This window comes from Neopelma chrysocephalum, unplaced genomic scaffold (assembly GCF_003984885.1).
Source record: "Neopelma chrysocephalum unplaced genomic scaffold, ASM398488v2 Primary Assembly neopelma1_147, whole genome shotgun sequence".
Lineage (NCBI taxonomy): Eukaryota > Metazoa > Chordata > Aves > Passeriformes > Pipridae > Neopelma > Neopelma chrysocephalum.
In genome coordinates this window covers 13,212,968-13,335,159 of record NW_020897809.1, presented here as the reverse complement: position 1 = coordinate 13,335,159, position 122,192 = coordinate 13,212,968, and the positions used below count along the sequence as shown (strand labels likewise).

At 42.8% G+C, this 122,192-nt stretch overlaps 1 protein-coding gene across 5 annotated transcripts; it reads right to left on the bottom strand.

Moving 5' to 3' along the window:
- Positions 1-4,541: 4,541 nt before the first annotated feature.
- On the bottom strand, positions 4,542-108,633 carry MITF (melanocyte inducing transcription factor). Of its 5 annotated transcripts, none has more exons than XM_027700362.1 (10): positions 108,430-108,630; positions 51,264-51,510; positions 24,359-24,586; positions 23,129-23,212; positions 21,643-21,738; positions 16,049-16,166; positions 12,806-12,862; positions 11,732-11,807; positions 10,667-10,814; positions 4,542-8,543 (listed from the first exon to the last, which is right to left on the bottom strand). In XM_027700362.1, exons 1-10 carry the CDS (start codon positions 108,531-108,533, stop codon positions 8,142-8,144), a joined length of 1,560 nt encoding a protein of 519 aa, XP_027556163.1. In that variant the 5' UTR covers positions 108,534-108,630; the 3' UTR covers positions 4,542-8,141. The 5 variants fall into 5 exon arrangements, with proteins under 5 accessions (XP_027556163.1, XP_027556165.1, XP_027556164.1 ...); XM_027700364.1 differs by lacking the exon at positions 108,430-108,630 and adding an exon at positions 100,840-100,993; XM_027700365.1 differs by lacking the exon at positions 4,542-8,543 and adding an exon at positions 9,002-10,371 and having other exon boundaries at positions 10,615-10,814; positions 108,430-108,633.
- Positions 108,634-122,192: the final 13,559 nt, after the last annotated feature.

The following is a 122,192-nucleotide window of genomic DNA, read 5'->3' as shown; positions in this document are numbered from 1 at the left end:
ATGGACCAGGCTCTGCTGGGTGGTGCAAAGCAATAGGACAAGAGGTAACGGGCAGAAACTGAGGCACAGGAAGTTCCACCTGAACACGAGGAAGAACTTCTTCCCTGTGCAGTGACTGAGCACTGGAACAGAGACCAGAGAGGGTGTGCAGTTTCCTCACTGGGGATATTCCAGAACCATCTGGATGCAGTACTGTGCCATGTGCTCTAGGATGACCCTGCCTGAGCAGGGAGGTTGGACCAGATGACCTGCTGTGGTATCTTCCAACCTGAAACATTCTGTGATTCTGTGACCCAAAATTTTTAGGAGCCTGAGAGAGCCCCAAGGAGAGCAGCCTGAGAGGCAAGGTGCTGAGAACCTACAGGAGAGGATGAGATGTTGTGCCTACAGTGATCACCTGGGCACCCTTGCAAGTACTTTACCTCCTCTCAAGCATCTGGGTGGGCCATTTTTCACATCAGATAACCTAGAAATGAATGAAGCACAGGATTATTGTCTGCCCAACAGCCAATGTCCTTCAGTGCAGCAGTCCTACTCCCATCTACCTCCATGGAGGAGGTACAAGACAAACATCCAACTTCAGTTTCCTATTTTAAATGTCCAGGGAGAGACTCCCAGGAGCCCGAAGGCATTTAGCTCTCCAGTTCCATAGGAAGCCAAGGTGCAGCTTAGCAGGGTCCAGGTGAACTGAACTAGGAAGAGTCACAAAACCACACGCACATATTAAAAGCCCAGCATCCAGGACTGATGTGCTACCACCTGCCAGCCATTGGCTTTGCCTCCGTCTCCAGAAGCCGGCGTGTGTCTGTAACAACACATCCAAGGAGCTGGAGCGCAATTAAGACTGAAAAGTGAACACATGATTATTATTATTTTTTGCCCTCCCTTCTGCTGTGGGTGACAGAACACAATCAGCCCCTGACGTGCTTGGTTGCTTGGTAGCAGACAGCCACATTTTTAATTATATACTAAAATATGCTAAAGAACATAAAACGGCTGCGTGACTAATACGTGTGTATCAAGAAAGGCACATGACAGCAGCAAAATTGCCTCAGTGTCTGATAAAAAGTGCCTCTGTCAGGCTTGTCATCAGAAGATCAAGGGAAAGGGGTGGAAAGTATTATTAATAAAACAGTGACTATTAAAAATACCCCTCATTGTTTGAGGTGAATTTTTTTTTAATGTCTAGCATGAATTTAATTCTTTTCCATTTATTCAGCTTTGATTTAGTTCCCGCTTTTCCAAACAGAATTATTATATTAGATCTAAAAAATCTCTGCTTATTCTTTTATGATGCATGACTCTAAAAAGAAAAGTGGAAAGCTTGTAGGATCCAGCTGGGTCCTCAGCAGTGCAAGTTCTTCATGGATTTGTTTGAACAAAATTACTTTAGTGGTCAGAGAACAAGAAATTATTTTATTATTTACATGTTCTGAAGTAATTTCTTTTGCAACAACCTGCTGTATAAACTGCTTTTCAGCAGGGAAAAAAGAAGACAAAGATTAATTAAGGTCCCTTCCAATCCAAACCAGTCCACAATTCTGTGGTTCTAGGGCTGAGAAAGGAATATCTACACAGTTATTACTCATGCCCAGTGAACAGTAGCATTCAATGTACCCGGTGTAAAATGAGAATCAGACCAGTGGTTTTGAAGACAATAAAAGATTTTGACTAAATGTATTTAAAGTGACTAAAGAAACTGATCATAACAGTGACAACTCAACACATGCTCAACTCCTCTGTGCCTGCCCGTCTGGAGCCCGTCACTGGCAGGGATCCACCAGCCCGTGAATTACACGCTGCATTCAGAGACAACGATTTGCAAATGACACAATTAAATCACAACTCGCCTTAGAGCAAGGTGGGTTTGCCGGCCTGTGCCAGGATGGAGCTGCTGGGGTGGAGCAAAGGCAGCACCACAGGGAGATGCCGCTGAAATCCTCACGGTGGCACATCTGTGCCCACCGAGAGAAGCTTGTCCTCATTCCAGGCAGCTGGAAAAGACACAGCCCCACAAGAGTGTGCTGTTCCCCACTCTTTTAATTAACTCTTGCTGCTATCACAGGCGGAGAGGAGGAAAGCCAGCGGGAGCAGGGAGCTCTGGAGAGGCACTGTTGAACAGCACGAGAGCAGGCAAAGTGTTTGAGCAAGACCAGAGTCCCCAGAGCCATGTGCCCCATCCACCAAACCCTACTTTGAGACAGTACTGACAGTATGTAACCGTGTACATCACCCCCACGGTGATTTTTATAAATACATTAAAAAACAATCAATATTTAGATGCTTTGCATGCCCTGGCCCTTCCTACTGAATGCAGCAGCCTCTCCTTGCCTCACACAGCTCTTGGACAGCACTAATGCACAGGTCTGTCACAGGAACCCTTTATGATACCAGGGCACAACAGGGCTTCAGCCTCAGGAAGCGCAGCTCCAGAAAGTGCTGTGGTGGGATAAATCAGCAGGACCACGAGGTGCTGGGAGCTGCTCTCTCTTCAGGGAATCCATCTGTGCTCAGCATAGATGGAGTTCAGAGAAGCCTTCTCGCTCCTTTGCAATCTAGGTGAAAAAGTTGTAAACAGGATGAAACTGCAGCTTCAGGCCTCGGCAGAGATGTGAGCCTTGACACATGACACACAGCTCTTAAGGGAGTCCTCCCAAAAGCTGAGCTAAAAATGCAGCAGTTTCTAGGAAGTGTGTACTTCAGGTCACAGGCAAAGACAAGGGTGATGGTCAGTGCACACACATTTAATCTGTAAGGCAGCATCCTGTTTAGACTCATCGATTTTAACAAGTCAGGGACACTTTTTCAAGCCGTTACCCTGCAATTTTAAACAAGAGCATTTCAAAGGAGCTGGTGCAACAGGGTACAGCATCATTCAATGCTGGGACCACCCTTAGATGAGAGAGCAAAAGGAGCAGCACTGCTGAGGCCACTGAGACAGGGCAATCATCACCTCCCTCCTGGCACTGGGAGCTGCCAGGCTCCCAGGTCTCCTCAGAAGGAAAGCATGAGGAGGTGACCCAGTGGCAGCATCCTGCTGTGCCACCACACAACAGCCGAGCCCTGCCCCACCCCACAGCCCAGCCACGGGGCTTGCCAACAAACCAGACCCCACCAGGCGTAGGTGGACATACTTTTAATATCCACTTTCTTACCCTGCACAGAATTTTTCAGGTTTGTCCAAAGGAGCTAAAAGGCTTCTAAGCAGAGCTGCCACCACCCCTTTGCTGACACACTGAGCTGTTGCCTACAGCCACTACTCCCATGACAGGTATTCTTCCTGTTCCTCCTGGGTTCTGCAACCCAGCCAAAACCTCGAGGTGCTCCCACCCAAAGCAAGAAATTCACTCCAAATTGACCACCAAAAGAAAGCCAAAATACATCCAAGAACTCAAACTTAAATTAGAAATTATATCCCAGGCTGCTGATATATATTTCCTACTGCAGTATTAAAATGACACATTCTAATAGTATGTTGAATTTCTAAAGAAATTACATTATAAAACCTACTGGAAATACTCACAAGCTTCTACTCAAGTATCTTCTACAAAGAGGGAGCCAGCCTTTTCAGCTGTAGTCCTAGCAGAGTCAGGCATTTTTTGTTGGGTTGGTTTTTAAATTGAGCCAGTAATTTTTAATTTCAATTGAATTAGGTATTTTCTACTCCTAATAGGTATCAGACTTTCAAGACACAGGCCAGATTCAAACTTCTGTTTGCATTCAGAGCTGAAACTCATGAGATAACACTCATGAACCTCCACTGCTGCTGCAGCAAGGACCACAGAGACACAGGGACTCAATGCTGTGAGCACAGGAAGCGACAGCCTGTCAAAGAACAAGACCAGAAGGGATGAAAGCAACAGAGACAGGGAGAAATAATGACAATAGCAAGACACAGTAAGACTCCAGCTGGTTCCTCATCAGCATGAGGTGCAGCTCCCAGTACAACCCAGGAGCAGCTGTTTGCATGGTGGGTGAGTGCAGGTCTGGGAGGAGGAACCTGGGCATGAGCACAGGGAGGATGGGGATCCCATGCACAGGTCAGCTGGAGAAGGTGGTGAGGGGCTCCTGCATAGGACTGCTGGGGGTGAGTGACCTTGCAGGAGCGACAGCAGGGCAAAGGGGCCTCACTGAGCCCACGCCTGGCACAGGGTGCTGGTGGGCAGCAAAGGGCAGTGCTGCCAGGGGGGGTTTTGGCAGATGCCCACGGGAGCAGGGAGGGAGCCAGGCAAATGGCAGGAGCCCACGAGTGGGGAGAGGCAATGACATTTTACCACACTTACTTGTTTTACTCCTTACGCTGCACCAGGTCTCTCCACCTTGGTGTTTGCAAAGCCCGAGTGGGGTCTGATCTGTAGCTCCATCCTCCCGTGCTACCACCATACAAACACAACTGGACAGTTCTGGTGCAACCAGGGATGCCAACCAACACCAGGTCAGGGACATGGATACATCCATCAGACACAGGAGCACTGCAGGGACTTCAAATACACAGGAGAACAAGATCCACCCACATGGAAAACGAGTGACTTACACAGACATATGTGAAAAACCAAATGCTTTAATCCATCTATCAAGAACAACAGTTCAAATTATTTCATTGGATACATTAATAATTGATCCATAATTTACAGTGCTATGGACCATACACAAATTATTGCTGCAGTCAACAGCAGATGAATATCAACATTACAGTACCAAGCATCATAGCAAGAGGCAGTAATTAATGTCACTTTTTCAAGAAATATAGGTATTTATACTATTATCAACATCAGCTTCCCCCCCAGTGCATTTTATGTCAAACAACATAAATGTAAGTGCATTATTTTGTGCTTTGTGCTTTCCTCATGTACCTTCTTTTTGCTTTACAGGTTGTAAGAGTTAAATATTGCTTTATAGGCCAAAAGCAGTAAGGAAGAACTTCATGGTACTCTGCATGTCCCTGCCTGTTGCATGGCTTTGGCAAAGTGAGAATTGGTCGTTCCCCACCCACCTGCTCAGGGAAGCCGTCGCTGCCCAGCGTCACACGAGTCACCGTCCCCAGAGCGGGCAACAACTTCTGTCCATCTCACTCCACCCAGCCCATGCCAAACCCTGCCTGTAATCGCTGTCTCTGTCCTCTGCCACCGACACCCTGCAAAACCTCACAGCCACACGCTCCATGACGCCCAGAAGGGCAAAGGGACCTCCCATTAGCACCCACCTGGGGGGCTGTGTCTCCTAGAGGTGTCCCCACTGCAGGGTCACCCTCAGAGCAGGGCTGTGGTCTAAGGAAACACAGGGTGAAGGGTGAGCAGGGCACAGCAGAGTTGTATGTGACCCCAGAACAACACAGGGTACAGGGAGCACACAACAGAGCTGCTGTGGCCACAGCGACTTCTATCCAGGAATCCAGCTCTTGATGCAATGGTTTGCCTTGAATCCTAACTCACCTCCACACAGACGTAGCTAAGAATTAGAAGTCATGGCTGTCAACGAGTACCAGTGGTTTCACATAAGCTCGAAAAATATTCATATACCACAGTCTAGACTTGAATTTCTGAATGTCCAGCACAGGCACCAAACCAAAATCCTTATTCAATATACTCAGTGGTTCTCAGTTACTACACTCCAGCGTGCACACCCTGATTTGTTGTACCAATGCTGCAGAGCTGTCTCATTTTCATGGGGGAGGGTAACACAGGTCTGTGTTACAGCTACAAGCATTTTTTACAGCCCTGATTTTCTTACCTGTCACCCTAACCAAACAGCAGCACCAGAAGCCTGTGCCCCCATACTTGACTCGGAGCTGACTATGGCACAGTTGCCTTGCAGGGACTGGGAGCATTTCCCTGCACAAGGACCACAGTGGCCACAGTGCATACTGCAGGCTCCTGGGTCCTGCCTGGGCCAGAGCTTCTCTACCCTAGGAAAGACACATTCCCAAAAGCTGTCTGGGGCTGGGGGGGGGGGGGGGGGGCAGGGAGAGGCATCATTACAATCTAACTCCAGCTCCTCCTTCAAAAACTACAAAGGAAAGAAAGAAGCCACAACCCGGTGGTTGCATCAACGCTAACACATAGCTGGTGGCTCAAGCAGGAAGGGAGAGGGCCTGACACAACCAGCACAGCCACAGGAAGAGCAACACACAGACCCCGGAGTACTGTAACCGCAGATGTGTCCCTGCCATCCACGCCGGGAGCAGTGGTGCCAGGCAGGGACACCAGGAACTCTCCCGTGGAGAAGCATTTGGGTTGGAGTCCCGACACCGTCCCCCGCTGCCCCATCACCACCCAATTCACATTTGGTTTCTGAGCACTAACTGCCGAGCCCCAGGTTTCCTTGGAAAGCCTCCCAAACTGGCACTCAAGTCACTCACCGTCGCACTCATCCCATGGAATTTCCAGTGTAGCACAAAGGAGAACAGGAAGCTCTTGTTTTCTACACGTAGGCACCACGCTACACCTCAACGTCCTACAAACCACCGCCCTAAAGCTCTCTCCTACGCCACACTTCAGTCAGTGCTAGTCGAGGAAGACTACAACTAGAGTTTAAGGCACTTCATTCTGAACGAGCTACGCCTGCGAGTCAGCTGTAGGCTGCCATGGAGAAATCCACTCCCTCCGTCTAGCTCGGAACACCACATGTCACCTCCGTGAAACACCTAGGCTGGATATAATACAAGGAAAACTACCGTTATTGCATAGGACTACACTTGAGTAGATAATGCACCGAACTACTTTTACAACATGGTTGCATGTTAAAAATTAATAACATTGTTATCAAGTAACAGTTATTTGCAGATACAGTAATTTACTCTTTTTTTTTTTTTGTCGTTTTTTTTTTCTTATGTCAGCCCCAGTGCTGAAATAGAACACAAATTGCTCTAACGGGTATATTAACTACATAGTTATGTTTCCAAGCATATTACTACTTTTTTTTTCAGTATCACTAAAAATAAATATGTAAGTTCAGTTTCTCTACAGAGTTGTTTTATTACCTAATCTAAATTTTTACTCTACCTTAAATGCGTTTAAAAACATTTTCAAAGTGAGACTGTAATATACAAAATATTCTTGAAATCTCTCTGAAAACACAGAACCCTGCATAAAAGCTTCCTTTCAAGTGTTTACAAAGAACGCAGAAAACTTCCAATGAGTTTTAAAAATGTCAAAAAATCGTTGCAATATTAAGAGGCAAAAATCTTACAAATGAAATACAAATAAATTTAAAACAAAAAGTTGAGGATAACTAAGGAATCCATGCAAATCAAAAGAAACTGTACAATGCAATTTAAAAAATAAAATAAAGCCAATTAGATATGTACAACATAATGTGCCCAGCTGATAAAATGCCTTTTTTTTTTTGTCCAAAGAGTGTATTCCAACTTACAGTGCTCCTGCTTGGTTTGTTGTTGGCAAAGCCACCAATGTGTGTCACAAAACAAAATAAAAATTTAAGAGGAAAAACTCGAACCGTGATCAAAAGGAAAACCCAAATCAGCTCAGAGTAAAATTAAACAACACTCTGAGACACTCACATCTCCCTGCAGTTTCAGCAACAGCATTTTATATCACAATCAACACAATCAGGATGTCTTAACACTTGGTTTTAGTTTGTATTCTGAGTAGAATAGGGTGGGTTTTTTCCCTAAACACTTGTCATGTAAGACCAACATTTGAGGGACACTGTATCTTTAAGGCAGCACTATTCAATTAATACAATTACAAATTGGACTTTTTTTTTTTTTTGGTTTCTTTACATTCTTTAACTTTACATTTTGTTTCCAGGTAAATAGGTTGCATTTACAATCCTACGATTGCCCCCTCCCCTCCCCCCGAGTAGAAACAGACTCTTCATCTGTAATTCTATTGCTTTGAGTAGATTTGACCAGTTCAAAGTTCTTGGCGAATCCAGTTCACGGATACTGTACATATGCTGTACAATATTTTGGAGGCGTTGGTAGTTTTAAAATAGAATATACAAGTTTCTTCACAAAAATTCTAAAAAAAATCCTATATATATAATATGTACACACACGCACACACACTGATGAAGCACAAGGAGAAAAAAAAAAAATCAAAAAAATTCTACAAAAGGTAAATTATTCCATCTACTGATCAAGAACCAAAGCAGTTTATGAAAGGTGTGCCAAGTATATGCTAACAAGCATGATCAGTGTCCTCCATGCTCACGCTGCTCCGCCTGCTACTCGTCTTCGACGCCCCAGGAGACACGGAGGAAAGTAGTGGGTCAGTTACTCCAACGGGGGAGAGGGTATCGTCCATCAAGATATCTTCCAGTTTGGATCCCATTTTCGCAGGAACACTGTAAGTGCCGGTTGGTTCAGTCACGTTCCCGAGGTTGTCACTGAAGGTGATGGTGCCGTCAGTGAGGTCGAGGGTGGTGGTGCAGGACAGGTCTGTGTGGTGTGGCATCATGTCTTGGGTGCAGTTGTCCAGCACAGGCTCCTGTTTGATGACCCTGTTGACCATGTCAGGGGAGCAAAGGCCTGTAGATGGAACAAGGGACAGTCCGTGTGCCCGAGCTTGCATCTCAAGTTCCTGTGAAGGAGGACAAGGGACAAATTAAAAGAAAATCTGAAAGGAAAATCTGTCATCTTACACTCACCCTGCAACTTACAGTTTTCTTCTCCGTTACACATTTCCTCCCTCTCCCATAGTGACCCTGCACACTCCAGCCCTGCAAATTTGCACCTGAACATCAGTCTCTTGAAGAGGTAGGTGAACACCATCCCACACAGGTCCTTCACACTCCTCCTCAGAACCTACAACAGAGTCAAAACCCAGTGCTTTGTAGCACAGACATGTTTCCCCTCGGGCCTCTTTCTCAAACCAGTGCCAGGACAGGCAAGTTTGGCATCACATACGGTGAGGAAAACATTTAAAAACAGGTAAAAATGAAACAGCAGAAGCATATGCTTAGTACTTTTATAAAGTCATATGTGAAGGCATAGCAGGTCTATAGGACACTTGTCAATTCCTGCTGAGACACTGGAAGGGACATTTCTAATTCTACAAGTCTAGCAGAGCTCAAAGAGATCAACCAAAACTGAGCAACACTATTTCTGCACTGAAATAAAACAAGCGAGTCACAGGAAGGCCTTAGACTTCACACACAGCCAGGATTCTTCAAATCTCCCCGGAAAGTTTAAATCCCACCTTCACATTTAATCATACAGATGCACTTGACTGAAAACAGATAATAGAAGAATTCACTTAAATGGCCTTTCGTGAATACATCAGTAAAGGAGATGTTTTGCCTCTACTTATATTAGACAATCACAATCACTGTTGTGATTGTGCTGTTTCTGGCTATTCCTGTCACTGAAGTTGATTAATAGCCCTTTCCCCCATTTTCGAGCTAAGACAACAAGCTAGCAATGGCACACTGCAAGATGAAGAGAGAAGGTGGAATAAGAAAGCACTTCTTTCATCAGCTAATGTGCCAAAATCAGGAGTTCCTTATTCTGTGCTTAATCAGAATTGACACAAAAAGGGAAAATACACATTTGCTGCCAGATGTATTGCCTGTTATTCAAGGGTCTGGATCTTAAATTATTTTGATTGAAGGAGCCAGAGCAAATGGATAATGCAAAGGAAGATGAAAGATGTTTAAAAAGTGATCTCAGCTTTGAAACACCACTGCTTGATGTTGCTCTGCAGAAGGGTTGTGAGTTTTTATCATCTCACTCTAACAAGCAGATTGCTCAACCAAGTACAAAAACCGCACTGAAGTTCAACCCAGTCTGTTCTATTTTAAAGCTGTTTACTTCCACACTTGACTCCCAGGTATTTGTAGCTTCATTATCTCCTTGGTGGATTAGCTGGGCTGTGGTTCAGGGGTCTCTTGGCACACTGCAGCTCCATGCAGAGCTCAGCTGTTCGCACTGCAGGTGAGCAGCAACATGAGGATATCTGGGATATCGCTGTCTCTGTGTCATGTGTTCTTACACCCAGTTCTAGATACACTAATTACCCTTTTTCAGAGAGGGGTGGATATCCAGCTGTCTTTGCCCACCTGGAGAACAGAGGTGACAACAAAAGTTGTGTAGGCTGCAAGGTTAAGGTTGCCTATCCAGCTTGAGGTGAAGGCAAAGGAATTAATTAGAGAAATGGAGTTTTCACCCTTAGATCTCTGTGTAGCACAGAACACTGGGAATCAGGGTGAATCCAACAAGGCAACAACCCACAGAGAAAACATATTTATGCCACCTACTGCTTTTCAGTGCTGAGAACTGTTGTACAGTCCTACAGACATCAAGGAACGGGGAAAACTCCCAAACAGCCAAACTGAATTTCATGAATATCAACAAATAGGTGATTTATGAAGTCACAAATCCTTAGGCCCAGCATCCAGAAAAATACATTATCATATAAATCTTTTTAATGGTATGCTTTGCAACTAATGTTGGCCATAGTAGAACAAAACCAGACTACCCGTAAGTGCTTTTACTAGAGCATTAGGACTCCTTTTTTTTTCCTTTAAACTAATGTATCCTTGGCTTTTTCTGGAAAAATCTGTGCACTCATCTCAGCACTGGTCATCATTTATTTAAATGCTGGTTCCTTCCAACCCACACCCCTACAAACAAGCTTCAGTCACCGCTATTTGCAGTCACACGCTGCAAACATGAAGAGCACTTGCAGCTTATTTATTGGCAAACCTGTATTCTGAGCAGCAGGTGTCTGTTGGCGTGTTCCAGCTTCTTCTGTCTGTTCTCCAGCTCCTTTGTGCGCTGCTGTTCCCTCTGCAGCTTACGGATGTAATCCACAGAGGCTTTTAGGATCGTTCCCTTATTCCAGCGCATATCCCTTTGGAATCAGCACAAAAGGAGAAGATAAGGCTCTCAGGGAGGCTTTATTTCATAGTTGTTCTCTTTACATCCATACCTCATACAGATGTTAACACCCAGATAATATTTATCCCAAGTTTACGGATACAGAAGGCACTGGAAATGCACTAGAGGGGGCCGGAGCGCTGCTCTTGGGAAGCACACACACTTCAGAGACAAATAGTCTGCACGCTATCAGCAAAGATCCACCTGTCCCGTAGGTTGATACTGAGCAATACTGGTTTTTTGGCCTTTGAGGAAGCTGCAGAGCCTCTCTGCAGAGTAGCTCTGAGTTGCTCCATGAGCAACTGCTTTAAAACAGTGGAAACTCTCCCCAGAAGCATCATGGGGCATTGATTCAGATTTAAGCGAGACTTTCAAGTTCCAGAGCAAGGAGGGTTCCTTGCTACTGAATCAGCATTGGGAAAGTGTAAAGACAAGCTAATAGCAGTAAAATTATCATAAAATTATCAGGTGAACTGCCCTCCATTTTCACTGAAGGAGGGACTGTTTCTGTCTTGTCAAGCTATGGCATCTAATTAATTAAAAGAATCATCTGGCAAGACAAGCAACCAGCTGAGCAGTGAGACCAGACTATGGTTTCCTATCCTCACAGTTCAGCCTCTGGTAAGGCTGTCAGTCACTCCCAGCACCAACCTCAGCTTTGTGACAAAAATCATCAAATTAATATAAACATAAGCAGGTTCCTAAAGGGGAAAAATAAACCCCAAATCAATTTTCAAAAAAATATAACGGAACCTGCAAGGATTTCTACAGTCAGGGAGTGCCAAGAGCAACAAGAAAACAGGATTTTTTTTTTTTTAAATTCTTGTTCTCCACTAGAATTATTTCCCTTTAACCCCTCCCTCCCACAGTCCCCAGGCACGTTACACTTACGGGTCATTTGACTTGGGTATCAAGGTGCCCAGTTCTTTTATACGATCATTAATATTAAATCTTCTTCTTCGTTCAACTTTAGGAAAAACAGCACAAGTGTTACAAGTAATAATCACACTTAATTACAACGTACAAAGTATTTCATCAAAGGTTTCTTTCAGCACCTTTGAAATGTTTGCCTGAAGCTTAAAATCCAGCGATAATTTATTTTCTCTCCTACACACGGACACATTAAGACAGAAGTTCTGTCTATACTGTAAATTTTGGGACTGCTGAAGTGGCAGAGTTAAACTGGGACTCTAAAAATCAAAATGACTGAGAAGAAAACATTTTCCTATGGAAAAGCATCACAGACAAATTCAGAAACAAATATTCACATGCTCAAGGAAATCCCAAAGCACAAACAGTGAAAAAGGGCAGTCTCTTCTTCAAAGTACTCTTACAGATGCAACATTTTGAGGATCCTAAAGTCAGATTTAAACATCAATTTTCCAGCATTAGTTTTTCATGCTATGGAAAGGGCTTCTGAATAGCTCAAGGCATGAAATGGTTCCTTTTCTCTAGTAATATAAAGTATAAAAAGACAACTTAAGGATCCTTTAAGTCATAAGATACTAATTATTTTAAAATGCTCTTTTTCCAACCTGGAAATATGAGTTCCCTTCAAGAATGAAATCTATAAAATTGCCACACTGAGGATGAATACTGTTGTTTAAAGTCACAAACTGACCACATATCTAATTTAAAAAATCATTAAAACTAAAAAAGCAAATGGTGCAAGATGAATTTGTTAAAAGCAACTGAGTCACATGTTGATCACAGCAATTCCATTGAGAACATCCACTCATGCACTTGGCTTATTGAAAAAAATGACAAAAGAGTTAAAACTAAGTAGTACATTTAAGCACACATGTCACAGGAATTTGAGATATTTGATCTGTGGGCATAACACAACAAACTAATACTATATACTATGTGCAGTGACTCATTCAGATTTAAACCATCAGTATTTGAACACTTAGTGCCCAAAATCACTCCTAGAATTGTTGCAAAATGTGAAGAACCAAAACTTACTCAAGTTGTGGTTGTCTTTCTTTTGCCTCTCCTTAGCCAACGCTCTCGCTTCCGACTCTGTAGGAAAAATACATGCTGTGCATGTGAATGAAGTAATTAGAATTAAAAATAATTCAAACACAACGCTTCAGTCTGTGAAACATCTGCAGGGGAAGCCTGATCGATATTTGTCACACCCATCACTGCGCCCATTCCAAGGAGTGAGAAGGGTCTGGGAATGCCAAAAACACAACACTGGAATTGAGCTTCACCTCTGCACCTGCGGAGCGTCTCTTCCCACACCTCCCAGGCTGACTTCCACCATGAGAATGTTTCCCACGGAGGCCCTGACTCAGCAAGGTATTTGAGGACAACAAACTGCTGAAATCCAACATACCTTCTCCTACGTTTACATACGAGTCCCACGGGAGCTGAACCAGAGGGACAGCATGCTTATGGCATTGCTACCTGCACAGGATGTGAAGCAGGCAGGAGTCAGAGCCTCTGCTCACTGCAATTAAGGATATGGTCTTTGTGGCACGTGCACACACATCACCACAGCACTAAAGGGATAACTTCAGTGACCTATTATGACTGTATTTTCCAGCTACACTAACTGTTCCTATTATATAGGAAAAAAAAGATGAAAAATTCAATACCCTCATTAGCAACAAAGCTGGAAAACAAAGGCTTTTGCTTCAGGAAAAGCAAAGAGAAAACTAATGACAGCTGTGCTGCACAGAATTTGTCTCCTCAACTCAGAACTGCTCCTAACCTTACTCCACACATTTATTATCTATTATTTATTATTCTATTACTATTGCTATTATATTCTATAAGTGTTATATAATTATTAACTGCAGCTTGCAACAGTTTGGGCAAGAACAAAACTAAATCTGTTATTTACACTTCTCAATTGATCTTACATTTCTCAAGCAATTTTAAGTATTTTCATGTTTGCTCTACCAGTTTATTTTTTTTTTAAAGGTGAGGTCATTAATCCTTGCCCTGTTGCCTTTAAATCCCCAAACCAGCAAGGCACTATGCAGTTTCACAGTAAGTCAGTGAGGAGGAATGAGTCTATCATGTATTATCACACATTCCATTATGGAAACAACCCCTCACTGCCTCCAATAAGTTTCTTTCCTGTATTATTTTATTTCTAAGGAATATGGATTATGTTCCATCCAATTCAAATTAACAGGTGCTAAGGGTTTCCTTGGAGTGCTTCATTGCTTAGAATACAGAGGTACCCCAATATTACATGCAGTACAACAGGACATATCCTTTTCTATGCCAGGCTCCCCAAGGATCCCCCAAAAAGCTTGAAAGATCATTGGATGTCTTAATGAAATTTGGGCTTCATCTGACACTGCTTTATTAAACAGATATGAGGTTTGTGAGGCCAAAACTGACAGAAACCACACTCTTGGGAGAGCTGGATTCCCAATAAATGCTTCAGTAACTACAGCTGAGAACCCACAACCATCAACATCAGATGCTGAGATAACAGATTGGATTTTTTGGGGGGTTCTTTACCGTTTTGGTATTTATTTGGTATATATTTGTTATATAGTAGGATTAAGAAAAGTTTCTGTCAAATGCTAGATTTAAATATTGCAACTCTCTCTAGCCTAGCTCCAGCAACAAAATCAGGAAAAGGAGAACCAACAGACTCCTGCCTGCAATAACATGCTGATTTTAAAATCACTGGTTGTCAAAAAGCACCATCAATGGAGCTTTGTGCACAAAGGCTTGGGCAGATCAGTGTCAAAGTGACTGCTGTTAAATTTGAATTTAATACCTAAACCTGCCCTGAATCAGCTAGCACGTATTTTGATCAGAAAAAGCACTCAGCTAAATTGTATGTACAGGTGAGTGTAGCATATAGACATGTAACTTATTTCAGTTCTGTTTTGATGTATCAAGGACTTCCATAAGACTACTCACTATTTCTCCTCTCTTTCTGCTTTGTTGGCCTGAAGATCTTACACAACCATCTACAGTGAATCCAGCAGCCTGCACATCCGAGTTGGGTCTTCAGCTTGTATTCTAAAGCTCCTTGAACTTTCTATACTTTGGGCAATGAAACTGCCTGTAATTTGGACTTTGAGTGCCTTCTTTTGGTGCTGAGCTCAAATTTTGTGCAGTCATATAAATGCAAATACCCGCTGGCTCAGAGATGTGGCATTTCCTCCTGAGAAGCTGACTCCTGGCCTATTAAAACTGCTCTACTTAAGCTAATTCCTGCCCAGAACCTGCTTTGCAGCTGAGTCAGCCTGTGAGTTTTCACAACTGAAACCCAGAAAGATGACAGACAAGAAAAGAAACCAGGCCTCTAACCTACTACATACAGTCAGTGACTCCCTGTTGGGCTTAAGAACAGCCAATTCTGGGTATTAAGATAATTTTGCCATCAATTCTAGAATGGATCTCCATTAGTTCAACCTGCAGACAAACTTACCTTGTATATGTACCCTATGTGAGGTTATATCCTTTCAAGTGAAGCAAAATAAAACATGCTTGAGAATATTAAACTTCTTATTACTTGCTTCGAACTATCTTGCTTCTGTACACATGTGCTTGAGAGAAAGAGGCTTTTAATGTCCTCCTCTCCTCCCCCTGCCTCCCACAGATTGTTTGGAGCACTGCTGGAGGAACTGGCATAACAAGAAATTAAGGGAATACTTAATTTTCATCTTAATTTAGAGATGCACATTCATAGAATCATAGAATGGCTTGGGAAGGAAGGGACCTTAAATATCAAGTTCCAGCCCCCCTCAGTGCCTAATTTTACATTTTATAGGATCTATGTCTCCAGATTTCATATTATAACAGGTTATTTGATCATTACTGCTCTTTCCTACTACAGTAAGTCCTCTAGTGTGTATTATTCCTTGACATGAATCCCACAGAGACTCCAGATGTGAAGTTGTTAAAGTTTAGTGTTGACAGACCAAACAATAACCCCAAACTAGGAAACAGCTCTGGAAGAGATGCAGGGAAACTTCCTGGGTCACATTTTCAACAAGCAGGTGCGACTGTAACAACTGGGGACTTTATCTTAACTTGTGACAGCGCACACACAGGTGCCCACACATGAACACAACTGCATGGCAGGCTAATACATCTGTTAAAAAATTGGTCTGCAAAGCAAAAAGTAACTATTCAACCACGTATTCTTTCTAAGAAATTATGTCCAATATCACTTGAATTCAAAACAGTTATACTACTACTCCAAGGTGGTATTTTAGATGTATTTACCTGTGAGCTCCCTTTTTATATTAGGAAGATTAGCTGGACATGAGTTGCTGATGTTTAGTCCTGGAGGAGGCATGCTTTGGTTGCCATAAAGGTCAATCAAATTGCCAGACACAGGCAACTGCAAAAGATAAACAAGGAAAAGGATCACTCGGTTTGCATTTATGAATGTCTTTGTAGAGAAGAACAGAGTCAGGATCTGCTGAGAAATCTGTGCTCTTTTCCATGTGCAAACAGAGTGTGCAAGAAGGTCAGCAAAATTCACATAGATATACACAGCACGAGGAACAAAACATCTCCTCAAAAAATGCAGACAGAAGATATGTAGAAGAGGTAAAATCCCGATGATATTTTTTAATTGTTGGTCCTTATTTTTCACTTAAAGCTATTACATCTGTACCCCCAACACTTCTCTCACATCTGAAAGAGCTTAAGAACTCTCTGGGAGAAAGCTCCCCTTTTTCCAGGGATATGTGAGTGAAGTACTTTGCAAGTTGTCACATGCTTGAGGAAGAACACTGTATTAATTAATCACATTTTTCATGTGATTTGAAAGCTACCTACACAGAAAACATTTCAGTTTACTTTGTTTTTTGCCTTACATAACAAGAACACGCACCAGTAGGAGGAAGATTATTTTTACATTAAGTTTCCCCAATTACTTGTTCACTCTGCAATGCTTATTTAGGTATGTTTAAGCAAGCAGACTTATACAGTATTCCTACAAGACCTACCAAAGCTATCCCTTTAAACTGAAATGCATTTAAAGAAGCTTACATTTATCCTGAGTGGATCATTTTACCCATCTCTTATTCGTTTTTGAAAAGACAGGTATAAAACACTTTGGTATCTTATCTGAGTGGCAATACTTCTTATCATCGCTGCTGCAAAGAAAACCAATCCCCCCAAGACATTGATCCTGCAGAGATTAGAGTAAGTATTAACTTGACACCCATGTAAATAATGCTGTTGAATACAATGCAGTGAGTCACAGCCTGGACTATTAAACTCCTACTGCAGATGGAGACCTAAGAAAATTTCTTTGCCATGTGGAAGCAGATAAATAGAAGTTGATATGTAAAGTACCACCAGCTAGAGGGCCATGCTGATACATGCTTTGAACAGACAGTGGCAAACAACAAAACCAAAGTCCCCTGACTCAATCTCTAAGTGACAGAGGAAAAAAATGTAACTGAATTCTCACCAAGATTCAGTGTTACAATTCCTCACCCTGCCCTTAGTTCTCGAATGCATTAAAAAAACCCCCAAAAACATCTAATAATGCTGCTCAGGTCACAGTTGTACCAGTTGTGACCTACCCTACCGACACTAGTGTCAGGGTGACCACTCACTGCTCTCTACAAGGCTGACCCTTGTCTCTTTGGGCCCCCCAAATGCATCCATGACACCGGCACAGCGATAGCGTCACAAACCCTTCTGACTTGGATGTGCTCGTTCTATTCATGCTCCGAAGCATGGGGAGAGCACAAAGACCTTGTTTGTGGCCCAAGGACTTGAAGTTCATAACCAGACATGTGAAATCTAATTAGGAAGTTCAGGGAATTTAGCAGGGGAAAAAAAAAAAGAAAAAAAATGGATTTTTTTGTTAGAAAACCAGAAACGAGCATCTCAAAGCCTGGGTAAAACAGCCAGGTCATAATGAAACATGGAGAACAGTTAAAGTCACCAAGCTGCTTTCCTTACTGCATGACAGAAGTTGCTTGTTAAAGCAGTTTGTGATTGACGTTTTTTTTCCCATAGGTGTCAAACAATGTACCAGATTTCCATGTAAATAAACAGGAAAAGGGGACAGTAAAGGCAAGCAGCAACTGCTGAATGTGCACACTTGGATGGCTGCTAGAGGCTGTACACAGGAATGCTCATCAGGGAAATTAGGAGGAGATGCCAACAGTGTCCATCTAAATCAGTGATCCATAAGCAAAGAGACTGATCAGCTTCTTTCTTTGACTTTTCCCACCATTTGAACTCCAAAGCTTCAATTCTAACATCTTCCTACAGGTACAGTCCACACAGAGTATGAGCCTCTGAGAGGCCTCTTTTCCAGGATCCCACAAGTCACATCTTAGGGACTCACTCATATTATTACTTTCATATGAAAACAAAGTGCATGCAACACTCTGGGTCACCTCATGTAACATACCTGCAGTTAAAGATCAAAAGTCAAAATCGAGGTACATCCTCTGTTCACAATGATATAACAGTTCCCAGAGGAATAAAATCAGTTGACTAAGGTAAAACAAATAATCATTAGTGCAGAGTTTAGGGAACTGGAAAGGGGAGAGGAATCCCATGCTGAGGGCACTGATTTGAGATGGACAAGTCAGTAGTGCTGTAAGCACACAAAAGCAGCCACTAGGCTGAAACAAGGCAAAAAAAAAAAACCAAGAGGAGGTAAATGCCCTTGCAGTGACACCTGGCATTGACTTCAAATTCTTCCCTGTGAAAGAAACTGAAAAAAATTACACATTGTTTGCAAACATTTCAGCTCTAAGACAGCCAAGCCTTTCATCACTATCCCCAAATAAAAGGAGATGGGAAAATCTCAAAACTTTCACAGCCATTTCATAACGAAGATGGAGTCCCAAACTTTGAGAAAGACATGGAGGGTTCTTCCCTGTCTTCTCCAAATTCTATCATGTTTCCAACCTAAATATGATTTTCCTTAAGGTTTTCTTAGCTACTTCTGGCTAAATAGAAATTTAAATGCAGCATCAGTCAGATCATCCACCTTTACTCTTCCAAAAGGTAAATGAAGGAAGAATGGCTTATGCCAGGCTTAGCATATTATCTTCATTGAAACAGTATGGTCTAAAATGCCTTAATTTTTGAAATTTCATATTTCAAGCCCTTGGCTTTACAAGTTGCACAAACACACCAAGTAAAACAAATTTCAACCTTCCTATCGCTTTGCATCTGGTTTTGTTTTTTTTTAATAACAGCTTTTATATAACAGAAACTTCAAATATGGTAATTATGACCGCAGATTCATCAGAGTGTACATTCATGGGAGTCTCAGGCTTTCATTTCTCCTCCACTACTCCAACAAAACAAGCACCCACATTCTGTCTAAAATCCCTGAGACATCAGCTGTGTGATCAACAAGGCTGTTGCTGAGGTATCAGTACACACTGGAATGGATCCTGTTCCTCAGTTCTTGCAGCCTACAATTGTGTTGTTCCCTTACCTACAAGCACACACTCAGCAGCAGTCCCTGAAATAAGACTCCTCTCTACTTCTGGAGTTTAATTCCATGGGAAAGCCACATTGAAAAGTGGAGCTGCCCATACACAGCTTTCCACGTCAGGCTCTGGTTAGAATTGATTAGTTGGATGAATTAGTTGTCATCTCCACTTGGCATACAAGTACTTTACACAAGACTCAGCTATTCAATTACTAAGTCACATCTATGCAGAATACCCTTTCTGCAAACTACAAACCATTTTGTGGCACTTTCCACCACAGAAGTAAAGCCAGTTAACTGGTGGCCCAATCCCCAAGTTTACAAACACTTCCACAAGCAGTTGATTGCAATGAGCCATTTTCAGTTCAAGGTACTTGGAAACCTCCCTTAGCTTGCTGTGCACAAAAATCTCTGATTTTGCTTATCAATTAAGTACTGTTACCAACTGTAACAAACTGGTCCTTTTGTTCTTTGTTGGTTATGGAACAACAGCTGCCTTTGTCAGAGTCTCAGCACAGCTATTTATAGGTTGCGTCTCTTTAGAGACCATTTCCTCTCTTGATTTCTCCCACCTCTACTTAGCTCAGTCTATAGACATTAATTCCTTATTAGTAAAATAATGTGTGTTTTTAGGAGCTAAATCCTGTCCCAAAAGAAAAGTGTCCATTACATCATGTTCATTTTTTTCCCCCAAGCCAACTGTTGAGAAACATGGGTCAATGTCCATCTCTTCAGGTTAAATCAGAGACTGAAATATGCTTTTTTCCTGCAGCAATTTAAATGTATTAGTAAAGAAATATTAATTCTACTGTTTCATATCCTTATTTTCCAGACTTCACCACACAGAGTGGGCTAATTTTGAAATTCCACAGTAAATGTGGAAGCCTTTACAAGGTTTCTTGTCACGCAGCGAGCAGGAGGGATGCAACTACCCTGAACATTGACTACAGGGACTCCTTGCACCAAAAGAGTGCAGAGTACCATTCTGTCCCTGCCTGGAAGCAAAGAGCCACTGCTGGGGTCCCTGTGAAATGAGAGAGGAAGAAAACCACAAAAACAACCAGGTCCCTTCTAACTTAACAGGTCGCACTCCAAAGGAACTTCAGAGAAAGGACTCCAGAAGAACCTCATCCCTCAATTTAAAAATATATATATATATATATATATATAAAAAAAAAGATGAAGTGTCTTGAAAGCTATCTTTTTCGCAGTTCATCGAGTTTTTCTCTCAAATTCCAGGACAACTGCACTTTGCATCTTAGACTAAAGGAAAATTTATTCCTTCTGGCAGGACTCTGCAGCTATTTCTCCATGCACTCAAAGGGCACTATTTAGAGAGGGAAGCTGGTGGGCCGCTTCCTGCGTCATGCACCACGTCTCTGAGAGGGCTGTGGGAATCTGTGGGAGCACAGGACTAGGTTAACATGACATCAGAAGAGTACTGTCAGCAAATGTAAACCTGTGCTACAAAATCAATGCTATGTGGTAAGCTGTAAATTTTGGCAACAGATAAAAAAGAAACAGACGCCAGCACTGGCAGACATCTACTCAGCCAGATCTAACAGCACTTAAGCCTAAGGCAAAAAATTCACTGGAGCTACCCTCCACAGAAGATCAAAATCAGATTATGCCAGAAGGATGATTAGATTAATTCTCAAAGCAACGTGAACCAAACCGAAACAGCCACTTGGAGGTAACCTGTGCCTTGCCTTGCTCAGAGCCTTCCACATCCCTGTGTTCTTGATGCTTGTGACAGGCTTCCCACGTGCCCAGACTTGTTCAGTTTTTAATTTCCTTTATTCCTTCCCCTTTTGTTTAAGACTGTGTTTTAAAATTCCCCCCAAATTCCATAACATCTTTGCTGTCGTCTAGCTGGGGACTTCTCTCCAACTGATATCAGGCTGAGCTAAAGCTGTGATGTCAGAGATAACTGTCAAACTAGAGTATCTCTGGACAGCGATGCCAACACGTAACATACAATTTCTTACTTTAATATGACAAGATACAGGAACCTGGGATCCCAGAGGTTCCTTCCTTTCTGAAGACAAGTATAAAGTCCATGGCATCTTTAATATCGATGGGAATGAGCTATTCATGGTAGCACAGTTTACTCCTCTGTTGTAATCCTCTCACGACTGACATAACTTAGAACTAAGAAAAGTAAAATTGTCCTTTGTATTTCCTTGACCTGACTCCAGTTTGTGTTTTTAAATTCGTGTTTTTCATTGCAACTGTATACCTTGAGTTCTTCAAAGAAAAAACCAATTACACTCTACAGAACAATACAATAACTACTTAATTGCAAGGAAAAGAAGCCATGCTGCAAAGTTCTGCTTTCTCTCAAGGAAGGATGATTAGACTTAACAGGGAAATCAGAAGGAAAGGACCATTGTACCGTATTTGCCATTTGCAGGGCTGGGTCCACCAAGCCGAGGATTTCTTCATTGTAACTTGACTCCAGGCTAATTATGTCATCGATCACATCATCCATCTGCAGCAGAAAAGGTGGACAAAGAAAAGCAGACCAGTCATCAAAATCACCAGGATACAGAGGCCTGACAAAGCCCTTCAGCCACACACGGGCTCTGCAGCACGAGCCCAAGGTGCTGGTGCAATTTTGCAATCCCTCAGCCACGACTCCTGCTACCCAGCCAGGACACTCAGGTCATGGCAAAGCTGAGGCTTCATGGCCTAACCCACTCCTCCCACCAGCAGGTACCCTGCACTACCTGCCCACGGACACACTGTTCCTTCCCAGGAACAGCAGAGGAGGAAGCTGCCCATAGAAGGAGCAATGCTGACGACATGACTCTCTCTCCCCCTGCAGCACTGCCCGCCTACCCTCCACCTCTTCCCTCTGTGGGACCAACACCTGCCCACAGACAGGAACACCGAGCCCCTGACATCTTCAGGGAAGGAGAGGGAGCAAAGGCCTGCTGCTTGTGGGGTGACAGGCTGCCCACCACTGACAGCAGAATCCATTGGATTCATATCCCTCATACACCCTCCCAGGAAGCACCACCCAAGGGCAGCTCAGAGATGATTTTAGGTGGTACAAGACATATCTTTTTTTGGGCTGGGCTGGAAGGTTCCTCTCTGAGCTCCCAGATGGTCAGGAGAAACACCCCTCAAAAGCACCCACCCAGCTGTTTCCAAAAGTCCTGCAGGACTGACTATTTCCTTTTTGCTCATTATAAAAAAAGAGCTTAAATAACAGAGATCTAGAAAATCAATGTATAACAGTGATGATAGAAGTAGTAGTATATGGGAGAGTAGTATATGGAATTTGAAATAGCAGTATATGGGATAGTAGTATATGGGATTTTTGCATCGGCTTCGGAAAGTGTGATCAGAACAAATTACACTGACTGGAAGTGAGGGCAAAAAAAGAACTAACAGTTACAGCCCATAACTAAAGTTTTGTTACTGTTTCTGGGAAGGAATACAAAAAATTTAGTTTAAAAAAATAAAAAAATATAAAAGGGTGATTACTGAGGATGAATTACCACAGCCCCACCACATAATTTTTTAAAACGCAAGTTTGATCTGCATAGAAATGTGGAGTCAGAAGTTATCAGGGCAAGAACACATCCATGCAGTCTCAGAAAATCCAGTTAGAAAAGATTTCCTGAAGTAAGACCTTAAAGCACGTTTTTCTGCTATAGCATTACAGTGCTAGAACAGCACGAGCCCTTTTTGGATGTCTCCATGCACTTCTGACATCAATGCTAACAAACAATGATGCTGTTTTGTACCTTAAATACATTTAATATTCAACTTCTTAAAGACACTATAGGGCAAGTTTATTTGTCAACACAACATCAAAGAAACATGCTCATCAGAAAGGGGACCTGTGCTCCACCTCCTGTGTCATCCAGTACCTGCATGCATGATGCTCGTGAGTGTGTATTCAGAGCCGGGCACTCACTCTCAACCCTGCTTTGCTCTTCAAATTTATAAAATCCCTGCAGAAATAAAAAGGAAAAAAAAAAAAAAAAGAAAAGAAAAGGGAAAAAAAAAAAAAGAGGAAGAAAAAGCAAAGCATGGATCTGAGTTCATGGCACAGTCTCAGTCCCAAAAAGAGCACGATTGAAATAGTGTCATGCACACATGTTCCTGATGACACAGCAAAGTGAAGCTGTAAATACCTTGAAGAAAAAAATATTTGGGTGCCACTGGGATAAGAGGATGGAAATATTTGATTTTCATTTCTTTTGAAACTAGGAAGCACAAGTATTACTCTTGCATGTGCAAAATATGTTCTGTAACATATTTTTCTGTTCTGTTTCTCAAAGATGTGTAGTAGTCTCCTCACAGATTGCATCTGTAGTAAAAATCTGGCACAAAGGCTTGAGGGGAGGATGAGAGGACATAAGCAGCTCTACATTGTCTCCAATTTTTCATTTTACAAAATACTGACATGACTTTTATACTTGTTAATATCTTCCCAGTCATCTTCCTTTGGTGCCTGAGCACACATGTAACATCTAATTAAGTTTATGCCAGTAAAGATTAAGACAAGGTTGCAAAGGACTTCTAGGCATAGGCTAGTGAAGTCTTATATTTGCAGCACTGAAACAGCAACCAGTAATATTTTAGGGCATATTAGCTGGGATAATCTGGCCTTCCAATTACACAGGAGACTTGCACAAATTTTACTGTAAAAATACCTAAAATATCTCAAAAAAGCTTTGGTTTTTTTCAGTTATTTTTGCTATGCTCTTTGCTCTTTCTACAAGAATGAGCCATAAATAACATTATTCCAGAAAGCTACAGCTTACAAAGCTGCTTTGTGTTCTCCAAAGGTCAATTATTCACTGTTGCATCAAGCAACAGGGTGGGGGAAAAGAAAAGTAGTTTTAATAAGTATCAACTAGCTAATACAGTTCAAAAAGGAGGAAGTTTGAGGGATACAGTTGTTTTGCCAAAACGTTCTATTCACCCATCTACTAACCAGGCAGACACAGAGGCAGCAGTTACATTTTCACGATGGCGTTCGGAAAAGATAAACACAACATCTTAACAATGAGCAAAAATGGTTTAAAACAACTTAATTAAAGCAGACTGCAATTCCATTTTACTGAAGAATGTGAACAGGGAGAGCGTGTTACCTCTTTCTCGCAGTTGGAGTTGAGGGTGAGCATTGCCATCGGGCTGTTGGGAGCGCTGCTTCCCGTTCCAGGCGGCATGACATGATCCCCGGGCTGGTTTGGACATGGCAAGCTCAGGGCTTGGTTGGCATGTTTATTTGCTAGAGTGGTAGAGAGGTACTGCTTTACCTGCTGCCGCTGGGCCTGCTGAATGTGGTACTTGGTTGGATTCTCAAGGTGAGTCTGCACCTGCACGACACAATTAATAAAAGAGGGTGTTATTGTTCAACAACGTCATCACAGGTGCCGTGGATTTGAGCTGGGCATTTCTGACAGAAGTACCAGCTAAGCATTTGACAAAGTACAAACCTGCACAGCTCCAAGGAAGGACACAGTACGTCACTAACTCACATCTGGCGGCAAAAAATCAGTTTACGATCCGGTGTTTCAGCTACTAAATTATTATCAGTAAACCAAGAAGCTCCAGTTATTCTTCTACAACATGAGATTCTCACTTAAGCCCAACGTTCAGGTTTCCAGTTGATACAGACAGTCCAGAACAGACAGTTCTGCATTCAGACCTTCAGCTATGCGACATTCAGTTTTCACTAAAATATGGAGAAATGAGTTGTACCACAGGACTCATTTGACTTGTTAATAGCTACAAATAAAAACCAAGTACTATGGATTGCTGTCCTTGATCCAAGAGAGGTCAAAAGGTTTGTCGTTGGTTTTCTTTAGGTTTTGGTTGTTAGGTTTTTTTTTAAATTAATACATTGATTAAACTAGAAAAACAGGAAGACACCATTCTTCTGCCTACAGAGTATTTATATCTCAGATATATGGCCTAAATCATATACAAATAAGGCAGCCTGTTTATAAACACATCATGCAAATAAGATGCAAGAAAAGAAGTGTTTCAGTTCAGATCAATCACTGTCCTCAGCAACAGCTATTTTTGTATTTAAGATAAGCTTTTCAGTACTTAGAATTCTTTCATATTCAAAATATGAAAAACCTTACACCAAACTACTGGTGCACACTCTAAATAAGCAAGAGAAGAAAGGCAATTTTTTTTTCCATGAAAAATTTCCACCATATCCTGGAAACTCTTTGTTGCCTTTCTCTGGTCATTCGCACTTTCACCAGAAGATAGAAAACTAACCAAAATATAGTAATACTCTGAGAAGTTATTTTGTTTTAAAACAGTTTCATTAAAGTGACTTTTGCTGTTACAAGTGACCACGTACGTCCCCCGCTTATTGCTGTGGAAGAAATTAAAAACCATCCAAGACACCAGAGGAAAAGGGTTTCCTGCATCCTGTACACACCTTCTTAGCAACACGTTTTAAAATAAGTCTGCAACAACAACTCACCTGATAATGATTATATTCAAGCATTTCCAGCATGTTACTTAGAGGTTGCAAGAGAAGCGACTACAGTATCCTTTGCTCTATGCCACTCCAGTTTGAGGGATCCACATATGGAAGCACCATAAACAAGCTACCCCAGAACAGCAGAAGAAACTTGATGGCCACTGCTCAGACTTATAGTAACCTACTCTAATTAGCCATGCAAGTGGAGAAACAAACAGTTCACACAAGGGCTCTTCATGGAAGTTATGCAAGTTTAAGTTAAGCCCTAACGATTGGTATTTTTTTTTCCCCTGGCTTTGATGTCATGCTTTTTCATAAACATAAAAGAACCTTTTAAGTGATGGGCTATCAAAGTCAGATTGACAGTCTGCTCAAGGCTAATTTGCTATTCAGCTTTCGTTCCAGTCGTACTAACAGACAATGGCAGTTTTCTTTAGCAGTAAGGTTAAAAGTTTTTAAGGACAGAGTAAGAAATAACTGAACAAATGCCCTACGAGCCTAATGCACATCCCCTGGCAGTGGAGTGCACTGGATAAACCCACGGGCTACACAGTCCCATCCTCAGCTTCCAGGCTCAGCCACTGATCCACCCAGGACCTGCAGGAGAACATGAAGCACTTGAAAAAGCTTTACCCCATCCTCAGCCTCCCTGGTGCTTTAAAGCTATTAATTCAGTCTCAACCTAGAGCTGTAAGAAGTTTTCAAGTTCATGGGCTAAATCATGTTCCGAATGCACTTATCTGCAAATGGGCACAGTCCCTACACATTCCAGGACTTACCTTTTCCTTCTATCCAACTCCTTGACCGAAGACCATACTCAACATAAAAACCACTCAACTGGCATTATTTTCCAAAGTCTCTGCTCACAAGGGAGCACATCAGGATGGCATTTCTAGAGAGTTTAATCTGCTTTGTTGCACTACATCGCAAGACAACACAATACCACAGCCTGTTGTGATAAGTACAGCACTTTGACAGTCCCAAACTGCATTATCAATTTTCCTATCACCAGTGCTAAGAGCTACACTACCCAGATAAGTCTATTTTTCACCAAATTTTCAACTTCAAAGTAGACAAAAATATCAGTAAATGTTCAACTTCAAAGTAGATAAAAATATCAGTAAATGAGTTATTTTGGTAACACTTATCTTTGGTCATTATATTTAAAAACAAGCCCTACTCATCTGACAGAATCTGCACATTCCTTTTCCTCCACAGTCATCAGACACAACTGCTGTTCTCCATCCCAGGATGGAGCAAAGTGTCTCCTCTCTGCACCCAACTCTTACCCACCCTCCATGCTCCCAAGAGAGAGACAAGCAAAATTCCACAATCCACATCTCAACTTTACATCATCAAACACTAAATTATTTATATCATATATTAACACACTGAACTGACTTCACTACGTGTCAAGTTCTGAAACACACACTGCCTAATTGACACAAGATTTTTGTTGCTAAAATACAAACTTATTTCACAAGAACTTACTTTCCCTGTGATTTTGTTGTATTATTCTACATTAGAATATTTTGAGTTATTTTGTTACTCAATTACTAATTTAGTTTTTTTTAAAAGGGTTGTGCTGCCTTCAGCATGCCAGGAAAGGTAGGAGAAAAAATGTGAGTTCATGTGTCATAATCTCACACAAGTCCAGTAGTGAACCAAAGAACTCAGAGAGCTCTCTTTTTCTGTCATTAACTTGCTCCAAAATGATACAAAGATATTCAGGGACTGAACACTTTCTTTTAATCCACAGCTGGTCAAACATACTTTCACATTTAAATACAAGAACATACAATCAATCTCCAAATGGAGGAGAATGTGATGTAACAATTCCCACCCTTCAACAAGGACAGGAGTTCCCACAGGACTGAAGCAGCTTTACACATGTTCCTTCTTGGACAAAAGTACCAATTTCAACAACCCTCACTCTGGCCAAGCATGAGGCCCAACAGGCTACACAAAAGGCATCTGAGAAACTTGAGTTTGATTCTCTGTTGTGTCACTGGCTGCTCCCTTGAGCTGCCTTAGGAGCTCCACTGTGGAAATCTGGTGGAAACTGCCTTTATGAACTCTGTGCTGCTTGTTGAGACTAGCCCTGTCTTTGGCCTAAAAGCATCCTTTTCTACAGTCTCTACATCAAAGACAGACCAAATGTGACCACTTGGACACACACCCCAAGACGCACCAGTCACAGCCAGCCTGTAGATAACCCATAAAGCAGCCTTCCTTTTTGACAAAATATCTCACGAGCAAAGAGCTGCAAAATAACCCTACAATTAAATTCCGCTACCCTGAACTTGAAACCGTGAATAAAAGCTTTGACTTAAGATCTAATTTTGGTCCTCAGCCCCTTCCAGCCTTTCGGGTGAAGAATAGTTCTTGTTGTTCTTCCAAATTCATGAGACACAAAGTGAAAGATGGCAAATTATTGGTTTGGATACACTTCCTAAGAAACGTGACTGAATGAGGACATGAAAGAAAAAAATAAAGCAACTTGAAACCAAGTCCTTTGGTTCCTCAATTGTCTATCTCCAGGAATCTCAACCAAAGCTTTGCTGTGACATTACTAAACTGAGTAGAACATGGTTTTTTGGGCATTTTGGTATTGACAAGCAAGAAGTAATGTAATATCATGTGCAGAACTTCAGAAATGAGCCGAGACAAGATGGCAAAACAAGCTAAATTTATCACACTATAGTAACACAAGAATTTAGCTATAAGGAACTGCAGCTCAAGGATGGCCAAGTGGCAGCCCACAGCCTGGATTCAGCAGAGAAAGACCCAGAAGGCAGCTGTACATTCAATTTGCACTCAGGTGCATTTTCAATTTGCTTGGTTATCAGGGTTCTGCCTACATGGGTAATACAGAATAACACTGCTTTAGCAGTAGAGCCTCCAAACTGTTTTCATCCTAGAACTGCCTGCAATGCCAGCTCAGCAGCATCTCCAGTATTTCCATGAGTTGGCTCCATGCACACTTAGAACTGCCATAGCATCAGGTACTCCTGCACCACCAGTCTCACTGGTCAGCAATTCAAGCTCCATCTGCTCTTGCCCTGCTGACACTCAGGAGGATGCATTTTCTTGAGGTGAAGCACTGAGAAAGGCAGGATAAAGAAATCAACTTGACTGCACCCCTGTGTAACCCACTTAGGCCCTACAAGGCTGAGCTGGGCTGGAAAAGTTTTGGATGGAGCCACGCTGATTACTCAGCACTCACCCCTCAGACTTTGGACTGTCCTGGAGAACCACATTATCTCAAGCAGGGGAAAGGCTTTCTCATACCTTCACTAATCTTGAAATCTGACTGCTAATTCCAGGCATACAACCAGTTCAAATATCTGAGTAGAGGAAAAACAGCTCCTGAGTAGCTGCCTATTTTCTTCTACATCACAGAAACAACAGCAATAACCTGTTTATTACGGTTATAGACAGATTTTCCCAGCCCTTGTGTCTAGTGTCAATCAAGCAAACATTTAATCAATGGCTTTGACTAGCTTTAAGCATACACACCACATCAGTAGGAATTTCAGGTGCACTTCTGACTACATTCTTCAAAATCCTTATTATATTATACATCAGTGACAGAACCTCTGAGTAGACCCACACACTTCCTTGAATTTTCCAAACTAAAAACGTTTCCCGTTAGGGTGATCGGGGGCTCAGGAATTTGAACACAAAGCATGGCTGTGTGCTTAAGCACAAAGCACACAGCTCAAGTAGTTCCTCTGCACGAAGCCAACACAAACAACTGAAACAATACTGCTGATACTTGCTCCTCTGGTCAAGTCTTGCTGGGAATCACTCAGACTTAATTTACTAACAACTTGCTGATAATGGCAAGAACTTGGAACAGTGCTATGTGGCAGCAGAGCAACCACCACCACTCCCAGCAGCTATGCACAGATCAAACCCCTTTTGTAGAGGCACCCAGTAGTTCACTCTTGGGCAGGCCCAGGCCAGGGAAGCCTAATGCCTTGGCAAATACAATTTGCACAGTGTAATCCAGAAATTAAATGGTTAACGATAAAAACAACGGGGAATTACACCAGAATAAAGATCTTTAACTGTGGCATTACTACCAATCATACTCTAGGAAAACTTGAAGGTCACAGAATCATAGAAATATTTAGGTGGGAGAAGACTTTTAAGATCATCAAGTTCAACCATAGCTGGAAGTTGATTAGTTGCAGTAGGATCAAGCTTTGAGCCACTGGTACATCTGGATGAAGGTAACTAGGCTAAGTTAGTTGGTGTGTGTTACTGACATGCTCATGAATTTGTCCTTGCACAGGTTTGATTTCTTCACAATGGGTAACTTCTGGAAGCAAGGACAAACACAGCCTATCTTGTGTTAAGAGTATTTCTTCAAGGTGAAACACGGAGTATTGGTTTTACCATCTCAGTTACTACTTGAAATCACAGTGTCTTACTTGTCACATCTCCCAGTGCTGCTGCTTTCAAAGCAAAGCTGAAGATGCCTCAAATCCCCTGCTGGTGCAACACAAGTGAACAAAGGCCACCACAATGCCAGCAGCTCCAGGCTGTCCCGCTGCTCTGGCCCCCACGAGCTGGGATGGAGCATATTCCCGCTTCCAAAACCGCACAGAAGGAGATTCTTCTCACCAAAAACATCACTGAAACTTCCTGTGACAGTAAAGCCAAAGCACTCAATGCTTCATTTAAGCAGAGATAGGCTCAGGCACAGGGACATGTCAGGGGACAGCGAACCAAGGGGGAGGAAGACTCTTCTCCCCACCCATTCCCACTTTTTTTTTTCTTTAATTAAAAAGACCATTTGTTTCAAGTAAATTGCCTTAGGACTTACAGTTTACAATTACAAATAAAATACTTTTTTGTCAGTTTTCTTGGTTCAATAGAACTTTTTGTTGCTTAGACAGCTAAATGTCATGGGATTTTTAAGAAAGGTTAAAATTCTGTGTCATTTAACAATTAATGGCACCCAAAGAAAAACTATATGAAACCACATCCACTGAAGTGTTCTGCAAGGGCTACAGGCTTCAGTTGGGTCCACTGCAGCAGAAAGCCTGTTCAACAAACCAGACCTGGGCTTCAAAGTTCCTTTTTAAAGTTGTTTCAACCTACCACTTTCAAGAATAAAAACAGCAGCAGCAACAAGTTGTCTTCTAAGACTTTGAATAAAAACAGGAAGCTGTATAAATAGGTGTCTGTCCTTTGAGGCTAGGGGAAAAAATTTGAGGAGAATGACATATGGGAAAGATAATCAATTAGTGCCACTTAGAGTAAGAGTGATTTATTCCCCTAAAATTTTCCAATCCAGATTCAAGATTCTGCAAGTCATATTCACCAGAGGTTGGTCCACTAAGTCTGAAAATCCTAAAGACCATAAAATCCCTTCAATTAACTTCATTAAATATTGATCATGGGTTTCACTGCAATGCCAGGAAGCACCCTCCTACCACCCAACTTGGAGCAATCCGAATAACCAGCCAGACAATGGTTTAACTCATTCTCAATGACATTTTCCCACATGCTGCATTCAAACATTAAACAACAGCATCACATTTTTCCCCCTAAAGACGTCAGTGGTCTGAAGTGGCTTCGCATGAGAAGTTCAGTCCTCTTGCTTTCTGAAACTTTTCCAGTCCTCAAAGATGAAGCAGCCACCTCACTTGTAATGTCACCAAAATTAAGCTGATTGGGCTGTGATAGATCGTTCCCCATAGGGCCACTGTGAATTTAGTAATAGGCAAATGTATTCAGTAACTTCTCCAGCTGCCATTCTCCCCTTACCCCCAACTTTCCCAGAGCATATTTGCTCCACTTTCTTTTAGCCCGCTACCCAGAAAACATGGCCAGAACAACACTGACCAGAAAGCCCAAGAGCAAGAAAAAGGTGAAGAGTAACTTGTACTGACTGGGGAATGACAAGCAGGATGAACTGATTCTATCATTTTACTTAGGGACATGGCAAACACAAGGAAACTACATCAGTCAGCACAAAAAAACTCTCTCATTATCTAATTCACCCAAATACCCTCTGAACTTCAAAAGAAAATCAGATACGAGAAAGTTATTTAAGATCTGGCATCACAATTGCACTCTAAGTAAGTGGATCCAACAGTCATCTCCAAGCACAAAGTTATGAAAAAAGAAATGGTACATTGTACAGAATGAACATCATTTACACAACGAGGGGTTGCTTAGTCCATCATCAAATTCCTCTGTGTAACGTGACTGTTCGTCCAAGGGAAAGACAAGAAGCAAACAAGAACAAAGTATTTGTGGATTAGTATTTAAAAACTGTGCTTTAGCTATAGAAGCACATGACAACAGTATCTACAGAAATTAAAGAGAGGTTAGCCAAATTTGCTTAAGGAGATAGAAACTGATGTAATTTGCAGGTTAGTGGCATGCTTAGCTGCCATTCCACAAGTCTGCCTTTCAGAAGGATAAGGTCTTTTGAAGTCCTGCCTTTTTTTTTTTTTGTTAGGAAACCAGCATTTTAGCTGTTTACTTCTCAACACACATGCCATAAATTTTTATTTTATACAGTTACTGATACCAAAAAGCACTCCAGCATTTTAGGACAGACAAGGAATCGACTCCATAAAATGACACAAATCTTTTGCGATGATTTCACCTACCCCAGGTGCTTCTGAGCGTAAATAATTTATGACTTAACAGGCAACAACATCAGCCACACAACTGCTTCTGACAGGCAAGTTTGAAATATGGTACTGCCACGGTGAAAAGCTTAATTCAAGCACCAAATATTTATGTCCACTTCTGCCATTCTCCTCTCTCGGAAGGAAGCTGGGCAGCACTTTCAGCGGCACTAGATGGTTTGAGATCGCTCACAGTAGGACACAAATGACTCCTCCTCACAGGAACTGTCAAAGATAGACATAAAGCTGCTTCCAAAATCTCTTGCAAGACTTGGCTTAGAGATGTGAACTCAGGAGGGAGCAGAGTCATGGGACTACAGATACTTCAGCTGCCTGAAAGCCCAAAACCAGTTCAGGCAGACGGTTCGAAGCCACCTGTGCTCCCTTGCAAAGCCTATTTTACAGCCCAAGCACAATCACCCTGCCTTCCTACAGCCCAAGCAACAGCAACACAAGATTCACCAGAGCACTTTAACACAGTTTACTGTCAACTTGAAAGAGTGACATTAGAGGGGTAAAAGTATTTGTCCAACTTTATCTTCCTCCTGAGGTTGCCAAGCACGGCATGAGCCAGTGCCAGCTTCGATGGGCGGTCACGTACGTAGAGCCTGAGCAGGACTGTCAGTGACATTTCACAGGGGTTACTGACCCAGCCACTGTTCCAGTCTGCAGTAACCCCTGCTAGACCCAAATGACACAGTAATTAACTTTCAGGTCCCCGGTGCACTGCAAGATGGCTGAAAAAAAACAGTGGTTTAAACTTCACTGCATTTCCCATGGCAGGGAAGAGGCACAGAATACCCACCCTTCTCTCCAGAAGGGCCCTGACAGGTCAGACTACTGCTCAAATCACATCAACCATCACACATGCACAGGATTTGGAGATCCTGGGTATATTTCTAGAGCCCAAAACCAAGACAGTATGGACTTTGCTACACAAAATCCTCTGCGATGCCCTGAGGATGCACTTTCCACAGGTGAGGTGTCCTTCTCCACACCTGTTTTTTCTCAGGTTGCTCATCATCACTCACTTGTCAAATGTGAAGAACACAAATGGGACTGGGTAAAAATAACAGCATCTTTCACAGAAAACAAACAAAGGAGAAAACAGAAATCAGTTTTATACAAGATGTTGGGTTAAAAGTAATCAGAGTTAAGATTAAAACAGTAGGAGAGACAGCACACACTGACTTTAAAATAAAATTCCTTATTCTCAGCTTCCTAGGGATGCAGAGTTACCCACATATAGAATAGGATAGGTTGTTTGCTTGTCCAGACCTCAATAAATAAAATTCAAGTAGCTTCAAGTTTCCATGGCGAAAGCAGATTTTAATGCAGTAAATCTACTTTGCCCCTGCATCAACTTCTCTTAAGATGTCATGCAACACCGACTTTTCCCAGGTGAAAATTAAGTTAAAATAGGTTATTTTGCCCAAACTGTAAACAAAAAGTTTAAGAGTAGGAAAAACACCCAACCCGTTACTTTCATAAATTTTAAAACCTCATAGCCTGAACCCTGGTCTCATTTGTCACTTTGAGGTTTGTGAAGGGTTGCTCAAATTTATAGCATATGGACAGATTTTGGCCAAGATAACTTCTAGTGTTGAGGAATGTAATTGTTGGCACTTTGGGGCTAAGAAGGAGTTTGATTTACAAGTCTTTCCAATCCACAACGTTAGCTTGTGAGAATGAACTGGTGTTCAGAATATTGCCTGTGGGCTACTGAACTATTTATTTACAAAATTTCAACATTCAGCACTGAAATGCAGGAGAGGGAGAGAGATGTAAAGATGGCACCAGATCAAAATATATCAAGCACCCAAAAGCCACAGAAACAGTTGTATCCCTCTCTTTTTAAAATAAAACCTACTTTATAAACTCAAATGCAACTCTTGGGTTATTACAGAAAAAAATCTCATTTTGGGGGCACACTGCACATCAGAAGGACATCATGGAATAGTTTGGGTTGAAGGGCCCTTTAAAGGCCATCTGGTCCAACCTCTATATCTTGTTGCATACTTCTCCAAAGATACCTACACTTGTGGCATGCTTGTCTAGAGAAGATCCAGGTGAGAGACTGCTACATTCATGGTTCACATAATTACCTGGGACCTCTGGGGTTGGCAGCTCTCAGGGTCACTTACACAGCACATATCAAGAACTTGCCACTAATCACGACCCAAATGTGAAAACACAAGTGCACCAAACTCAACCAGTGCATGCTGGAACGGCTTTCAGCATCTACTGGAAAGCCTGCCTACCAAAACTTCTAAAGATGAATCAAAAAATAAGAGTGAAAATAATTTTGAAAGGACCGTTTATTTTAACAAACCACTTGTCAACACACTGGCTACAGCACAAAGGACACTTGTTCTGGAACGAGCCTGTTTGGAGGGGATTTGCTTTACAACAAACACACAGCGCCACCAGAAGAAGTTAGCAAGAGAATGAAGACTGTGTTAATTCAAACCAGTTTTACACTGTTAACATGCCCTGAGCTTCTACATGTCATAGTTAATAAAGAATTAGAACGACTTAGTTGGGCTCTATACCACTTTGCCTACAGCTGATGATGTCTCATGTCAGCCCCAATATGGAAGGCTCGGATAAGCACAAGAATAAAGCACTCCAGATACATCCATTTTATTCACATCACTAATATGATCATTAGACACAGCCTAAAATAATAATAAATCGCTGACTTCACTTAAGTGAAGGAAATGCAAGCTGGCTTACCACTGAACTCCTTGATTTTTATGCTTCCGTTCAACGAGCTGTGCTGTTATTTATGACTGTATTAAAACCTACTGAGTTATAATAAAACAGTTTCAGTACCTCAGAGTGCTTGATCATCATGTTCGCTAAGGTAAGATAATCCAAGTCACCTTCATGCAAACTCAACTGGCTCTCATCTGAAGCACTCTGCTAAATACCAGAATTGGAATTTTTTTGAGGACTTTGGCAAGCCACAAAGGTGGGTCACTCCTTGTGCAGGGCAGCAAGGCATTGCTCTAGAGGATAATTTATCCAGGGGCCAAAGTGGTGCCACAGAGCATCAAAACTGAAAGCCAACACTGTCAGGGTTACTTTGAATGATGCTGGCTCTTCCTAGGGAGTAGAGTGCTAATGTCCAACACTTCCATTAAGCAACATCACATCCTTTCTTTCCTGACATCTCACTCACAAAACAGGTGCCCCAGCAGACATCACAGTAGCCACAAGGGATGAAATGCAGCAACAGTAAAAATAAGCATGTTTATTCCACTCTAATTTTAAATCCAGAAATCACAATTAAAGTGGTTTAGTTAATTTTTAGCTAAAGGTATGTCACCATAATTCTGTAACAGGAAGATATATTTAAGGCAAATAGCCATTAGGCTGCACAACCTCAGCGCTACACCCCATGATCTTATTCCTACAACAGCCAGACAGTAGCTATCATTTGGCTCCCAGCAAAAAGTAAGGTTAGCACTGGCTCATTTATTAAACAAGGATGCCAATACTTCAGCCCTTTAAGATCTCAGGCCTTACATGCATAGAGACATGGCATCATCATCTATTTTATACTTACAAAAACAACATCCAGCCACTTGGCCGATTTTGTAACCTTCTCCACACCTGCTCCTCCATGTCTTCCCAAGACGAGCTGTTGAAAACCCTTCTCCTCGTGTTATTTCACATACAGCAGGCAAATAATTAGTTGCACTGTGAAATGAGAAACTCCTGCCTACATAAATGACCCTTGATCAGGCCAGAGGATGGGGCACTGGCAGGACCATCAACTGAAGCAATGAAATCTTGGACAAAATCCAAGTCAGCTGTCAGGAGCCCTGTTTATATTGCAGTTGTAATAAAAAACTGCACTCAGGTTCATTACTTCAACAGATATTGCACAAGCATGTTCCTTATCACAAAAACTTAAAGACTGTGAAAATAGGCTATATAAAGAGATAAGTCTAAAATTCTGCCATGATTTTCTTCCAGCATATACACAAACCTCTCACAGCAGCATTTGCAGCACATGAGCAAATATAAAACCTCCAGCTTGCAAGGGACTACAGGCTTGAAGTCCTCCTGCATGAAGTCCTACCAAGGCTGGGGTTAGGGCTCTTTCTGCAGGATTGGAATCACATTTTATTTCACGACATCAGGCAAATTTCACCTTTCCAAACATCTTACAAAAAACTCTTTTCAATGGTTTCATCTGAACTTCAAAGAAGCACAAGCCGTCGACTCACCAGGAGAGGCACATTCACAAAACACAAAGAAGAGTGTGTGTTATCATTCCAGTTCTCCAAAGGTTAGTTGCAAATATGAGTCATCAAGAAATTCAGAAGTAATAGTTTTGTCAGAAGATCAAAATGTCTTTTGAGAAAGAAATTCAGGGCCCCCAGGCTTGGTCTCAGAAGAATCCTATTTTAAACCGCACTTGACCCGCACTAATGTAACCCTTCAAGTGCTATTGCAAGAACAGAACTATGTTCACAAGGGGAAATAGGCAAAGTATCCTTCACTAAAGATTTCACATATTTATTTATGTAAAAAACCATGCATATCCTTTTAGCACTGAAAAAATACAAACATCATGACATGTATTTTACAAAATACCTCTCATCACTGGTTGATGACATACACAAGGTTTTAGCTACCCAAGAAATAGTATGGGAACATAACATAATTCAAGGCAGCCAGATGCTAGAGATGTAATTAGAGATTAGATGTGGATTAACTAGATTGTAACTCAGACTTCCCGACCTTCCTCACCCTTTTTTAAACCTCAAGTATAAACCCATTTTAGCATATTACTACCTTCCTAACAGGATGAAATATTTTTAGAGATCTTCAAAAATGCAAATAAGTTCACACTGAACATAATTTATTTCAAATTAAGTTTGAACAGATGAAAAGGAAAAGTTTAGGGTATTTTAACAGCTGCTAGGAGCCAGGGGAGATGCCAGTACATCCACCATAGCCAACAACGTGGTGTGAGATGTGAGACCCCATAGGAGAAAGGTTCAGAACACTATAATGCATTTCAAGCCAGTGGTGTCAGACCAGCTCTAGTCTGCTCTCACAGACTGAACTCCCAGTGGAGGCTGAATAACACAAGGTCTCCTCATTTAATTTTCTCTGGCAAGAATCTAATTAGTACTCATCAACCGCACTGGGCAAAAATAAGCTATATGTAATACATGGGGGCAACTGGGAATTTACTGCAAAATCACATTGCTGCTCCACGGTAAAGGCAGAGTTGGTCCAAGAAGGTGCCAGTGCTGGTGTCCAGCTACTTGTTCTTGCCCTGCCACATCAGCTCACTGCTCTCAGCCCTCAGTGACACAGGTACAGCTGCTTGCGGGTGATCAAAAACACTAAGCTGATTCTAAAAAACCAGTCACCTTTCCATAGCAGGGGAGTTGGACTAGGTGATGTTTAAGGTCCCTTCCAACCCAAATAATTCTAGGATTCCACAACTAACAGCCAAAGCTTCTTCTGATTTACTCCACAGTTGGTCTATTGCTTATGTACACCTGGCAGCAATAGCTTTTATTTTTTTTATTGAGGCACATTTTCTGGAACTGCAGCTACCAGAGAAGAATATGCAAAGTTGAATTAAGTATGTTCCTCTAATAGCTATCTGTCATTATTCCCTGGGTCCAGCAGCAGTCAGCACATTCCTCACTCCGCATCCAAAGCAGAGCATCCACACACTTTGTGCTCAGATCACGCAGAGCCATCGAGACACAACTCAGTCCTTGCAGCCTTTACCCAAAGTAGATAAATGGAATTAATATGTTTTCTTGGGGAAGGTGAAAGTTCAGAGAGAAGTGTTTTCTAAGGATAATCCTACAAACAGGCAGAAGCCCTGGCTGGAAGCTTTTTCCTCATTTCTTACAGGCCATTCTAAACAGTGACCCACAGAGAAAGCAGCACTTCACATGGAGCGACCACTTACTGCATAAGCAGCTCTCCAGAGCAGAAGGCACCACTTTTCTTCCCTCAATAAGCCAATGTATGAAAAGGATAAACTCTTTTGATAAGCCACAGTAGCATGATTAAATGCTATTTTTCTTTTTACACAGCAAACCATACAGGGCTGAACCCTTAAGGAATATATGAACTTTCATGTGAATGGAGCCCATTAACTGCCCTGCAATGAATGGTGCCTGTGGTCCAGAAATCATTTCCTTTTAGAGAGCAATGAGGACGGAAAGCTTACGACTGCTACACACAAGTGCTGACTCATTCAAGGTCATTTTACTCCCTCCCAATACAAACTGTTTCTTTGAGACAGGTATTTCAGCAGAGTATGGTTTTGGTGGGAGTCAGGAAGCAGAACTGTCAAACAGTCAAATTAATACTATGGTAAAATACTTTTAGACAGCTCAAAGGACGACTTTTCAATTAGTAAGTTATGATAATACAGATGACTGCCATAGTATTTCAAACAGAAGTCTCACTTCTCAGAATTTTCTGCTTAATAAGACAAGAACTAACTAACTTTAAAGCACTTCTATAATAAAGCAGGAATTAACTTTAAAGCAGTTCCTGAAATGCTAACACTGCTTCAACAGAACAGCCCTACTCTGCATGAGGCTGTAGAAGCACCAAAAGCAGCCCTACCCCCCCCAGTAAAAACAAGCTGTCTTGCCAAAAGCAGGTTTATCACTCAGCTGCTATCAGGACAGCCACGCTGGTTAAGGGTAGCAGCTCTCTGGATGGCTGATATGGGTAAACTGGAATAGGTCTTTCCAGAGAATATCACCCCCTCTAGACAGGTCTCCTGAAACCCAGAAGAAACAGAAACAATCCCACACACCTACAGAAAAAAAGCAGAGAAGTCACAGTCTTAGGTAGCTACAAGCAGTTGTCTTAAAGACAAAGTTTAGTGTGTTGTCTGCAGGCCCTTGGCAGGACCTTTATAAAGACCTGGGAAAGTCAAGATAGACTGTTCTCTACACCTCAGCCTTCAAATGTCTTCAAGTAAGAGACTATTTTTTAAGAAGAGAATATCCATTAGTTGCCAGTTTACATTTTGCTCTGAAAGAACAGGAAGTTTTAATTCACAGCCAACCACTACACCCGCAAACTGAATTTTGATGGTTTCAACCAGCAATTTCTTGGTAGCAGAATTTAAGGAAGGCAGCCTGAAATACAAGCTTAGACTCACCTTTCTTCACATACAAACTTCCTCCCAAATTAATGAATTATTTTTGATCCTAGGTCAGAATAATTTCTCTTTCAATCCATTACCAGCTTATTTTAATACAGCAGTTTTCTGGCAAGGTCTCTCATTATAACCAGGAAACAAAAAAAGAAAAGTCAGCGCTGGATGGGGAGGGAAAAACACTCTAAAGTTCACTCTTAGGATTTGCTGGAGCTTGCAGCAATGAACCCTTAGGCCCAGATTTATTAAAGATGCCCAACTGCTGCTGGGTGTCCAAGCTGAGCAGCAGCACTGATGTACTTCCAGCATCCGCAGCACTCGCGTGGCCTGTGACGCTTCCTGGGGAGTGGATCTGCCACTCTCCATGTTCACAAGGAGAGGACAGAGAGATAGACACAAGGAGCACATTGTTCCAAGAAAGAAAACCAGCTCTTTGAAACTTTGGTTTCTTTGAGCACGCAAGACACGCTCCTGCTGATGTCAATGTGCTCACTTGGAGAAACGACACAAATTCCAGCCAAGTCAGCGACAAAAATGCTGCCGTCAGAAGCCAGGGAGTCAAGTAGGTGGGTTGCCTGAAAGCAGCTCATGGCTTCTGCACTCTGTAAGTGTGCAGAAATACAGTAATATTTACTACTTGTTTTTCCAGAATGGCATCAAACACTATCCCAAATGATTTTTCTTTCACCAGCTGACATTTTCTACAAAAAATCATGATTTTTAGCACAGAGCAGAAGAGGGGTAGAATTTAACGCAGAACAGTTGTGTCTGACATAGTTTTGAGGATCTGGAATGTTCAATGGAAACACACTCCAATTTTATCGCTGAAGTCTTACTTGCTGAACAAGTTTATTACTTGTACAGCAGCAGCAGGTTAGTTTAAAAGAGGCAGCCTGCCTTTCATAGACTTTCTAGCAATACTTGGGTTTTGCATGCAGTAACTATCACATACGGTATTTTGCTTGGTTAATAATTTAAAGGCACCTCTAGGACATTAACTGACGAAAATATGATACAATAACACAAGCAAACAACACGTTTAGAATAATGTGTCAAAACTGTTTTTAACACACGAGTTTTAGCCTTCAGCAACTAAAGGAATAGTCAAGAAAGACAAATTCCCGGGCAGCTGAGAGCTTTCCCAAGGAATCCACAGACTCCTGGAATCTGTAATGCCATCTGCTGAGAGATCATGGAAGTGCAACACCCTGAATGACACAACCCAGATGAGTTATCAGTGCTTCCCTGCACTTCACCTGCCCGTTTAATTACTGTAATGTTGACACTGAAATGCTTTCTGTCATGCTGCTGGTGATCAACAGGAGAACAATCTGCTTGGATTATATAAGTTAAACAAGAATTTTCAAACAACTAGCTGGAACTTCAATTATTGATATCCAAGAAGTCTAGGATACTAATAAATATTGTCCATAATAAATAAGTAACAAGTAGGTACATAATAAATATTGTTCCGGTATATTAAGATAAGAATATGATGTGTGAAACCCAAACTATTATTTTGGCATGGACATTCTAACTTTACAAAAAATGTTATTAAACAGAGTTCTGTTTGTTGGGAGATTGTTTGAGTGTTTCTTTAGAAGATACTCAATTTTCTGCTCCACATCGTTACAAGCTGGAAGAAACATACCTAGTTCTAAGTCAATTTAAACTATAGAAGTTTATTAACAAGTTTCAAATTAATAAACAGGAGGGTAACTGGCATCCAGTGGCAGAGCTTCTGGTGACGACTTGCAGGGTTGAGCTGTTACCCCATCACCCCAGCAGCCTCTCTGTAAGTGTCTGCAGGCAGCAATTTATTTTCATACTTGGTAACAAAAGAATTACTGGCAGAGTAGTATTTCCACAAAGGCTATCACATCATTTTTTTTTTTATTTACTAATCTGCCAAGCATATAAAAGCAGACACGTGGTTTTGCTGGGTCTAACAAACACAAGTTCCTCCAGAATAAGCACCATCCCAGGGGATGCAAAGGGGATGTATGGAAGATGAGCAGGAGGATGTTTTTTTCTGAAAAATTCTGCCCCAAATGGTACTGATGAGGTACAAGTTCAGAAAAAGTGTTATGCAGCACTAGCAAGCCTACCCTAAGTGGAAGGCTAGCACAGCCTGCTTTTCCTCTAGCCCACAACAGTTTCAGAAGTGTTGCAATCCAACTCTAACATTAATTATTAAAGGAAGATTTACAGTAACAGTAACCTAATTCTTTAATTCAGACAGACTGACCCAACCAGCTCCACAGGGCAGCACATGTTAGTGCAACAAACTCAAGCTGGATGCTGCCACACTGAGATGTTCCCCCAGAAAAGTGCAAAGGCAGCAGTGTATTGATCCAGTGACAGCCTGAACATCTAATTTAATTTCCAAGTAATGCTATTCCCATCTATAAAGAAGAAGGAAGAATGCTGCATGACTGTTTTCCTAGAGAAATACAAACCAGATGAGTTCTGTCCTCAACTCAGGAACAAATTTGCACTAAAGAGATGGGTTAATAAAATGGATCATTTTGCTCAAAGAACAAGACATGTAGATGGCACTCACTTCTGAGAGACAAAGGGTTAAAACAGTTACCCATTTCCTCAACTGGACGACTACTACTATTGTAAAGTCCTTATTCAGCTGAATTCCATCAGGCCATGCTTTCTTAACACAATCTGACATGTACCTCTTCAAGATCTTGGATTTTTTTTCCCCCTCTCTGCTTCTCCATAGTAGACACTAGAAATAAATACACCCAAAAAGCCAAATGGTAATCCAAACAAAGTAATATTAAATTATCAAGCTGGGGAGACTTGATGACCAGACATAATAATTTCTTTTTATAAAAAACAAAACAAAACACACTTGCCAGGCCCTTTGCAGACAACACAATACTGGGTTTTGTTTCAAGTTCATAACTTGGCTCTTAAAGTAGTTGATAATGAACCAGCAGGCATTATTTTAAATCAACCAGTTTTATTAAATGAGCCAGAAAGGAAAGAGGCAGGGCTAATTACCAACATTCCTTGATGAATTACCTAGCGGTGTGTGGTAAATCTCCAGGCGTCTTTGTCTTTATCCCCAAATTTATCCCTTACTTATTTCTCAAGAGGTTAAAGGACATGGGGCTAATTAAGGAACCAATCCAATGACAGACAGAATCATTCAAGGTAAGGTTGGTTTTCACTCTTTCAAGCTTTTGCATCTCTGCCTGGTACTTCTTAATCTAATTTTTTTTTACTTTTTTTTTTAAATTACTGCTGGGGAGGGGGAGGAAAAGTGCTAATCTTGTCACGGTCAGGCAGGTTGAAATTGCCATGCAGTGCTGGGCAAAATGCTACATATTTGTAATTTAGCCAATAAGAAATTCCTTAAGCCTCTCTTGAATGGCAGGAATGTCTCCAGCTTGTCACTTTGAATTCATTCACTACACAGGTTCAGCATCTCGGGGAATAATGCTGCCAAGCTAGCTGAAGAACTGAAATATTTGTGAGGATACATAATACCCCAAGATTACTTTAAGCAGATCTAAGTTTTCACATTTAAAATTTAACGCCTGTCAAAGGTGTCAGCAGAGGCCCCCCCAGACGTCCCCCCAACTCCTCCACCTTCCAGTGCCCCATGTGGGCACTGTCTTCTGCCAAATTAAGCCAGGGACTCAACAACACAACTGTAACCAGCACTCACCTTCCTCATATGTCCTTGGCTCAACCAGGAAAGAGGAATAAGGTGGTTTTTAAACTCATGGCGACTGAAAAAGGACAGTACAAGCTGTTAAAACCTGTTAGCTGGTGGGCTGTGGAGCCTCATCAGTGCTTTTAATACCCACAACTGTGGTCACCTACAAATCTTTAGGAAGATTAACTCATCTTCTGCAAGTCCAAAACAGTCACTGACACATGGTAAACCAACCATTTTCCCAAGGTCTGGTAACTCAGCCAGCAGATAATACGTCTAGACCACACAAAAAAATAGTGCTTTGAAGCTGTAACAGACCAAACCTAGCAAGCTCTCCTTAATTTTGTGGATGTTTCCATGCCAGAGAGAAGACAGCAAATCCTTCAGACCACCAACTAGGGTAGAAGACTAAAAATTTCTAAAAAGGGGTCAAAGCTTGGACCTCCAGATGCCTTTTGTGTGAGTATATCCTGATTTTCTCTGTGCCAAAAACGTTATTCCAAACTACCAGGTAACTACTGTGAACTTGCAGGGCAAGAGCTCTAAGATAAGGAGCAGTTTCTCAGCTACCTTCCCACTCTGCTCACAGCATCCCTTGCCCAGGAAATGCCCTATCCCACTCCCAGCAGCAGCACAGTTTGTCCTACAACTTTGTATTTTGTGTCACAGGGACCACAGCTAAAGAAACAAGATGGAAAGATCAGACATCTTCATCAGCAACAATAATTTCTCTCAAGAGAAACGTCTGCAGCACGTTTGCATCCATAGGAAAAGGACATTTGGGACGAAGGGTGAAAGCAGTGTTTTGCACTAGCAGTTAAGCAGCCAGATACTTGCACACAGAAGTATGTTGCCCCCTTGAATTCCATGCATTTTTAATGTCTAATACCCTAGGTGTTAAGCAAGAGTTTACATTTTACCTCTGTTGCTGACCACAGAACTCAAGCACCAGTGCTTGTTTTGGAATAGCTTTCAACCCACTGAGCAAGCAAAAGTTCTAAGGCCTGAGAGATACTTTTACTTATGTGAAGGCTTAAGAGACAAGTCAGGGTTTAGTGGCTCTGTAGTTAAATGCAAGTTTTTCTTCCTGGAGAATTTGCTGAAGGCTTAAGGTACATATTCCAGTCACTGAGTTTAAGTAACCTTAGTTTAAATGTTGTATCTGTAGCTCAACAAGTCTCAGTCTGGCAAATCACTTGTCTAAGTTCTTGATTGCAAATACACACCATGCTTACCTAACAAACCCACACACACACTACTATCTACCATTGTCAGGTGAGATTAAATTACCTTTTAATCAGATAAGTGTGTCCACAAACACACATCTGCTGGAGCAGGCGCAACTGCTCATTCATCTCAACATCCCATTGTTCCTGTTCTTCAGAACTGTGAGATAAGTCCCCTATGCAATGAAGTTTTATGGTAATTATTGCACCAAGAACACTATTGCCAACTGCTGAGCCTTGCCTGCAAGGCAGGGCTGTGCTACCACCACAGGTCACTCTCTGGAACAAGCACACTGGAAAAGGACTAGAAGGAGGTATTTTTTTGATATATGTCTGTAGTCATTAACATCACTCAGAAGACATGCTTGGCATTTAAAAAATGAAGAAATACAGGGTATCTGATGCAAAGAGCTTATCATGGTGGCACATTTAGAATCTGAATGAGTAACAACATGAGGGTGAAGGCGGGAGGCCAGGCTGGTTGCCTGCACTCTTCCAAGCAGTACAGCATTGGCTTTCCCTCGGAAAAAGATGTTGTAAGGGGAAAGATGAGCACAAACTGTAGTAATGAGATGGCACCGAGGAAGAGGAAAATGGTCCTACTCTGGTATCAGCAGGGATCAACCCACAATACTGCCATGAGATGGGGAAAAGCTCTTGGGATAATAAAGCAAGAGAGGAAGTAGTAAACGGTATCTGGCTCCAGGCTTTGAAAAGAAGAGGTTTCACCTTGTTTAGAACAAGGAAGAAGGGCCACAATGACAAGAGGCAGCAATAAAGAGCTGCAACTCTAGCACCAAAAGAGCAGATAACATCTCCCATGAAGACACCAACCCAGCCAGTGTAGCAGGGGGACTCCAAAGTGGAAGCCTTAGTGGCAGATAACTTTTTAAGTACCCAGCATATTATAAACATTGTTGTATCCAAATAAACTATTAACAATCCCCTAATTACAAATATTTAAAATGTTTTTGCAGCCTATGTTTCCATACATAAGGTTTTATATATGTATATATATGTATAAAATATACACGTGTATATTTGGGGGTGAACTGCCCTGTTAGCAAGGGCAGGAGTATGCACAGACACAGATTCTACATCCAGGGAGGAGAGATCTCAATATCTAGATCACCAAAGCAGGACTCACTTCGTTCAGATCCCCTGGAGCAAGGGAACTGTTTTCTTACTCTCCAGGAACAAAGAAAAAGGAGATGTTAGCATCCTGTAATGGACCTGTTACATCATCTGCTGGTCAGGAGACCTAATTTTACCTTATCACCTGCAAAGTATTTATGCAGAGTTCAAAAGACATCTGCACCACTGCAGGTTCTCACTCCAGCCCTTGGGGCTGTGCTGTGCAGCAGCATCCAACATGGCACTCTCAGACAAGCATCTCCCACCTGTGCCAAATAGAAGCCACATTCTTAAAACCCAAATGGCAGACAAAGAGGGAGGAAAAGATATGAGAAGTCCATCTGAGTTCTTATTGTGCTATTCATTTGGTTTGAGAACACTCAGGAGGGAGGGGATGTACACCAACCGCATGCTGTGAGCACTGGCATCCAGCAGCAGAGACAGGGACCTGCAATCCATCCACAGTTTAGGTTCCACCAACCAGTGACCTGGTGCAGCACATTCAAAACACAGCAGCAAGTGTCACCTCCACGCACCAGCTGGGAGACGTCACCAACTAACATGGAAGGACAGAGGGAAGAAATGTTCACCCTCAATTTTCCACCTTCCATCTGCTTAGTGAGACATGCAGAGGGCTGGATGTCAGCTGCCCACCAGTAATGTTTTCAATCCTACAAGAACTGGTAATATTTTCAGTGGAACTGATTTGCAAATCTGTGGGCCGATGCTGGCCCTGAGCCTCCTTTGCTGCCTCCTGAGGATGCTCTTGTGCTTCTTCTCCCATGGAGGACACAAGCCTGCTCACTCTAATTACAGTTCCTGCAATGCTACACTGTGTTTTGGGCAGGCAGGTCCAAAGTACTTAGGGGATTGTGTCATGCTTGATCTGAACAGCAAACTTGATCCAGAAATCAGATAAAGCAATACAAACCACACAGCATAGCTACAATTCAATTTCTGTAATCTCTCTCCATGAGTAGACAGATGAGTCCCTACTCTGAATTTCTGCAGTAAGTTTACTTTCTGGATCACTGCACATTCTGTAAATATAACAACTTTGGTACAAGTGGCCTTATTAAAAAAAAATAAACACAACAACCTTCAAAGGCAAGCCTTAATCAACATCTTGGGTCTGGCTACTTCTATCAGCAGAACTCCTCAAGGACTAACCCAAAAAACAAGTAGAGGATCCTTCAGTCTTGCTTATGAGAGTAAGTCCTGATGGTTGGTAATTTTAGCCTTCAGAATCATTCCTTGTTTTTTTTCCCCCCCTGGATCTTTTAGGTATTTTAGATGAAGGAAAATCCTTTTTCTTTTGTGGCTCTTAAAAATGTGTAAAGGGTGATAAGCCCCAAACCCAAATTGCTACAGTGCAGCTTTGGTGAGGATGCCAGAGGGACGTTATGTAAAACTCTGATCATACAAGTCAGCTTTCTTCTCTGCTGAACAATGAAATCCTAAAATCAGCTGCCTGGACTGACACAGAAGATTGAAAACTATCCTACAGACGAAGCCAGGGTATCACTGCCTATCAGAAAGGCAGGGAGTTGTCCTGCTGCTGCCAGGAACTTGGGAGGTGGGAGACCACTCACTTTACAGGAATCCTGAAAGTTGCTTGGTAGGAGACAGAGAGTAAGCAGGGCAGGAATAAAAGACATGAAAAGCAGAAACAAGCAACTCTATCACATCAACTGGAGATGCTCCCTAAATAACTGTCAACAGGCAGCTGGTAGGACTGCAGCAGGAACACTAATTCAGTAATATCAAGTGTAAAGACAGGAACAGATATAGTCCAAGACAGCTCAATGGAAGCTGATTGACAGACCAGCCTCACTACAGACAAAGAGCATATTCTCTACAAGCTCACCACCTTAAACAAATTTATTTCCACAGGGTATGGGATTAATAACAGTATTGTTTTGCAAATAGATTACTGAGGAGCAACAGGACTAACCTACCATCAGGCCTCAGTGACTGCACGACCTCCTCAAGTCCTGGGCTAACCCTGCCTATAGAAATGCAGCAACTGGCTCCCAGAGATCAGCTCTGGAACACTGAAGTTGAGATCTGCAGCAGTGCTTCTGCTCCAACAGATAAGAAGTCCAACCAGACAAGAGAATAACTTCAAACACCACCAACAAAAAGAACAGCTTCTTAATACCCATTAAATATACACTAAATATAAACTAAAAGATACCAGGATGGAAGAAGTATGATGACATCTTAAGATGAACTCTTTGAAAAGAAGTTAATCCTTTTAAATAAAAACATAAGTTTATTTTGTACCTCAGGAACAGATCCAACACTGATAGGACTTGGAACTACTCAAATGATCAACATTTTAAGTTACATACTCTTTTTTCCAAGGCAGTGCAAGAAGCTGAATTGCAGCAGAAGGAAAGAATCCCTGGTGACATCCATCTGTAGATTTGGTCCTTAACTACCAACAGGAGATGGATGAGAAGGTGCTGCTCCCAGTCCACCTCTTAATTAGACTGCAGGAAGCAATGCAAAATTTGAATTCCAACAGGTCATTTCCTACCTTGCCAAGCCACATTACTTGGCAGAGAAGTGATGCAATAAGAAGTCATTACTCAAGAAAATGAAATCCCATTTATTCACATGGCCTTGAGCATACTAAGTTATGCAATTTGGAGATTCCTATGCAATGTGACATAGATTTGTATGTATTTCTCTTTCTGTGTTGTTTCTAAATGAACATCTTGAAAACAAACATAAAATCCAAGCTCATTAACACATTTGGCTTCTTTTTAAACTAGTCATTCCGAATTACCATCCTCAGATATGCAAGTATTCTTCTTCTTCTCACACTGTGAGATATGGGTGAAAGGGCAAGTCACACAATACAATTAAAAACACAAAACATCAAGAAATTCAAGGGGCTTAGAGTGGGGTTTCTTGATACAAAGTTCCAAAACAAACAAACAACCAACAAAAACAGCTACTACATTTGGTCTTGTTTGTGAAATAATATTCAAAAAGACCTTGTTTAAACAAAGTTGCTTTGCAGATTAACATTTCTGAAAGTGTAAAAATCCCCTTTTCGTCTATCTCATTCTTTAAGGTCACTAAATCCAGACCATCTGGATAATAAAGTTACCAACTTAGTTCTCTATTTATCTAATTAAAACTTCTGTACAGCTCATATGGAAAATTTGTCTACAGCTAAAAAACAACTGAAGTGTAAAAAGCAGCTGCAGGGAAATGATGTCACTGCAGGCAGAGCTGCCTGTCAGCACACTGGCACCAGGAAGATCCTGAGTTATTGTTAATCTCAGCTTTTGAGCCAAGTATCCTATTTGGAAAAACAAAACAAAACAAAAAAAAGAAAAACAAAACAATCCTCCCTCCCCCCCAAAAAAACCCCAACCAAACAAACACAAAATTATATGGGCCTTTTAGCCAAATCCTACTCTCATTGAAGCATCAGTGGTAAATTTTCAGGTAGATCATGACTTCAAGACTGGTATTTTGTATCAATTTTTTTGTACAATTTTATCAGTAAGGATAAAAAGATGAACCTTTCCCCCATCAAAAACACAAGCAGCAAAACTGTGCAAAGCAGACTCTTTTCTTTCACACACAGAGACCAAGAGGACTTGGTTTTGATAATTTTGATTGTTACATATGAAAATGTAGGTGATGAAAAGATGGACATCTTTTCAGTCCAGCAGGTAGCTCATATTTCCACAACCATCACAATTCTGCTGCCAATGGGTAGTTGTTGCCAGTAATTACTTCTATTTTACAAGCCAGTTAAGGATATATTCTCATAATTTTTTGCTCTATAGGGTCATGCACTCTGTTATGTGGGCCAAAGACAAGTGCAAGAGAGGTGTTCTCCCTCTTTCCAGGAGATCCTTCTCCATCAGAAGGAAACAGGGAATAGACACTACCTTTGGAATCCTAAAGGACAAGGATTCAAGTGCTTTGGGTGAAGTTCCCAAGCAATGCTCTAGCAGGTTACAGCTCTGCATCCAGATCTGTGACAAGCCAATTCCCAGTATAACCCATTTGCAATAACTGAGCATCACCTTCCACCTGCAGTGTCTTCTGTCCCTCAGAAATCAAGGACTGCTTCCCCTCCACTCTTACAGAAAGAGGCATTTGCAAAATGAACAATAAAGACAACTGCCAATGCTTCTTTAAGATGTTACACTCCTTCCTTATCAGTAAAATATCATTAGAAAATAAACGCTTCCCTACAAATTTTGACAGAGGTTTAAAAAATACCCTAAAATTCATGTCACAACATATTAGGATGAAAGGATGTAAAAAACGTAATATATGCTTATTTAACTAGGTGCATTCCAAACAAGACACTATTTCATAGCACATACACTTCTGCTAGATCTGAATTATAACACTGCCATAACCTGGAAACAAGTTTAACAAATTGTTATACACAAACATTGTGAGTAATGCACTGATGTTAGAGAAAACAGCTCTTCCCAGACAATTTCAGATCCTTATACATATTTCTATACACATGCACACATGCTTAAGAGTATATAATATTTAATTTTTAATGGAAATGTGTGTGTATATATATCTAGAATTCAAAGTTCAACTGCTACCTCTTTGTATGACCCTGATGTCCCAACTAAGTGTTAGTTTTGGCGCTGTAGACTCAATAAATAAAGCGACCCTATATTTTCTCCACAAACCCGTCACACAGACTGCCTCAAAATCCTGAGCCTGCAAGTCTATTTTAAAACTAAAATAAACTATTTTAAATAAACTGACTATTTAAAAACTAAAATCTTTGACAACGTATCGTTGATATATAACAGCAATGAGCAAACTACGAGTGGTTTGTAACCAAGCTCAATTAACTTACGTGGTGAGAACACACTCCCTGACTGAAAGCGGTTACTAAACATCAAACTGTAATAAAAAGATTCAGCAGTAATGCAGAATACGCTCTTCAAAACCAGTGAAAAATGTATTTTCATGAAATATGTGAGTAAACTTCTCCAAAACATCTCTCATTGTTTTACTCGCACTTTTCATGTCACTTCAGCCCACTTGAACTTAAGCGGTGCGTGAAATTATCTCTTTTCTTATAGCTGTTCACGTTTTTCCCTGAGTAATTAGCAAGCTACATCCCCTTTGACAGAGGGACACTAACAAGCTCCTACAGTTTCCAGTAGGACAAGGAATCCAAAGCTACTAATAGCAAACAAGTCATTTAAACAAAAAAGGATTACAAAGACTGGTTGCAAGAGGCTGGAAACTCACCCATATTTCAGATTAAGGCTTTCTGAGGAGCTCTTTTGTAAAGAGTTTTGACTCCATCTTACAAAAATATTTCATTGTTTTCTTTTAAAAACCAAAATATTGGTTTGAATATCTACTAATAACTTCTTTTTGAAAATAATTACATACTAGAAAGACTGAGAAGTGTTTTCCAAAGGGAAAATGAAGGAAACATTCGTTTTGTAACAAAACCCCCCTCCGGACATCTCACAGTTCAAAGAAAAGAAAAAGTTACACAAACTTTTTAAAAAAGGTTTTTCCATTCTTTGCTATCAGGACACCAAAACAAGCTGCGAGTCAAGCCAGAACGTGGAATATTTGCAAAATTTCCTTGCCAAAAACCCCCGGAACCACGCAAATAAAGAACGTTCGGATGAGCGCAAGCTCCTGAGAGGAAAGGCAGAGCGTACCTTGAGGACCTCCATGGGCACCTGGGTGGCGGGGGGCAGGCTGGTGGGCACGCTCACGTTGATGGCAGGGGTCTGGCTCACGGGCACCCGCTGCTGCATGAACTGGGCTGCTTGCTGCTTCTGCTGCTGCTCCCGACGCTCCTGCTCCTGCATCTGCTCACGCATGAGCTGCTGTCGTAGCAGGATTCGTGAGGTCATGCTGGAGGAGCTTAAGGGAGGCTTGGAAGCGCCAGGATGCTCGGAATTGCTGTGGGAAGACCAGAGAAAGACAGCTCAGCTTCCACCAAGCGGGATGGTGGCTCCAGCGGTCGGAGCCCGGGGAGTTGGACCGGGGTGTGGGTGAGGACACGACGCACCGCGCGAGGGGGAACGCGGAGCCGACCTACTTGAGGTACTTAGCGGCCACATTAGGCTGCCTTAACTTCACTGCAGCCAACCACTTCCAAACGCCAACATCCAGCTGTAAAGAGCTATTTGCTCTTTCAAATTTTGCACCAACCGCCCACAAGAAAAAACAAATGCTTTTATAGACAGGGGCAGGCACTCGTGTTCCTTTTTCTTAAAATAAGTAATAAAGGGATGCCTGCAACAAGTCTAATGATAGGTGTAGATAATACTCCAGGTCTAGCTCAAAAATAAATAAATAAATAAAGTAAATCTACCTCTCCCACGAAAACACAACATAACAAAGTTCACTTATTTTTGCGAAATACTAGTTTGGGGTTGGATTTGCTGGAGGTGACACACTTCAGAGCCAGAAACCAGACCTCTACAAAAAAAAACTCAACTCCCACTCCAGGCCTACCAGCATCTTCCAAGCAGAATGACATTCAAGAACAGGCAGAATAAACAACAGTAACAGTTTTATTCCAGTCATACTTTATAAAGAGCAACAGGTTGGCACACAGCACTGCTTTAACACCTAAGGGCTACTTCTACGCCATTGGCAGAGCCTGGGACAGACCACTGGACTTTGCCATGGACTGCAGGGACACCTTTTGAAGCAACTCATCCTTTTCTTAGCCCTCAGAACTGAAATTCATTCCTGTAGCGTAAGGCAGAACAATTAGGGTATGCAAATACCAATCTGCACATCCTTCAAGGGAAGGATGTTGGAAGTGGGGAAGAATACATGACTCCATATAAGAAAGAGCTACAATGCACATAACTCAGCATATTTGGGTTCAGATTTTGCTGGCTGCCATCAGCCCATGGAAGGACAGGGCTCATTAGGGTGTCATGATGTGGGGCCATGCCAGCAGTAACCCTCCCACTCTAGGAGGAGGCTACTCTTGAAAACCCCACCTCTGGCTCCAGTGCTTTGGTGGTACCTGCAGGATGCTGGCAGGACACAGGAGTCTGGGAGCCAACATCCCTTCCAGGTCTTGCTCGGAGGCCGCGGGCATCGAGCGCTGCTTGTGCTTGGGCAACTGGAGCCAGCACTGTTGGAAGTTTTGCAGCTTTGTTTAGGACTGATGTTGAACACAGTTCAGGGTAGAAACAAAAAAAAAAAAAAAAAGGAAAACCCACACTTACTGCCCCAAGAGACCAAACTCTGCTCTTCCAGAGCACACATTTTGGGGGCAGGGAGGCAGGGGACCATCTTGCTATTTAAGACCTGTCAGGTTGAAACATTCACAGAGACACTGATCCTTTTGATAAAACAAGAGAAAACCTTTGTGGTGAAACTAATGCAGCTGCGGAATAATCGTACTAATTAGCTGCTCAAGACAAGTCATTGACTGTGATACTTGTAAAAAACACTCCCTTTTTCAATTAAGGGTGAAGCATTCTCACATCTAAACCCAGCAGCTTGTTTTCTGGCTGCACATCTGAACCACTTTTGCATTAGAGGAGACACTTTATTTCCATGACTATGATAGTTAGAGATCAGTGGCCTTCCAATTTTTTTGATTACACATTCCGAACAGGAATGTTTGAGCATGCCCTCCCAATATATGTATATTTATTTATTTATGAATTGTATACAAGTATTACTAAAGTGATAATATTTTCCTCCTGCCCACCACTGTGCATTCCACTATGGAGACCACTGTAATACCTGAGCAAAAAAAGGCACTCAAATGCTGTTTTCAAGGAAGGATTCATTGTCCTCATGTTGAAGAAAAGCGAATTATGTATCACACTGAACAGTGTTCTCATTTGTGTGCTACTGGCATTTTTTAAAAGATATTTAATGCTGCAAAATTGGTAACCCAGCAGTTCCTCCCACCTTCTTTCATTTTGAACTGTTTCTCCGCCAACCAAAGCCAAGTGTGCTGGAAACCATCTCAGAAGAACCTTCCCATGTACTGAAATTTTGGGGAATGCGAGGGAGAAGGAAGGAGAAATAATTTCCACTGCATTTCAAACAGCCCCTGCCAGGAACCTGATCTCACTCACACAATTATTGTACCTGCTCAGACCAACAACCATCCCTCCAGCTTCCTGCCGGTGATTCAGGGCTCTACCATTGATTTAAAATTGTCAACAAAAGCTTCAAGTATCGTGACTTTGAAAGAGACAACAGTCCCAGAAAATGCTGCTCTGCCAAATTCTTCCCCAAAGGGCAGAGACACTTCCAGGTTTTATTTCTTCTGCAATTCTGCTCAGTATTTTACATGGTATAGAGTCCCACAAGCCCTGAACACAGGCAGTGCTGGTAGGCACGTGCTGCCAGATTGCAGTTACTGCCAAAGAATTACGGAATTGTTTAGGTTGGAAAAGATCTCCAAGATCATCAAGTCCAACCGTTAACCCAGCACTGCCAAGTTCACCACTAAACTCTGTCCCAAAGAGCCACATCCACATGTCTTTGGTGACTCAACCACTTCCCTGGACAGCCTGTTTCAGTACTTGACAATCCTTCTGGTGAAGAAATTTTTCCTAATATTCAATCTAAGCCTCCCCTCACACAAGTTGAGGCCATCTCCTCTTATCCTATCCCTTGTTACCTGGGAAAAAGAGACGGGCACCCAACGATCACACCATCAACGCAGGTGAGTTTGAATGCCCGGCTTCCCTTCTCCACCGTGTCTGCTCCTCTTCTCAAGCACAGAACACTCCGATGTTGAATAGAAGATAGTCTGGGTTTCATCACCATATACCCTCCACAGAGCAAACGGTAGGTTCGCCAGAAACTCACTTTTCCAATCAAAGAAGCGATTAAAGACTTGTTATTTCAAAGTCTTCATCGGGAGAATTTTGAAAATGCATCTTTTTAAAGCTTCTTGACCTCTACATGCTGCCTCACAGGCAGATCCCCTCCCATGATCAAGCTCTGTGCCATGTGCCACAGTACAACCCAGAACTGGACATGTGGGTTCAAAACTCCCATCCATGAACTGATTCACCCCCAGATCATGCAGAGCTGGTAACAGAGCCCACACACGCAGCTGATACACGATGTGATTTAGATACTTCCTGCAAACAGTTTATGGAAACCATCTAATTGCAATAAATGAAACCGACTCATCCCTTTAATTGACACATGATTAAACCAGTTATCCATTAGCAGTCTAATAAGCACAGTGTAATACAGACTGGGAGTTATTAGTTATGTGTCATGTGCCAATCCAATTAATCCTGAAGTGATAACATTTTATTAAATAAGTTTAAATTACATATCCTTTGCACAGATGCCTGGGAAATGTTAGTTACTGCACATGAATTATAACACAGGTGGCTGTTGCATAATAAAAGGCAACTGATCAGATTAAAATCAAGTTTGATTTTGTTGCCATCGACTCCAGAGATTACAGAGACCATACCTCTTACAGCCTAATCTACCTTCCCAGATCTGTACTGATTATTTTATCTGCCTCCTTGGGTAAAAAGACAAACTCATCTTTTGTTGGCCAGTTTTGTTTTCAGATTCCTATAAATTGATCAAACCAGCTCTCTGGTTCACATACATTATTTAAATGAGTTGTCTGGTTCACAAGTATTATTTTGCAACAGCTACATATTTGTTAAGAAACTTCTCTGGTGATTTTGAACTGGAAAAAATATTTAACTCATCTTTGCTTTTAACTGTTGTTTAAAAATTATTTCAGAAAAAAAAGATAAGCCTCCAATGTAAGGTTTCTTAGACAAATTACAATAATTAAAGCACAGATAAACCCCTCAAAACCCAAGCTTCCTCAACCAGAGATGAACAGGAGTCAAACAAAGAAAAATAAGAAAAAAAAAAGCCCACTTGCTTTGGGCAGGATGTACTACCCTGCTCTAAACAGAGAAATGGCACACAAGAGGGAGGCTGCTGCTCTCCTCCATTCATGCCAACTGTTTGTTAATGGGGTAGTCCACAGAGAAATCAGCCAAGTAAAGCAGATTTAGCACCTCAGGAAATCCACTGAGCTGTACCAGATCTCAGAAGAAATAACACGGGATTTAAACCCTTGTGTTAATTTCTTACCCTTATCTCATTCATAATTATTTATAGAGAAAAGAAAGGCATCCACATTTAAGTATCCAACATTAGTATAAAACAATCTTGATCTTTAAAGCAAGCAGATGAGAGGTTGCCAATGCTACAACTCAAATACTTGGCTGGACCTCCAGAAGGCATTTTCAGAAGAGACCACCCCACAGCTCCCCTTCCAACACCCCTCCTGTTCCACAACCACTAGAGTTTCCTCAAAAATTAAGTTGATTTGTCCAAATTCTGTTTTCAACCTCTCTACCAAGCAGTAAAACGTCAAGTAACTTTTTATTTCCTGTTCTAAATGTGTAGCTGAGGCAACAATGCTTGCAGCAGCATCTAACTTGCCAGCAAGCACCACTGTTTGCCTCAGAGAGGGGTGACAGAAAAGGGAATACCAAAAGAAAAAAATAAATGCAAAGAGGACCCAGATTATACACACCCCCCCACCCCCCCAAAAAATTATAATACAAAATGCAGAAAATCCACAAAGAACAAAAATACTCTACACAATCCCTTCTCCCCCATCCTCAGCCAAGGTAAGGGATTCCAACTACTACAGCATTTTCCCTGGAGCACTTTGTACTTCATTCCTAACATTTAATAATTGATTGTGGGTTACAGCGACGCTCCACTCACCGCGCCAACTGCCTGGCACTGCTCGAAGTATCAGTGCAGAAAAAACCAAGCCCAAGAGTTGGCACCTTTGTATGTCCTGACTTGCCAAGGACAGAGCAGTTACAAAAACGGCGTGGAGACCTTTATCAGACTTTTTAATGAAGCCAGGACTATGTTTCAGGCTTCTACATGAAAGGTTTCTGCACTTGAAGGTTACATGTTTAAAGAGACAGGCTGCATCTGCTCCTTCATCAAGGTAGATGTTTTCTGTCCCTCGACTGCTTTTGCATCCTGACCTGCACCGGCTCAGAGCTGCTCTCCTGCTGCAGCACTGCTCACCCCACACTATGGGCTGCACCCACAGAATGCCTCACAGTCCAAAAGGCATCCATCCATCCATCTCCCTGAATGCATTGTGTGCACCTGGTTGGGTGGGGAAGGAAGGAAAAACCCTGCAATATCGACCACGCAGACCTACTACCAAGGAGCTAAGGGTTGAATCCCAAATCCAATTAATGCAGTGGACACACTTGCTTTGGAAAAAAAAACCAAACAACCAAATCCCCTCCCCCAAAAACCCTCCAACAAAACCCAACCCCACAAACAAAAATATTTAATCCTTGCTAAGAATTTCTTTAAGTTGTTGTACACCATTTAGTAGTTTTCCATTTTTCTTCTTGTCTTTAAAACACACCTTCACAAGCTGCTGAACATAATGCTTTCTGAACTTAATGAAAACCTCTCTCATGACCCAGGAGCACTCAGTAAATAATTATTAAGCTCTGGAGGTGGCTTTTGCATGAGTGTTGACTTAATAAAATGCCGCAAGTTGATCTGCTTGAATGCCCATTTACTTGGGGACACAGCTTGCAGTATAGCCTGGAAAGCTTGATCACAATCAGATTAAGGAACCAGATAAAATTAGGAGGTTCCATCCAGAATCTGCAAAGGTCACATTTTACAATCCTTTACATTTATTTTAAAAGGGAGATAAATAACTGCAAACCCACAGTATCCTGAAAGACTTCCACAGAATAATCGTTATAATGCACCAAATCCTTTTACACCTAAACCGAACACACCCATTAGCCCAAATGTTGTGTATGCCATGAAGTTTCAGAAGGAGAGAGATTTATATGCATATTTAATTACTTTTCTTTTAAACACAGAGTATTTTACAAGTTTTCCCCTCCTCAAAGTCACCACGATCTCTCAGCCGGTCAGTCCCGGCCGCCGTGGCTCTGCAGGAGACAGTGGCCAGCTCCCAAGCACGGCATATTTAACTCCCAGAACACAACCTCCACCACAGCAAATCAATCACACAACAATCTGCCCACGGTGCCGTCACCCGGGAGAGCGTCACTCACAGACAGAAGCTGTCAAGGGAGCAGGGCATGAACATCTGAACTCTAACAGCCTCCATCTTTCCCCCCAATTTTGTGTCCAAGGGCTTTTGCTGAGCACCCTCGGGTGAAAGTCAAGCGGCGTCCGGGCCGGCTGTGTCTCTAGGGGAGGCTCCAGATAAGGACCTGGCAACTCCAATCCCCACGGAGCAGCAACACAGGCAGCGGTTCCCGGCACTGCAGACCTGTGCAATCCAGCACCTACCGAGGAGAAAAGAAGGGGGGGTTGAGGTAGCCACGCACAAGGTCTTTGTATATCGTGAAAGGACTCCGAAACACCCCAAAAATTTGGAGTCAACATCTCACTATGTCCTGTCTCACCTGCATGAGAGCACTGCACAGAGCCCCGACAGGGACAGCCCGGAGCAAGGTGTGGATCCACAGCAAGCACGGATAAATGTCCAGCACTCCCGTGGGGCTGAGTGTGATCCCCACACCTGCACCCAGGCAGCTGTACCACCCTCACCATCCCGAGAGGACTGGGAGAAATGGAAGACAAGGGCTGGCACTGAAAGCACTTCTCCCATTCATTAATTAAAAGGGGTGTGATCAGGCCATTAACACCATCGGAGGAGTGGATAAGGGCTGTCTGCAACAGCACCGTTTTCTCACGATCTTTATCACCAGAAAGACCAAGGGAAAGGGTGAGTGCAAGACAAATTTGTTTTCTGGGATACAACTCCTTCACATTCAAGGCTCAACTAGGTGAACCTCTACCTAGGAACCACCGGACTTGCATCTCACAAGAGCCAGATGTGCATCTCTAATGGTATGGAGAGTCAATCTGACAGTGTACACACTTTTCCCCCAGTTTCACCTCTGCTCAAACAGGCTGAAACCTTCAAGCAGAAAAGGAGCAGGCAGGTGAAGACAGATTTGTCTTTCACTTTAAAGTCTGACCTTGCTAAAGGCTTTTTGAACCATTTTTCAGACACCACATCTATGGGTACTTCCCTCTCTGAAAGGCTCTACACAAATTTGCAAAACAAAAAGCCAGATAGCTAAAACAACCAAGAGGTGATAAAAGAAAAAATCGAGGAGATAACTCTCCACTAACAACCTCTGTAGGGTTTGATTTTGTAATACAGAATTTACCTTCTTTTACCAGGGTAAATAGAGACGATAACACCGTCGCTGAGAGGGAAGATGACGTATGATCACCGCACTTTTTGATACTTTGCAACTACATAGTGCCCAGGTCTGACTCCACAACACCTTTCCATCATATCTTGGTTTAGAAATTATCTATCACTTCCATAGTCAGATACCAAGTTTATTCACAGAGGCAGTCCTGCAGAAAACAAGACTCGACCATGCTGGGTTCACAGATTGTACCCATAATTTACATGCTCATATTCCCTTCGAGCTAAAAAGCCACCATGCTCCTCAATGCCTAACGTGACCCAGCAATTCCCAGCCTAAACCCTTCCACTCATCCAAGGATTTCTGCTTATTGACTCCACTGTTACAGCATTATTTAACACCTTCCAAAGAGGATGAGGCATCTCGAAGCCTCATCTCGTGCAGATGACATCCTTGCTCTGGTATGTTGAGCAAACAGGATCTTAAGGAGCAAAAGGGAAAGTGTTTATGGAAGATTTGCTTTAAATGATGAAGAACCTCAAACAGTCACGATGAAAACCACACGGTGAATTCAGTGCTTGATGTGTGATCGGTCAGTGTTATCGGCTTGGAGGACTTGCTTCTTACAGTGAAAACTATAGGCAAGGGAACAAACAACCCCCAAGTCATTACTTCAATAACTCTAACATTAAAATAATCTTGGACAGATATCTCACTTCCATCTCCAGCCACAGCACTAGCTGTTCATTACGGAACCTGATCAAATCAGCAAGTGTGTTCAGCAACTTTTCTTTCTAGCAAAGCAACTCTCCAGACTGCAGAAACCAATTCCCCAGCGTCCACATGCTTGAAGTAAACTGCAGTTTGAGAGTTCTTAAGCATTGCTCATAGTTCTTCTACACTTTTGTCTATTTGTGGAAGAGTTATTGGGACAAGAAGCATTGTGTGACTATGTAAGCTGAATGACTCTGGGCAGTGGAAAAAGCCTTCATGCAGCAACAAATTACTTTACCAACCATTTACATATTTACATTGCAATTACGATTTGCAATAGCAGGATAGATGTGCCAGACTTGCTGCCTTGGGTTTTCACAGCAAAGACAGGAAGTTGGGATAAGCTTCAGATGTCCATGTAAGAAAACATTAGTGATATTTACAGATGTGCTAATTGAGGCCAAGCAAAATGGAGGAATCACCCGACTGCAAACAACTACAGACCAGACAGTCTTCAGTTCCCTTGCTTAGGCCATTCAATGCCACCCAACATCCCTGACATGGGGTAATCCCAAACCAAAGCTCCTGGAGAAAGGAAACCCCCACACAGCCCATCAGGTATCACCGCTATGCTACCACGGGATCCAGCAGCATCCTCAGTACAGACACATCCAGCACTAAGGTCCTTTTGTCTCCAGGTACCTCTCCCAAATCCCAAGCTCAGGGATTTTCCGAGTTTCTGTGTGCTTACAGCCTTTGGGTGCACACTGTGGGTCAGGATGGTTGGGGTAGGTCAGTGCCAGTGATGGTTAAAGTGACCTCTTCACCCACCCTCCAGCAGTTGTAAATTCTATTTTAAATTCGTCACATCTATATGAACTGCACTCTTTCACAGAAATATTTAAAGGCTTCAGCACTGAGGAACCACATCTCCAGGGTCCGTTCTGATAATTCCCTCTCCACCCCCATCAAAAAATTCTGCATCTTGTTTCTAACCAGAAACTGTTCATGAATACCAGATAGTGGGAATGAGAATAATTACTTAAACTTGAGGTCACATGTAAATAAAAAATAACAAATGAAAAACATGATACAGAATGAGGTCTCATTCAAAATAAAAACATACAAGTAACATTTATACTTCTGGATTTCACAGTGTCAAAATATATAAAAAAAGATCCTCCTTAATCTATTTATAGGTCTTTTAATACCTCAAATGCAGCCCCGCTAATACACAGCCTTAATTTAATTTTGCAATTACTCTTTTGCTCTGCATCTCTTATGTTGCATCTAAAAGGTACAAGCGCCTCTCGCAGAGCAGACATCAGGAAAAATCCTCAGAAATAACTTTATGAAACCAAATAAAATCTCAAAAATTAACACAGCTGATGCATTTCTAGACAAGGGGATTTTTTCAAGTAAAACTGTTCAGCATGGTGCATGTTTTGCACAGTTCAGTGACAACTAAGAGAGCTGTGCTGTCCATGTCATTTGCTGCAGAATCACCACTTCTTACTTTTCAAAATACCCTTGTGGTTTATTTTTGAAAAAAAAAGCAACCAACTCAAAACTATTTACAGGCCTTTTTGTTAGACCCTCTTAATCTGTTCTGCTCTGCCAGAAGCACAGCACTTGAATGGCTATTTCTGTTCAAAGCTATATTTGTTGTGGAACTACTGCAAACTCCTGAATCATGTAAACAGAGGCAAGAGCCAAAAAATGTTTCACTGGACTTGAAGTTCACATCTGCCTTAGTTACTAGGGCAAAAAAATAAAGGCAGGCGCTTAGCTTATAGCCAATAAATCCTGCAAAGACCACAGTTAATCATGCATTCCTGCAACAGGGTTTTGTTTAATCTGGTTTATTTAGCATTCGTGACCTTGGCAAAGTACCTGCGGGAGCACCCACCACTGCTGTGGAGCAGCAGTTCACACCTCCTGTTATTTCAGGCCACAGCAGACGACTACACAGCGCTCCATTAGTCAGCCAGGTTTATAAACACGCAGCAAAGTCACCTGGAAATGATGCACAGTTGCAGACTTGCTGGAGCCCAGCAGCCACTGTACTGCTGTCCCCAAAAAGCCGCATTGTAACGGCTCAGTCCGGACTCGGCAGCAGCCGCACGTTTCTGCAGAACAAAAGCTTGGCAAAGCTGCTGCTGGGAGCAGAGTGACCCTGCCATTTCTTCATGTTCTTGGTTCAGAGGAGTTAGTGCTGGAAGCCATGCCCTCCCCTCAACCTACCAATCTGGATGAAAACTTCACCTTCTCTTCACTCACCTTCTTCTATTCCCCATGATCCTCCTCCGGCAGGGACAATCCCCAATGTTACCAACATGCTGGAAACAGGAAGAAGCCCCAGTATTCCCAACATGGTGGATACTATATAAAGCCCTAAAACAACAATAAAAACCCAAACAGGTGTTTGATCCCACCTTTCCACAGATTTCAGCGAGCTTCAGGCAAGGACAAATTCTGCCCAGTTCTGTGCCACTGAACTGTAGAAGAGGTACTACAGGTACAAGGACAAGCAGTTTATTTTTGGATAAGAATGGGACAACACAGTGAATAATACACTGAAATATTTACACATAATACACTGAAAATATTTTTCTCATTCATCCAGAGAGGCTGTTGCAAAGCCACATTCAGGAACTGCAATTAGCTTTCCAAGTATTTGGGGGGGGGAATCTATTTTTTGCAACCTCAAGATGACTTGTTATTCTTGTCCTGTTTTTAAAAGCAGATAATAAAATATCTGGTCCATTTATACTTGTATTAGCTATCTTACTGTAGTTTAAGATTGTACAAATCAGTCAGGGTCAAAAGATATTCTACCTTAAAAGTGTTAACTTTATACATTGTTATACTTCTGTGTCTCTTCTCTTCACAGAGCTGCAACCTGGCTATTGAATTCCTAATCTTAACAGAGGAAATATATATTTAATTTTCCTTGAATTGACATTACAGACTACTTAAAGTTGCATTAAAGCTAGTATGATCCTGTACACACTCCAGAGCACCAAAAATGAACATCAGCTGTCAGAATGCCAGAGTTATTCAATTAACACTTACACAGCCAAAGCATTTGCAATACTATTCACAAGTTACCAAAAATACCCCCCAAAACAGTAACACCAAAAAAACAACCCTTGTGCCTAGGCTAGGGAAAGCCAGTTTCTGTAGGATTTCTCATTTGGTGAGCTCCCAGACACCTCTCTTTCCACACTAGATGGAGCTTTCTGCCCTGCTTCTTCAGCTGTCTGGCACTGCCCTGAGCTGGGATAAAAAGGGCAAAGAGGCAAAGGGTGAAACACCAACGTCACCCCAAATAAACAGCCTGCACACAGCAGCTTTGGGAAGAGCATGATACCAGCGAGTACCTGGCTTCTCACCATGTTCTTCCTGCTCCTGCTCCCCTCCCAGCCTGGTAATCTCTACTTTGAGCACTGTTTCGTTGTTTTCAAAGAATCAAAGGTTCCAACAACTCCAAATCCCAAGCTGTGCTGAGCTCCTACCAGCTCAAGGGCACTGCCTTGAGCTCACACCACATTCAAATTACACTCCTTTATACAGGGACAGCATTTAAGCTTATTACCAGATTACACACCTGGCTTTCCTGGATCTCTCTTCATATTCCCAGTTATTTTCTTTCAAAATAAGCTCTTCAGTCTCCTCTCTAGTAACCTGAAACATCTCTACCAGATGCCTCTGCTCAGGCTCCAACCTTGGATCCACTGACACTTCGGGGAAACAACTCATGGATAACATTTCCCTTCACTTGTGTCTGCTGGATTTGGTCTGTATTGTTTCAGATCACAGGTCAGGAGAAACAGCTCATCCTTCTGGTGAGCTGCCACAACTCCATTAGGACCGTTCAAAGCACAACAGGATATGGTCTATCATCGGTATTTCTATGATGAATTTAAACTCAATGGGACAGAGAAGAGCCCAGGGAATGAGTCACTCCCCATGTCACAAGTGGCCAGCACTGCAAAGCCCAAAAGCAGCAGCCTCAGGCTGTATCAGACAAGGCAATGACAGAGAGGATGGAGAAGCACCAGTGTCCGTAGTGCAAAATGTCTGTGTACCCTGTGGGCAAGGGGTCCTGCTGGGGCAACTCGCTCAAGAAAAAGAAGCTAAAATTGAGGGGACAAGGGAAACAAGCCCACTTTATAGTGGGAAGCTAAAGAAAAGTCTGGAGGTTGACAGGGATGAGTGTTGCTGTCTATAAATACAGCTGAGAAACAAACACCCAGGAGAGAACAACCCTGGCACGTCACCAAGCGATATAAACCAGCTATGAACAAGATTAAATTGGTATCAACAGTCTCATTCTGAGAAGTCCAGACCTGAAACAGCTTCCAGCTGGAGGACTGGCGAAGGAACAACGTGCTCCTTTTCAAATAAAGGCTGGTTGCCTAATCAAAGTAGGTCACTGTGGAACGAAGCAGCCAGTGAGGAATTACAGGACACAGAATCACAGAATCAATTAGGCTGGAAAAGACCTCTAAGATCGAGACCAACCTTTGACTGATCACCATCTTGTCCACTAGACCAGAGCACTGAGTGCCACGTTCCCTGAACACAGAAGACCCCCTGCAGCCAAAGCTCCAGCGGGACAGACACAGGACAAAGTAAACTCTTTGGCAGAGCTCATGGATCTCAAGTAGTGCTGGAATATCGCACACAACAGGAGCTGCTGCCTTCCCATACACCAAATGCAATCCTGGAAGGTGAGCACACTGGCTTGAACAGCCTTCTCAGCAGGTCCTACCAGAACAAAGATGCTCTTCTAGAGCTACCAGCCCACCTGGGCCCTAATGAAGCATTGCTCTTATCACCCGGACTCTGGGTTAACTGGACAGAGACACCGTTATCAGCAGTCATCATGCTGCAATTTCTTGGAAGCCCTCTCTTCCTCCTCTGCCTCCCACATTAGCCCAGCTGAGTGAGCCAGAGTTCAGAAGTGTTGAACTGAAGCAGTAAATAATACCTCAAAAATGCAACCCCTCCTTTCTCACTAATTTAGAAATAACTTGAGTTTCTACGCCACTGCTTTGCAAGTAAGGGACTATAGCTTAGCTGACCCCACCTTTTGTGTCTGGCTGCCACACTCATCCCCAGATTTTTGCACTGAACCATGCAGAGACCAGAGGGGTACAGCACTTAACTTGGGGCAGCCACAGGTTCAAATGGAATAAGTCAACAGGCAAGACGAACTTCAATACTGACATTAGGAAAAGGTCTGAAAAGAGGCTCCAAAAGAAGGTCATTTTCATCATGCAAAATTTCCTCCAAGTCAGTATTTCTTAAATAGGCAAAAACTCTCATCAAGTGGTACAAATAACTGACATAACAGCACAGAAATAAAGCTAGAGTTAGAAAACTGTGGGAGCAGGTGATGAAAAGGAAAAGCTGTTCTTCATTCACATCAGACTGATCAGCCTCAGTCCGTGTTTTCCTTCTGTTGACCACACCATGTTATTCAGCTTAACTGGCCCACAGAGTCAGTGTCAAGAAGCTTTGCCTAAATCAAATATTCCCCTGAGAAAAAAAAAATAAAATTGTCTCTTTATTCAGTCAAGGAACAAAATCAAAATAGGAAAACAAAAGGTACACCTACCATATTTTCTTGTCCTAGCAATGGCTCCCTGATCAGCTTGGGGATACCTTTACCGGTCCAGACTGGACAGTCAAAACTGGTCATTTAATTTAAGTATTTTATTCAGGTCAAGATGGTTATAACATGCTTATAACTTATAGCAAACTTTGATAGAAAAAAATTCATATTCCCTTCCAGGGAGTTTGCTTTTCAAGGAAAACTAAGCCAATTTACCTTCAAGAGTCTTAACAGGACACCTTAATTTCCCCACCGCTTTCTGTTACCCTGGAAAGCTGGAGCTCTCATGTTTTAAACTACAAGGCTACACGGGCTAATTTGTAGCAGCTCACCTGCCCTTCCTCTCCCAAAGGAAAACTGATAACCAAAAAATTAGGGGTTCCACCCAGGACACACATAAACCCAAGAAATACCTACTATGAAAAGAGACAAAGCAGACAGAAGACATGCAGAGCAAGAGGTTTCATTCAGAGCAGATTTAAGCAGGATACCTTTTGAATACAAGACACAAGACAGCCAAACCCTTGATCCCCTGTAAGTGTTCAACATCCTGGACATGCCATCTAAAATTTCCAATGAAGTTTGAAAGTGGAACAAAATGAAAACACCATCACTGACCACGTTATTTACAGCCTGGGAACAAAGAACTCCAGCCTCCGGTGCTCTTTTAATACAGCCTAATTTATTCTGAAAAAAGTAATAATTAAGTACACAAAACCAAAGTATGGAACCTGAAAAACACCCTCCTGTCTGGCAGAGCAAGTGCTTTCTAAGGACAATTACATTAGCTCATGCTGCTAACATGGTTTATTAAAAATAATTGGGGAAAAGCAAAGATGATCTCCAAAATACACAACAACGTTAAGCTGAAAATGTTACACTGAAAAAACCCTCAGAGCAGATCAGATGCATTAATGTATTCTCATGATTAAGTCCATATTCAAGTAGTTCGAAACTGAAGTCTTTAATATTTGAACGATTATGTACGAGTTTTTAAAAATCTCAAAAGTGTTTAGTACTACTAAAAACCCAGCACATTAAATCTTTCCAGACTGAGATTCAAAAATTCCCTAGCACAAGAGGGAGAAAGCCCTGGGCAAAAGAAAATAATCAAATTTCACCACCCATCCCACCACACGCCTCTGCAGAACCAACATCAGGTAAACTGGGGATTGCAAAGTCAGCCAGAATAATGGAGTTCCCAGGCCAAAGGGTTCTGGCTTTCAAACAGGTCCAAGAGCTCAGTATTACAGTGTCCCAGGACAGAAAATGCAAAGGAAGCCTTAGCAAGTGCCAGGAGGGAGGTACTCAAGACTGACACCAAAACCAGCCTGACAGTTACTGCTTCAGGTAAGGCGTATCCCTACTTGGTTAAGGAAAACCTCAATATACTGCCATTAAAAATCCAAAGCAGTAAAAGGCTACTGTGATTCCAGTGAATGCACAAGATGATATTTTGCGAGGGTGAGGAGCCCTCCCCGTGCCCACATGGCAATGACAGCTGGAGTTCCTAAGAATGGGCTGATTCACCTTTAGAAGACGACCACGGCACTTCCAACACAGCTGAAGGAGAACAAGCTGAGAGAGGCATCCTCAGAATGAAAACACGCCACAAAAAATCCCCAAAGTGCTCAGTGAAGTACAGCAACGCCTACAATGTTCCTGTAAGGACACAGTACTGCAGGAATAACTCATGGATAACATCCATTTCCCAACACCACTCTCCTGGGTTGGTATTGCCCCACCCCGAACAAAAAGGTGCACCCCGCAATCGGAGACCAAGCTCCACAAAACCCGGAGCAGCCAGTTTTGTTAGAAATTGGTCACAATATTCTAGATTGAGCCGCAGCAGCTTTAAAACCTGCTTTCAAACTGATTTGCCGTTTTCTCATTGCATTATTCAACAGCAGCATCGTTTTATCAACCTCCCAAATACCACCCTGGAAGAAGCAATACACAAGGGCTTTTCTGTAAAGTTTTCCATACTCACTAGAGCACCAAAAAATATTTTGATATTGGAAGAGAACTGCTAAGTTTTCTGCAGCAAAGTCCATCTTTATAATTCGTCATTTGAGATTAAATGCAATAAATTCCTTGGTACTAAAAAACCAAATATGAAAATGCAGGTGGATTCCACCCTGCATGTATTTTTGTATCAGTTAACATTTTACATGCAAAGCAGTTTAAACAGTGAACTTCAAGCCAGAATGGCCAAATCATATACTTTCCTGATTTCCATTAAAAACACGAATATTTATTTTAAAGTAGTTTGAGCAACCTGGTCTAATGGAATTTTTCCCTGCCCACAGCAGGGGAGTTGGAAGTGGAAGATCTTTAAGGTCCCTTTCAACACAAACCAATCTATGACTGTATGATTCCCAGTGGTGTTGGGAACCTACAGATGCATGGGAAGAAGAGAAGGAAATAAAAAAATAAAAACAAAGTACCTACAGAAAACAGATTTAAACCTGCATTTCCGCATGGCAACAAAGCAACATGCTGCTTGGAAACATCCTTCCATTCCTATTTAACATAGTGGTGGTGTGAATTACTGCCAAAGTAAACTTGAAAAATTTGTTTGCCATCGAGGGAAACCAAGCAAACCGGAGTTCTGAGTGCAGAATCTTGTTTGAAGAGGGTGAAGGTTTCTTTGTTCCCTTTAGTGCCAGGTCATTTCAAACTTTTACGTCTACATATTTTATTGTGCTTGCAAAACAACTATAAAAAAAAGGAAAGAAAACTGGATTATTAAAAATTTTAATAACCCATTCCTAAAAAAATCAGAAAAGCCTTGCTACATGTGTAAAAATATCACCAAGTGCAACATCTTCCCTACTCTATTAGTCTACTCCCAAATGTTTGCCATCTGAAAGCAAAATATTATTGAATGCAGCAAAGAGAGAAGATATGTTTTTTGAAAAAATGTTTGTATAAAATCCAGGAAAAAAAAGATATATTTACAATGTTAATACCAGTTACATAATCTGTCCTCTTATATAGCAGTTTCTGACCATTAACAACCATAAATATAGATAAGACCTTTTATTCAATTATCACGCTAAATGTCATGTTTCTGTAAGCACCCTGATAAAGCAGCTCAATCATTCCTCCCTCGCTTATCTGTTATCTAAAAACCACTGACAGTATCATTTCTGACACTAGAAAAGTACTTGCAACTTTCTAGGCTATGGCTCAGCTACCCCAACAGATCTCTGCACTGACAAGAGTTTACTTTCTGCATCTCTCCTTTCCATTTAGGTCTTCTGCAATTCCATGGTTTTAAGTCCATATCTTCAGCACACAGACATGTAGGCAAACAGTAATTTCTGCAAGTTTGTTACTATTCAAGATATTTCTTGTGATATTTGCCCTAGCAACCTTAGGATTTAAACTCGAATTGCAAAGCAGACTCTTAGCTGTTGCAGGATTGGAATTATTAGACAGCAAGTTTCACTGAGCATTTAATTCCAGCATTAAATTCAGGCATGTATTCAGTGCATCATAACCAATCTTAGCTGGGACATGGTCCTAAACCCAAGGAAATCAATAGGAGTATTTCATTCTTATTTCCCAAAGACTCTTTGGACACACTCTGCAGCATTTTGAGCTGAAAACTTGCCTGCCCTTCTGCACCTGAGGAAACTGCCCTGGCAGGCAGCGTGGATCCCACCATCCACAGAGTCAGCTCTGCAGCCCATGGATCTGCCACGGAGCAAACCCTGAACCAGATGGCTGCACATGAAAGCACATGCAAAGGTCTTGTGCATGCTTGTTTGGCTGTTTTGCAAAGAAAAAAGAAATGAGCAAGGAAATATTGTTGGTTTTGTTGTTCTAAGTCAGATTTCTCCATTTGATTCCTACCTGGGCCAGGAGGGGAAAGGGAAAACTAAAACAAAAGAATTGTATCCTATTGCTTGTTCTCCATCTCCTACAAGCCAGCTGCAAGAGCTGACGTGCAGGCACAACCCCAGGAGGGACAAATGCTCTGTACAACCCTGCTGCAGCTCAGAGAAGAAAAAAGGACTGAAAACTTACCCAGGGGATTCATTCTTTCACATTCCAATCCAGCAAAAGCTCACTGGGACCTGGGCTCCGGATGGCCACAAACCCCAGACTAGTCAGAAAGGTCTTAGTAAGCACCAACTTCCAGAAACTGCACTTCCACTCCTACCATCCACCTCCTAACCCTGCCGCTGCATTTGTGGCTGCCTTTGTTAGAATACTTCTGCAAATGAAAACAGATGAGTAACTATTGCTGCTTTAGCAAACTCCCAAGCCCATGGTCACTAATAATAGCTTTGTTCCTTTTATTACTAAACAAAACCAAAAAAAAAAAAAAGTTTAAATGCTTGTATAAAATGCACATTGCTGAATGTTTTCTTTCATTGATCCAGAGCAGTTTCCCATACGAGCTCAGGCCCAGGTCTCTCGAATAATTTCTGGGGATCAACATGATGCAGAGCAATCTCAGGCTGCTTGAAGGGCATCCCTCACAGAAAAAATAAAAATAATCGGGTTCTGTGCTGCTTCATTTAGACATTAAGAGTTCAGTTAAAAAATAAATATGACCAGAGATATTCCCACTTTTTGCACAAACTGAAACTCAAAGGCAGCCCTGAGCTCTCCGATATGTGACACTCTGGAGCTGATGAATTCAGAAAGGCAAAGGTGCCCCCTGGCAAGCCAAGCTCCCAACCCCTTCCTGGCAGTGGCACAAGGCCAGTTCCCAGGAGCAAACAGGTGGGATGGGAGGGAAAGGGCAGCGTGTAGGGAAGGGAAAGTGGAGAAGGGCAACACGAGAGACAGAAAATGGAGAGGGTACGAAGCCATTGCTGTGAAATGACAGTGGTAGAAAGCCTTCTCTTGCATAGACCTGACCCAGTTCACCACTGGGAAGAAAAAAAGAAACAAGAAAAAAAAAACACAAAAACTATTTCCGTTACAATATTCTGCCTTTCCTCCCTACAATCAATTGAATAAATCAATTCCAGGAATTGATTTATTCCAAAGCCATAAAAATAACTGGGTCCCAAATCACCCCAAGCCTGCAATGCTTTACTGATGGAGCCTCCCACCACACATCCTCTTTGGCCTGGGGTCTGCCGTAGCCTCCTGCCCCTCCCATGCTTGTGACCGTGGCCAAGCAGAGGCCGTGTCTCTCCCCCTCCTTCATCTGGGGTGCAGGTTTCACACCAATCTTGGATTGAAATGCAGCACTGCCAAGCCCAGAGCCTCCGTTATCCTGCACAAAGGTGCTGGGAAATGACTCGGAGCCGCTGGGCTTCGGCCGCCCACGCTGGAAGGTGAGTTGACATGAAGGAGTGAAAAAAAAAGAAGATACTGAATATTCAAAAGTCAGGCCACAGCATTTTCACATTGTTCACATCCTAAAGCTTCCGGGGGTTTTTAGCTTATTAATTTCTATTATTGGGCTGACTGCTGCTGAATAATCCCAAGCATCACATAGCAACTGTTTTTTTCACAGGAAGTAACCAAGCCAGAAGCAGCGAAAGCATCCTCTTGTTCTTGTGTGAGCCCTTTTTATTATTTTTTTTCCATAGTTTATTCGAACAATGGCACCATGAAACAGCTTACAATAATGACTGTTACAAAATAGGAAGCTGAATTATTAGGCAAGCGTAACTCAATCAGCCTAGGGAGGATATGACAGGCACGACTAAGACAAAGGACTGGACTCTGTGACCCCAGGCATCTTTCAGGACACTGTTTCTGCAGCTGAGTTATTAAGAGTTGAAGTTTGCTTTGGCTCCTTGATTAGAAGCACCGTTCCTATAACTGCAGCAAAGCACACACACTTCCCAAGAAAGCAGATCACAAAGTGCACAGAAAGCAAACACTCTGGAGAGGCTGGGATGAGAACTTTACCTGGAAATACAGTTCAAAACGAAAATTCAAAGTTTAGTATTTATCCTTTTTAGTGTACAGGAGACAGCAGGACAGGTGAACCATGAGTTACTCCTTAAGAAAATACCCAAGCGCAGCTTCCACAAACCAAGAAAAAATAACCGGTACAAGTGGTCTTAAAGTAGCTTCAAGGTTCAACAGCACAGAATTTCTACAATCCTGCCAAAAGCATCAGCAGGACCAGCTCTGGAGTGATATACTTTGGACCAGAGGACCAGGTAGACACCTGCCACCCTGTCATTACAACAACCTACTGAAACTATGAAAATCAGGTCTAAGTGCTCGGCTGAGCAATGCTGCTGGAGACAACAGCAACACCAGTGACTGAGCAACAGCAATACAGGAACCTGCAAGTGAATCATTAACGAGCAATGATTTCTCCATTACTCACTGTGGATATAGAGCTACTGCGGGTAAGATTTGCTTCTAAAAAAAGGGAACAGCCGACAACATGAGCACTAACACATTCATCAAAGCCCAACACAACACAGAAAGGAAAGAGGAAGGCACAGCTACCAGTCTGACTTTGTCCAGAAGTGCTGCTCATTGAGGGAGACTCCGTGGAGCAGAGCAGACGTGCTGGGAACAGCATCTCACACCATCCCCTTCCATGGGGGTCACGCTCAGGGGCTCAGGTCAACTGGGTGTTGATTTTGCATTACACCAAGAAATTATTAACTCATTCTACAACAGCTAAACAACTGTCAGCCTAGTGATAGAGATCAATAACCAGCTACTAAAATGTCAACAGTTTGACCTCTAGGCAAGTGTTTCCATACCCCTTCACCCAGGTTCTACAGTAAATGCTCCCAGTACATTTTCTCCAGGCATTTGCAGTCTGTTCTACTGAGAATAAGCAACAGGAGAATGGAGTTGACATTCTCAGCCAATCTTTAGGCAAGATTAGTGAGCAATTAAAGCTGTTGTATGAGGAATTTTAAGTGCTCTACAAATTCATGCCAAACAAGAGCTAGTCAAGCACTGGAATTTATTTTTTGCAATTCTGTCCTACACAGAAACAGAGACAAATTTAAAGAAAAGATTTTTGAAGCAAGGATTCAACCAATTACCAAAACTTCTATTATAGTTTAAGTACTAATGTATGCTGAAAGAAATTCGGCACCAAAAAGGGATGTGAAAAGCATTATGATTGCTTCCTACCAAATAAGTCAAAGCTAATGCATTTCTACAGAATGCTCCAATTTCAACCAAATGGAGGGTTTAAATCAGTTTTTATTGTTTTGTTGGTAAAACATAATTAACGGTTATGCTAATTGACCCCCAGACACTTTGGGTGCAGCACATCCTGACAACACTTTTGAAGCACAGAACTGAACCTCAGCTCCAAAATCAAACGAGTACTTTGCCACCCCTTGCCTACAACCACGTCCACCAGGACAGGTAGCAAAGAATAGAGATTTTGTCCCAAGAGCTGATCATTTAGTCCCAGCTATAGCTCTTCACTAAGTTACCAGGAAAACAAAACAGAGTAACAGAGAAAGCCACACATTTCATCAGGGTAAGATTTACAAGATGTTCAAGAGAAAAGGCTTGGTTTTAAGTACAACAGAAAATAAGGCAGATTTTGGGAACTGTCACCCCCAGCAACAATTGCACAGCTTGCATGGGCCTGACAATAAGGGTTGAAAATAATTATTTCCATAAACACACCAAATGGAGCAGAAAAAATGTTACAATGAACAAAGCCAGTAAATGAAGTTAAATAAGGTAAATGAAGCCTGAGGTACGGTTCCAGACTGATCTGCTGTTCATATAAAGAATGCTCTAGTTGAAGATTAGGGGTGAGAAATAAGAAGTCATTAGCTCTTCTTCAAGGTTCATGATTCAAATCTGACAAAACACACACTTCAGTGTTTCCAAGCTTAAAGAAAATTCCAGCAGGGTCACAGAAGATGCTATTTATAGCTGCCTTAATCTCTGTGCACTCAAACACAGCTTTTGTGCATGCACATATTTTGTTAGCACTTAAATAAATAAATTAAAAAATCTCTGCTGCTGCAAACTTAATCATCTACAAGTTCTGAAAATGCAAATGAGCTTTCCTCTTAATATTAGCTGCTTTTGAGTGAACAGCACCAAAAACCAGGCTATAGTTTTTCCAGCCAAAACCGTTACCGGAAAAAAAACCAGGTCCTGGAAAATATTCAGTGTCAAAACTGAGAAAGAAGAATGTGGGAAGTTACCAGCAATTAATTTCTTCAATAGGAAACAAACTCTTCCCACCCACAATGTACCTATCGGTACAGCTGAGAATGTTCTGAAACCTGGAACATCCAGGCAGTGAAGCACATTGGGAAGTGCCCAGCACTGGTATCTGGAAGGAAAGCCCCACAGCCCTGGCACTGCTAAGCCCTCTGACACAAAGAAAATACATTAGAAACCAATGGTCCTCTGTTCTGCCTTGGTTCCTGACTGGCTGCTCACTGCCAAGATGGTTTAGGTCTGGGGTTTTTAATAGAAAGGCAAAGCAAACAGGTCAAACAACAGCATAATCTACACTGGGATTGGGGAGAGGTGATGGGATGGCTCCTGTACCAGGTAAATGGTGACTCAGTAAATTGCCTGCCTTCCACAGTGTCACAGCTGGCTCAGAGGACACAATGGAGAGCAGTGATCACTGTGGACATGACCACAGGGATGTGAGGAAACCTGGACAGACTGCTCAGCTCCCTCCAGGCAGCGTTCAGCTGGTCAACCCACACCGGAGGGACAGTAAATAGTGCAGGGGTCAACACTGGGATCAACATGGCCCAACATTTTCACCAGTGATCCCTATGAGAAAAGCAAAGCTTGACTAGACCAGGCTGCTTAGAGCCTTGGCCAGCTTCAAACTTGGATACTGAACCAAGGGACTGGACCAGGTGACCTTCGAGAGTCCCTCCAACTCAAATTATTTCTGGTCCAGAAACACTGAGATTCAATCTTTGACTTTTGAATTACTTATCATGTACTTAAAAATATTCTATTCGTACATGTTAGAAAGTTTTTAGCCATGGTAGATGGTATCAAGAATGACGTGGCCCAGGCACTGCACACCATGGGTTGGAAAGACCAATAAGAACATTTATAGTTGCAACAAGACTGTTACTACTCTCCAGTAACTATGTGCATGTCTTGCTACACAGGCTTTACAAAAGCCATTTAGTTACAGGGCCCTTGTTGTTAAATTCTTTATTAATCCTTGTAAGTTTGTCTGTTGACCTACTGTAATTTTAAGAGATTCAGAGGTTGAATGTTGATACCAGCCAAACTCTTTTAATAGAATTAACTAGAGATAACATGTAAGCTTTTAATAATGTTGACAACTACTAAAATTCAGTTAGCTGAGCCAACAAGAAACCACTGAACCCTTGTACGTTTACCTCTCCCCATCAAGCACAGAACTACATGTGGAGACAGCAAATTTCCTGACTGCTTTCTTAAAACACTAATGGATCAAATCTGCCTGTAAGGGAACAGTGAGCAGCTGAATCCCCTTCTTCCCCCCAAAACAACAGTGAGTTGAGCACTTAACACATGCACACACACACAGAGGTTGGTTAACATACTGCTATTCTACAACAACAATGCCACTGTCCAAGATCACTTTTTATTACCTTTAGGCAGGTTTAGGAAAATATTATAGCTTGGAGGAGCATCTTCTTTACTGAACACTAATTTCAGTGACAAATCTACAATATTGAGTTAACAGCTATTCAGCACTGAAAACAGAAGTACTTGGCCAATGTATATGCATTGGAAAAAATTAAGCAGAATCAGTCAGAATCTCTCCTTGTTAGTTTTCTGTAAGTGACAGAAATCTTCTAGCAGTCATATTTCATAACCAGCCATCATTTCTCTTAAGGTACGCCTCAAGGAAACTTGATGTACATCCAAACTTCTGCAAGCTTGCTCCTTTCTCTTGGATGCATCTTTCATTTTCCCTAAGAGTGCAAATCATGTTCTGGAAAGGCTACAGCATGCCAGGGATTCTTAAAATAGAAAGGCTGTAGCTGGTGATACTGCAAATATAAATACAGCTATTGGTATAGTGGTGGGAGCAATAGCAGTGACATGGACCCAGAGCAGCCCAGTGGCCAAACTCCACTGGCAAGCAGCCAATGGCTTCCCAAAACACAAGCAGAAGAAAGGGAACAGCCATTTAAAAGTCTGAATGGGCACAATGCACATGAAATGACTGGTGGCAAATTCACAGCACAATCTAACCCTTGGGTTTCAATGTTACTAAATTTAGGAGTTTCAGTGCAGGAAAGGAGGTAAGAGAGCTACAAAAAATGCTTTAGTAAGGTAACAGAGTGAGCTGATTGCAAGTCTGTGTAATTTTGACCTTGCTGTACAAAAAAGAGCACTTGCAGCTGGCAGTGGGGGCATCGTATCCAACCACCACTTTCATATGAGCAGGGAAAAGCACAACCCTGGCTCTCTGTTATAGCAGGCTTTAGGGAGGGATACAAAGACCAAAACAAGAACATCAAAGAAAAAAAATGGACTGAGAAAGGCTTGGCCACCAAACTAGCAAACCCTGTGAACCTTAAAGTCTGCTTAAAAGTATTAGATATCAAAGTTATCAAAGCGCACCACCAGTCAGAACCGTGGCCAAGTCTAATATAATAATGTCATGTTTATTTTTGACCCTCGACTCCAGACTAGGTTCTCCAGCTATATTTGTGCTTCTTGTAGCATTTTAAAGGAAACACACACTGACTGAGTAGAGCAGTAGAGGGTGTATTAGATGATCTATTTCAGAGAGCAGCCTTGCTGCATTACCCAGTTAATAAACAATTTCAGTCAACAGAAAGACCAAAGCATATACTGAGAAACACGTTTCCAAACATTTTTAAATAAGTGTTTCTATTGCACTAAGAAGGAACAATATTCAATGGATTTTAGAATTATTTAGTGAGTCTCGTTTGCTAAACTAAAATAAAACAACAATATTTCAAAAACTTCATCTAATAGGTGACTAAGCCTTTAGACATGCCATGACCTGGCAGAGCCACTCGAGCACCCAGTCCATCTGGCAGCGTCATTCAAGCCATCGGGCACTGCAGCACAGACATCTTGACACAGCAAGTCTTCCCAAAACATCTGAAGAAAACACTCATCATTTCTCCACTTACTGCTGAGCACAGAGCACTTGGTGGGGAGAGAGGAGACCCCAGTGTCCCAGCACCTGCCTCTGATTTCACTTGTACTGTCACTGACTAGAGCACAAGTAATAATTTCTATGTAAAAACCAGACAAGACAGAAACAAACACCTGTGTAATCAGGACAGGGATAAGAAATAGTATCTAAATGTTGGAAAACAAAGAATAGATTACTTCAGTTTAGCTGCTTGATATCTACTTAAGGTGCACTGTCACACAAAATATGCAGTTTCCAGCATCTTTCTTGCAACCCACACGCAGTCCAAAATAAAAGGACATTCACCATGTTACTACCATGGGTTCAAATTTCAGGTAGAAACAAAAGTTGAACTTCTAGGTGAAGACCCAAAAGATCACTCCCAAAGGATGGCTATTCCCATGACAAAAACCACCTTATAACAGCAATCTAGCTTTAGTATGGTTCTTACACTCAGGTTCACACATTTTTGGGTAATGTTACGTCACGCAGGCAAAGTCAGACCTGGAGAAAATCTGCTCATTATTTTATAATAAAACACTGTATCTGGGAGATCTGAGAGAAGAGGTCTGTCCCTGGCAGGAGCAACAAGAAATTGCTGCAGGAGAGGTCCCACAGCACTTGTTTTCAAATAAACCATCCCTTTCTAATTTCTTTGTCCACCTTGTCCTCAAATGTAAGGCTGAGGATTTGGTCTGCAGATCATTTCTTTCAGCTTTCCCTGAGACACCCCATGCAGGAGACAGGGCCACAATTCAGCCCTTCCAGGTCCAGTACTCCCTCCTCCCTCAACGCAGATGCCACCAACACTTTGTGCTTCTAGAGGCCTGCAGAAAAAGCCACCAACACACAAAGACAGCAAGTTGGCTTCAGCTACAGGTTTAGCCAACAGATCTCAGTCACCATCCTCCTCTGTTTCAGAAAGGTCAGTGTGACCTGTCTCTGAAAATCCAACAGAAGCCCCCACTTCTCTCATCACCTCTTTAAGTCAGGCTATGAGTTTCAAGAGGGAAAGTTGCCTGCCCTTCTCTATCCTTTCTTTTCTTCCTCTAGCTTGGTCTTTCTTACCCCTCGCCCCACACTCAGGATGACAGGTGGCACACAACATGAGCTGGACTCAGGCATTCACACAAAAAAGTCCCTGTTTAAAGATCTGGGGCCAGAACTCGGGGACTCAAAGTAGATGGCCCAGACCACCCTTGGCCAATCTTGACAGTATTCAGTACAGCTCCTTTGCCTTCCCTAAATATAAAAGAAACCAGGACAGATGACTGCGGGATGCATCCACAAAGTACTTGTTAAAGCAGCTGATGAACAAACCCATTTGTCTGAAACATCAAAATCTATATTCTTATAATAACAAAAAGCGATGGGCTTGCAGCCACGACGATCACAGGGCATGAGCAATTCAAGAGTTTACAAGGAGACTCCTCCACTAGATCAACAGAAATGCTTGAGAAAAGCATAAGCTTTTAGTTGACAAATTCTTTGTTAGGCTTCCAGGTGCTCACACCACTTAGAACAACACCAACCTCTGAAATACACCTTTTTTGTTTTGCTGTTTCTCACACGAGACAGAAGCGGGGCAAGAACAACAGCAGGACATTGGACAAAGCCACTTCTCTCCTGTGAGCTCAGCACTGTTACATTCCAGGTCTTCCAGCTCCAGCATCTACAGTCTCACATGATTAAAGAAAGCTACCAAACTGTAAGGAAACGCCTGCTTAATGGTTGACCAAATCTGTGCACCATGAAGTGCTCTGCTGTTCCAACAGCATGTCAACAGATGGATCATTTTCAGCAATGCAGAGACTGTTCACATGCCACTGGTTGCATAAACCGAGAAAAACGGTGCTATTGTGGAATAACTGACATGTTTTTATGGTTAAATTATTATAAGACATTAATTGATTCCTTTCCACTGCATTTTTCAGAAGCCCGGTTCTTAGATGCAAAGCCGACTCTGCTTAAATTCAATTAGTTTTGGGGAGGAAGGGGGTGGGTAGTCAGGAAATAATCATTTATGAACAGAAAAGAAAAATCCTAATGCAATAAAGCACAACTTCCAATTCAGTTGACATGTTTTCCTTTACTGTATGATGGTAACATGCTAAATCAAGTGACCACATCTGAATTCCTCCTTTTCCATGAACAGATGCACAGCGAGGCTTTAACATCACCAACATCATGCAGTACAGCCTTCATGCTAAATCCTGGTTATCCCACTACCAGCCACAGAAGCAAACAGGCAAAAATAAATCGCAGTGAGGTACCAGCTACAAAGCACACATTATGGCTCGTTTGGGTCATGGACATAAGGATTAATAGATATCAAACAGAGGATAAAAGAAAACAGTGGCAGAGAGGTCAAAACCACTCCTCAGTCCATCCTGAATGCAAAGCAAACTCATGTCCTGCCACAAGTGCACACTCTCCCATCCTAGCCTGGCCTCAGAAACAGCCAGTTAGCAAAATCCTTGCAGTTTCCACTTGTTAACAGTTCTCCATTACAGGAAGCAGTCTCGCCTGGTCCTGAATTTGTAACTATCACTTTGTTTCTGTATTACTTACGTTTCTACCCTTTGCACCCCAAATTAAGTAACGACACAAAACAAGAATTTTGGGGATCATCCCCGGGTTTGTGCTGTACAAAACACTATGAAATAGAGAGCTATAGCTGGGATTCCTTTATATTGTGAAAACACCATAGAATCAAGATCTGGCTATTAGGCATGAAGCTACAGCAATTTCATTTATTCAACAGTACAAAGAGAGGACAAAGGGAAGAATAAAGTGGAAGGCTTCACATCAAAAGGAAGGATGTAGTAAAAGAGGCGTTCTCCTTCAGGAGAAAAGGGCATAGGAAAATGCAAGAAAAAAAGAGACACAGAGAAGCTGTCAGGAGCGAGGAACAGCCCCAAGGGATGTGGCACAGGTGGAGCCTGAAGCATCCATGGCATGAGAAAGGTAGGAGACAGGTATCAGGGCAGGTGAAGTAAGTGACAAGGAAAGACAGGGCCAGAAAAGTGTGCAGAGTGCAACTGAGTACCACTGTAGTAAAAATGGAAGCATCCTTGTCAGGGTGTATGTAGAGATAAGCTGATGGGAAAAGAGATGCATGTTTATGAGTCTGGGAAGAACAGCATCAGTTCTTAAAAGAGGGAAGTAACGTAGAACAAAAAGTATCGAAGAACTAAGAAAATAAGAACAAGAAACCCCAACAGCTTTTGGTTTTGTTCTCTTTAAGGAAAGGTCAAGTGCCGTGTAACAAAAACTAAATGAGAGCTTCAAGAAGCTGGTTGGTCAGAGTTCACTCTCCGTGCATGGGACCATGCAGGAGAGCACTTCTCAGACCCAGACAGTAGAGAAACTTCCCTTTCCAGTAATCTGAAGGATGAGAAGTAGCCTGCTGTACATGTTGTTATTGTCTGCCACATCTCTCCAACTCTATAGCTCCAGCACTGACTATTGAGCTATTCCTACCTGTCAAAGAATATCCCAGCCAGTAGCTTAAGGCCATGATTATCAGTAATTGCAACTAAGCCAGGTCTGGCTGCACTCAGGGAAAAGTTGTTCACGTTCTTATTTTCAGAAGCTCACAGGAGAGTTTTACTTGTTGGCACTAACATCAAGAGAAATAACTTTAGGACTTGGTGAGGACGAGGATGCTGCTCATCTACATCACCTGAGGATAAGCTGCTCCCTTCCCTGATTTTTATTTCCCCATTTGCAAAGCAAGAATGATGATAAAGGCCTCTTCTATAAGGCATTTTTTGAATTAGCAAACACAGCCACTGTTGTCCAGGCACAAACAATGGTCCCTGTTCTAAAGGAAATGGAGAGGGGCCAAATATTTGGATGTATAACCCAAGCAGAGTTGCACCAAGGGAGTGCAGTCTGGCAGAAGGTACATGGCAGGCTCAGAGATATCCAGCAGCACTGGCACTAAGGGGGGAAGCACACACCCCCCTCCGTGACGTCTCTCCCCCTTCCTCCCAGCACCACCCAGCACAACACTCCATATATGTGACAAGCAGCTAAGCATTGGTTGTGCTTAAGCTCCAGACAACAGAGAAAAATAATTATGAAAACCATTGGGATGCTGGAAAATTCGCTTTCATATTCACAGCATGTTGTATTTGCCTCTGCAGTTCTGTTCTTAAGCCTCTGCCCAGATGTGAACCGAAACTAGTTAAGTAACAGTGCAGTTCACCCTGATGATGCAGAGTTTCTAATGAGGGACTTCCCAAGAAAATAATACTCAGACTTTGAGTAATAATTATTCATACATGTTATAAATAAACACAGCTCCTAATACTTTTAATTAGACAGTTTCCACCAACAAGTTATGTTCCCTTTAAATATTTACATTGCAAAAAGAAACCATACAGCACTTCTCCAGTGATGGAGGAGTTGAAGAGTGGTCTAAGTCAAAATGGATTTACTGGAGACCTCTCTTATTACAGCTTTTTCTTTCAAACTAGGTAAAAAACTGACGAAGACCAAAAGCATTAATTTACTCTATTATATACATTTGAAGAAAAATTGTTTAAGTGGGTAAAGGTTTTGCCCATCTGCATTAGAAGTCACAATAACATTTGAAATTATTACACAAAGCAGCTGCTGAATGACTTGTTTCTACAATTCTGACTGACAACATCTTGTACCCAAAGGCTTCTATTTTGCTACAATCCCTTGAGCATATTGGATATTTTATCCACTGTGGATGGGATTTCTCTGTTCCACCACCTGAAAACAGTTTATTTATCAAAGTCACAAAACTTAAAGCTTTGTGCACCTCTCCCCCACCCCCAGCATATCACCACATCAGGGGTTTTAAGCACATTCACTCATATATACACTAAGTCTCTATCTGCCACATAGAAGCTACTTAATTATTTGTTTGCCCTGCCACAGCACACAGGAGCAGTCAACATCAATCAGCATCTTGTCCAAACAGCACTATACAAATAGCAAACATGACCACTCCTGTCCTGAAAAACCCTAATTATAGAAGGCAGACAACATAAGAAATAAGGGGGGAGACATAAGTGTGCCAGGAGACAGCAGCAGTCCTTACAATACCAAAGGGGTTTGTTTGTATTTTTTAACAATTATAATTAAAAAACCCCCAACCACTTCCTACTATGGATCTCTTCTTCCTTTTGAAAGAAGGAGAAAGAGTCAGCAAGGAGGAATACTTTTTCCATATGAAACAGTCACTTTGATGCAACAAGGCCAACAGATGGAAGTTTTCACTTGAAACAGTATTGTAGCTGGGAGTCCTTCCTCCCCAGGTGCTGCTCTGCTGATCCTTCCCCTTCATTTTCTTTGAATGAAATCAATTTTATGCAATGCTGCTATAGCAGTGTTGCAGGAGAAAGCATCAAGATCATCTTTACCTGCTAATTTACCCCCTGCACTGGCAAGCTGGAGATCTCGAGGGAAAGAACGGAAGATAAATGGGAAAAAAAGAGCTAACAAGTCTGTTACTATTAAGAGCACTTTGTCAAACAACAACCCAAAGAAACTGAAGAGATGGGGCAGAAAAAAGACCATGAGAAAAGAAAGGTAGGTAAGCAGATTCAGCGAGACACCTCCTGTAACAGCTTTGTGAGATGACTCACCCAGAGCTCTGCTCCCCTCTCCAGACTTAGCCCAACACTGGATCAGAGGGATGTGCTACACATCAGGAAAAAAAGGGTGGAGTTGACAGAACATTTCCTGGGCAATCACAGGAGCAATAAGCAGCCTGTTTGTCCGCCCGGTCGCAATTACGGGAACATCAACACTGCTCAAACACACTCAGCACACAAGAGCGCCCTGAGAGCTGCTCCATCAGCCCCAGCTGCCGGGCTGCAAGAGGCTGGCTACACCTCTGGAGTAGGTGACATCCACTGGGAACAGTACAGAGGCTCCTGCATGCCACCAAGAGCCCTGAAAACATGACATCAGCTTCCTGCCATTTATCAGCTTAAAGCACAGTTCATTAATAAAACCATTTTTAAAGGTTCACACAGATAACGATCATGGAACAGTGCTCTGTTGGACACAGTGGATGAACGCACAGCAAAAGCTTTGGGAAGGTAAAGCAGATGTGCTGTAACACAAGACAAATCTGGAATAGTGATTTCCAAGGTGGGAAGTGAGAGGGTGAAGAACATGTATGAAGTTATGGCAGCCAGTTCATTTTACTAACAGACAAAAACCTCTCCACGCTGAAAGAGCAAGTATGGGAAGAAAGGGATGGAGAGTCCCATGGCACTGCTGGGTTCTGAGGGACAGAAGATGGACATGGAAGGATAAGGAAAAGTTCTCACAGCTAAGGATATATTTGACATACTTAATTTCAAGCCAGAAAGAATGGACAAGAGACAGAGTCTAAAGGCTTTGAGTTCCTCTTTGTGCTGCATAAAAGACCAAAGGATCCTGTAAGGATGCAGTCCCATTTATTCCATCTGAAGGGCCAAAGGCACACACACAACAAAGAGAGAGACTGAAGCCAGAGCACAGAGATTAAGTGGAAACTCACCTTGACATCAGCCCCCAGGCAGCTGCTGACGCCTGTCCTAGAAACCCTCCAGGAAAGGCTCCCTCCAGGCCGGACTGTCCCACACTTCCCTGCTGTCTTGTTCCCCTCAGAATAAGGTTCCCAATACTCCATCACCTTCCCTCACATACAGAGCCAATCCCTTCATATCCTGTGCTATTCATCTTTCTCATCTTCTTTTCATCCTCATAGCAGAGCCATTACCTACAACACTCCTAATCACAGTTAATTGGTGTCTGCTACATGGAAGAGATCCATAATCTTCAAAGCATCTCCCAAACAAACTAGAGCAGAAGAGATTTCCCCCTCTGCTTAAGGCATTTGGCAAGAGCACAGCAGCAGACATTACACCAAGTGGCCTTTTTGTTTCCACTCCCTGAGTCACAACCCTATGCATCAAAGATTGATTTCACACCTATCTGGGATGAATGAGCTTTCCTAAATGCTTATGACATGCTTAAGAAAAAAAAAAAGGCAGCAAGGGGAAGGTATGACTCACCAGGTATTTGCTAATCTATAGCTGATCTTCAGAAGTTATTACATTTGTATCATGTTTCACAAATAAACATGCAAATTTCAACATTTATCTCAGACCTACAGCACAGCACTCCATGGTTAGGGGTTACCACAGCTGCTGGATGGACAAGCCACACACAGCAGCCTTCTCCAGGAGACATAAAAATACCAAATGACACAGATAAGTCAGAAATAAAAGGCTTCCTTAAAATAACATGCACACAGACTCTTGAACTCTACAATAATCCCTACTCTCTTCTCCTAGGTGTAAATGGCAGCACAGACTCAGCAGACTCAAGTTTATTTCATTCTTTTAACCACTGAAATTCTTCTCAGGTTTCCAGAAGGACCATGCTGCCTCTTCCCATCCTCAAAGGTATTTGGCACAAGAAGAGGCAACGCCTATGCCATAGCCGAACAGATAAACTGTCTCCCTTGGCTGGCTGAATCACTGTTTCAAATTAAGCACAAGAATATGGAAAATCCCAAGCTTTCCTTTGCCTCCCCATATTCCTACTCCCTCTTTCAAGGGGGAAGTCCTACAGAACTTCAGGGATCAGTTTTACTCCCAGGTACAGACAAGCGAAGCACATGACAGCAGGCTCCAGCTTCCATGGCCCAGCTATGTTTCCTTCTCCCAGCAGCAGATCCTAAAATTACTTTCAGAGGCGAATCCAGGCAGAATCCAACCGTATGTTGATGGTCTTTAAGCAAGGAGAGGGGCTGTAACACTTAAGAGCCAGACTTGGAGCAGTAGCTCCATGTTTAGGAAATCTCGTAAATACCCAGTAGAGATTTTTTGCACCAGAAATGCTGAAGCCTGTAAAAGCTGAGCTAAAAGAAATGCCACCTACAGAAAAAGACTTAAACTGCTGAAAAATCCAGATATCAGTGGGGACAACACCCAGGAAGGTTGGACCTACCACAGCTGGCGATGCCAACAAACTGAACCCCAAATTTGGGAGATGAGAACTGACACTCAACTACCTTAAAAACCGTGGTTTTCTTTTCAGTATGTTGTTCCTATTGTATTTCTTTTATGTTCACCTTCAATGGCTACTAACATACCAAGCCCAGGTCTTTGTTTTTTTTAAATGAAGCAGATCTCCTGACATCACTGGGAACAGAAGCATGGCTTGAACAGAGGAACCAACAGTTACTCTTAACAGTGTCTGGTAATGAATGAGACAATCCCCATTAACTCCAGTTAATAACCACAGTTTCACAGCCTATAAAAGTTCTGCTGCTTGGCAAAAGAGGAACAGGCAACCTCCAATTAACTCTTTCTTTCTTGTTTAAATATAGTTTCCTGTGCTTACTGGTGACCAAATCCTGTTTGCCTAACTCATGAGAGCACTTCATTTTAGTGGGAAAACTCTGAGAATTCAGCTTTTATTCAAATAGAATCTGAATTTGACTTCGGGTGCTCTTATGGCCTTAATGTCACTAGGAAGGAGTCTGCAGCTTGTGCCAAGATATTCTATCTTCTTCCCCACCAGGTAAATCCTCACTGGGTAACAGCTGGAAAAGAGCTGGATGACTGACAAACGTGAATCCAACAACTGAAAATAAGCAGATTGATCTGTTATTCCCATTCTTGCCAGCAAGTGTTGCTGTTTACCAAGGGAAAGCAAGAATGAAAAAAAAAACCCCAACAAAAAAAAGGTATTGCTAAATTTCGTTATTGTGTTTGTACCCAAATCTTTCCATGCAGAATTCTGATTCATCAGTTGAAACTCAGTGTGGCTTCAGAAGAACGTGCTTTCAATAGCTTCTGAAAGCAGAAAGCTTGCAGACTATTTTCTGAAAAAAAAAAGAACATGCATATGATCTTCTGCAGTGTTGATAAGCACATAGCAAATGCCCAGGGAGAAAATTTGTGTGGGGAGATAACTGCAGAAACTATTCTTAGTAACAGAGTTCTGCATCTGTTAAACTAACTCTGTTGGCACTGCGCTGAAAATTTATATTCAGGAACACGTGTTCCAAATGTTGTGAAAAAGATACTATTTTAAATTCTGGTTTATGTAACCTGAAACATCTCTGAGAGCTCATGGAGGTATTTTCATTGCGCACCGAGAAGGAGCAGAGCCTGGTGGTCCCCAGCACAGCAGGGACTCACGAACAAGGGCCAGTGGTGTGAGGGCAGCAGAAACCCACATGTCAAAAACACAGAATAAGGCAGAGCAAAGCCCCAACACCCATAGAAACAGGTTACACAGTCACAGGCCTAAGCATGGCTGAAAACTGTGGTTTTAAAACTGGGGGTTTGCTGGTTAAATCACTGTCACTCAGCAAGGGGAACTGATCTTTAGCAAAACATTTAAGCAAATCCATGATGTTCAGTATACCACGACATTCCAGCAACACAGGACTCACAGGCAACCAATAAGACCCTTAAGAGGCCTGCAGATGAAAATAATGTAGTGCAAGCTTCATGTGTGACAGTGAATGAGATGAGAAACTTCATCTGAAGATAATAAAGCAGAGCCCCTGTTTAATAGACAATTTAACTTATCAAGCTTCAATACTTCTTTTAGTTGTCTTATTTCAATTTGAAAACTAACTTTTGGTAGGAGAAATGTCCATTACAGAGGAGGTTTTTTTTTCCTTCTAGCCATTTTTTTAAGTCCTCCCATAGCATTTTATTTTGGAGCACCATGAGAAGCTGGGCAGAAGCTTTCTCTCTCCCCAGTACATCAACAGTGCCCCTTAAGTTAGACCAAGCAGAATCCACAGCATAGTACTCTTTTTCTGTAACTCCTTTGTGGTTATGCCTCTATGTACCAAACAGCACTGGACCTCTGGATGCACCTATAAATAACTGCTGTCAAATGGAGTAAGACCATTCACCTCTGAACCCGTGGCTGAAATCTCATCAAAGGGCTGAGAGCAGTTTCTGTGTTTGACACCACCCGAGACCACTGTGGCACCTTCCTGCAGTTATGTGACTACATGGAAAATTCATTATCCCACTCAGGAATAACTGGGACCTTTACTTGTAGAGCAGCTGTAGAGAGGTCAAAGCCTGAAAGAATTTTGGAGAAAGCAAGCAAAAAAAAAGAAGAAAAAAAAAAAAGGTCTGAACGTTGCAGGGACTCCAGTAAAAACTGTTTTTTACTCAGTTAAACAGCCAAAAGCAGTATTAGACTGCACCACTCACACCAGACTTGCTCCTGGCTCCCAGCAGCCATATTCTGGTACCCAGTTTGAAAGACAGCCTCCTTCTTTAACCACCCTCTGTTAAAATGCTTGTTCTAAAAGCTGATGGTACAGACAGGGCCCTACACTAGTCGCAGAGAATGTATTTTTTCCTGCTAAGCCATCCTCATGGCAACAGCCAGAAATACCCTTCAGTAACCCGTACGTGTCAACAAGCTCCATTCCAGCCCAGGCTGTTTGGTATAGCAGTTATTTCACAAGTCTCTGGTGGGACTGTAAATTCTGGCAGTGTCAAATACATTTCCTTTTATTACAAAACCCATTTTGAAGCCATCAGAAAGATTTCTCATTTGTAAACTAGCACTTCTATATTTAGAATATTACTTGGATTACAGATTTATTTTTTCTTCCTGACACTGCAGAAATGGAGAAAAAGAAAAGGCAGGAAACACTAGCAGAGGCAAACAGGCAACTTTTCATATACTGGAAAAAGGTTTAAGTTTTTGGAGAAGGGGACTGTTCCTCTGGATTTGAAGGAATGGCCCAATTCACAACTTCCAGATGAAACACTGTCCCTGACTTCACCCCTCTGTAAAATGGAAACTCTTCCTCTGGCCAGGCTAACCTACAATGTGACTTGTGGTCTGCTTCAGAAAGCAAAAGGTCAAGGTGTTACAGGGATGTGGGGTGAAAAACCAAAGATGCATAAAGTACTCAGTCAGGAGAGGACCACTCACTTCCATAACTCCTCATTTCTTCTCTGCTGAAAGCATAAATGCTGAAAGTCTACTGACCCCTCAGCCAAACCCAGGGAAGCAGATCCCCCTCACAAGGCATCTGCTCCTTAAAGACAGGAGCCTTTTAGAAGTACTAGACTAAGTTGTTTTAACATGTAGAGTGAAGTACATCATGACATTGCCTTTGCAAGTCAAATAAAATATGAAAAATAGTTGATGGAAGTACAGATTTCAGTTTTTCAACTGAACTAATACAATAGGAGAATAAAGGAGTCTCCTGTACGTGCCAAGATGAGCACAGCTTGGCATGACAGACCTCTAAATAAATTCTAAATCAAACTAAAAACCATGACTGACAGGATAATGACTAATACCCCATGTAAAGCAAAGCTCTTTTTTATGGACTCAGGAGATTTTGATGTCTTGGACTGAATTCTCCCAACTTAGATGCGCTTTTTTTTTTTTCCATCAATTCTGGATTAACTGGCTCAATTATCCTCTCAGAGTAAACCATAGCCAAGCTTTTGATTCCTTGACTAAAACCTGCTCTGCAGCTAAAACTAATACCAAGGCCTACCCAAACAGCTTGGTACAAATAACCTGGGGGAGGGCTGCATACATTAGTTCCCAGATCTCTGGATATACTTTTTTAGGGGGAGGGCACTGTTCCAATAGTTTCTTAAAATTACAGCAGCAGAACAGTGTGAAGCTGGGTAGCACAGAGCTGCCAACACATCAAGCACTTGCAATGATTCATTAGTCCAGACTTGGACAAGTTGTTCCCGGATTTGAAACGAGAGAAAGAAGGAACTAGACATCCAACCTGCCAGAGCTCAGCTGATTGGTACCCAAATTCCAGGTGCTGGGTGAATTCATGGAATAATCACAGTCATAGTCTGCCCAGCTCAGCACCACGTCTCAAGTCCAGCTACTCTCTAAGCTCTGCTCCGCTTGCAACCCTCCAGCATCCACAGTTATTAACTAAGAGACAGAGTAACCCCAGTCCAGTTCCTTTCAGTATCTGGTCTGTCCATGAAACTGCCCAATCTTTTAAGTCCAGTAGCACCAACTACTTCCACAGCCTCTTGAGCAACCAAATTCATGTGTTTACTACCTGTTTAAGCTTATTTTTTCCCCCTACAAACCTGTATTATTGCATTTCTTGTGTTTGCTTTTATTTTAATCTAAGCAGGTATCTTGCTAAACAATGGAAAACTGGTTTGCATCTTGAAGTCATAAACATTAACTGGTAAAAGAGAGAATAAACAGCCATTTGTGAGGGACCACTTCGATGGTTCAGCATTTGTATTCAGTCATCATCTAACTTCTCTGCCTATGTATTTTTTTGAATGAAAACATTACCAGAGTTTCCCATTTATTGAACCCTAATCTTTGTCTGTGTTTCCTATTAAACCTTTTTCCAGGCTTCCATCCTCCCTTTCCCCAGAGAAAGGGTCTTTTGAAAAGTTTTTATCAAATGTAATGTATAATTTAGCCTGATGTAGCTATTTCCAGATGGCCTCCAACGCAATGAATTTATGCACTCACCGTGAATTTTCCAATGGAGAAGAAATAAATGGAAGCAAGACAGGATTTCTAAAGGAAGAACCTTGCAAGTGCCTCAGGAATTACGATACTTCGTTTCTTCTAATAAAATTCACAGAGATACCAAACACTCCCAGTGACTTCACCCTTGTCTCTAACCCAAACAGCTTTTTCATTGAAAGAGAGCCACAGCACATGCAGGTATTCAGACTGTTGGCACACCTTACTGGAATCTCTTGCCTGAAAATCCAGCCATTAACATATGGAGGAATTGGAGCAAGCGCTTCTATTTTTATCGTACACCATCTTTTCTGAGTTATCATTTTCCCTGGATTAAAGGTATTTGGCAAAACAGACAGAAAACCATGAATTAGGATCAAGAATTACAGCACAGAGCTTAGCCTTCCCATCAGTGTGATGGTACTGTTCTCTCTGTAGAATCTCATTCAAGTTGTATGCTGCACAGTACAAATATTCCTGCAAAAGATGCTCCTGGACAGCACTATCAGGCAGCTCCTATAGGAGGGCAGCCTAGAAAGTCAGGAGACAGATCTCCAGGTTCCTGTCTAACACCAGAAGCCAATATTTTTCTGGTTTCATTACAACAGGTTTTGTCACTTCACCACAGACACTGCTTCCTTTGCATGTCACATCTTAACTGAGATCCTACACCTGTCCAAGGCCCTGCTATTGTGAATCTCTGGACCATACTGAACCACCACAACTACCCCAGGGGACAGGGCTGGGATCCAGACCCACGGGTTCCTGATGCTCCAGAAGAAAACCTGCAAGCTGGTCACCAGAAACGCCACATTCCTCCAATGACGATAAAAGCTCAGCGCTTTATCCCACTTCCAAAGGTACCTCCTCAGAGGTACCAAGTGTACCTGCCCTGCCACCCTCCACCAAGTCTGCCAAGAGCTCCTTCCTGGGCAGGACACCGACCAGGGTTTTGCCAACAGCAAGGCAGTGGGTGCACTAGAACTCCATCCCATCACGCTGACAGCTCTGCCTCATTGTTTCCCCCTTTAGCCATCTGCTTCTCATGTCTTATTCTCAGACTGCAGATCTGCTGTGAAGCAGCCCACCACCTTCCTTCGAGCTCACACAGCACCTACCAGCAGCACAGGACACTGGGTCCCAGCAGGGATCCTTAGTGTTACAGTAGAATAAGTCACAACACACAGAACAAAAGCTGTTTACAGAAGACGTTGTTGTTGGAGCTTCCCAGATATACTGTTGACAAAATAATGTCACATTTCATCATAATTTCCCTGATGTGTGCCAACTACAGAGGAGCCCTCTGCAACCAGAACACCTCCAAAGCACCCTGTATCAGTCGTCGGTCTATACTCAAAGCTGCTGAGGAGAAACAAGGTTTATATTCTGATTAATTGTTCAGGATGAAAATATGGGCTCTGACATAATGTAATAGCTATTTTGGCACAACTTTTGAGGAGCATGAGTAAGCAGCCTCTCCTAATTGATGTGCAGATCCTGGAGTGGGTAGTAACTGCATAATAGCTTCATGTTGTCTTCTGAAAGTTAACACAGATGTGAACCCTGTCAAACTAGTCCACAGTTACCAGCAGCAGCTACTCACTGGAAGAATTTAACCCCGTTTCATCCATTATCTGCATTTTCTGTCTTCCATGGAAAATGGATTAACACAGGAAGACTTGGAAATTACAGCTGCAGTCAATGCAAAGGATTCCAAGCCTCAGGGGTGGCAGGAGGGCTCCAGCAGCCCATCAAAATCCCTCAGCTAAACAAGTTGCCATTCAGCAGCTGAGCAGCCAGAGCAGCCATGTGTGCTGTGAGAGGACAGTCAAGGTGTACTAAAACAGCTCAGCTTAGTCTGTGGTCAGAGAGGTTTGTGTTAAACCTGCATTACCTGATATTTGCTACAAACCAGGACTTTGCACACAGATAACTACTGCAGCAGAGCTGACAGCAGTAAATTATTAGTCAGAATTAACTAAACTATGCTTGAGCTGTAAGATGATTAGCTCAGTGAGCCAGTATATTTGGGTCATGGTTCCTATGGAGTAAGCATAAAGCTCAAGAAGAGAGAGGCCTGGCAGGTTAACAGAACACTGGCATATGCTTCTCATTCATTTAAGAAATTCAGTATGTCAAGAATCAGTCACAAAGACATCAAACTGGACTCACTGGTAAAGGCATCTGCTGGCTGTAAGCATGGTACCTGTCACACTTTCTGCCGGAATGCTGATTTTAAGACGTTCAACCGCATACAAAGAAACAACAGGCCAGCAACCATACAACTCACACATCAGTTTTATCATGTTTTTGTAAGGTCAGCAGTATGGTTTCACGTTCCATGTAACCCAACATAACTGCAAGCTGCTACAGCAGGAGGAGTCTTGCCCACAGTCTGGCTCTCAACCCTCCCCTGGGTCGGGTCTTGTAACTGTGTGGCCATAGCACGAGTCAGTTCTGTAAGCAGATGGAAAATTTTTTATTTTGAGCATGTGTGGTCCTTTCCCATTGAATCAGCAAGATAAGCCAACTCTCCTTACAGCCATTTAGCAGCCAGCTCCTTCACAGGACTGCGGCTCAAGGCACAGATGGGCAGGGCCAGACCTTCCAGCAGCAGCCAGAGGAGATCAGGTGGAGCACAAAACCACACCCCGCCTAGTGCAGAGTCCTTCTGCCAGCATTTGTAAGGTGAACTTTTACCCCGCATTACTGCCTTGGAAATAAAGTAGCCAAGTAAGTGATAAGAGGCTATTTTTCCCTTAAATCACTCAAATGATAGAGAAGACAAAGCCTCTGATTTCACATACCTAAGCTACAGAGGAGATAGCTGAAAAAACACCGAACCTCCTGCATCTTTGCTTCTGACATCTACTGAAGTCAACAATGACAAATAATTGATAAAAGTGCACTTCAATATAGGAATGCACATTACAGGGCAAAAGCATGATAGACAGCATTGCTCTGCAATGCTTTTGTGTTCATGTTCATGTTCTGAACTGGAGCTCTTACACAGTCTCCAATTCCCTGACTAAAAAAAAAGGTGAGTAATCAACATTTTGCACATGCAACGTTCAGTAGAAAAGGGGAAAGCTGCCCCTTATCCCCGAGGTCACCCAAAACTCCTGGGCAGCAGAAACTGGTGCAGTTTTCCAGGCTGTTTGAAAGCCTGTACCTTATATCCAAAGGTGAGTCAGCCTGTATGAACTGTTATGATGCCAGCAGTCCAGCCCTGAAAAGCACGGGACTTACCAGCTGGCACATACTCCACACACATGTGCAATAAACCTGACACTTTCTGGGGGAAATTAAACACCTCTGCCCTTGCACAGCAGCTCTGCTGCAGCACACAGCTGTACTCAGTGCTGGGAGCACTTAAACAGTCCTCTTGCCAGAGGAGCTGGGACTTTTCTTTTTAGCAGTAATGGCTGTGGTAGGATGTAAAATATGGGCACTACCAAATAAATCACAAAGACCAGGCCAATTTTTGTGAAGGAACTCTGCTGTCTGCAGGTGTAATTCTCCTTCCATGTACCACCCTTCTGTGCCTCTCTCCCACAATAAACTCTGCAGAATTATCCTGGAGTTTGGGTTCAGCCTTCAGTTCCAGCAGAGAAGGGGATCTCAACTATTAGTCCGCATCACCCAGCTGAACCAGGTGTCCCTCCATCTTTATACACTCATCTCCCAACCTCTGCAAATGCCTCACACCTTTTGGAAGTTGTACTGTCACAGCCATCCCATGCCCAGATTTCACAAAAAGCTGTACAATAAACCTAAGTGTGACAAAAAGTCAGTGTGCAACATCAGAAATCCTGACTCCATTACTAATTCCCAATTTAATTCAGAACATCCCTTAACCATGCAAATGCAGAGGCAAGGCGGTGCCTTCAAAACGCTCTTCATTAAGAACTCAGCATTTAGCACAGCTCCCCATAAACTGCATATAATCAAATTTCTGCACTACCCTGTTTCAGCTTCTCATTACTGCATATCTTTCATGTTTTAATTCACATGACATTAGATTTGCTGCACTAAATGAGCACCTTCTGAACTCCAGAATAAAATGGAGGTTAATTACTAAACCAGATTTTTAAGTGAGAGTAAAACTCTATTAATGCCTAAAGCAATGCTAAACTTGACAACTTAATTGAAGTTAAGCATTGCAGAGTTAAACTGCCCCAACAGCTTTATTCAAGCAGCAGCTCACACAGCGAGACCTCCCAGGATCCAGGTGACAGGATTCTTCCTGATCCAGAATCCTGAATTTTGAAATACTCCAGTGGCATTTTGTGATGGCCTTGTAAGCAGATGTCCAGAACCTCTCCCCCCATCTGCTTCTCACCTGCCTGGAACACACCACCGAGCCTTAGAATAAAGGAGGGAAGACAAAAGCAATAGGGTAAAAAAAGCTCTCACTTCAGGTAGTACACCCAGAGGCAAAAACTACTGTCAAGATCTGCCAACATTCAGCATTCACAGGGTGTTAATTTTGTCACCAAAGCACCTAACAGCTAACTATGCCATAAGCACACTGAGAGTACAGCTATTGCTGTCCACTGTTTACCATCCAAAGTCACTCCCATTTACACAGGAAAATCCTGAAAGGACTGCAGAAATGTAGACATCATCCTCATCTACTAACCTGAAGTAAGAAAGACCATTGAGTCTACTGGGTCTCAGGTTCATCTGGAGCTTCAAGATGGTATTACATAATCAAGCCTCTTCCCCAGAAAGTGCTACTTTGGGAAACCACCTCTAACTTTCTGCTTATTTCTCAACAGTTATTGTAAATGCAAAAGGAACAAAGTCTGGAGCAGTAAACATGGTTTATTTTCTACACTTGACGTTATGCTACTGCCAGTCAACTCCGATTATCCAAACATGTCAGAGCTTGAGAATACAGAGAAATGAATGCAGCCTCAGAAAACACAGACTGGAGACTGTAGCACATGGTCATCTCAATATCTGATACCAAGTAAATCAAGTAAGACTGCTATGGCCTAGGACTGGACTCTTACTTGCTATTGGCAGTGTCGTTAAAGATTTTTATTTAATTGCTACACTTTTTTTTACCCTGGAAGAAACCTCTGAAGTAAACTTTTCCAGTCATTTCAGTAAACTTTTCTTTAAGCTAAAGAACACATTCTGTAAGATCTCTGATTTGTTGGCACCTGAAGCTGCCAAAAGCAATCTGCAAAAAACTGAAAAGTAGTCCTAGACAGTCTAGACAAGATCTGTCCCAACTGAAGATTAGATACTCAATTCCACGTGATATTTATTTAATATACCTTGGCTGAAGTGCATTGTATGCTGTCCTGATGAACAGAAACAGCTACAGGCCACAAAAAGGCACTTTGTGCACAGCACACCGAGGAACCGTTTCTACATTTAACCCAGAGCATGGAATGGCCAAAGTTCATGTTTACTATTTTAGAAGTTAATTTCAAATTCAGTGTATGAATTCATAGCAGACAAGTTAGTGCTGGTGCATCAAAGAGCAGGAATATTTTAGTCACAGCCTCGTGGAATTATTATATGTTAAACAGCCAAGATAACATCACAAGCGATGAGCATCTGTCAAATGCTTTGCACAAACAACACCAAGGCACAGTTTTGCAGCACTGGACACAACCTCTGCACTGAAGTGCTTATTAAATGCAACGTTATGTTGAAGGGTGCTTTGCATCCATCCACAATGGGGAATGGCAGAGCTAAAAACTGGTCCGTGTCAAACAAGACTGAATCAAGAGGAGTAAGAAAACCTTGAGTCACGACTGAAAAGGACAGAGAAGTTTTGCCCAAGAGGTCTTTAACTAAACCTATATGATCCACTGCTTTTAGGGCAAATCCCAACAGTTTAGATAAGAAACATAACCCTTTGTCTTACTTCAAAAAGCAAAGCTGAACGAGTGTAATTTGTGCAGCCGCCTGCATACTCCACATCGTGATAGAGAACAGTCTATGTGTAACTCAAAAAAATCCTGCCAAAACACAAACAAAAAAACCCACACTTTTTTTTACTGTGAGAGTCCTGTGGAACAGCTCACCCAGAGAAGTTATGAAGCCTCTGTCTTTGAAGATACTCAAAACCCAACGTGACATGCCTCTGAGCCACTACTCAATGATGAGCAATGGAGCTGGACAAGATGATCTCCAGAGGTGTCACCTCAATGACTCTGTGAGTCTGTAAAGCCACTGGGAAAAACTTCAGACTATTGGAAATAACCCTATTCCAAACCTTCAGATCCTGCCCATGGGACACCCAGTAGCAGACCTGACAGCGTTGTGGTTGGTTTTGAGAACAGCCCAGTTTGGATCCAGAAAGCTGTGGTCACATCCAGCTCCTTTTCCAGAGGAGCCACAAAAGCACTTGCTATCACAGTAGGCAAACACACATGTGAGGGCTAAAGGAACTGTTCTTCGTGATATAAGCACGTGCAAATCTAAATACTCATCTCAAACGATATCATCAGGACATCAGAAATAAATGGGCAGTTAAGTCTTTTGGGAGAAAAACAAACAACAAAAAACCCAGCTGATAGTGCTCATCCTCTGCTAAACAGACTATACGGAAAGTCAGTTAATTCTGCATCTCATGTTGAAAAGATTATGCATTTATCTTCTTCTAGTGGGATTTTTTACTTTTCTAAGTAGTATTTCAATGAAAGTGGAACATATTAAAACCACAGTGTCGGGCTCAGAAGTACATCAGATTTAACAGCCTGCCATATGCTGAACACTCTTCTCCCAATCCAACAACACGGATTTCAGCTCAAACCAAGAGCTGAAACTGCAGCACAAATGGTCTCGAGCAGCACAGCTCACATGCTTAAGGCCTGCTGGATCAGGGTAGAGCTCTCTTGTGTTCAAATCTGCAAGTACAAAACCAACTGAATTATTAAGTATTCTGAAATAAAGACTATATAGAAGTGTTGTGTTGGACAGAGGTCTAATCGAGGTAGATCTTTAAACATATGCTTAACTTCAGCTGGCACTTAATGCTGATCTCTTTCAAAATAGCCTCAGCCTGAACATTGGATGCTTTCTCAGCTTGCAGCTCCCACTACACCAAGGATTTAAAGTACATTTGGGGGGGAGGACAGACAATGTAGGCATTTGCTCAGGAGGAATGCTTTTGGGAGATACTACATATTATTTTAATATTTGAATTACTTTTACAACCTCAAACAAGCCCAAATTGTTTCTAAAATTCCAGCACATAGACACCTCCCTGAATTTTAACTCAAATTCTCATCTTCATCTAAAAAAGATGCCAGGGAACAGAAAAGAGCCTGTTCCCAAAAACGTCGATAAAATTCAGTAAAATTGTCCAGATGATTTTCATTCCACAGAAAATACTAAACCAGCAGTTTGCATAGCATAGCATTTTGTAAATACACAAAATAAAGAGAAAACAATACACAAGTGGAAAGTGCAAATGCTGAGCCCATTATATTTTTGTTCCAGCAGAAATGCAGCACAATCAATACCATCTTGCAGTTCTAGAGCACCCATCTTTCTGCTGCCAGGGGTGCTCTGCAGCTCCAAGTGCCACCAAATAAATTGCACACAGCTCCTAGTGCAACCATTAATTTTTCCTGTGCTACATGCAGAAAGGAGGAACTGCATTCCCACCACTAAACCCCCAAACCCCTGCATTCCCTATAGCACAAGAAGCCAAACAGCACCTACTGAATAACTTATGTACTTTGGATGACTCTGCAAGCAGCCAAATTTAGCAAATTTGCTATTTTCTCCACAGCATAGCCTGATTCTGTGGCTCTTTAAATACAGGGGAAACTGTCTTAGATTAAATAGTGATTAGAGATTTGGAATTTCAAGAGCTGTGAAAGTCCTTGCCACAAAACACGAACCCACTGAAAAGAGATGAGGACAGATACTGCAATTTTCTATGCTGTGCTATTTAATAAATCTCAATGCAAAGGAAGTAAATTACAGATGGGAAAAAAGCATCACATAATTATATGACAACACCTGAAATCATTCAAATCCACCACCAGCAGAATCAGAAAACTGATCAGAAAGATCAGCAAATGATGAGCCATGAAAAAAAGTCTCTCTGCAGTTACAGATGGATTCATCCTTTTTACATGGCATCTCACTAAAATACTTCATAGCAACGGGGCAGGAGTTATCCCCTGGCAGGGGAGGATAGTAGTAGCCACATAAACCTGGAGCCCAGAGTACACCTCAAAAACAACAGGAGAAAACAGGCGAGTGAGCAAACTCAGCACTTAAACTGAGTTTCTTAAACTGTAAGAAATCACTAAAGCATTTCTTCTGTAGGTCATTAATGTTTTTCCATGTGGTGCTACTGGTTTCCCTCATCATCCAGCCAGGAAGGCAGAGACAAGACCATCGCCAGGACCTGCTGAACGTTGCACCACTTGCAGTCCTTGCGGAGAGCAGGACCTGTCAGCGTCCATGTGTCCCTGTCTCTGTGCCTACCCAAAATAGCTGCCCAGGAGAAGCTCTGGGTATGAAAATGGTGGGACCACCTGCTGATGAAGCCACCATCAAGGTGCTCCAGTTCACTGCAAGAGCCACCTTTTCTCACCAGCCTCCTTTCACGGAGCTGGTGCCCAGTGCGACACTCGGCACGGCATTCGGGAACACAAGATCACTGGACCTGTTCCTCTGCAGGTCTATTTATAGTCTCAAGTGGTGCTGCAAGGCAAAAGCCCAAATGGTCAACAGTTTCAAAGAGCAAGTCCCTAAAGATCCCCACTGAGAGCCAAAAACACACCTCCCAGATCAGAGCAAGAGACCACTGAACACACAGAGGAGGGAAGTTTTGTCCTGTGGAGATCGTGGTACCCCAGCACAACTCTTACAAGCACCTCCATTAGTAAGGCTAAGTGAGGGATAATTAACCCTCCTCCGTGAACAAGGACTCCTTTGGAAAGACAACAATTACTGCCTGCTCAGAGAGATCTCTCCCAGATGCTGTAAGGAGGCTGATTCCTTTGGGAAATACCAAAAAGGTTGCAAGACCCTCCTCAGCTCTGCCAATGTGGAGCAGCACCAGGCCCCTTCCATCCAGCCCTGGTTTTGTTGCAGGGGCAGCTTCAGGACCTTTGACAACCTCATACCACCAGGCAGATCCATTTCACGATTTTCTACATTACTCAACACACTCAAAAAACACAAAGTCCTTGGTGGTCCACAGCATCTTCAGGGCTCACAGCTCCTACAGCACAGCTTTGTGCAGCATCAAAAGCTGCATTAGCTGGGAACCAAATTATCACTTGCAGAATAGTTTTGCAATTAGATTGAAACTGTAAATTATGCAACGAGCTAAATCAAAAAACAAGTTTATGATACAGACGTAATCTTATTTCATCTCCTGCCTTACTCACATTACTCCTTTGTAACTCGCTTCTACACAGATTCAAGCATCTCTTGCTGTACCACAAATGATTTCACATTCCTAAAAATTTAAGCATTCCTAAGAAATAACATATACTTGTTGTCACTCTTAATATCCACCTTTGCCTGAAGCTTCCTCACCAACACACACCACTCTGAGAGGCCTTTTGGCCATGAGAGTTCATACCGTCCTTCAAATTCCTTGCCTTCCTGCAACAGTTCAGGACTCTCTGGTTCCCATAACCCTAAAGACTTCCTCCCTTCATCCAACTATCTCTGCCCCAAATATCACCACTCTTATTTCAAGCAGGTCCCCATATTTCATGCTGCGACCTCAACTACAGAGATTTGGAAAACTACTTTTGAGAAACAGATGGAGCTGAAAACTACCTAATTTCTCAGCACATCTTACTTGCCTCCTGGTAGAGCTGTTCCACTTCGTACAAGTAGCTATTTTCTGGAGGAGGGTGAGAACCATCCCATGCAAATACTCACTCCCTTGTGTTACACCAAGTCACTCCTGCCCCTATCAGGCTCAATCAACACTATACAAGGCAAAACAGAGTAGCTTCAGCAAAAAAGACACCTCAAAGATGTTTATTGGTTTGGGCATTCCAAAGGATGGTGGGCACTTTGAATCCTGTGTCTTGAGCCACAGTCAGGATTGGAACTCAAAACTTCTCTGTGCTGAGTGGGTAAAGCTGGGGTAGGGGGATGTCATACTACCTGCTCTTCCTCATTGCTGTAAGAGCACACCTGCCTTGGGCATGTCACTCTGAGGAGGGTTTAGCAACAGCTCACCCAGAACCAACAACCAAATCTTCAAGGGACAGCGTTTGGCACCAACACCAGCCTCTTGCACTCTTCCCTGCCTGACTCAGCCAATCCCCCACTCCACAGGCCGGTGCTCACAAGCCTTCTTTGAATCCACCTTTCCCTCATGAGTTCTTTAAGGAACCCAGACAACCACCTCATGGTTTGGTTTTTTTTTAAATTCCACTAGGCAGCAGAACACATAAAAATGAGATGATGCAACGCTAAAGCCAAAGTTCCCCTAATGAATCCAGCCCTAAGTGTCCAACAGGATGTGACAGGTGGACAGGCAGGCGAGCCGAGCGGGGGATGAGGTCACGAAATGAGCAGTTTGCACAGCACACTACTAATCTTAAATTCCAAACTCATTATGCACAAGCCCAACAAACAAAGGAGCAGCTTAACAGATTTACAATGTACCTTCTCCAAGGGTGGAATAATTATTTATCAGATAGCAACCTTCGTGTTACAACAGCAATAAATAAATAAATGGTCTCAGCAACTCTTCTGAGCCATGCCTGTGGCTTCGCTGGACAAACTGACATCTGGGATGTGCCTTTAGCTGCCTGAGCTTGGGTAGAATTGTAAATATTTGGTACAAATAAAAGAAAGCCTGCTAGATAGAGCAGAAACCCAAACACAGCAGTTAATGGCATCCCAGGGGACACAATGCAAGAGACCCACACCCCCCTGAACTCCTTCCAGCTTTCAATGAACAGCCCATAGGAGTTTTTTTCCCTTTGCTTTTCTGTAAGATCATTCCCTCCTGCATGTGTACACATGTCAATATCATTCTGATTTCATTCTCTCAGGTTGCAACTGTTATTTATCCAGGCTGAAGTTCACAAACATTATAGAAGGAGTTTGTATTCCTAATTTGGCTTTACAGCTGCGTATTATCATGCAGAGACACATCCAGAAAAAGCCTTTTCAAAGTCATACTTTATACAAACTCTCTCCTTTATTTAGATAAAGCCCAAGAATCTCGAAAGGAAATAGTAAATGTGCACAAAACATGCTCAGCCAGGCTCTCCCACTCAGATATCTCAATGATCCTTTTCCATCTCTATGACATTATTCCAACCTCCCAGTTAAGCTCCAGGACCACATGTCCCCGTTGCCCACATTCCCAATCTCTCCCCATCTGACACCTTCCAAAGTCTGGTCCCATCTTCTCACCCTGAAACAGTTCCCAACTGATTTACCTCCAATCCCAAGTTTTCTAGTTAGCTGCTTCTCCTCCAGAAAGGATCACACTAATTCCTATTTTCTTCATGTGTTTACATGTTACAACAGGATGCCTGGCAGTAAGGCTAATAACAATCATTGAATATTCCCATCTCCATTCTACCAAGCATCCTTCATTTGGGACAATCCAGTTGTTCCAACTTGGTACTACTTTTCTCAGATCTCCAGATCCCAAAGTCTCTGCCCTACGAGGTTTCCCCCATTCATTCTGCAGTTTGTGTTGTCACACACTTGCAAAGAAAAGCAAGCAGTGTCTCAGCATTTGGGTTACAGGCTATATATTATGTTATCATAGTGCTGCTTTAAACACATTAAACCTGGCAAGCTTCCAGCGCCTAAATACCTCAAAGATGATCAACATCTTTTCAGGAACTCAAAATACTAATATATTCACCTGAATTTCCTCAGAATTCACCACAAATAAACTCTTTAATGTAACAGTAGGCCAAACCAGGCACATAATCCTTGCACGCAAAGATTGCCTTTGTAGGTTTGAACAGATACAAACGACCTTCCAACCCTCCAAAACTTCAGTGGTCTCTTCACAATCAGTCTCACAAGATGGTCTGAGAAGAGCAGACCCCCAGCATGCTCCAGCCACACCAGCCTGAACAGAAGGTCCGGGTGGGTCTGTGCCCACTTTGTGTCAGAAGAGCAGCACAAACGAAGGTGCAACGTACCTGTGCCTCTAGATCACCGTTTTTGGGGGAGCGGTTAGGAAGGATGAATCCAGTTCTTCCCAGAGGTGGGAACAGCTGCATCGTCTCCAGTGCAGCTGTCTCCCTCAGCCGTAATGTCCCTATGAAATACCAACTGCAGGACTGGTCTCCAGCCACCTGACACCGTACCTGTGGTGTTCTAGAGCAAGAGAAAAAGGGTCTGAAAAAAAGGCATTTGATTGTTCTCAATGCTCATTTCTGCAAGCAACACAGAATTCATAAACTCCACATCTGCAGATGTATGTCTGCCTGCATTGTAAAGGAATAATCTTCATGGGAACTGATTTAAAAAAAAAAAAAACTTGTTTACTGTTAGAGGCTGTTAATTACAACATTAAAATACTAGCCCGAACCCCACATTACACTTGCATTCTGTTTTACATAGCAGTATACGTAACAATCATCACAGCAAGCAGCTCTGTTGGCTCATGCTGGAAGAGGTAATTATATATCACAGGAACACATTTTTGCCCTTCAACCTGCCAGTCCAGTCCATGCAGCAGCTGCGAGCAGCAGGTCAGGGTGGGGGGAGCCTACAGAGCGTTTCTACATAATCACCACTGAAGAAAAAAAGCTAAAAACCACCAGCCCCTGGCTTGCATGCTTGGCAGAAAGCTGCTAACACAAACATTACAGCAGCCCTTGCAGCAGAGATGTTACCAGAAAAAATGAGCTCGATCCAAAGGCACTATTAGTGGTTGAAGTATTAGCTAGAAGTTGTACTGCAAGCCTTCCTTAGCAATTTTCACCATTTTTTGCTTGTATCAGTGATACTCACACTATCCTCTTGCCCTTGGACACTACTATGACCTCTCTGAAACACTTACTCTCTGGTGAAGCCCACAGACATCAATGACTGGGGCCTATGCAAGTCACGAGCTGAAATTCTGGGCAAAGATACTGGGACAGAGCCTTTCAAAAGGCACCCAAAACCGCAAGTGCCTACCCACAGCGAGCAGATCCTTGGGGTGCCTAATACTGAAAACAGCATGGAACTTCTGCCTTGGACATGGGCTGGAGAACAGGCTTGATCTTTAAGACTTAGGTTCCAGTGAGCCTGAGTATTTCAATCTTGACACTCAAAGCAGTGTCAGTTCTTTACAGCTGTTGCAGATAAAGCAGTTGCATTGTTATATCATGAATATGCAACAATATTCCCTTTCCTGTGCTGTTTTTTTCCCCAGTATGAAATGAAGTGCAAAACTACAAACAAGCCACTAGTTGTGCTGTTACTGTTTAACTAGAGAAAATTTAAAAAAAAGAAAAATCACAGTTCTAGTATAATATGATAGTGATGCAACAGTTAACTGTCCAGCAAAATCTGCTATGCCATGCTGCTTAATCATGTTGTCTTCATTCCAGCAAAAAGTTATACTAAAGACAGTGTATTTTTCCCCAAACAAAAACATTACAGTCAGTACATTTCAAAAACTTCTTGAATCCAAAATAGAACGAGACAGACAATAATGGCCAAGAGCCTGATCAGTTTAATGGAAGTTGGACTCTCATTTTGTTCTCAACACTGAAAGAGCAGATCGTTCTCGGAAGACAATTAAAAGCCAACACACAATTTCAATTTTTTTAAGCAGAAAAGTAAACAGAAAATTACTCCTTCTGTTTCATTTTCAAAGTCTTAAAGTATGTTGCTTTGGAAATCTAGAAACAGGAAGACTGCATAGTTAAGTGTCAGAACGGGTGTCTCCTGTACCCTCATTTTTAAGCAGTTGTACAGATTTCTTCCCATTAAACTTTTAATCACAGAACGTGGTAAGAGGCTGAATTTGTTTGTAAAATAGCACATCTGCAAGTCTCCTCTGCTCCCGCTTCCCAGTATTCTTCTAGATCCCGACCAAACCGTACAGCAGGAATTAGTCATGCTGCCTACCACCATGCTGGGAAGGACCTCTGGTACATTGCCCTAAGTGCCAAATAAAAGCATACACAGCGCAGAAAAGGCTCTGCAATGACTTGTTAATGACAATGGGTAAGTTCACAGCAGTCCCAAAAATTCTAGACCAGCAGCTTGTGAAATTACCTCCACTACATGTGGGGAAATGAGCAGTACCAGGGGCAGCCCAGCTATCCATCAACAGGGCTGCACAGGCTTATTTTCAGCCATTTAAGAGACAGAATATATTGATTCAAATTATCACCTGGATTCTGTAAATCAATAACAGAATAGATAGGGAAGCCTCCTGCTTACCAGAAAGGTATGGATTTATTTCAAGCAGAGTGCATATGCACTTACACACAACTAACGCAGCCAGCAGTCCAATAAATAAAAAGAAAACACGTGTGCTTGCTAAAAGATGCACAGTCAGTGCAGCCAGCTCGGCCTCAAAATATCTGTGCCCTCTCTGATCAGCTTGGCAGCCAAACAAAACCCTCCCGAGGAAAGCAGGCCAGGGAAGCAAAAAGGTGACGCTCAATAGTTCGTATCAAAGCAAATGCTGAACTGAATTTCATGGGCTATTTCTGTTTCCTTGCTAAATAGCAAAGGCCTACTGCAAATAACAGAGTGAGAGTTTTGCAGGAGAGAAAAGGTCACCCAGGATCTCTCACCATGGAAAATGCTCTGCTACAGACATGCAGCAGCACCAGCTCCCTGTGTAAAGAAATATACGGAAATACCGCTTATTGTCTCCACATGTTTATACAACAGACACTCCAACTGCAGCCTTTTCTTTTAAGACTGTTTTCAGAAATAAAAAAGTACAAAAAGATGTGGTGAGGGTTTCCTTCCCAGTGAAGCGAATTTGAGGTGCAGAATAAACATGGAATTATTGACTCACTCACAAAAATGCTACCGGAGAGATTTCAGAGACATACTTTTGGCTTAGCTCTACTCCCACTGACGTTGGCTAAGACTTTTACCACCGATTTCAGGCAGTGCTAGCCTACGTAGCACTTTAAGCTCAGCTATTATTACCTTTCAGTTTAAAATACGTAATGTTCCTCTGTAACAGACGGAAAAATATTTCAGGAACTTTTTAAATCTGTTCCTCCAAGATACATTTTTATTTTTTTTTAATCACACTGAGACGCGGTTCCTGGATGCAAGAACATGTGACCTGTTCTAAATAAAGGATATTTTCCACTTCTTGCACAACTGGAACAGATATAAGCAGTAGCTTGAACAAACTGCATTGCAGAACCCAACCAGAATATAAAACACTTGAATAAGATCCATAAATAGCAGTAATATGAAAAGACTACCTCCAATAGGCACAAACTCAATGTTAAGCCTAATGTAATCAAGTTCAAATTCAATCACGCTGCAAAGTTCATTTACAAAATTAAATTTGATCATCTGCAGGCTAAGGCACTAAGGCACTTTAGAAGAATCCTCTTTGGCTCCAGAGTAAGCCCACGTTTCAAAAATGTGTGCCTCTTTGGTGAAATTATTATTTCCTCAACAATCACTGTGTATTAAAAGAGAAGTTTTAACTAAATCAAGACTTCAATGTTTAGCACAGCACCAGAAAAGAGGAAAAAGGAGTGCTTTATAGAGGATCCTAAATGGATAGAGATGGGGCACTGGCTGATATAAGTAAAATATTGAAGGTTTGCAAAAAAAAAAAAAGGCCTTTGGACAGTAGGAATGATGAGAATTTTATAAAGACATCACTGCTTTAATAATGACAAACTCTACATCTCAATGCCATTGCTCATAAAACAAAAATAAGCTGCCTAAGAAACTATCATGCAAATTAAATGCATTTCCTAGTATTTTTTCCACTAAAAATACTTCGGTAACTACATCATTTGGGTGCTTTTTAACCAGTCTGAAAATATAGGCAACAGAAAAGGGCACAAATAGCAGTAATTTACCTGCAGGCTTTATTAAGAGCAAGGCAGTGAATTACAACAATTGACAATAATTTGCTGGCGAGGTGTCACAGATAATCCAAGTAGGCACACATTGCAGAGAACAAAAAAATACAGAGAAAAATCAATTGAACATATAATTTTTTTGCTGCATTTGGCACACCTGGGTTAGTTCAGACTGCCCTGTGCAGAGGCAGGCTGTACAGTCTTCACCTCCAGATACCAGTTTGATACCCAAAACATCACTACAGTAAGCCAAATGATTTAAAGAATCTACATTAGCAATATGACAGATGTAATTTAAGCCTCCAGCACCCTGCTGACTGCGTGCAGACATGTCAGGATCTGTGTTTACTTTTGGTAATAAAACTCCATCGATTTCATTGTACACTGCTTGTACCAGGAAAGAAATCTTATTTGCTTGTTCATTACACAAACACATACATATTTAAGTGTATGTACTTATAGATTAAAACTATTATCCCTTGGGAATATGGCAGGAGAGGAATAAAGTATGAATATGAGGGGAAAAAAAACAGATCCCATTGTCTTACTGGCTAGTCTTAAAGTCCAGTTTCTTCCCACAGTGAAAAGTGACTCTGGAGAAACCAAAGGAACTGAAACATCATCTCAGTTTTCAAAGAGATTCAACCATGGCAAATTCCAGAGAACCCGTGAATGTAGGTAGGGCTTTGCCCAAGGAGCCAACTTCTGATGAGTTGTAGGGGTTTGGGAAATATGGGTGGAACTGATCTATCTCAGCCCCATGTATTCCTTCCATCCCCTGTGATTAAAGCTTTTGCTGGGCTTACATTTTAACTTGGCCTCTAGCACTCAATTGTGGCTTGGCCCGAGTTAGTACAGTATTTACTGCAAAAACCTTTTATTATTGGACCCCTTGCGGCTTTGGATTGCAGACTTGAATTATGAAATAGGGATGGAGTAACTGTGAGGGCACACTGGAGAGGAGAAACATTTCTGGATGTCATGTATTGGAAAACAAGCAATCTGGGAGGAAGCGAACAGGAGAGTTTCACTGAGGGAAGGACAACAATATCAGCAGGGCTGAGTTAAACTGGGCAACAAAAATGTTTTTTCTTGGTTCAAAGCACTGACATTCTTACCTGTTTCTAACTGGGATGGATTTTCTCTGTACTCACAATTTCAGCTGCTATGGTAAGCCAAGGGTGCTTCTCACTTCTTACAGTTACAAGATCAGAGAAAGCCCTGAATGTTGCTAGGAAATCAGCAGTTCTCACCAGGGAAAAGAGCAGATTGCTGTTTAGACTCAGCTCCTAACATCAGCTCTTGCCTCTGGCTTACTTGCTCCCCAGCCACCTTTCCAGAGCCAGGCTGTGGAGAGGGTAAGAAAGCAATTCCCACGGCCACAGTCCCACAACTACACCACGCTGACCTGCTGCTATTCCACTCACTGCTCTGCAATTACTCCTGATTTACATCCACAAGAGAAAGCAGCAGGGTGATGCTGGATACCCTCGATAATCATCAGTCAGACTGGTTTCAGGCCTCAGCAAAGCTGAAGGACTACAGAAGTCCTCTGAGATACGATCATGAAGCAAACAGGTTTGTGAGCAACTTCTGCCTCCTGTTATCATCAAGCTTTATCAGCCTGGCTGCAGGGACAGGTTTATACGGACCCAGCAGGGCCCTTGACTCCTTTGCATCTTCATCTCCCACAAGACCAGGAAGACGACTGAGACTCTACCTCGAGGTAAGAGCTGTACGTGAGCTGGGCAGGCTCCATGCTGAGGTTAACATGTCAGTTCACTGTCTGCCAGAAAAACCATGGATTGTTATTCCACCCTCGGGGCTCCCTCTTCTCACAGAAGTGGGTACGTGTGGAGGGACACGAGGCAGAGGGGGGCAAGCTGGTCACTTCTCCTACCCAACATCAGGACAGATGTTGGCCTGAGGCACCAGCAGGCTGTTAGGATGACAGACACAGGGGTCCCTTTAAACCCAAAGGGTGGGCAGTGCTGGCTCTGCAGGAGTAACAAATAAGGATGTACCGGGGAAATTCAGCATAGGGAAATTTTAAGTGACAACATTTACAAGACAGCCAAATACTCCAGTGTTTCATTACAGAGTTTATTGACACCCCCCTGTGAGAAGAGAACAACGCAGTGATACATCCAGGTCCCAGAGCACCAAGTCACAGGAATTAAAAGCAGTTGCAACATCTGTGCAAGGTCAAACGCAGACCTGCCATCTAAGCTCCAATGCAGACTTGCTTTCTATGCTCCATTGCTCACACCAGGAAAGCACAGACAAACTGCTGACTACAAAGTGGACAACCATAAAGGGAGAACTCTTGCACACCAGTTAGAACCCGCAGCTGGTGCAAACAGGGCTCCTGGACCACAGCACAGTTGTCGTGACTGCTGCACTCCACTGGCAACACAGGCACTGAACCCGAAGCCCTGTGGGTCTCCCAGCTGCCTCCATCACAGCTGGAACCCACCACTGCTGGTGAACCCTTATCTGCACATTAGCCTGGCCCCCAGCTAATTACCTTGAGAATGGCAACTTCCCTGCTTAACCTTGCAGAGCAAAGGAGTTCTGGCAACTTTGGTTTGGTTGGATGGCCCCTTGGTCTGTATATCACCACTACCTGCAACATTCCTCAGCAGTACCATAGGTTCAGTGTGAGGCAGGGTTGCTGTGAAGACAGGCCACAGGAGGTGGCCCCAGATTTCCCAGCCCTTGTGATAGCGAGAGAATTTTTAACATCTTTTACTACAAGACTTTCAGTGTTTCTGAAACATTCAGAGGATCATCAAAAATTCATGTATTTACTTTGAAGTGAGTCTGACAGACATTACAACCTAAAGTCATTCTAGCATAATTTTTTTTTCAGTATTTACCTTCTTATTCATTTTTCAACTGCACACAGAGGTACAAAAGAGCAGTGTTCAAAATATAAATATAGAGACAGGCTAACAACAGACGTGATTACAAACACAATACACTTGCAGCAATGACCTTATATTCAGCAGAGGAGAGCACTGAGGTGAAATGGAGGGTTCGCTGAATGAAAAAAGAGGAGGGAGAAACGTGCCATCGCTGACAAGGTTGATGTTCAGGGCGCGGGAGAGCACTGACTTTCTTTTTCCAGCACTAGGACGGACAGCGGGTCCCTAACAGCCCACAAGGGAGAGAAACACACACAGAAACCGCCTCATTTCCCTTTACAGACCATATCTACGCGACGCAGCCGCTCCAGATAAGCAAACAGGGTCTATCTCGGCGAAAAAAAAAAAAAACACTCTAGGAAGAAAGTGACCTACCTACCAAAAGTTTCCAATCCCCACGCAATTGCAAGTAACAAACCCACTCTCAAAGTCGGGGGGGTAGGGGGGAATAAAAGGGAAATAAAGAAAAAACAAATAAGAAAAAAGCCCACCAAGAACAACCTCAGATGCCACAAGACCTCGCAACCCCCTCGCAGCTCCGCGCTGGCCCCGCCCGGGGGGGTCTCGGCCGCGGCGCTCACCGGGGGCAGGTGCGGCCGGCGGGGGCTGCCCCGGGGACAGCCGGGCCCGCACGGCCAACAATGCCCTTTACATAACGCGGGCCCGGCCCGCCCTCCGCCAACAACGCCGCTATTATGGCAGGAGCGCTCCCGGCCGCCCCGCTGCGCAGCAGCGCCCGCGGGGATGCTCGGCGGGCACCCGCCGCCCCGCTCCGGCCCCGCCGCCCCACCTGCTCTTGAGGGGCTGGCTCTTCAGCTCGTAGTACGTCTTGGGCTCCTCGTGGAACTCCTCGCCCACCTCGAAGTCCGGCACGATCCCCGACTCCGCCTGCATCGTCGCCGCCGCCGCCGCCGCCGCTGCGAGAGGGAGAGACGGGAGGTTACGGCCGCGGCGCCCAGCGAGCCCCGCCGCGCCGCCCGCCCCGCTCGGCTCGGCCCCGCTCACACACAGCGCCGCCGCCCGCCCCGCCTGGGACTTGTAGTCCGCCCCGGGGCCGGCCCGGCCGCCTCCGCCCGCCGCGCACTACAACTCCCGCCGCGCCGCCCGGGAGGGCAGGGCCGCGCCGGGGCCGCCGCTGTCAGCCGGGAGCGCGGGGAGCGCGGCCCGCCCCGTCCATCCCGCCCCATTCCCATCCCATCCCCTCCCATCCCATCCCGGCCGGGCGCCACCTGCCGCCCCCTCCCTGCCCGGCCCGCCCCCGCCGTGACGTCACGCGACTCTGACGGCAGAGGTACCACGCGTGACGTCACGCTGCCCCGCAGACCCCCGGATTGTCCCTCCGCACAGCGCTGCGGGTGTCCCCTACAATCCTAGATTGACACAATGGTTTGGGTTGGAAGGGACCTTAAAGACCACCTCGTTCCATCCCCTGCCGTGGGTGCGCCCTCCCACTAGACCAGATTACTCAGAACTCCATCCAACCCGGCCTTAAACACTTCCAAGGATGGGGCATCCATAACTCCTCTGGGCAACCTCTTCCAGTGCCTCACCACCCTCACAGCAAAGAACTTCCTCCTAATATCCAATCTAAACCTACTCTCTTTTAGTTTGATGTTCAAGGCGTGGGAGAGCACTGACTGTCCAGCACTAGGATGGACAGCAGGTCCCTAACAGACCACACGGGAGGGAAACACACAGAGATCGTCTCATTTCCCTTTACAGAGGGATCCCTGGTCCTGTCACTACATTGCTCTTGTAAAAACTCCCTCTCCCATCTTTCCTGTAGGCTCCCTTCAGGTACTGGAAGGGACCAGCACAAAGGGCTCTTCATCTCCCCTTGGGAACATCTAGCACAGGGTCTCACAGGCAGCAGGTGTCCAGCTGCAAACAACATTCCCATACGGCTGCAGACTCAGGAATCAGCCTTGCCAGGGTTTCAGTCAGAGGGGAGTGGAGTAACTCAGGCAGGGGAGGGTGTGACAGGTTTGAATGCCAACAGCAGAGATCAACTGATGACAGTGTTGGACATTTATGGTAACTTTCTATGCCAGGTACAAAAGCAATGGGCTTTGCGTCCCAGGACTTTGCACTTTTCCAATTAAGTTCCCAGCATGAGAACCAACACCTCTAAAAGGCCTCCTTTGAACTTTATCTGCCTTTATAAATAGTCTAAAGCTCATAAACACTGCGAAGAAAGGTGCAGTAAAATGGAACATTTGAAGCCAACTGGGCTTCAGTTATTGGCAGCAGAAATATTTTAATGCCACCTCATCTTCCAGATCGGCTCCTGGCATGGTTAGGATACTAAGAGCAGATAATCTCAGGACACAGAGGTGGGAAGAGCCTCTGCCACACACCATTGTACCCACACAGATGACAGTCCCAGGGAGAGCTGAGGAGGGAGGGCTGGGTGGGAGGGTGGCAAGGAGATCTCGGCACAGAGGAGTTTGGGTGGTGTTGGGGATCAGAGATGTCCTGTGCCTGCTCAGCCCTGTGAGTGATGGGGTTGGTCCCTTCTGGGGTTCAAAGACCCTGGAGGGTCCCCACTCAGGACTTATTAAATGATCCTGTTTGGCCTTTGTTGTTTTCTTCAGTTTGGGGGTTTGGTGCTGCAGGAAGATGGATTTCAGGAATGGGGCTCTGTTTCCCTGTTGAGGAGGTTGTGTATCAGCACTGACTCTCAGGAGGTTCCCCTTCACAATCCAGAGAGCAAGAAACCTTCCTCAGCTCCGTCCTGTCTCGTTACTTGCTTCTATTTTTCCACATGTGGGTGACAGGAACCCCCCGTTTCAGAAATGCCGTAGGAAATTTGATTCATGGCACTTCCCCAGAGCTTTGACCTCAATAAACAAAGACACGGCACAACTCAAAGGCCCGGGACATTTGAGGATGCTGTTGGTAACTGATGCCTTAATAATTCTGATGCCATCTTATCTCTCCCAGCTAAAATCACACCACTCCTGTTGTGCCAGCAGAGCACCACTAACTCCAACAGACCAGATAAGCCAGAAAAGAGGTTTTTCCACACATGCTTTTCTCTGTCACAACTGCCGAAGCTGCTCAGGGACTGCTGCACCAGGGACTGCTCACACTGGGCTGCCAGGACCCCTGCTCATTTCAGGCAATGTGAGATTTAATAAAATAAACACAAGAACTTCAGCTTGGTTTAGAAATTTAAGTCCCAGGTCATTATGCAGCTGCCAAACTCAAAGCAATGACTTAATATCAAGAGTTATTACTTTAATGAATCAGATACAATAAATTGGATAAGGCCCTGAAGAATGTTCTTTTGAGCCCACATTGGCAGATGGCTGGGATGGCTCGACAGAGGAGTAGGCTTGCTAACAGTCCTTTGGGCAAAAAAAAAAGCAACCAACAAACAAACAATTAAAAACAACTTAGAATAAACCCACTGCTAAGCTACATTTATAGCCTCAGCCCCTGTGGGTTAGGAGGTGTTGCTGAGGAACTGTGGTTTCACAAGTGAGGAATCACTCCATGATTTGATGAAGGGAGTAAACAGCAGGACTCATCTCTTTGCAATGACTTTGCTTCTATTTTTCCAGGTGTAAAAATGAGATATTCTCTTCTGCTGTTAGAAATGTGCGGCTTATGAGGTTTCAGCTCTGTTTTAATTATAGCACTGGTTCTAAAGAGCAAAGATCTCATATGCAAATACCTGTCCTTGGCAATGCTGCTTCACTTGAGATACCACAGCTTCAGCAGGGCCGGTGTGCACAGCTCCCAGGGAGAGAGGAAGCTGGTTTGCTTTTCAGCAGACTGTGAATCTTTTATTTCTCTTTCATCCTTCCTCTGTGCAACGCATTTATCTGGTATTCGGATGGGGGCAGGTTCTCATTGCACCTGGGCTAACTGGGACCTTTGCTGAGAAATACAAAGTGCTCTTCTATCCATAATAGATGGCATTCATGTCTATAATATCTTCTTAAGAGTTTATCTTTCAGGGTGAAAGAACTATACTGCCACTGTACCTAAGCAGGATACTAATACATAAGCATGCCCCAAAACAAACATGATGCTTAAAAATGAATACTATTATGCCAATATTGCTGTTAAATTGCCATAAAGAAAATGAAATTAACCCCAGAATACATATTAGGTGAAATTATAGATGAAGTGACTGTTGTGCTGCTGCAGGGTTTAGATTTCTTTAAAGTTACTCTATATAGCTGGAGTTCTGCATGGCTCTGTTGATTGTTTTGCAGTTATAGATGTCAAACTGCTTTAGGGAGGTGAGCAAGAATGATTATCCAATTTAGCAAAGTGAATAACAAAACACAAAAGGGTCATTTGTCAAGCATCAAATCAGTGGCAGAACATGAACTTCAATCTAGAGTTTGCATTATGGGCATAATCCTACTAAGAGTCTTAGTAGGTAGTATTTCTGTAGTATTGTCACTCCACTAAGGGCAATGGCTTACAAGCAAGTCCCAAACACTTTAGGAGGTAAAGTCAGGTTTCATCAGGAGTAGTCTTGTATTCCCCATACAGAGATCACTGGGAACGCAAAGCTTGGTTTTCTATTGCTTGAAACCAGTCTTACTTTCGAGAACAATTTAATGCAAATCACAGCCAGAATAAAACAACTGTGTCTATACTGACAACTATGGCACTGGGTTTGTGGCCAAGTTTTGGTAGCAGAGGGCTACAGGACAGGGGTGGCATCTGTGAGAAGCTGCCAGAAGCTTCCCCCACATCCAGTGGAGCCAATGCCAGCAGCTCCAACATGGATCTGCCACTGGCCAAGGCCAAGCCCATCAGTGATGGTGGCAGCACCTCTGGGATAATGAATTTAAGAAGGGGGGGGAAAACAGCACAACAGCAATTACAGCCAGAGAGAGGAGAAATAAGACAACTCACAAGCCTTTCAGTGTATTTTCTCTTCCCTGGCCAGCTGAGGAGGGCAGTGATGGAGCTGTTTTGGTGGACAGCTGCCATCCAACCAGTCACCCCACCACAACTGCGTGTCAGTTTGCCCCTTTGAAGGCAATATCCCATTGGCCCACATTTATGTTATTTACTGTTTTCCCATTTTTCAAATGGAATGAAATTTTCATGCCTTGCTAAGTCCTTCCCAGAGTTGCAAATTAACATCTCTAGCAATAAAGGCAGTCTCAGTGTTTATTTGACACTTTTGTCTTGTTCCTCACCCAAACTAACATAACACCCTCAAAAGCCATCAGTGACTGCATCTGGGCTCCCCAGTGCCACGCAGACATCTTTGCTCTGGTCAGCATTGTTCAGTTATTTTTCAAGTGATGGGTCTGATTCTGCTTAAGCCATTAAAATGTGTTCAGCTTATTAGGCAAATTCTCCTTTTCAGATTGGATTCTCAGCGAGACTGAGAGAGCAGCACAAAGGTTCAGGAGACTGAAGGACTTTGGTTGTGCAGCTCTCGAGAAAGGTTTATCAGAAGACACAGCTCTTCCTCATTCTGAACCAACATTTCCTGTGATTTCAGCAATGATTTTCAAGATACCATGAGGTGCACAATTTAATGTGCAGCAAGCACATCGGGCAGAGCTGCTACTTTTCCCTGCCTTGATTCCTCTTTGCAATTCCCTTATTTGTAGTGTCCTCACTTATAATTCTCATAATTTGTATTTTTCTTCTTCTGCCCTACAAGCACCATTTAAAATGATTCTCCCATCAGTAATGTTACTCAAACCACAGTCTGGGGATCTCTAGTTGACAGCAGGGAGCAACAACATAGATTGATATCTCTATAAGCAGGCAAAAAAATTGACACACAACTCAGCAGAGTTCCCAGTTTGGAAGAAGTCCCCCGCACCAACTATTTGTGCATTCATGTGAAGAGGAAAGGAAGCAGTCAATGCTGCTATTCAAAAAAATAAACAGACATGTGATTTAATTTTGAAGAAAGTTCCCAGACTTTTGCATTCATACTCTGTATCGTACACTGTGAAATTCGTGAAGAGAATGCAATTTACCCCAGCAGACTAAAAGACAAGAAGTTATTGCTCTTTGTCTCCCTACAAGGCAGAAGACTTGTGTGAAAGCTTTCAGTATTGAATACAAAAGAAAGGGGGCATTTAAGTGGGAACTTCCAGTGCCCATGGGAGATTACATAGTCTCATAGGAACATTCCTGTCCTGTTTGCTCCACCAGCTGCATATATCACCAGTTAAAATCTTCCATCCCCAATGTCTCATTTCTTGTCCCAGCTTCTTTTTCTCCAGCCACCCTGTTTCTTTGCAGACCCTCAGTCTGTCACCCATCTCCTTCCCTCCCCAGCTGCCATCCCACCTCTTTGCCCAGCCAAGACACATTTACCCTCTTTCAGACTTCCCTCTTCCTCCCAGTGATACCTTCACACATTTACTCCAGATTTAAATCACAGTTTCTGCCTACCCTGAGGGCTGTTTGAGCTCTGTCTTCAATAGGGTGCAGTTCTCATCCTTTCTGCTTTCAAATCAAGGGTTTTCCTTCTCCCCACTGAGGAAGATAAAACCAAACCAAACAAGCTGCTCAGCTGCCTACAGACAGAACCTCGGAAGTGTAAGGGAGGGGAAATCCTGCTCCCATTTAGGGTGGAAAATGCCCGAGAGGGATGAAACCCGTGGAAATTTAACTGTTGCATTGCTGTGCATGTACCAGGTATAGATTTTCAAAGAATACTTTTTAGCCTGATTGTCACAAGAGCAGCACATGGCCTATCTCTGACATACATGAAAACCAGCAGCCACATGCAGCAAGATAATTTTTCCAAGCTTTGTCACTTCTCATGCAGGGCTTTACTAGACAGGCAGAAGCAACCAGATGTTTTGAGAAGGAATCCAAAAACCATTTTATGAGGGAGAACAGCAGGCCAACTACCCCACGTCTCAGCAGGACAGCCTTGCTCTCCAAGCCTGCCCCACGCAAGATGCTGTTGCCAGGTCTAATAATCTCACTGCAAAGTTTGCATTTGTTTCTCTTAGAAAAAGTTTGGAGTTCTCAGATTGAAAATGAGCCCCCTTGTTACATGAATACCCCAGGAGAAATAAGGATAATTCATATTTTAAAATATAGATTCTAAGAATGTGTCATCAGTTTGGAACAAAATCTGAAACCCTGTCAGTCCCAGGGTGGTTTTATCAGCAGAATTGAAGGAGTTTAATTCTGCAGCTGGGGCTCCTGAATGAATTATGTTACTCTAATGAGTCATCCACTAATTCCTAGTCCTCCCTTTCTTCATCTGTGCCATATTTGGATAGGTAATGGAAGAATTCAAGGGGGAACTGGACAATCTCTCTTGTTCAATATCCTTGTTTTGATTTTCACATGTTCCTCTTTCCAGATGCTAACTCATGACACTGGTTACCAACAGCAGCGGTGGTGCAAACAGAAGCTGGAAGAGCAATGTCATTCTGACTTGGCTTTAGGGGAAAAAAAAAAAGCCTAGACTGGGGATTAAGTCATCCCCTCTGGTTCTTCATCAAAAGAATAGCCTTCATGATTTCCATGCTGGAGACTGAGTTTGGTGCTAAAGGCAGATGTTCCTGGGTCCAGAGGGTGTGTAGGGGTCATGACTGCCTCTGCAGGGACAAATGGTCAATCTTCCCTGGTCTGGGGAGGTATTCAGGGGAGGGATTTGCAGGATAGAGAGGAGAGCCTGAGGACTCTTGCCTTCAATCCATGGCCTGGAGAGCAGGATCTGACAGGCTCTAAACTGGGCTTCCAGCCAGTAACACCCAGTCACCCTCAGAAGTGGTGACTGTGCATTTCCAAGTGGAGAGGTAGGGAGCTGGTCTCTCCTTTAAGAGAAAGATGAGGTTCTCCTCAGAACTGCTGCCTTGGGAATGACAAATCCAAGGCCAAGAACATGGTCAGAAGAGCTGGCAGCAGTCTATGTGTCATCGGCTCCTCCTGAGGACCAGAGGGTTATTCTTCCAGTGGGAAATCATTTGGGTCTCGCTTCTCAAAGAAGGAACACAGACTCATCCCACTGAGTTCTTGCAGGCTCTCTGGGGAGGAAAGGCAGCAGCAGAATCAGCTAGAGCTGGACCCCAGACTGGCACTCAGACATGGCCATGGACAGGCTGGGAACACCTACTGGAAACTCAGTATGAGTCTGTGGAATGAAGTTTGTGAGGGCAAACCTCATTTGGCCAGCACGGCATTGCAAATCCAGTTAATTAAACTGGTGCAAAGGCCAGAGCAGATGTAGATAAACCAGGTTAAACTCTCACTTATGCTGATTTAATGTTAATTGTGTACAGCATCAGTGCTAGTTAAACTGATTAGAGAGTTAACTGGTTTAAATACATTTGCCGTAAGTACTGGCGCTGGTTTAACTGGACTGCTTTAAAATGAAAAGCAAACTGTACACCTCTGCCAATTTTTCCCTGTTGTATTTAAACCAGTACCACCTGTAGAGACATGTAAGAAACTGCTTTTAACCAGGAGCAAAGTGCACGAAGAACAGAGGACTTGGCCCAGCAGCCCTGGTCTCTGGTGCCCTATTCTCAGCTTTCCTGAGAAACTCTCATCTTAACATCAACAACACTTAGGTCTAAATTTGTTTTCCAAAAATCCTGTTGATAAAAGGTGAGACCAAAATCACAGCCCGTTTTCCAAAATACACATAATGTCATTAATTTAGGGGGAAGGTGTTTGTTTCATTTCCCACTCTCCAATAATAATTTTGAATGGAAAAAGCATGGATTTTTCAGGGAAAACTTTCTAAATCTTTCTGTTTTGATACAGTCCCATGACTGCTTCCTGTGCTTCATCTGTCTTTTGAGAGACACTTCATTACAAGCACTATCTGAAGAGAACAAAGCTTTTTTTTAACATTAGAACATGGACATTAGTATTCACAATGAGTTCAAATACCAAGACCTTCATATTTCTGTTTTATATCAGGCCTTTACACACACATCATGAAATACAAACCCTCCCCAAATGTCTTAAATTACTCACTCATCTGAAACCAGAATATCAAATATTATTCTAATAAATACTGAAATATTCTCCACCTGAAGTCAGAATCCCTTTTCCCCCTTTATCTACAGTATTTCTACAGCAATTCATTACTGTGTCACCACCTAAGTTTGTCTTCAAACAAAAATTAAGCAGTGAGAGAATCAGAAATCCAAAGCAAAAAAAAAAAAAGTCTTTAGTACATAAAACCTGCTGAGACTTGCGGGGTTTTTAAAACAAAGGGTTTAAGGATAAGGGCCAATTTTCTGAATTTTTGTCTTACCTTTCACACTTTTGGATGTGCAAAAAGGATGCCTTCAGCTAGCAAGACAGTGTGGCAAGTACTTCAAATCTGTATTATACAGATGTAATTGGTAGCATCAAGGGCCGAAACTATGTATAGTTGAGATCAAAACTGCCCATACAAAAAAAAAAGTTCCCAAAACTCTTCTTGAGTGATCATTAAATGCTTTATTCATAATGTGTGCCCACTTCAGATCCCCACAGGGATTTAATACTTTTTTCCCCCCCTCTTGTCTCTCAGCAGGCTGCCATTTGATGTGAACACACAATGTAAGGCTGTCATTGCCTCCATCTACCTGGAAAGGATAATTTGCCAGATAATTTTTTTTCTTTAAAGAGGCTTTGTTAAAAAGAGGGAAGTTAAAGGCCTGATAGCCCAGTCCAACATGCTCAACATGAATCCATGGGACCCATCACCTGCTTGTGAGGGAAGGCCGTTCATCAGCCATGAAGAAAGGATGTCCCTTCCCTTAGTGTAAATCCAGGGAGGAGTTTAAATGTTTACTTCAAATACGTGTGCACAAGAAGCAGAAAATGAGGCAGCTTGCCCATAATATGCCTCTGTGGTTTTGCCCATCTATTTGCATCTCTTTATGAGCTCTTACCCCACACTTCCTTAGTTCTCTGTTCATCCAGCACTCGTTCCCATCAGTGCCAGTCTGTAAAGAGGCAGAGAAAACGCTCACATCAGATGTCACTTTGATATTCTCTGCTCACCCAACTAACACCAGGGCAGCCAGTGTGGGAGCAGTGTTGAACTGCCCAATGACCCCAGATGCTCTTTGGCAAGGGCCCCTTTGACTGTGAAACCATAAAGCCAAGGCCTGGCATTAGCTTTGAAACCTGGGGTGAGCATCAGTGTCCCCAAAACACACAGCCATGGCCCATGGGCCAGGCATGCACAGTGCATGGCCCCAGCAGTACAGCTTGAGCCACTACTGCTTGTTTGGGAGAGTTCCTTTTGCCAGTCCTTTAGGAAGCACCAATGCTACTTTCTGTATTAGGAGACTTGATAGAGAATAGCACAGCCTGGACCAGACTGTACACAGCTAAGTGACTCGAATACATGAGCAGACACATGGCTTAGCCTTCCACACCCTGCCCAATGATGTAGTGCATGAGAACAGAGTATTCAAACTGCTTCAGATGGCTTTAATTACTTGGCACAGCAGCTTCCATGGATATGGCTAAAGTGAGCTGCCTCCTCTCCAAGGAGCTCGTCAGTGAGAATGCCAGACCTGGAACTCATGCTGTCTGCTTTCCCAGCAGTTAATGCCATTACTGTGGCAAAATGAAATAAAAAGCACACTCTGTACAGATGTGGGAGAATGGAGAAAATACTCTCTAGTGATTTCCATGAAAAGCCATTGCCCAGCAGGTCTTAATGTGAAGTTATTTGCAACACAAAGGCCTTGCTCAGCAGGAAGTCAAGTCTAATTGGAAGGGTTTAGTCTAGAGTAACCAAAGTTACCTGATTTCATAACCTTCCTGTGCTCATCTGTGCTGTCCTGGCTACAGACTTCTGTTTGCCCATGGACCTCCAAGCAGTACAGAACAGCCACTGCTGCTTTGGTCCAAAACTATAAACCAGTATCAAAGAACCCAGTACTTGCCTCACACCCATGTCTTCATCTAGCTAATTAGCCCTGATCATTGCTAGAACCTCCAGAAGTCTTTTACATTTCAATAAAGGCAAAGAGAAAGCTACACAGAGGTTCCCATATACACCAGCAGGAGTTCTTGTATCAGTTACACCTGATCCTTATCAGGGGAGAGCTATTTCTGAAGTAGATTATACTGTCTGGAGCTGATAAAGCCTACCTCACTTAATTTTCCCTGGCAGTGGCTGGATTTACTGGAACCAAGGAGGTATTGGGAGCTACAAGCACTGTAGGATCAGAGCTCAAGATGTGTGGACAGCCTGAAGAAGATGCTATCCAAGCCAAGGAACCTAAGTCCTGCTTCTTAGAAGGAGCTAAGTCCTGACCCATTCATGTCAGGTGATCACAAGACATCCCAATACCTGTCTATCCGCATTTCTCATCCACTGGAAGTGCAAAAGGCACTATGTCAAGCCACTGTGATGTCATCCTTGATGTACCCTGCTGACATATAATCGAATATGTGACTGAGACTGATTCTCATAACCCCCTCCAGAGCAATACACACAGGGTAAGTTAGCACCTCTGGGACAAGGGTTTCCTTGGGAAAGGACATTTCCATTTGAGGCATGAAAGTCCCTCAGGTCTCTGCTCCCAGGGCTGTTCCAGTGCACCCCTTCAGTTTTCACCATTGCCTGCAAACCTCCTGCACCCTCTCCTGCTGCAAGGCACTGGGTTTGACTCCTGCCAAACTGCCAAGCAAGAAGCACACAGTCACTGTCACTGCCTGGTGTGGGCATCAGAGAGGTCAGGGCTGCTGGATGTTGCTCTGAAAGGCCAAGGAAAGGCCACCCATTGGTGATGCTAACTTGTCTCAGACAGAAAATAAAAATACATAATTTATAATTTCTACATATTATTAGCAGAAGCAGCACAAGGTGCAGTCACTGGCACTTCCCTGTATCCTAAGTGTTCATCAAGCTTTCCTTGATGTTAGCAAGTCTATTAATAAAGTGTTGCAAGCAATCAGAACTACTCCACCAGCCTGGAAGGGGGAGTGTTGGTGACATCCTGTTCCAGCTGAAAGTCATGTAAAATCCTCTATACCTTTTTCTGAAAGACATCGTCATCATCATCATCAAATGTAAATGTGCAGTCACAGCACCTTGCAATTAATGGGAAGTTACAGGCCCTGTTAGAACTGCAGATCCTCTCCCACCGGTGGTGAGTGAACAGGATTCTTGCCCAGCTTGGGCATTACCAGTAAAATTCAGCAGCATGTCCAAATGCAAAGATGTAGCCATGCACTGACCTTCCCGTGCCTGCTCTGCCCCCTTGGTTTGTTATGTGGCTGAGCATGGGCTGAAGCCTCCATGGCCATTGTCTCCCTGGGTGATGGAGAGGGCTTTGCCCTGGATCTCAGCAGCAGGGTGATGCCTTTGCTGACTGCAGACACGTCTGAAACCCCTCGTCAGCACTCTGGGGAGATGCTGTCTGAGCTCATTGCAGAGTGTTAGCACTGGAAAGATCCTGTAGGCCTCATTAGGAAATAGTTTTGTTCTTGAGTCTCTGTCTTATTTTTTAAAGCACCCAGGAGACAACAGAACGACCACATTTCCTCTTGCACTCAGTTTTCTGATGGGGGGCCTGGAGTGCTCACTGCCAGATGTTGCCCTGATTTCATACAATCCATGTGACACAGGCATCAATGCCAGCAGCTCCATTTGCCTGTGATGTCAATGCACACAGCAGCCAGGAGAAGGTTCCAGGGGTGGCTAACAGGGGCATATGGGCAAGATCATATATTTTAGATACAGTGTTTTGGTTCTAAACACGTCTTGCTTAAACCACCAAACATCAAGCTGCTTCTGCTCAGCATCACACCACCCCCATGTTTATTCTTTGTCACCATTCTTGCACATGCATCATGCTAGTGATGATATTTAGGTATATTATTTTAAGTGAAAAATTAAGAGTGGGAAAAACAAACAGTTACTTCTTTTACCCAAATTCAGCCTGGATTTCTATAAGATTTTCTAGAAAATTGAATTATTATTGTGAAGAAAAGTGTGTTAAAACTGTACCAGTGCATATATTTACAGTCTCTCCTACACTCAGCATGAAGAAATAATTCACCACAAATAATGACATTCTGTTCCCATTCCAGTGTTGCCCACTCTCTCAGATCTCCATGCAGGTGCAGCACAAATCAGAAAGAGACATCCAGAGCAGAGAAGGGCAGGGAGTGCTTGCTGCAAGGTCTGGGAGGGCACCCACAACTTACCATGCTCCTGACCTGTTTGATTTTCCCTGCCTTTGCTATCTAAATAAAGCCAAAGGGAAAACCCACCTGAAAAACACTCAGTCCAGCAGCACTACAAGCTGCTGTCTGGTTTTAGACCCAGCAAAGACTTGAGGGAACCCCTCCAGTACCAAACCAGAACAGAGCAGCTGAAGAAATATGAGAAGTCTTCAAAGACTCATCTGGGAGACAAAAGGACCTCCTGTTGTGATGTCAATGGATTGAAGATGTTAAGCAAGGAGCTGGTCCTAGGACCTCACTGAGTATGTTCCCATGGTCAGAGAAAACTCTGGACCTGTTCTCCTCTGCTAGAAAGGGGACATTAAAAATGAGAAGGAAGCAGAGGGGAATTCCAGGGAACTGAGTCAGGAAGCAGAGAAAAAACTTTGTTTGTTACATGTCTGGCATGCACCTGACTGACATTTCACTCTTAAAAATGCTCCCAGTAGATAAATTCAGATAAAGGGATAGAGGTCTTATGATTCAAACACGTGTTGAATAAGAAACCACATAAATGAAAATATCAAGGATACACTGACTGATGAAGCAATGAGCTCTATTCTGTAAACATATTTTCAAAGGAAAATCATGTGCCTTGTGTAAAAAAAAAAGTTACTTTCTTTTGGCAAAGCTCTATGAAAGTTCAGTAAGCCACATCCAATTACTTACAGTGGGATCTGAAACTTGCTTTAGGTTGCTTTATATCCGGAGGATTTATTTCTTTTAGCAACACTGTCACGTTCTGTCCATGAAGTGTCACCCTGTGACACAGCAGCACACCAACAGCACCAGGGCTTCCAGGCAGAATCCTGGGACTCTTGGACCATGTACCACCAGGGAAGCTCTGAACTTGAGCTCCTGTTCCTGCTGGCTCCCAGCTACAGTCGGAAAGTGAGGTGGGAAAGTCCTTCCAAACAGTTGCTCACTCATCAAAATTAGGTCACTAAGGGGGAAGAAATGTCCCTGCAGATTGTAACAGTGAGCAACTTCCTACGTGAATTATGTGGGACTGGCAGCCTCTATGAATGCCACTCAAAGCACCCTCCCACCTCCAGGCTCCTATGGAGAGGGCAGAGGCAATGGGATTTTTCCATTCTCTTAACAAGGTTTTTCCTTTCACCCATGCCCAGCTTCTCTGGAACACTTCAGAGTAGGATTTATTGAAATACCTGTGGACTGAGTGCTAGAGAAGTCCAAAATCCATGGTGTGGGGGTGTGCCAGCAGTTGAGACTTGCCACACTTGGCTGCCCAAGATCTCTGCCCTGCATCCCACTGCAGTGCATGGACCATTCTGCTCAATGGGCCCAGGACGTCAAGCAGCTTCTCTGCAAAGGCTTTTGCTACAGAGAAAACACAGGAAGCCACAAACATAACCACCAGAATCATCCCCAAAGTGGCAA

Bases quoted from the DNA above. Each gene is read 5' to 3' on its own strand.
- MITF (XM_027700362.1), bottom strand. From the start codon at position 108,533: ATGCAGGCGGAGTCGGGGATCGTGCCGGACTTCGAGGTGGGCGAGGAG. The intron at 16,167-21,642 runs GTACAATGGTCC...TATCTTTTGCAG, and splicing joins CCCTGCAAATGGCAAATACG to TTGCCTGTGTCTGGCAATTT. The intron at 8,544-10,666 runs GTTTGCCAATAA...CCTCCTTCACAG, and splicing joins ACCTGCTGCTCAGAATACAG to GAACTTGAGATGCAAGCTCG.